Genomic DNA, 106,878 nt, shown 5'->3' on the forward strand with positions numbered 1-106,878 from the left:
CCCTACCCACAGCAGCCAGCACACTGCCTGGCACGGAGCAGACCCCTGAGAAGTGATGGTGGAATGAGTGAGCCTCACCCACTCCCCATTGCATTATGGTGTCTGTGATTCTTTGTGGCTGTATCTGGTCCCCTGTCACACTGTGTGACCAGTTTGGGAGCAAATATTAGCAGCCATGTATTGACCATGATGGTACCCATATTCCAGATGAGAAAACTGAGACTCAGAGAGAGCAAGTTGCCCATCCAAGGCCAGGTCTCCTGCCTCCTAGACCCACGCTCATAGTCGCTGGGCCCTCTTGACTCACAGGAAGGTTGTACGTGGTTGTGCCTATTATTCTGTGTGTGCACACGCATGTGTGTGTGGAAAGGCTGCAAGATTACAGGTGGTGTGTCGTTGAGAGCACAGGCCCCGGAGTTAGAACTGAGTTCGAGTCCAGCCCTTCCATTCCCTAGCCATGTGACCTTGATCAGGCGACTTCAGGCCCCGAGCCTCCGTTTCCGCATCTGTAAAATGCGAATAATGCCCACGTCTGAGGGCTGATGGGTCGATGAGGATTTGATGAGAGTGTGGGTGCCAGCCCCATCACCAGCCTGGAGTGTGTGTCAAGATCTCCTTGTATCTGTGGGTCCAGACTGTAGGTGATGTGCCTCTTTGTGTGTGAGAAACTATCCCCCGGTTCAGAAGCTGAACCCGGCCCTGACCTTGGTAACTTACTTCTCTAAAACAAAGGATCTGGCCTCTCCACACATGGAAACCCCCTCTCAGCTTCCTGACCTTGGGACTGGGCACGTGTCCTTCCACACCCGGCCCCCTTCCCCTGAAGAAAGACTCGAAGGAGAGGGGAGAAGGGCTATATAGAGGGTCTCCAGCCCCCCCCCAGCCCTCCCAGAATTAAACACCCCCCTTAACCACCACCACCAAGAACTGTTCTCATCTGTGAAAGTCCTTGCATTCTAGAGCCAGAAGTCATACTTTCAATGCATTGCTCCAGAGGCCCAGCCTCTGTTGCAAAGTTTCACTTGTTATCACCACCCTGAGTAAACCCAGATACTCAGTCAGAGAACATCTCTTTCAAGCGCTTGCATGAAATCTGCCAAATCTTAAATGTGGGTGCTGTCCCCCCAAAATGCTTTTAAAAGCATAAGAACTAAACAGAACACATCTGCTGGTTCGGTGTGTGAGCAGACCCTGAAGTCAGCCACACCTCCATTTTACAGAAAGGGAAACTGAGGCCCAGAAAGGGGAGACACTGACCTGGTGGGTCGGTGAGTCCGGGATTCCACAATTCACCTTCACCAAGCGAAGGAATTCATCACCAAGAATGGGATGACAAACATCGTGTACCTTCTGATACCATGCACTGAGAAGGACACAGCATCACTTTTATAATATTCCTGCCACCAGAATCTGATCACAAGGAAATGTCAGACAAACCCAAATCTAGACACCTTACCAAAGAGCTAAGAAGTGGCCTGTGATTTATCGAAAACGTCAACTTCATGAAACACAAAGATAGGCTGAGCGGTTATACCAGACTGAAGGACAGTATAAAGACATCAAAACTAAATGCAGGACTTCCCTGGTGGCTCGGTGGCTAAGAATCTGCCTGCCAGTACAGGGAACACGGGTTTGAGCCCTGATCCGGGAAGATCCCACATGCCACGGAGCAACTAAGCCCGTGCGCCACAACTACTGAGCCTGCGCTCTAGAGCCCGAGAGCCACAACTGCTGAAGCCCACGGGCGCCTAGAGCCCGTGCTCTGCAACAAGAGAAGCTACCACAAAGAGAAGCCCGCGCTCAGCAATGAAGACCCAACGTAGCCAAAAATAAATAAACTAAATTTAAAAAAACCTAAATGCAACACATGATCTCAGATTGGATCCTGGACTGGAAAAAATGGTTTGCTATGAGGATAATTTGGGGACAACTGGCGATTTGAATATAGGCTGCAGTGTTACATGCTAGTATTGTATCACTGTTAACTGTCCTGCTTTTGATAACCGTACTGTGACTGTGTAAGAGAATGTTCTTGTACGTGGAGATACACATCGGAGTGTTTAGGAGCAAAGAGGTAGAATGTCTGAAACTTAACTCAAATGGTTCGAGGGAGGGGGAGAGCAAATAATAAAGCAAATTGACAAATTGTTAACGATTGATGAGTCTGGGTAAAGGGTATACAAGAAACCTTTGTCCTATTCTTGCAACTTTTCTATAAGTTTAAAATGATTTCAAAAAAGAAAAGGACGCTTGCAAATTGCAAGTCATTGTTTTAAGGCTCTGTGTTTCTAAGAGGATTTAAGTCTGTGCATGCATCTGTGCTCAGAGCTTGCGGAGTTGGGAGTGTGAATTTGCTGCCTCAGACTCTGCTTTGGGGTATGACACGGGCTTTAGGGTGTGTTAAGGTCTCGGGGTGTGGGCAAAGTTTCAGAGGCGTGGCCTGGATGATGAAGGACAGGCCATATCCTGGGGTGTGGTCAGAACCTTGGGGCGTGGCCAGATTCTCAAAGGTGTGGCCAGGGTCTGCGGGCAGGGCCTGAGAAGCTCAGTTCCCAAGGGAGGAGGTAAATCTGTGCTTAGTGCGCCCTCTTGTGGCTACCCTGGGGTCCGGCCTCCACTTTGTATAAACAGTTTTATTAAATATAATGTATATAGCCTACAATTCAACTATTTAAAGTGTACAATTCAGTGGTTTTGGTGAATTCAGAGAGTTGTGAAATCATCACCACAATCAATTTTAAAACATTTCTTCATCCCCAAAAGAAACCCCCTGCCCGTTAGTAGTCACTCCCTATTTCCCCCTAACCCCCTTCCTTCAGCCCTAGGCAATCCCTAATATTCTTCCTGTCTCTATAGGTTTGCCTATTCTGGACATTTTATATAAATTGAGTCGTACAATATGTGGTCTTTTGTGACTGGCATCTTTTACTTTAGCATAAAGCTTTTGAGGTTCATCCACGTTGTAGCCTGTATCAATATTTCACTCCTTTTAATGGCCAAATAATATTCCATTATATGGGAACACTGCGTTTAATTTACCCATTTATCCATTGTCATTTGACAGGCATTTAAGTGGTTTCCACAAATCTTTGTGTGGATATATGTTTTTAGTTCTCTGTGATATATATACATAGGCATGGAATTCCAGGATCATACAATGACTCTATGTTTAACATTTTGAGGAACTGCCAAACCGTTTTCCAAAGCAGCCGCACCATTTTACATCCCCACCAGCACTGTCTGAGAGTTCCAGTTTCTCCACAGCCTCTCCAATACTTATTATTGTCTGTCCTTTTGATTATAGCCTTCCTGGCAGGTGTGAAGTGGGATGTCCTTGTGGTTTGGATTTTCATTTCCCTGATAATGTTTTTCAGTATCTTTTCTTATCATCCACTGATTTTTTAAAATAAATTTCTTTATTTTATTTACTTATTTTTGGCTGTGTTCGGTCTTCTTTGCTGCGGGCGGGCTTTCTCTAGTTGCAGCGAGAGCGGGCTACTCTTCTTTGCGGTGCACGGGCTTCTCATTGCGGTGGCTTCTCTTCTTGCAGAGCATGGGCTCTGGAGCGCAGGCTCAGTAGTTGTGGCGCACGGGCTTAGTTGCTCCGCGGCATGTGGGATCTTCCCGGACCAGGGCTCGAACCCATGTCCCCTGGATTGGCAGGCGGATTCTTAACCACTGCGCCTCCAGGGAAGCCCTCATCCACTGCTTTTGTATCCACTTTGCAACTATATGAACTCTTAACCAGTTTGCCATATTTGGCACAGTTTTTTTTAATTAAAGCGTTAACGATATCGTAGTCCCATTGTATCCTCAGAGTCCATCTTTTTCCTTCGACATGTCCTGCATTTAATGCTCAACATTACCACTCATGGTTTCATACTATTATCACATACGATGCATCCCCCCAATAATATAGAGCATTGGTTTTGCAGGTTTTCTTTTCTTTTCTTTATTTTTTGGCCACGCTGTACAGCTTGTGGGAGCTTAGTTCCCTGACCAGGGATTGAACCCGGGTCCTCGGCAGTGAGCGCACGGAGTCCTAACCACTGGACCGCTAGGGAATTCCCTTTGCAGGTTTCCTTACCTGGTATAAACAACATTGTGTTGTACTAATCCTTCTGCACTTGCTTTTTTTTTTTTTTTTTTAACTTATTGTATTAATTTCCTGTTGCTGCTGTAACAAAGGACCACAAACTCAGCGGCTTAAAACAACAAATTTGGGCTTCCCTGGTGGCGCAGTGGTTGGGAGTCCGCCTGCCGATGCAGGGGACACAGGTTTGTGCCCAGGACCAGGAAGATCCCACATGCCGCGGAGCGGCTGGTACCGTGAGCCATGGCCGCTGAGCCTGTGCGTCCGGAGCCTGTGCTCTGCAGCGGGAGAGACCACAGCAGTGAAAGGCCCGCGTACCGCCAAAAAAACAACAACAACAAATTTATTCTTTCAAAATTCTGGGGACTGGGAGCCCCAAACCAATGTGCTGGCAGGGCTCTGCTCTCTCTGAAGGCTCTAGGGGAGGGTACTTCCTTGCCGCTTCCCAGCTTCTGGTGTTTCCCAGCAATCCTTGGCTTATACATGCATCACTCCAATCTCTGCCTCTGTCGTCCCATGGCTTTCTCCCTGTGGGTGTACCTGTGTCTGTGTCCAAATGTCCAGTTGTATTGGATTTAGGGACCACCCTAATTCAGTATGACCTGATCTTAACTCGGTTACACCTACAAAAACGCTATTTCTGGGCTTCCCTGGTGGCGCAGTGGTTAAGAATCCTCCTGCCACTGTAGGGGACACGGGTTCGAGCCCTGGTAGGGGAAGATCCCACATGCTGCAGAGCAACAAATCCCATACGCCACAACCACTGAGCCTGCGCTCTAGAGCCCCCGAGCCACAACTGCTGAGCCCGCGTGCCACAACTACTGAAGCCCGCGCGCCTAGAGCCGGTGCCCCGCAACAAACAAGAGCCGCCACAATGAGAAGCCGGTGCTCCGCAACAAGAGAAGCCACAGCAGTGAAAAGCCTACGCACTTCAAGGAAGAGTAGCTCCGCTTGCCACACCTAGAGAAAGCCTGCTCACAGCAACGAACACCCAACACAGCCAAAAATAAATGAATAAAATAAATTAATTTTAAAAAAATTAAAAAAAAACTATTTCCAAGTAAGGTCACATTCATAGGTTCCAGTGGACACAAATGGGGGAGGGGTACTGTTCAACACAGTACACTCATCATTACGTTTTTACGAGTCAGGTTGTTGGAATGTGTGTCCAGTTCATTCACTTGAACTGCTCTGTGGGAGTCCTTTGTGAACGGATACCACAATGTATTCATTGCTTCTGATGATGGACACTTGCCCTGTTTCCAGTTTTCTCCATTTCCGACAAGGCTGCAATTAACATCCCTGAACACGTCTCTTGGAGTTTCTTAGGGCAGTATTTTACAACCTGCCCGACAAGATCCATTAGTGGGTTGTGAAATCAATTTCGTGGGTTGCAAACACAATTTTCCCTTTGATGAAATTCAATTAAATTGAATAGAAGATACGAGAGCGCATGCACACAGTCGGGGTAAGGATTGCCCTGTGAAACTTGTTTGTTTCAGGTGTATAACGTCCCAGTGTGAGCAAAAGCGTTTGCAAGCCACGGCTCTGAAGGAGGTAGCTGGCAATGGCCTTGCCCTGCCAAGGCTTTGACGGATCCTGTCAAGTTATTCTCCGACCTAATTTGTCCGTTTACACTTCCATCAGCTCCTGGTCAACACTTGGTATCATCAAAACTTTGAATTTTTGCCAGGCCAGTGGCTTTTCATCCTGTTTCGCGGAGGTGGAAACTGAGGCTCAGAGGATGCAGGAAGGCAAGGAGCTGGGAGGCAGACCCCTCCATCCCGACGGCAAAGCCCGGGTCTTCGCTTAGTCTGAGACGTAAATTCGAAGATTCCACAAGTTAAGGATTCTCGGGTTCTGAGAGATGGGGGATGGGGGCTGAGGAGGAGGGTGGGGTGCAATGGGCGCCTCATCTCTCATCCCTCTCCCCCTCCTACCTCAAAGAGTTTTTGAGAATTCAGTGAGAAAATGTAAAGCCTGACGCGCAAGGACCGACAGAGAGTGAATGTTTAATAAATGTTAGCTATTACTATTATTCTCTGATTGGAAATTCTCTAGGTACGTGCATATTTGTAATCAGAACTTGGCCAGTCTCCTGGCCGGGGCGTGGCCAGGACGCCCAGGGGCGTGGCCTGGATGCCTTGGGGGCGGAGGGACGGTCCGGCCCACAACGCCCCCGCGCCGTGGCCGCCCAACGCACAGCCCTGGCTGGGGAGATGCTACAGGTGGCGCAGGTTGGGGAGAGAACCACGTCTCTCCAGCCCTGCGCTGAGCAGCCGCGCCTGGGCCTCCGCATTCATGAACCCCATCTTCCCGCCTCATCCCCTGAGGACCCAGAAGCCCCCACCTCCTTTGGAAATCTGGGTGTCTCAACTCCAGCCCGATTTTTCGCAGGCCCCTGCTGTGGGGACCCAGGAATTATGTCACCAAATTCCTGCTCCCTCAGACACCCTTCTCCCAACTCCTGCTCTTAGGGGACCCACGGGTCTGGGCACGCTGTGTTCCTTCTCAGGGACAGAGGGATCACAATATTTCCCTAACATTTCCTCCTAGAAAGTTCAGCTCTCTGACCTTTAATCCCATGCCACGACCCATGACCCAAACTTTGAGCCACGACCCAGGAAAGCCACGTTCCAACCCCATCCCCTTCAGGGTCTGGGTAGCTCCAGCCCCAGCTGGGTAAACTCCCAGCCCCACTCTCGCCCCCAACAAAAGTCCTAGGTTTCCCCCAACCCCTCCTCCACTGCTATCTTGGGACCCAGTCCTCAGCCCTTCCCAGAAGGGGCCCAGGCATCTTACCTGCGATTCCCACCCATTCAGGAAGTCCTATCGCCACCCACCAAAGCCACCCTTGAACCCCATCTCTAAGGAACCCAGTTGCCAGAGTCCCCAGCCCCCGCCCCCTTTGGACACACGGGTACCTGCAGTCCCCTCCCGGGTTCTCCAGGGCCCGCCCTCACCTGGCCCGCCCCGTCCCGCCCCCACCTCGGGCTGGGCGGGGCCGCGCCTCTCCCAGCCACTCGCTCACCTCCTCCGGCATTGGAGGGACTCATGGCTGCGGCGGCCCCGCGGGGACGGCAGTGGAGCGAATCCAAAGCGTTCGGTCGGGCGGTGAGGCTGCTGCAGCGCCTGGAAGAGCAATGCGGTGACCCCCGGCTCGCCTCGAGTCCCCCCTCGCTGCGGGACCTGCTGCCCCGCACCGCGCAGCTGCTGCGCGAGGTGGCGCACGCCCGGCGGGCAGGCGGCGGAGACGGCCCCGAGGGTCCCGGTGGTGCGAAGGACTTTCTCGTGGTCTATCTCGCTAACCTGGAGGCCAAGAGCAGGCAGGTGGCGGCACTGCTGCCACCCCGGGGCCGGAAGACTACCAACGACGAGCTCTTCCGGGAGGGCTCCAGACTCAGGTGAGCCCTTGCGCCAGGACAAAGGTGAGCTCGCGAGTGGGTCCCAGGTCATGCTCCCAGCTCCCTCCTCCCTCGGGCCCAGGGGTCCCGGTCCCAAGCCCTTCTCCCTGAAGGAACATGGAAAACTGGGCCACCCAGGCTTTTCCTTCCTTGGGCACCTGGGCACCGAGCTCCGCATTTCCCCCTCTTTCTTGGCTAAGAAGCGGGCTGCTCTCCCAGAGGATTTAGACACACATCCTGGAATGTGGAGACCCCAGGGAGCTTCCTGCGTGAGGATCGCTAGACAAAGTACTCTTTAAGCCCCCATCACCGCCCCCGCCTGAGGGACTCCCAGAGCCTCTTTAGTTCCTGAGGAAGAGCTAGCTCAGGACCCGGTGCCTGTCTGCAGGTTGGCCGCTCCAGTTCTGAATTCTGGGGAAAGGGCTGCTGAGTGACAGGGGCAGAGGTTTGAGGCCTAGAGCCCAGAACAAGGTTTGGAACAGCGGTTCTCAATCCCAACAGGCCCCCACGCCCCTTTTTTAGAGCACATATTTTGTAGTGTTTCTTTAAATCCATCCTGAAATGAAATACATAGGGTAAATAACCTACCTATTCATAATTCTTTAAAAAAACCCACTATAATGCCCAAAATGTATTATAAGGAGGAGATAAAAGGAATGTTCTTCATAATAAAATTATCTATATTTCAAATGAAAGTGCCAAGGCATAGTTACAATTATTCTGGAAGGTAGAATTGACGAGTCAGACACTTGCACTTGGAGGGAAAAATCACTATTGCTGAATCAAACAGACTTCCCTGGATACGTAGGATAGTGAATTTCTGGAAAATTCAAAATCAATTTGCAAAGTGCAAAAAATGCTTATGTAGGGAATACCCTGGCGGTCCAGTGGTTAGGACTCCATGCTTTCACTGCCAAGAGGGCAGGTTCAATCCCTGGTCTGAGAACTAAGATCCCACAAGCTGCGGGGCGTGGCCATAAAAAATGCTTATGTGAAACTGAACTGGGTTCTCAGCTCAGATCATTAGAAACGGATTTTCCACCTTCACAGATGTCTGATGGGACATTGGAAAATCGAGTAGGGTGTGGGTACATCTAACTGCAGGGGATTGTCCCCACAATCCAGCCTCAAGTAAATTTCTAGAATTTCCTTAGAATGGTGGTCTAACTCCACTGAGAACCACTGTTCTAGATGCAGTAGGTTCTAGAAACTAGGAAGCTCAGGGGCTCAGTGAGTATCTCAGTGGATTTTCTAGAGTTGAGGGTCCTAGCAACTCTTTGACGGAGATTCTAGACCAGGACTTTCCACTAAAATCTAATACAAGCCACATATGTAGTTTTTCATTTTCTAGTAGACATATTACAAAGAGTTTTTTTAGACTCTAATAAATTTTAGTAACGTTTTCTTTAACTCACTATATCCAATATATCTCAACTTATGATCAATATAAGGTGATGATTAATGAGATCGTTCACATTCTTTTTTTTTTTTTCCTTTTGCGCTAAGTCTCTGAAATGTAGTGTGTGTTTCACATTTAGAGTACATTTCAACTTGGACCAGTCACATGTGAATAGTGACTATATTACAGACTCTGGGAAGGGAGGGTGCTTAGAAACGGTCAAGGGTGGCCCTATAAAAGGCATCAGGGGTACTTCCCTGGTGGTCCAGTGGTTAAGAATCCACCTTCCAATGCAGGGGACACGGGTTTGATCCCTGGTCGGGGGACTAGGAATCCCACGTGCCATGTTGCAACTAAGCCCACGTGCTCTGGAGCTCGCGCGCCACAGCTAGAGAGAAGCCTGCGTGCTGCAATGAAGATCCCGTGTGCCACAACCAAGACCCGATGCAGCCAAAAAAAAAAAGGCATCAGGAATCCTACAGACCTGGAGGTTATTAATATAAAATAATAAGAACAGTAATAGTAATTAACATGCTCTGAGTGCCGACTGTATACTGGGTTGTGCTTGGCATTTTAGGTGCTCGTAAGATGGGTAAGAATCCTCATCGCTCCCCCTGTGAAGCAGAGGCTGTACTTACCCAGTATTTATGCCCATTTCACAGTTGAGGAAACTGAGGCTTAGCAGGGGAGGGAAAAAGGAACTTGCCAAAAATCACACAACTAAGTGTCAGAGCTCCCCTCTACTGCTCGCCACGTCCTGAACGGCCCCTCAGGGAGGCAGCCAGCAGGAGGAAGCACAGGGGTCCACCACCCAGTGCTGCTAAAAACAACAGGGAGTCTCCGAACTCAGGCCGCCCTAAATGGCCCCAGCCCTAGTGGTCCCCACGTCCAGCTAGGCAAGGCTTCAGGCAGAGGCTGGGATTTATTTGCCGGAGGATGCCTTGGATATTAGGTGGTACCTCCCTTTCCTTCACAGACGGGGACACTGAGGTTCTGAGTGGGGAGGCATCAGCACTGCAACAGGCGGTCTTGGAATCTACTTTTATCCTGCACTGACACCCTAGACAGATTCTGGGGGCCTCACCCCTGTGGGTGTTCTGGCCAGAGGGTGGAGGTGTCAGTGGGGGCCCCAAGGTCAAGTCCAGGTCCTCAGAGCCCAACCTCGCAGGCGACAGCTGGCCAAGCTGACCCTCATCTTCAGCCACATGTGCGCGGAGCTGGGCGCACTCTTCCCTGGGGGCAAATACTGTGGACACACGTACCAGCTCACCAAGGTCCCGGCCCACACTTTCTGGAGAGACCATTGCGGAGCCCGGTGAGTGAGCACCCGCCCCTGGGACCCCATCCTGCCCCCGCCCACGGACCCAGGTGTCCAGGCCCCCGGCCCCTCCTCCTCAGACTCAGGAGTCCAGGCCCCCGGCCCCTCTCCCCTCAGACCCAGGATCCAGACCCCCCTCCCCCCTCAGACCCAGGATCCAGGCCCCCGGCCCCTCCCCCCTCAGACCCAGGACCCAGGCCCCTTGTTGCCTCCTTCCCAGAAGTGCTCCCATTCTAGCCTCCCAGAGGCTCCGCCTACAGTCCCCTCCCCCCACACCCTTGCACCTAGGTGTGTGCTGCCCTGGGCTGAGTTTGAGCTGCTTCTGTGTCTCTGCCACCCCGTGGAGCCTGGCTGCACCACCCTGGCCTTGCGCTCCACTATTGACCTCACCTGCAGCGGCCATGTGTCCATGTTCGAGTTTGACATCTTCACCAGGCTCTTCCAGGTCAGGCAAGGCCAGTGCCTGAAGCCCAGACGCTTGGGTCCTGGGGGAGGAGGGGCTGGGGGCCTGGGCTTGTGGGTCTGAGGGAGGAGGGGGATGGGGGCCGGATTCCTGGGTTCTGGAGAAGGAAGGGTCTGGAATCTTCTGTGTCCAGTATATTCCTGAGGGAGTATCTTTGGGAGTGAGGGAGGTGTCTGGGTTCTTGGACTCTGGTAGGCACTAGGGGTGTGGGCTGCTTCCTCAGCAGACACTCCCTGACCCAAGCACTGCCCCACCTTAGCCATGGCCAACACTCCTCAAGAACTGGCAGCTCCTGGCCGTCAACCACCCAGGCTACATGGCCTTCCTCACTTACGATGAGGTCCGAGCACGTCTGCAGACCTACAGAGACAAGCCAGGCAGGTAAAAGGGCCAGGACTCGAGGAGAAGGCTGCCGAGGGTGCAGGGGTCTGGGTCCTAGGCTGGGGTGTCTGGATGGCCTAGACATCCTGCAGAAAGTAAGAACCGAAGGGCCGCAGTACATGGGACCCCAGAGAGTCGAGAACTCAGAGGTAGGATGCTGAGTGCCCCCTACAACCTAGGTTCTCCCGGGACCACCTAGACCTGCCCACGATCCAGCAGCTAAAGGGACAATACCTGGTCTGGCAAGGGGGCCTGAAGACCCCGCCCCAGGATAAGATTTGTTTCTGATAGGTTAGAGCCCATGCAGTACCATCTGTTAAATATTTTAAATATGACCTCCCACCTTCTGGGAAACCAGACACCTGAGTCCTTAAAGTATTTCAGGCCAGGAGTTCTGAGCTGTGGGATCCCTCTAGAGGGCTAAAAATTGAGGGACTGAGCTCCCTGGAAGTTAAGGGAATCGGATGTCAGATTCTTACGTCTTTGCAGGGCTGAGGTGCAGGACCCCCAAGATGGTATATATTAGCACTCTTCCAGTTATACTTCAAACTGGTGTAAAGGGAAAGAAAAAGAAATGAATTAATGCCCATAATTGAAAAGACCAGGTTTGGGTTTCAGGCACAGCTGGATCCAGGTGCTCAAGTGCTATTGTCAGAAATCAGTTCCTGTTCTCCCCCTGCTTTCCTCTTTGTTAGCCTCCTTCTCAACCACAGTCTTTCCTCATGGTGGCAAATGGTTTCTAGAAGCCCCAGCTTTACACCCTACCAGCTTATCAACCCTATAGAAATGGAGTGCCTTACTCCTAATACTTCCAGCAAAAGTCCCAAGGCTGACTCCCATCACTCTGGCCGGGGTCCTGAAAAGGACTGGTTGGCCAAGCCAGAATCAGCTTTGTCTAAAGCCCAGTGAAGGTGGAGGAGGAGCCAAGCAGGTGAACACAGCAGACATTCGCTATAGTGGCAGCCAAGGATCTATCTAGCACCTCACTGCCTAGAAGTTTATAAGGGAGCAAGGACTTAGAGACCTGGATCCCCGACAGGGTGAAGGGCCTTCTAGAAAGGACAGCAGTGACCACTCCCTCACCCCATCCCTTCCTACCTCTTCCTCCAGCTACGTCTTCCGGCCCAGCTGCACTCGCCCGGGGCAGTGGGCCATCGGATTCGTGAGCTCAGATGGCAACATCCTGCAGACCATCCCCGTCAACAAACCTCTGTTCCAGGCACTCCTGGAAGGACAAAAGGAAGGCTTGTGAGTCACCATCCTAGCAGGCGGAGGGTGTCAACAGAATGCGCTTGGAAAGGTCATGCATGTAGAGCACTGCCCAAGATCACCACGCCTGAGGGCACAGGGTTCAGAGTAAACATAAACTTGCAGTACTACAGTGTGCCAGCAGGTGGCAGACAAGGGTCCAGAGGAAAGGGCACCTTTTCTAGTTCCCACAAAGCTGCCCTGTTGGGCCAGCAGCAGCTCTCCGAGGAGTGTGTGGGAGTTGAGCACAACCCCAGTGGTCCCCTTCCTTGGACTTGCACCCAAGGGCTCTTGTTTCTAGATATCCATATCCTATTCTAGAATTTAGACTGTTAGAGCAGAAGGAGAACTGGGCAAAAAGCTAGACTGGGGTTTTCGATCTGTAATCTTGGCTGCCCCAGGGCCCCTCTTTCGGAAACTGCCTTGGGTAGGATGGGAGGGGAAAGATTGGTAGGTGAGGTTCCCAAGTCTCACCCTGGACATTTAACCAGAGCCTCCTTAGCTAGCGGTCATATCTATATGATACGCTATGAGATAGATGATGGATAGATACACGGATGATGATAGACAGATAGATAAATAGATAGGTAGGTAGGTAGAGAGAGAGAGAGAGAAAGAAAGAATGGATGGATACATACATTAGATAGGTAGGTAGTTAGGTAGCTAGGTAGATGGATGGATGGACAGACGGACGGACAGACGGACAGACAGATAGATATGCAGTTGATTCTCATTATTTCTCATTATTTGTGGTAGTTCTGTTCTACAAAATCGCAGCCAACACTGAATTAGTGAATCCTGAGCCGTTGCTCCTGGGGGAAATGAAGCTGTAGGTTCCTGCAAGATTCTGGTCACATTTTTGTCAACCCGTCACTACATAATAACCTTATGTGTATTTCTGTTTAAAGACACCTAATTTAATACATTGATATATCATCGATACGTTCACATTGAACTCACGGCCCGCAGCGCAGTAACTCACCTGAACAGAGTTCATCTCCCACACGTATTTTCTCCATAATGTACATCACGGCCTTCCTGTGCTTAGGACGTGAGACAGCACTTCAGCACTCTGCTTGGGGGTCATTTAAGCCAGCCAAGTCACCAAGAAAAAGCATTAAAACGCGGAAGATGGGGCACCAAATAGACTGTAAAAAGGACACGTTTACAGTATGAGAACTGAAAGGAAAAGGCCAAATGCTGCTTTGTTCATCCTCAGCTGGGAGCGGGCCTGGTCATGAATGACTGTGAAAATGCCGCAGGGAGTATTGATTTTGAGGTTCCGTATACATTTTAGCAAGTAGGCAAGTCTGCAGATTACAGAGTCTGCGAGTAATGAACATCCATTGTGTGTGTGTGTGTGTGTGTGTGTGTGTGTGTGTACGTATATCTATGTATACCTATACCCACACATATACTTTCATCTCTATCTGATAACCGAGGACACTGTGGCACAGAGAGACAGAGACACTTGTCCAGGTCACACATTAGCTTCTGAGCTAATGAACTGGGATTTGAAGCCAGGCAGCCAGTCTCAGAACTCGTGCCTGACGAATAAAGTACTACGTTCCAGGTCAGATTTCGGTGGAGGGTTCCCAGAGTTAAAATAAGTGTGAATACCATCCATCTGGTTTAACCCCCCTACCCTATGTACACACACACACACACACACACACACACACACAATTTTAGAGACGGGAAAATCAAGAGAGAGGGGGCAGGCGACCCCGAGCTCTTTCTACCACAGAGCAAGACAGTTTTCTGGGTCTCACATTGATCCTAGCAGTTCCCCTCTCACTGGGTACTTATGTGTGGGGGCAAGTCCTGCTTGTTTTCTGAGCGCTGTCTTACTTAACCCTCACCACCCATCTTTGCCTTAGGCACAATTATGTCCATTTCACAGAAGAGAAAACTGAGGCCAGAGAGGTAGAGTTGCCCAGCTCAGGTCACACCGTGTGTTTGTGGGAAGCCGCACCAGGGCCCAGGCCGGGGTGCCTGCACTGCTCCACCTGGCTGGCCAGGCAGAGCCACCGGCCTTGGGGAACCTGCGGCCCCGAGTTGATCTGGGGCTGCAGTTATGACCTGGACGGGAGACCCAGGGTGTGCAGAGCCTTCTTGTGGGCTGACCTGGAGCCAGGCTCTCAGACCTGGCCCACAACCCTGGTTCTGCATCCCTCCAGGCCTCACCCTGTGGCCTCGGGCATTGCCTGTCCCACGCTGAGCCCCGGTCACTCTCTGTGTAGTGAGAATAGTGTAGACGGACTAGGGGGGTCCTTCCAGCCCTGTGGGCCGAAGACTCTAGGATCTGGTCACTCCCTCAATCTGTGACTAAGATGCTGTTACGTTGGGACCTGAAGACTGTAGGACGGGTAAAGTTCTGGGAGACCTGGGCCTGAGGTTTGATGTTTCCTGGTTCTCATGCATCTGGAGTTTCCAGAGCTAGAGTCACTTAGTCTGTCCTTCTATGGGGGTCTGAAGGGACACAGCCCTCCCTGAGGAGTCTGAGGGGACACAGCCCTACCCTGGGGGCCTGAGAGGACACAGCTTGCCCTAGAAAATCCCAATTTCAGGAGAAGCGAGGGAAAATATCCCCAGGCCAGCTATGTATTTGGGGCAGATGTTCCAGGGCGGGGTGAGGGGTGCTGGAGGACCCCTCAGTACCCCCTCTTCCCTTCCCCCAGCTACCTCTACCCAGATGGGAAGAACCACAACCCGGACCTGACCGAACTCTGCCAGATGAAACCCCATCAGCGTGTCCACGTGTCGGAGGTGAGGCGCAAGCCCGGCCTCCCTCCCCGGCTCACCGCCCACCGCCTCCATCCACTGCACCATGGCTCAGGGATCCCCTCCCATGAGTCAGGCCCTGGACTCGCAGAGGGCTTGGGGTTTTGTACTGGCTTGGAGGCCGCATGAGCTGGGGTACATCACTTGGCCTCTCTGAGCCTGTCTGTTCCTCCTCTGGAAAACACAGCTCCCCCTGCCTCTTCCCCGGGGCTTTTCATGGGAATAAAACCAGGAAATGATACCGCTGACATCATCAGAGCAGCTAATGCACTTTGCGCACTCACCAGAGGCAGCCCCTGTGTCAGCTTTTAGTCTTCCAGCCATCCCATGGGTGAGAGGAGACGTGACAAACAAAATTTTGAGTATGAGCATATCCCGTGCAATATTCGGGACACACTTAGACCTCAAAATGTATTCATTGTTTATCTGAAAATCAAGTTTAACGGGGCATCCTGTATGTTTATTGGCTGAATCTGGCAGCCCTGAGCGCAGACCACCCCCAGAGAACAAGTCCCATAACAAAAGCACATGTAGGAGGCATTGGGACACACTGCCTTGAACTTAGGGGAGGCTTCAGGGCTGGTGCAGAGGTTTGGGACTTATTTCCTGGGGCCCGACTTGCATCTCCATGGCTGATATCACCACGCGTCGTCGTCATCCCCATCTCGCCTGCCAGGAGCAGCTGCAGCTGTACTGGGCCATGGACTCCACGTTTGAGCTCTGCAAGATCTGTGCCGAGAGCAACAAGGACGTGAAGGTGGAGCCGTGCGGGCACCTGCTCTGTAGCCGCTGCCTGGCTACCTGGCAGGTGGGTCCGACCCTGCCCTGCCTTCCCGTCCGGTCCCCGCCTCCCTATAGTAAGAGCCCCTAGAGGATCGCCCACACGCCTCGTCGATCACATGGGGAAACTGAGGCCCAGGGAGAGGAGAAACTTGCTCCATTCATGCCTCTGTCTCACTCTGCATCTGTCACCTCTGCTTCTTCTCCAGTTACATTATTAGTGGAAGATGCTACATGGGCCCTGGTGTGGGAGGGGCGTGTCTGTGGGACTGACCACAGTAAATATGGCCAAGGCATTCCTAGCCCGTAGCATTCCCTCTCTGGGTGATCTGGGGCCAGTGGCTTAACCTCTCTGAGCCTTAGCTGCCTTCTCAGGGGAAGGGGGCTGGTGGTAGTGACCTCCCAAGGGAGGATCCAGGCCTCTGGGTAAAGGGAACCCCTATGGAGTATGGGTGCCCGATACTAAGTTTTCCATTGTGATGTAAGTGTTAGACCTTAAGCTTCTGATTGCGGAGCTTATCATAACAAAGACATCCATCTCCCTGACACAGCGACTAACAAAACAACTAGATAGGGCTTCCCTGGTGGCGCAGTGGTTGAGAGTCTGCCTGCCGATGCAGGGGACACGGGTTCGTGCCCCGGTCCGGGAAGATCCCACATGCCGCGGAGCGGCTGGGCCTGTGAGCCATGGCCGCTGAGCCTGCGCGTCCGGAGCCTGTGCGCCGCAACGGGAGAGGCCACAGCAGTGAGAGGCCTGCGTACAGCAAAAAAAAAAAAAAAAACAACTAGATAAGGAACTAGCCACCCCAACTCTTGAAGTTTCCCTTTAGAAAGCCCTAAGTAACGGAGCATTGGAGTGGTCCTGCTTCTCTCTCCCCATACCCTGATTCTTGCTCTTCTGCTTTAAATTTGCCAACAAATAATGAACCCCAGAAACCCTAGGCACCCCATTTGGCCCCTAATAAAAGCAGAGCTCCAGGTCCGCCTCCCTCCCTGCCTCTCTCCCTTCCCTCTGCCTGCGACCTCCCGTAACCTCCACTGCAAGCTCCCGTACCCTCCAGGACCTGTGAGTAATAAATCTTGTTCTTCAAAGTCCCCTGATGGTTGATACTGAGATGCACCCTGCAGTCATAGTAAAAACTGAAGGGCGGGCTTCCCTGGTGGCGCAGTGGTTGAGAGTCCGCCTGCCGATGCAGGGGACGCGGGTTCGTGCCCTGGTCCGGGAGGATCCCACACGCCGTGGAGCGGCTGGGCCCGTGAGCCACGGCCGCGGAGCCTGTGCTCCGCAATGGGAGAGGCCACGACAGTGAGAGGCCCACGTACCGCATAAAAAAAGAACCAAAGGGCTAGCCCAGCCATAACACTGGCCCCAGTGGTGGCGGCAGCGGGGGGGTCTGTGGGACTCCCCACAGTGAATACATATGGCCCAGCTGAGTGTCTCAGGCATTCCTAGCCCATAGCATCACTACTGTGCGGCTGAGACCTACACAGCACCGCGGCTCTCTCGGGCTCTGGTCCAGCCCCTCCTTTCTGCCCTGCATGTCTCTCCATTTTTCTCTCTTCATAATTCCTCCTCTCTGTCTCCATCTCCCTCCCTCTGTCTGTCCTCCCCACATCACTCTGTTGGGGATAAAGGCCCCTGTAGTCCCAGGGGACCTGGTGGGGAACAGGGAGACCCTGATCCTTTCCCTCCCCACTCCCCCAGCACTCAGACAGCCAGACCTGCCCCTTCTGCCGCTGCAAGATCAAGGGCCAAGCGGCTGTGATTATCCATGAGCTCAAAGCCAGCGCCACTGCTAAGGACTCAGAGGACAGCAGTGACAACGGAGGGGAGCTGCAGCAGGTAGGTAGGGCCAGGCGGGAGCTGGAGCTGGAATCCCTAGGGTCTGAGGGAGGAGGGGGCTGGTGGCAGGATTCGGGGGTCCCAGGGGCATGGACTTTTGCATCCCTTAGGGTCTGGGGCTATGGCTTTCTCTAGTATAACCCTCTTGAGGGTAGAACTTTGTCTCATTCTCCATTCCACCTCCAAAGCCTAGAAAGTGCCTGAACGGTGGGCCTCCAGGCAGGGGGACATGTAGGTGCGAAGAAAATGGTAGCTCATAACCCCCTCCCCACCCTCTGTCTCCCTTAGGTGACCCCCTCACCTCCTCCCCTGCCCCCTCGGCTGGATCTGCCCCCCGAGAGTCCGAGAAGCAAATACCAGCTGAAGGTGGTGAGTCAGGCACTGGTCTGAGGTGGGCAACTTGGGTCCCATTCATCCCTGGGGTCCCCAGTCTGACCAGGTGCTCAGGGGTATGGGCCAGGCACTTGCTCTCTGCACCCATTTACGAGGTGGCATCTGTCATCCACACCTCTGTGGCTTCTTCTCTTCTCTCCCTTATTCATCCCCCCCTCGTTGGCTTTCTGGCTCTCCTTCCAGCATCCCAGGTGTGCCCTACCCCAGGGCCTTTGCACGAGCTGTTCTCTCTGCCTGTATCTCTTTTCCGTAGGCTCACTTTCTCATCTCATCCTCTCAGGGAGGCCTTCACTGACCACCCTATTGAAAACAGCGCCCCTGTCCCTCCAAGCCCCTGCCCAGCTGCATTCTCTCAGTCCTTTGCACTGACTGGCAGAGTGTATGGTCTATTGTTTTCTGTCACCGTTAGCAGGTTGTCACCTTCCCGAAGGTTAGGACTTTGCCTTATTCTCTGTTATATGAATCGTGCCTGACACATAGTAGGTGCTCAATAAATAGGTGTTGAGTGAATCAATGGGATGAGTCTTCCCAACAACCCTGTGAAGTCAAAAATGTTCCTCTCCTCATTTTCCAGAAGAAAAAAGCTCAGAGAGGTGACTGCACCTGCCCAAACACACAGCCTGAAAGAGGAGAAACCTTAAAAACCCCCCAAATCATCTGCTTATTTTCTAAGTGAGCCCTGGCCTTGCTTTTTTTCTTCCCCCCACCCGCCCTGGCTTCCGAGCCCCTGGCTTCCTGCGGTACAGGGGGCGGGGAGGTAGGGAGAAGTCTCTGTTAACATCTCAGGCTGAGTACACACCAGATCCAATCAATACTGGGCAGTCTTCAAACAAACAGCTCAGGAAGTCTGGGAACATTATTCGACCACAGCAAACAAGAGAGCCAGCTGGGAGGGGGGGCAGGGGCGGTGACACCAGCCAGGGAAGCTAAAAACAGATCGCAACCTGCAGCCAAAAACAAATGGAAACATTCAGAGGCACTCAGCCTCTGAGGACAATGAAGGGGGACAGAGGATGACAGGCACCTCTGGCCAGAGGGTCACACCTATGCCGAGGCTGTGCCCTCCGCCTGGCAGACCTTTTCCTCTTTCCCGAACCCGGCCTGATTCAAATTCCAGTCAACTCCTCTTCCGTCATTTTTCAAAACGAGGCAGAAGAGAGCCTCGGGTGTGCTACTTCCCAGCAAGGTGACTGTCATAATGAGAATAGCTAACACGCGTGTGTAACTCCCGCTATATTTAGTTGCCATGACAACCTGGTAAGGTAGATGCTGTTATGATCCCTATTATACAGAGGGGTACACCGAGGCTCCAAGATCTGAAGGTCACCCAGCTCAAAGGCGAGAGAGGCAGGCAGGACTGGAACCCAGGCCCCTGGCTCCAGACTGCAGAATTCATCCTTAATTTCCTCGTCTGTGAAATGGGCGTGATGCCAGTCCCTGCCATGAGGGGATTCGTCCATTCATCACTGGAGGAATCCCCCAGCTAGACATGCTCCTTCACAGTGCTGTTCTCCAGCAGAGAAATCCCCCTCTAGGGGTTGACACCGTCATTCAAAGGGACCCAGGCACCTCGCTGTGGCCACAGGGGACCTCTCCCATCCTCAGTGTCTCCATGTGGAGAATAAGGACAAGCGTGGCATGGGCCCCGGGAGTTGTGATGAAATCGGCAAGATTGGGCATTTGTAACCTGAATCAGATCCCCTCCCTCACCTCTTAGAAGCCCCCAAGACCCCAGGACTCGAAGAATTAAAGCCAACATCCTCTCCATCAGCCCATAAGGCCTGGGGATCTGACCCCCTCCCCACCTCTCTGACTTCCTACCACCCCTTCAACTCCTTTCCAGCAACAATGGACCCCCTGCTGTTCTTCTAACAAGCCAGCAAGCCCACCACCCACTGCAGCGCTTCTGCCCACATCCTTCTTGCACTGAGGCTTCTGTTCAATTTTCCCTTCCTCCAGGAGGCCTTCCCCAGCCACCCTCATGTCTGATCAGCCCCCACTCTCCCCCTCCACTATTTCAGTTCTCTGAAGGACACCTAACACTCTGGGATATTTCCTTGTTCATGCACTGATGACTCATGCTAAGCCTCTTGCTTAGTAGACTGCTGGCTCCATGAGGACAGAGACTTTAGTCTATCTGGTTCCTGGTTGACTCTTCAGAGCCCAGAACAGTGCCGGACACACTGGGAAATTTGTGGGAGGAATGAATGAATGAATGAATGAGTGGGTGGATGGATGGATGGACAGACAGACAGATGGCTGGATGGGGGGATAGAAGGGGGAATGGATGGGTAGATGGATGGATGGATGGTCGAATGGTTGGTCAGATGGGTCGACAAATGGGTGGATGGATGGATGGATGGATGAATGGATGGATAGACAAACAAAAGTTTGATCTAAGCAAGCCAGAGGTGTTAGGGGGGAAAAAACAGCATGGACTAGGGCAAGACCCTGCCATACTGCCCGCCCCCCCCCCCCCCCCCCCGCATCCCCGCCATCACTGGGTTATCCCTGTCTGGGCCTGACAGCTGCAGCTCATCTGCGAAATTTCTTAATCTCCTCCCCTCCAGGCGCCTCTGGCGCTCCCCAGACTTCGAGCCCCTCTAACCTTGCCAAGATTTTGGACTGAGGCCTCAGCCTCATTGGAAATCACCTCCAGCCCCCAGGCCAGGGAGGGCACCAGAGGGTAAGTGGAGAGGGCGGCTGGGGTCCAGGACTCCTGGGTCTGAGGGAGGAGGAGGTGGGGGAGGAAGGGAAACACTGGTCCTAGGAAATTGACATCCCCCCTTAAATTCCCCCCATTGCAGAAACTCCTAAAGGGGAAGTCTCCCCTCCATCTGCCCCTGAGGGACCCACGAAGGCCTGGATGCCAGGTGAGGGCCCCGCATCGTCCAGGTTCCCTCCCTCAGCCTGGCCCTGCCCGCCCCACCCAACCCGGATGTGATACTACCTAACCCACCGCTCTTTCCACCTCACAGGGCACCCAGATGTGCTGCGAAAGGGAGTCCCAGGGGCTGGAAGGGGTTTGGGAAGCGGAAATAAACTGCCAAGCCGGGTCTGTCCTCTGGTTTGTGGAGAAGGAGCGTAGGGGCCACCAGGGGGCAGCTTGGTGTCGGGAACGGCAGTCCCTGGGGTCTGAGCCCCACCTGCTTAACCCTAGCGTCTGGGGTTCCAAGAGCTGAGAGTGGGAGACCCAGCTCCTCCGGATCCAGGAGTCTAGACTCCCAGACCCCTCCCCTCTCAGACCCAGGAGTCCTGCCCTCAGGACTTAGGAGTCCAGAGTCCCAAGTTCTCAGAGAATCAGGCATCCAACTCCCTTTCCCCAGCATGGAAAAAAAAAATTCCCGGACCCAAACCCAGTTATCCAAGGCAAAAAGACCCCACATTTCCTTGAGAGTTATTCGTACACCCAGTCTTCCCACAATCCATTCTCATCCCTCTCTCTTTCCTCCATGCCTCTTGGGAAACTTCTTCCAGAGGAGCAGTGCCTAAGTTTAAACAATCTGGCATCCCCTGAGCCCCTGCCCAGTGCCCAGTCCCAGGCCGGGCAATGCTGGGCATGTGGCAGTAATCGCTGCCCTCCTGGGGCTCACAGTCTGGTGGGGGAGACAGAACTGTCTCCAGGCCGTGGTGACACAGAGTGGGCAAAGCTGGGACGAGGGCAGCCCAGGGGGCTGCAGGAGCCTGGAGCAGACGGCTGACCCAGCCTGGGCGGTCAGGGAGGGCTTCCAGGAGGAGGGAACGTCTAAGCTGAGTCTGAAAAGATGAGAAAAAGGTATTTCAGTGTAAACAGAGCATGGACGCATGCGTCATGGATTTAGTTCCAAGCAACAGAAACCTCTGGGGCAGGGAGGGAATTGATTGAGAGGACTCGGGATCGCTCAGATTCCCAGGAGTGATTAGAGAGCCAGGATTGGAAAGTGATCAAGAACACGACGAACAGCTGGCCTCCACCCAGAGCTCAGCCACGATCACACCACAGAACCCGTCTGATGAGGATACACTGGTGCCCCAGTGACCACTGGACCCTGGTCATCTCTCTGCCTCTGCTGCCCCAGAAACAGGCTGTGTCTGCTAGCTGTTACGTGGAACAAATCACACTGAAACTTATCGGTGAACAACAGTAATCATGGTTGCAATGGGCCAGGACTGGGGGAAGGGCTCAGGATTTGGGGGGGGGGTCTGGCTCAGGGTGCGATCAAGTGGCGCTGGCAGCGGGGCAGCTGGGGGCTGGACAGGCATCCCTCGGCAGTCTCAGACCTCTCTCCACGCTTGCTAGTTTGCACTTCCCCACAGCATGGCTGCCTCAGGGTAGACCGACTGCTTATATGGTGGCTGAAGCCTTCACAGAAAGTATTCCAGTGAAGCAGGCAGACGCCACGTGGCTTTTTCTACCCAACCTTGGGAGTCACGGAGCGTCGCTTCGTGCCGCATTCTAATGGTTACATGCGAGTCACAAAACTGCACAGAGAGGAGGGGACGTAGACCCCCATCTCTCAGTGGAAAGAGTGTCAACATCAGGTTGTTCACAAGTGTGTGTGGGGCGTCCCTGGTGGCGCAGCGGTTGGGAATCCGCCTGGCAATGCAGGGGACACGGGTTCGAGCCCTGGTCCAGGAAGATCCCACATGCCGCGGAGCCACTAAGCCCGTGCACCACAACTACTGAGCCTGAGCTCTAGAGCCCGCGAGCCACAGCTACTGAGCCTGCGTGCCACAACTACTGAAGCCCGCGCGCCTAGAGCCCGTGCTCCGCGACAAAGAGAAGCCACAGCAGTGAGAAGCCCGCTCCCCGCAGCTAGAGAAAAGCCCGCGCGCAGCAACAAAGACCCAACACGGCCAAAGCTAAAAATAATTAATTAATTAAAAAAAAAAAAAAAGAGCGTGTGGGATGAGAGCTATTGTCACAGCCATCTTTGGAAAGTAGAGTCTGCCCCAGCTGCCACAGCAGTAATAGATTAGCCAGGCTTTGTTTATTTGGCATTGCTAGTACATGATTCCAAAGTAATAGTGGGATTCGCCAAACTTAGGTCACCTGAGCTACAACGGAGGCAAACGGAGGAAAGAAACATTTGTCCTTACTGGTTTCAACAGAGGGTAACAGCCTTTCGGATGGCAGGGATTCTTTTCAATGTGGGAAGGGGATGCACATGCTAGTCAACCCTCCCTCCAAAAAGCCCATGACCATCCACCCCTTTGAACACTCAACATCCGTATGTATCCTTTGCTCTACACTTACATTCTCTTCCCCCAAAAGTTCTCTTTTTTTTAAAGTTTTTTAAATTTTTGGCTGAGTTGGCTCCTCGTTCTGCATGCGGGCTTTCTCTAGTTGCGGTGAGCGGGGGCTACTCTTCGTTGCAGTGCGTGGGCTTCTCACTGTGGTGGCTTCTCTTTGTTGCGGAGCACGGGCTCTAGGCTCGCGGGCTTCAGTAGTTGTGGCTCCCGGGCTCTAGAGCACAGGCTCGGTAGTTGTGGCGCACGGGCTTAGTTGCTCTGCGGCATGTGGGATCTTCCTGGACCAGGGCTCGAACCCGCGAATCATCACTATCCTTTCTTTCTTTCTTTTTTTTGACAACGCTGCATGGCTTGTGGGATCTTAGTTCCCCAACCAAGGATTGAACCTGGGCCCTCAGCAGTGAAACCTCGGAGTCCTAACCACTGGACCACCAGAGAATTCCCTCATTTCATATTTTTGATGCTTTAACAAACCCGGAAACTTTCTGGGACCCAGAACCTTCCTGGGAACAAGATATGTATATTTTTATCAACACAAACTTTCAGTAGTTACATTTTTCAGTGCAAGTCTGGAATCATTGGGGAATAGACATTGCCCCTCCAAATTAAAATGTGTAAGTATCTACACATGGGACAGCATGGATGGAATTGGAAAATTCATTGATTCCACAAATACTTTCTCAGCTTCTTCTCATGCCGAGCACTGTTCTAGGCACTGGAGATATAGTGGTGAACCAAAAAAAGTTCCTGTTCTCTTGGAGCTTCTGTGCAAGACAACAGAAAATAAATATGTGGGGGTGATAAGTGCTACAAAGGAAAAATGTAGTGAGAGAAAGGGCTGGGATAGCAGGAGTTGCTAAATGAGATAGGATGGTCAAGGGAAGCTTTGTGATAAGGTGATAGAGTAGAGATTTGAAGCAAGTCAGGGAGGGAGCTATGGCAGGAAAGAATGTCCCAGGAGAGGAAAGAGCAAGTGCAAAGGCCCTGAGGCTGGAACACGCCTGGCGTTGGAAGAACAGCATGGAAGCAAAGAGACCGCTGTGGCAGGAACAGAGCTAGCGAGGGGGAAGAGAGGGGCAGATGGGGTCACAGAAGTAGAGGACCAGATCTAGGACCCTGTGCGCCACGGAGAGGACTTCAGCTTCTACTCAGAGTGACAGGAGCCGTGGAAGGGTGCTGAGCAGAAGAGCGACAGCAGCTCACTCGCATTTTAATGGGATCCCTCCGGCTGTTTTGTGGAAATAAATTGTAGGGGACAAAGGCAGATGATATTTCAGTACTAGTTTCTGCAAGTCTGCGAGGAACCGTGCTGGTATTTATGACTTCCCTCCTTCGTCCACACTCCGTAGAATCCTCACCTAGAATCTCAGCTGCTCGGACTCTTGAGGAAGGTGGAAGGCAGGGTGCTGATGAGAGGGCGCCTAGCGTCCTAAGCAGCAGGTACATGAGCCAGGGCCAGAGCAACAGGGGAGTGGGTGCCTGGGGTCACTGTACGTAAGCTTGTCCCAGGGAGCACTTTTGTCTACGCGCGAGTTGTTTCCACGTGCGTCCTGCGATGATCTAGTGCGGGTGGGGTTTGCACGTGAGCCTGTGTGCTTCTGCGTTTGAGCCTTGCAAGCCTTCCCTGAGTGCCTGCTCCGGAGTCTGGCCTTTGCAGGGCGGTGTTGGGGACACAACAGTGACCGAAACAGCCCTGGCCCTCCCCTAACCGGCTCCCGGTCCAGTGGGGGAGACAGACTTGTCCCCAGACAGAGATGACCCAGAATGTGCAGGGCTGGGGTGGGGGAGCCCAGAGGAGGCGCCTGACTCGGCCTAGGGGAGCAGAGAGGGCTTCCTGGAGGAGGGGATGGTGCGGCTAATACTGAAAGGTCACCTCTCCCAATATAACAATTGCTCTCCTGTATGGACAAGGTAGCCTTGACCAGCCTAACCAATAACTCAGAGGCTGACCTGTAATCTAAGACTTCCCTGGTGTCTGACCGGTGACCACCCCACCCCCAGCTGATCAGAGGCCCGGGGAACCTCTCCCAGCATGACCAGCTGCCCCCTATTCTGACCAGTGTTGAGGGCTAGCTTCTCCCAGGGAGCCAGTGAAATCTCACCCCCATCCCCCAGCCAGCATCTAGGGATTTTGTCCCAGTCAGGCCTGGTTTGTGAGGAGCTGTGCACAGTCTGATCTGTGATCCCAAGTCTGACCTGTGACCCTTCCTTCTGACCCATGGCAGGGGCTCATCCCTTCCCTCAGGTGCCCTGGCCTCCTCCCCTCCCCCACTCACCTGCTACTGCCAGCCGGATTCTCTTCCCCTCCCCCCAAAGTTGGGAGGGAGTGAAGGGAAGAGAGAGGGAGGGGGGGTGGCATTCCTGGGATTCCCTGGATGGGGGGAAGAGAGGGAGGGCCCTACGGAGGAGAGCGGAGGAAAGTGCACCCCACGGCCCCAGTATCTATCACAGAGGCCTGGGCAGACCTGGGACTTGAAGACCATTCGTTACAAGAGATTGAACTGGTGGGTTCCAGGCCACTGGTCAGACAGGAAAGCAGCCTGGCGCACTGGCCACTGGGGAGGCTTCACGGGGCATACTGGGAGAAGCCGTTCTAGGCCTCTGGTCAGGCTGGGGATTGCTGGTTGGACTGGGGAGGCCAGTGCAGGCCACTCGTTGGACCGGGACCAGCTGTTTTAAAACGATGAGGCGAGTCCAGGCCACCGGCCATGGTGAGAACGAGTCCCCCGGTCAGATTGAGGGGGAGAGAGAGGGTCCGCGGTTGTCCATTGAGGTCCCCGCTCGGGACACCGGCTGGACTGGTCGGTCAGGGCACCCGCCGCGGGCGCTGGGCAACCTGAGCCTGACACCCCGCGGGCTGGGGGCGGAGGGAGCCCCGCTCCCGGCTGAGCGCTGGGAGGTCGTCTCCGGGCAGTGGGAGGTCCTGGCCCCGCGCCCGGCTTTGGGAGGGACGAGGGGGGCCGGGCGGGGCGGGGCGGGGCTACCTGGGGCGGGGCCTCCTCTCTCCAGCCCTGCGGCCGCCGAGCCCCAGCCCGGGCTCAGTTGTTTCCTCCTCTGCCGCCGCGCCCGCCGCCGCCACCCGCCACCCGCCACCTTGAACATGGAGCCCCCGGACGCCCGGGCCGGGGCGCGCAGGGGCCCGCGGCTGCTGGTGCTCGCGCTTCTGCTGGGGGCGCACCGAGGTATGGCTCGGGCTGAGAGCAGGGCGCGACTCAGGGGCGGCCCCTGGGGGACCCCGGGAAGGGAAGAGGGGAGGGGCTTTTACCAACCCAGGAAGCCTAACCTGGGGACCCCAGGGAGGAGGGATATGGGAGCATGGGGTGCCCTTCCCAGTGAGAGACATGGGGACAGCCAGGCAGAGGGGCTGGGGATCCACTGCAGTGGATTAGAGGCGACCTGAGAAGTCGCGGGACCCAAGAGCGCGGGCTCTCCTCTCCCTCCCCTACTCAGACCCTGGGATCTGCCCCCAGAGGTCCAGGCTTTCAGTGGCTGAAGCTTACCCCGGCACAGAAGAGACCAAAACAGATCTACCCGCTCAAAAGTTGTCAAGTTTTGAGAGGGTCAGGGACGCTGTGTCTAGAAACCAACAAGTTACGTGCATTTGAGGGTTCTCCCCCATGTAGCTTCAGAGCCCAGACTCAAAAGGACCCGCTGCCCCGCCTCCACCTCCATGGGAAAGGGCTGGGGCACCAGCCCTGACAGCGGAACCAAGTGTTTCCAAGTGACAGTGCCCCCTTCCCGGAGGCCCCAGATAATAAAATCCACACACCTGCATGGTGGTGGGAGGAGGGGAGGAGGCCCTGAGGCACTGGCAGCAGAGGGACAGAGAGATGAGAGAACTGGGGTAGAAAGAGATCTCTTCGTCCGCCCTTGCTGTCTGCCGCTCAGACCCAGCCTAGGGTACCAGCGTGGTCCCACCTCCCTCCCAGAGGGCAGGCCTGAGCCACAGGTGGGTGCCTGGGAATCCAGGCCCCTGGCACAAGCATGGCAAGTAGTGGGTCCCCAGGGGCAGAGCTGGGCCAGGCTGGGCGGGGAAGGGACCGGAGGTTCTAAGAATTGAGAGCTCAGGCCAGGATGCCAGCCCAGAGAGTGAAAGAGCCTGCTTTCCCGATGCAAGCAGCTCTATCTGCCAGGATCCTGGGACAGGAGTGCCGGCCCTCAGCTCCCTTCTCCCTTGAGACCCAGGATCCGGGCCCTCAACCCTGTACTCTTCTGAGGTGACACACTGCTCTCTCAAAGAGTCAGAGGGGCCAAGGAGCGGGCAGGGGGCTCGGGCAGGTCTGAGCCAGCCTGTCCCTCCCACATTCCTGAAACCTGCCCAGCCCTGTCCCCCTCACCGCGCCCACACACCCACCCTGCCTCAGCTCCGGCCCAGCCCCAGCCCCAGCCTCCCACTCCTGAGGGAAAGGGCCAGGGACAGGGCCGGGCCACATGGAGACTGAGAGAGACGCAGAGACCGGGAAACTAAGAGATGGAGACCCAGGGGGAGTGACACACCTGCAGAGGCGGCGATTAAGATGAGAGAGAGATGGTTATCCCACAGCACTGTGCCAGGCCCTATGCAAAGTGCTGGAGGCAAAGGAATGAGCCCACCCAGCCCTGCGCTTGAGGGGCATTTGATCTAGTGAGAAAAGCAAGGACAGACATGATTTGAGCCCAAGAGGATTGAATGGAGGCCACCGGGGCCCTGGGTGGCCCAGGGGAGGAGCGCTTAGTTCTGCAGGTGAAGGGCGGGATGGAGAGAAATGCTGATGGAATCTGAAGCTCAGAGGTGCAGAGATGACAGATGAAGGGAGAGAGGAGCTGGGTCCTGGGGGAGGGGCCAGGGGCCTGGACTCCTGGGTCCTGGGGAAGGAGGGGCGGGGGACCTGGACTCCTGGGTCCTGGGGGAGGAGGGGCTGGGGGTCTGGATCCTGGGTCTGGGGGAGGAGGGGCTGGGGGCCTGCATCCTGGGTCTGAGGGGGGAGGGATTGGGGGGCCTGGATCCTGGGTCTGGGGGAGGAGGGGTTGGGGGCCTGGATCCTGGGTCTGGGGGAGGAGGGGTTGGGGGCCTGGATCCTGGGTCTAGGGGAGGAGGGGCTGGGGCTGAGGGAGGAAGGGTTGGGGGCCTGGATCCTGGGTCTGGGGGAGGAGGGGCCGGGGGCCTGGATCCTGGGTCTGAAGGGGGAGGGGTTGGGGGGCCTGGATCCTGGGTCTGAGGGAGGAAGGGTTGGGGGCCTGGATCCTGGGTCTGGGGGAGGAGGGGTCGGGGGCCTGGATCTTGGGTCTGAGGGGGGAGGGGTTGGGGGCCTGGATCTTGGGTCTGAGGGGGGAGGGGCCGGGGGTCTGGATCCTGGGTCTGGGGGAGGAGGGGCTGGGGCTGAGGGAGGAAGGGTTGGGGGCCTGGACTCCTGGGTCTGAGGGCGGAGGTGCTGGGGGCCTGGACTCCTGGGTCCTGGGGGAGGAGGGGCTGTGTCTGGAAGACTACCTACTGGTGGTGGTGGGAGAGAGCTCAGTCGCCCTCCCGCAGGTGCCAAGGCTGAGGTGCGCCTGTCTGTGCCCCCTCTGGTGGAGGTGATGAGGGGGGAGCCTGTCACTCTGGACTGCACCCCTTTGGGGGCCCATGACCATTTCGTGCTGGAATGGTTCCTGGTGAGTGCTGCTGGCTGGGGGCCAGGGGATGCCAGAGGGGAGCCTGAGAGTCGGGGCGCAGTGGGGCTGCAGACGTTCATTCCCTCATCAGAGCCCAAAGGCCCCTAGACGCTCCACCCAGCTGCCTTTCCATTTTGCAGGTGGGGACATGGAGGCGCAGCAAGGGGGAGGCCCTCTCCAGGGTCCCCTGGTGTCCAGGCACAGCCGAGGCTAGAATGAGGACGTACCCCTCAGAGCGCTGGCTCTTGAGAGAGGACATGTAGAGGCAGACACCCATAAAGCAAGAGCCTGGGGGGTGGGACCAAAGAGAAAAAGGAAAGAGAGGGGAGAGGGAGACAGGTGGGAACAGAGGGAGATGGAGAAAGAGGGAGCCAGAGAGAGGAAAATGTGACAACAGACAGGGAGCAGGGGTGGGAGGAGGGGTGGAGAGAGGGACAGAGGGACCAGAGAGAGAGAGAGAGAACGTGAGGCAAAGAGATCCACGGAGCAGCAGAAAGAGAGGAACATCGAGGAGGGAGGGCCGGGCTGACCGGGCAGCCCCCAGCTGAGGCGCTCCTCCACCCACAGGCCGACCGCGCTGGGGTCCGCCGCCGCCTGGCCTCAGCCGAGCTGCACGGCACTGAGCTCCAGGACAAGGTGCACGACTCCCAGAGCCGCAGCCCACCATACCAGCTGGACTCCCGGGGCCGTCTGGTGCTGGCCGAGGCCCAGGTGGGCGACGAGCGGGACTACGTGTGCTTGGTGAAGGCGGGGGCCGCGGGCACCGCCGAGGCCACCGCGAGGCTCAGTGTGTTTGGTGAGTGTCGGGGCCCCCCCCCACTTGCTGCCCTGGGAAGGGGCAGGCCGGTGAGAACCCCGGGAAGGGGCTCCTCACATGACATCTCTCCCGTAGCGAAACCAGAGGCCACCGAGGTCTCCCCCAACAGAGGGACACTGTCTGTGATGGAGGATTTCGCCCAGGAGGTACCTCGGGCCACACCTTGATTCTAGGGTTCTGGGGGCGGAGGGGGCTGGGGACCTGGTCTCCTGCATCCTAAGGGCAGGAGGGGCTGGAGGCTTGGGCTTCCTAGTCTGAGGAATGGGGTGCTGGGAGCTGGACTCCTGCATCTGGCTGGGCAGAAACCCTAAGGGAGGGGGACCCAGACTTCAGGGTCCTGGCTCCGAGCCCATTGCGGGCCTGTGTCTGCCCCAGATAGCCACCTGCAACAGTCGCAATGGGAACCCGGCCCCGCAGATCACGTGGTACCGGAACGGGCAGCGCCTGGAGGTGCCCATGGAGGTGAACTCCGGTGAGCGCGCGGGAGCCCAGCTAGACTCCCTGGGGGCTGCGGCGGAACGGGGCCGGGCTGGCTGACCCCCTCGTCCCTCCCTCTCTCCCAGAGGGCTATATGACCAGCCGCACAGTCCGGGAGGCCTCGGGCCTGCTGTCTCTCACCAGCACCCTCTACCTGCGGCTCCACAAGGCCGACCGGGACGCCAGCTTCCACTGCTCCGTGCACTACCGCCTGCCCACGGGCCGGCACGGCCGCCTGGACAGCCCTTCCTTCCACCTCACCCTGCACTGTGAGTCCGTGCCGGCCTCTGACCGCCCTGACCTTGGACTCTACACCTCACTGTGGCCTGACCCTCCAGGCAGACCCATGAACCGCCACTCCCCTCTGACCTTCCACTCCCTTAGCTCGTGGTGTAGTTCGTACTGGCTTCTGGCCTTTGACCTCTGAGCTCAAATGGTAGCACGAGCCCCACCCTGACTTCTGACGCCCCCCATAGCACCCTGAACCCCACGGAGTTTCATGACTAAACGTTTTGTCCCATCCTTTCACACCACATTGGGTCCCCTGAATCTCACATTGACCTGTCACTCACACCGACCTCTGACCCTTGACCTGTTCTCTCAGCCTATCTCAACCTCTGAACCTCTGACCTCGGGTCCCTGATCTCAGAATAAGTGCGAACCTGAGCCTTGAAAGATAGAACCTCAAAAAAAAAAAAAAAAAGAAAGAAAGATAGAACCTCTAACCTTTCACTGACCTCTCTCCCTTAATCCAGCCCTACCTTTTACACTTGACCCTTTTCATGAGTCTGCCCTTTCCCTTAGATCCCACAGAGCACGTGCAGTTCTGGTTGGGCAGCCCGTCCACTACTGCAGGCTGGGTTCGCGAGGGTGACTCTGTCCAGCTGTTCTGCCGGGGGGATGGCAGCCCCAACCCGGAGTACACGTTTTTCCGTCTTCAGGTAACTCACCCCATCATTCCCTTGGAACCGCCAACCTCTGACCTCTGCAACATACTCACCTGCACCAACTTCTGACCTTTCACGTGGGTGGTGCCTGGCTTAGCAGGGCACCTGTCCGGTGACCCAGGAGCTATCAGGACCTCTGACCTCTGGTTTGAGAGAGTCCTGACTCACCGTGATGCCTGACTTGGATGACCCCTGACCTAGCATGACCCTGCCAGCCTAAGGCATCTCCTGAACCAGGTTCCTCATTCCTGGTCCCCCAGGACAAGCAGGAGGATGTGCTAAAAACAAATCTCGAGGGGAACTTGACCCTGGAAGGGGTGCAGCGGAGCCAGAGCGGGACCTACGGCTGCAGGGTGGAAGACTACGACGCTGCCGAGGACGCAGAGCTCTCCAAAACCCTGGAGCTACACGTGGCCTGTGAGAGCCCCGGGAGGGCGGGAGGGGGTGCCTGGCACCAGCCGCCTCCTCACCCTCACCCCTCCGCGGCCCGCCTCCAACCCTTTCTGTGGTCCCTGCCCTGGTCCAGATGCCCCAGGCCCCTCCAGTCTCCCACACAAGGCAGCCAGAGAGCCCTTTCCAAAGCATAAACACCTGACCTTCCCCTGCTCGGAACCTGCCATGGCTCCCCAGTGCTCTCGGGAGAAAATCCACATGCCTCACCATGGCCTTCGAGGCCCACCTGGCTGGCCTCACCTTCGGCAGACCCTTCTTCCGGCCAAGGCATTCACCCCGTCACACCACAAGCTCCTCTCCTCTTTCCTACGATAACTCCCCATCCTCTCTACCATCCATTCCGGATCAATCTCATGGGTCCCAGTCTTCTAAGAAGCCTTCTCTGTCCACCTGCACCCAAGCCCTGTGTGAAGGCTCTGTCCCTCCTCCACGCTCCTCCCACCTCCCTTCCTGGGGCTAGACCCAGTGCCAGATGTTAGGGACAGCTCTGTGAACAAGACAGCCCAGTCCCTGCCACCACAGAGCTCCAGGTCCAGTAGGGGAGACAGATGGTAAACACTGAACAAGACACTTTGAGTAGCAATCCTGCGTCTACAGAGACTAACACAGAGGGATGGGATGAGGAATTGCCCGGCGAGCGGGGATTATTTTAGATCGGGGGTGTTGAAGGCTGCGTCCCTAGGAAGCAGATTCTGACTACAGGCAGGAAACTTACGGGGAGCGCCTTGGGATCCACACCTATTGGGGGGTGGGGAGGGGAAGGAAGCAGGATTGGGCAGGGGGGGAAGTTGGGCTTCAGTCTAAGGAAGACCTCGGTCGGTCCCGCAGGGCACTTGGAGGCTGGGATATCCCCAGCTGGGGCGTGGGGGCCAGGCCTTTATACCGCCCACGTCAACCCATTATTGGATGTGGGCTGCCTGGGGGAGGAGGGGACATGACCTTGAACGAGGGGCTCTCTGAGGCTCAGGCAGTTTCCAGAGCCGGCTGACAGCTGAGGGCTGACAGCTGACACCCTTCTCAACAGCTGGGGGAACAAATCCTTCAGTGCCGAAGGGGAAGCCTGAGTGTCCACAACAGAGGGTCAGAGAGGCCTCTCTGAGAAGGGGGAATTTGAGTAGGAAACCAAAGAATGGAATCAGAAATACAAAGAGCCAGAAAAAGAGCGTTCCAAGCCAAGGAAACAGCACATGCAAAGGCCCTGAGGCAGGACCCAACTTGGCATATACTGTAGAACAACAGGGAGAGAATAGGGTAGCTGGAGCTCCTGGGATAAGGGGGGAGGGTGGGAGATGAGGTTGAAGCAGTGGGCAGGGTCGACCAGGCAGAGTTTTTTGGCTTCATCAAGGAATGTGGCCTTGATGCCCACGGTACTGGGGAACCACCGCAGGATTTTAAGCAGAGGCAAGGGCTGACCAGTGTGTGTTTTGAAAAGATCCCCCTGGCTGCTCAGCAGAGGATGGACCAGAGAGGATAAGAGTCTTGCCCAGTAGGGAGACCAGTGAGGAGGTGACTGCAGCCATGAAGGCAGTTGGACCCTGGGGTCAGAGATGGAAAGAAGGGAGAAGATCCATTTGTGGGGCGCGGCGCAGAGCAGAGAAATATTTGCTAAAAGGATGGGTAGTACAGAGGAGAAGGCCAGGGTGTGGGTGGTAAGTCAAAGAAGGAGCGCCTCACACCTCCAAGGTTATCCATTAACCTTGGGCCCAGACATCAGCTCTGGAGGCAAGTGGCCGAGGTGGGCATGTATTTTGGAGTTAGATTCCTAGATCTGGGCTCCAGGGCCTGGCTGGGAGAGTGGAGAGTTCATGGCGCTGGGGAGAACTTGGCGTTCTCTGCTGACGATTGTCCGTTCACGTCTGCACCCCCAACAGCCCTGGAGAGTCCCTAGCCGAGTGGGTGAGGGTCCGGGGAAGGTGACAGTCTGTACCCCCCCCTCCAGACCTGGACCCCCTGGAGCTCAGCACTGGGGAGGAGCTTTCCTTACCCCTGGGCAACAGCACAGACGTGAACTGCTCCGTGCGAGGCCTGCCCACCCCAGCCCTACGCTGGACCAAGGTGAGAGGGAAAGACATCCCCCCAGCACAAGACCCCCCCGCTCCCATCGACCCCTCCCTTCTCTCACGGCCGGCCTGACCTTCTCTTTCTCTCCCCACCCAGGACTCGGTACCCCTGGGGGACAGCCCCACGCTCTCCCTCCGCTCCGTCACCTTCGATTCCGCCGGCACCTACACGTGTGAGGCCTCTATGCCCACGGTCCCCGTCCTTAGTCGCACCCGAAGCTTCGAGTTGCTGGTCCAAGGTTTGGGGGCGGGAGAACAGGGGTCGTGTGGGAGAGTGGGGGGCCAGGACCAAGCAAGACAGGGTCCACAGCTGGTCCTTCTCTCTCTCCTCGTTCTCTCTCCCTCTGTCCCCTTCCCCGGGGTGCCTCCCGCTCACCTCCTTCCCACCCCACCACCCGCAGGCCCACCGGAGTTAAGGGCAGAGGAGACTCAGCCCAAGGCAGAGGGTGGCTGGAGGGAAGGAAGTGAAGTCAGGCTGACCTGCTACGCACGCGGCTACCCAGAGCCCAAACTCAGCTGGAGCCAGTTGGGCGGCAGCGTAAGGGACCCTCCTCTGCATCCCGAACCCTCTGGCACCCTCCCCAAGTCCCTGCCCCCCAACGGTCCAAGCACTGTGTGTCACCCACCCCACGCCCCTTCGCCGACCACTTCCTCTTCACCTGTGCCCTCACCCGAGCCCTTGGCCCCGTGGGCCCAGGCCTGACACGAGCCTCCACAGCTAGCAGAGCCAGCCCCCGGAGGCCAGGGCTGGGTGAGCAGCTCCCTGACCCTGAAGGTGACCAGTGCCTTGAGCCGAGATGGCGTCTCCTGTGAGGCCTCCAACCCCTACGGGAGCGACCGGCACGTCTTCCACTTCGGCACTGGTGAGTGACCGCAGTGGTGGGACAGGAGCCGGGTGCGGGGCAGACAGCGCTGCTGGCTGACCGCCTCCCCCTCCGTCCTGCCCCGCAGTGGCCCCCCAGACCTCCCAGGCTGGAGTTGCGGTCATGGCCGTAGCCGTCAGCGTGGGCCTACTGCTCTTCATCGTGGCCGCCTTCTACTGCATGAGACGCAAGGGGCAACCCGGCTGCTGCCAGCGGGGGGAGAAGGGATCTCCGTGAGTGGCGTGCCACCTTGAAATTGACCTCTCGAACCCAGCTCTGACCTCACCCCCAACCTCTACCCCAAACCAACCACATCCCCAACTCCAGCTCCGTCGCCAGTAAGGTGCCGTCCCATCTCCGACCTCAGAGCTGATGCATGACCATGCCCTCCCCCATCCTCATCCCCAGCTACAGCCCCACCCAACCCATAAGCACCTCCCGACCCCTCCAAGCCCACCTTAACCCCAGTCCCATCCCCCGTCTCATCCCCACCTCTGATCCCAACCCCAACCCATAACTATGCCCAAACCCACCCCAACCCCAGTTTAACCCCATCTGTACCCCAGCCTCCTCTGCCGCGACTCCAACCCCAAACCCAGCCTATAACCGTCACCAAACCCGTCCCCGTCTAACCTCCATGTCTCCATCCTCAGCCCTGACACATAAACATCCCCATCTCCAACCCCAATCCTGACCATGCCCCTAACCTCACCCCACACTCCAGCTTCCTGTCCATCCCCAGCCCCTCCCCCAGCCGCATCCTCAACTCCAGCCCGTACCCAGCACCAAAGGCAGCTTCAGCCACATGCCCATCCCCAAGGCCCCCCTGCAAACCCCATCCCGTTCCCATTCCTAGCTCCGAACCCATCCCTATCTGACCTCATCTCCAAGCACAGCCACACGGCCGCCCTCGGCTCCAGTCCACAGCCATCCCCACACCCATCCTCCAAACCGACCCCAGCGACATCACCAGCTCCAACTCCAACAGCATCTTCGACCGTGGCCTCAGCCTATACCCAACCCCAGTGCCACTACCACCTCCTACCCCATCCAGACCGTTCCCACCCATCCCCAAGTCCATCCCCATCCAACACACGCCGTGCACAGCTCTTTCCCTGGCCGTGACCACCTCCAACATGCTGCCTCCTCCCACTAGGCCACCTGGGGAACCTGAGCTGAGCCACTCAGGGTCGGAGCGGCCGGAGCAGACGGGCCTTCTCGTGGGGGGTGCCTCTGGAGGAGCCAGGCATGGGAGCAGGGGCTTTGGAGATGAGGTGGGTGAGGGCCTGGGCCGGGGGTGAGAGGGGAGTGCCGGGGGTGGCACAGCCTCTATGAGCCCAGGCTGACCCCTCCATCTTCTCCCCAGTGCTGAGCCCGAGGACCTCCCAGAGGCAGTCACTGAACCCGACCTGGAGTTGCGGGCACCAGAAAACCAGCCCTGCCCACGCCTCCGCCTGCCCCCGCCTTCCCGGCCTACCCTCATCCCTCTCGGGCCCTCCCTTCCTTCCTCTGTAGGCTGGGCAGGGACCACAGCAGCCCTACCGCTGCTGGGAGGGAGGAGACCTTCCTACAGGGAGTATGACTCTCCCAGGCCCCAGAATAGCTCCTGGACCCAAGCCCAAGGCCTGGCCTGGGACGAGACTCGAGGGTCGGCTGGCCGGGGCTATTTTTACCTCCTGTCTCCACTGCTGGTCCCCCCACCTGACGTCCTGCTGCAGAGTCTGACACTGGATCCCCACCTCACCCCCACCCCTGCCCTCGCCCCCTCATCTGTGGACACTGGAGTCTGGAATAAATGCTGTCTGTCACGTGGACACCATCCTGTGGCCAGAGCCTCCTCCGGGGGGATGAAAGGGGAAAGAGGCGCAGGTGATGTTCCCCTCCCCCCTGGCCCTCCCGCCCCCTTGCTGCACCTCGGGAGAATCTGATGTCACGGAGAAAGAAATGAGAGAGAGAGAGAGAGAGAGAGAAAGAGGCGACTCAGCTGGTTGAGAGTGGAGGAGAGAGGTGCTGGGGGTCCAGAGGGAGGTGAGCCTGGCCCCTGAGGACCAGTGCCTATTTGCGGGGTGGGGTGCCGCCCCCTTAAGTAAAAGTTCCCAGTCTCTCTTGCCAGAGACCCAGGGGAATTGAAGTTTCCAGAGGAAAAGCTCTCTCTGAGCCGTAGAGTGGGTGGAATTAGGGATTTAGCTGTCTACTCTGAGGGTGGCCTGGTGCCAGCAGTTGAGGACTCCCTGGGGGAGGAGGGGTGACTTGGAGGAACCCCAGTGAAGGGGCCTGGGGCAGAGAGAAGAGAGGGTAGAAACGGCAAGGCCAGCTAGAGAGACTTACTGAGGCAGAGGAAGAGGGATTTGAAAGGAGGATAGAGAGGCTTAAGGGGAGGTAGAGGGATGGACTGGGGCGGCTCAGAGAAGAGAGAGAGCCATTGAGTCAGACAGAGATTTGGGGAGAGAGGCAAAGACAGACTAATACAGGCATACCTTGGACCTATTTCCAGTGCAGTTCCAGACCACGGCAATAAAGCAAATATCACAATAAAGCGTGTCACATGAATTGTTTGGTTTTCCAGTGCATGTAAGTTATGTTTGCATTATACTGTAGTCTAGTAAGTGTGCAATAGCGTTATGCCAACAAAAACAATGTGGGACTTCCCTGGTGGCGCAGTGGTTAAGAATCCGCCTGCCAATGCAGGGGACACGGGTTCAAGCCCTGGTCAGGGACGATCCCACATGCCGCGGAGCAACTAAACCCGTGAGCCACAACTACTGAGCCTGAGCTCTAGAGCCCGCGAGCCACAACTACTGAAGCCCACGCACCTAGAGCCCGTGCTCCACAACAAGAGAAGCGACCACAATGAGAAGCCCAGGCACCACAACGAAGAGTAGCCCCCGCTCGCCACAACTAGAGAAAGCCCGTGCACAGCAATGAAGACCCAATGCACCCAAAATAAATAAATAAATTGATTTTAAAAACCAAAAAAACAATGTACATACCTTAACTAAAAAACACATTCTTGTTAAAAACACTAATCATCATCTGAGCCTTCAGTGAGTCCCAGCAGTCACATCAAAGATCACTGATCACAGATCACCAGAACAAACAGAATAACAATGAGGAAGTTTGAAATATTGCAAGAATTATCAGCAGAGACAGGAAGCGAGCCAAGGCTGTTGGGAAAATGGCGCCAACGGACTCCCTCGACACAGGGTGGCCACGAACCTGCAGTTTGTGAAAAATGCAGTATCTGGGAGGCGCAATAAAGCAAAATGCCGTAAAGAGAGGTAGGCCTGTAGAGACAAAGACAGAAACACAGAACTGGGATTCAGAGAGATCCTCCCAGTTAGAAAGGAAGAGAAAAAATGTTTGAAAGGAGCAGCTCCGAAGCAGGAGGAGGGGGCTGGGTGGGGATGGCGGACGGACACGTGTGACTTTGGGCAAGTGACTTCACCTCCCTGAGTCCATCAGATGGAGATAAATCACACTTGGGCTGTGAGACGTGAGAGCAGCCATCCCTGTGCCATGCATGCTGGGAGGTCTCTGCAGGTGACCCCACCCCCTGTCATCAGTTTACTCAGCCACGAAGTGGACCAAATGGGATCTGTGGCCGTGCGAAGTTGGACGCCCAGAGGCGCCAGAGCAGAAGGGCTCACAGTGGCCGAATAAAGGTGCTCAAAGCCCATGGTTTATTGAATCAGATTAGAACAAACGTGAGAAGCAAGAGAGTTGGGGCGCAAGCAATCAAAGGGCCCCCTGCCTGACCTCTGGTGTCCATATGGCTCTCTTGTCCTTTCACTGTGGTGTGGTCTCCATGCCCAGAGTCGAGGGGGAGCCAGGAGGCTCTGCACCGAGAAGACGCCAGGGCCACATGGGGGCAAATGTGCTCGGCCACACCTGCAGCTGGAGGAGCATGTGCTTGGTGGCCATGGCTTTTACCTGCATGGCATACGTGGGCGCAGGACTCACCAAGCAGAGCGAGAGTCACCAGCGAGAAATACCTTAAGGACTCTCAGATACTTGGGGCTTACTCGATCTTTCCATCCTTCCCCTCTACGTTCAGCTCACTTTTTTAATCCAAGTATAGTTGATTTACAATGTTGTGTTAGTTTCTGCTGTACAGCAAAGTGATTCAGTTATACATATATATACATTCTGTTTCATATTCTTTTCCACTATGGTTTATCACAGGATATTGAATAGAGTTCCCTTGGACCTTGTTGTTTATCCATTCTGTATGTAATAGTTTGCGTCTGCTAATCCCAAACTCCCAATCCATCCCTCCCTCCCCAGCTGAATATTCTTTTAAAAAAAAAATACAGCAGGGCTTCCCTTGTGGCGCAGTGGTTAAGAATCCGCCTGCCAATGCGGGCGACACAGGTTCGAACGATGGTCCGGGAAGATCCCACATGCCGTGGAGCAACTAAGCCCGTGCGCCACAACTACTGAGCCCGTGTGCTGCAACTACTGAAGCCCGTGTGCCCAGAGCCCGTGATCCGCAACAAGAGGAGCCACCACAATGAGAAGCCCGTGCACCGCAACGAAGAGTAGCCCCCGCCCCCCCGCTCACTGCAACTAGAGAAAGCCCTCGTGTAGCAATGAAGACCCAATGCAGCCAAAAATAAATAAATAAAATAAAATAAAATACAGCAGACACACATAAAAATCATAGGGTGGTTGGGAGAATTTGATAACTGTGGAAAGTGTTTGGTACAAAGCCTTGCACAGAGCATGTGTTCATTATTATTATTGTTATTATTATTATCATATCATCATTAATGGAAAATGGAGGGACAGAAAGAAAAGCAAGGAAGGGACCAGGTGGAGAGAGGTACCACTCTAAGGACAGATATTGGTGAAGGGGGATTTGGGGAGCTGGAGAGGGAGTGAACAGATGGCTGGGGGAGGGGAGAAAGGGGACTCCAGGGAGGAAGGGGTGCTCTGCCCAGCACCTGGTCCCCGAGTTAATGAAGGGAGGGTCCTGGCCTGTCTCCCAGTAGGGCATATATTTGCATAAGGTCCCTTATCTGCATGACATCCCAGGCAATTTGCATACAGATGGTAGCCTTCGCCCTCCTCAGTCTGACCCCTCCTCCCACCTTGGCCACGGGTCTGGTGGAAGGGGAGAGGAGGAGGAATGAACCACCAGGATCTGGGGCTCCAGGAAGTGAAGGCAAGTTTGCAGTGGACTCCCCTTGCTCCTCAACTTTCTGTGGCTCCCTATTGCTTTCAGGACCTGCTAAGGTGTTGCCCCTCACACACCCACTGCTCTCTCTCTCACACCTTGTGCCTTTGTGACTTTACTATTCCTTCCACCTGGAACGTCCTTCCTCATTTTCTCCAGCTGTAACAAGGCTTGCCTGTCCTTCAAAGCCAGGACATCTTGAAGAATTCTGACAAGTTTTCACTCCCTGTTCCTTGCCCTTGGAACTTTACTGGAATTTGTGCCACCTCTGGACTCGTGCAGATTTTATTAGTAAAGATATGCTTCATTGAAAGTGACAAAAAACTGAAGCCAGAAAGTTGTGTAAGTGAAAAGGGAAAATTATTCACTCATATAACCAGGAAGATCAAAGGCAAAGGCTGACTACCTTCAGGCATAGCTGGATCCAGGGGCTCAAATAGTCTCATCAGAAAACTGTCTTTTTCTTTTTTTTTATAAGGGAGGTTTATCCTTTTTTTTTTTTTAAATTTATTTTTGGCTGCATTGGGTCTTCATTGCTGCAAACAGAGGCTACTCTTCGTGGCGGTGCACGGGCTTCTCATTGCCATGGCTTCTCTTGTTGCGGGGCACGGGATCTAGGCACGTGGGCTTCAGTAGCTGTGGCACACGGGCTTGGTTGCTCCACGGCATGTGGGATCTTCCCGGAACAGAGCTCAAACCTGTGTCCCCTGCATCGGTAGGTGGATTCTTAACCACTGCGCCCCCAGGGAAACCCAGAAAGCTGTCGTTTTCCATTTCTCAGCTCTGTTGTCCTCCATGCACGGACAGGGTCTTTTGCCTCTGGAGGCACCTATAGTACCAGATTTCTACCCTACAAGTTTAGCAACCCCCATCAAAAGAGGGTGTCCCTTTCCTATTAGTTCAAGAAGAAGTCTCAGGGCTAATTCTTATTGGTCAGGAATGGGCCCCACCCCCATCACTGAACCAATCCCTGTGGCCAGGGGATCGAATGCTCTGATTGGCCAGGACTGGCCAGGCTCACTCTGAACCAGAAGGGCTTAGTATGGAAGAGGTTACTGGGCGGGTAAAATACTTGGCATCAACTCCCCAGCTCCATCAGGAAGCCTTTGGCCCTGTGCCCCTACCTCCTGGTAGTTATGGCTCTTCAGTGAACTGTCACCTCTGAGACTCCTTGACACTGGAAATTAACTCCCCAGGTATGAGACCCACCCAGTCATTTGTCAACAAACACACAGGCAGTGCTCAACCTTGTCCATGTGACCGGGGGCATGAAACTCTAGCCTACCACCCTCCTGGGCCTTCCCTCCTGGGCTCACCCCAGCTCACAAAGAATAGCCAGGAGACAGCTGAGCACGCTCCTTGACAGACCAGGAGAAGAATGGGTGCTAAGGGGGGCTTCCTGGAAGAAGTATCCCTGGGGACTGGTTATTTTATTCAAGGGAGAAATGGGGGAAGGGAGAGAATTTTACAAAGCAAGTTAGTAGCAAAGATGGCACTAACCCAAGAGATCCTGGCCTTAGTCTGGCCCCAGATGAGGAGAAGACAGAGAGTTCTAGAGAGAATTTATTATGTACCTACAGTAGTTCTCCCTTATTTGTGGAGGGTATGTTCCAAGACCCCCAGTGGAAACATAGATTGTACTGAACCCTACATATACAATGTTTTTTCCTATACATACATCCCTGTGACAAACTTTAATTTATAAATGAGGCACAGTAAGAGAATATCTGAATTGCCAGCATCTTTTTTTTTTTTTGGCCACGCCCTGTGGCATGAGAAATCTTATTTCCCCCACCAGGGGGCGAACCCGTGCCCCCTGCAGTGGAAGCATGGAGTCTTAACCACTGGACCGCCAGGGAAGTCCCCAGCATTGCTATTCTTGTGCTTTGGGGCCATTATTAAGTAAAATAGGGTTACTTGGACATAAGCACCGTGATACCGCCGCAGTCGATCTGATAGATCTGATAACAGAGACGGCTACTAAGTGACTCACAGGCAGGTAGTGTATAAGTGAGGGTATGCTGGACAAAGGGATGATTTACGTCTAGGGCTCGAGACTTCACCACGCTACTCAGAATGATTTAAAACCAATGAAGTGGGCTTCCCTGGTAGCGCAGTGGTTAAGAATCCGCCTGCCAGTGCAGGGGACACAGGTTCGAGCCCTGGTCCGGGAAGGTCCCACATGCCACGGAGCATCTAAGCCTGTGCGCCACAACTACTGGAAGCACCACAATGAAGAGTAGCCCCCGCTCGCCGCAACTAGAGAAGGCCCGCCTGCAGCAACAAAGACCCAACGCAGCCAAAAATAAATTAAAATAAAATTAAAAAAAAAAAGATGAAGTTTTATTTCTGGAATTTTCCATTTGATATTTTCAGACTGTTGTTGACTGTGGGGTAACTGAAAACGCAGATAAGAGGGGACTACTGTATTTGTCCAGCTGGCCTCACACCAGACTAGTGTCGAGTCTGAGAAACACATTGTGGGGAGCTCCCAGTCTGCTACTTCCTTGCTGGGTAGCGTGGGGCAAATGATCACTCTGTGTTCTGTGTACTTTTCAGTGAAATGGGGATCATAAGTGTCCCCTTCACGGGATTCTTGTGCGGAATTAACTGACAAGTAGCAAACCCTTTGACTTTGGGTCCAGTCACTTCAGCTCTCTTTGTGCCTCAGTTTCCTCATCACACAGGGTGCTGTGGGGGTTATTTGAGATAATACTTGTAGCGCACTTGGATCAGTGCCTGGCACATAGTAAGTGCTAAATACATTTATTAATAGCATTTTTACCAAGACGTGAATGCCGGTCAGTAAGAGTCTCCACCATGTAAGATCTTGCCCTTCTGAAGAGAAAAACTCAGGTGCGTGGCAGGTGGGAAGGGAGGACAAGTCTATGGGGGTCCTCTTGGTAGGGCAAGAAGCTCCCAAGCATCTGCCCCCAGCTGATCCGCTCCTTTTCAGAGGAACTGGAACGGAGGGATTTCAGGCGCTCGGTGGCATCCCCTCCCTCGGCCTCCTGTTTCCCGCCCTCGTCCCTACACGCTGGGCGGCCTCACCAGCTCCCCCGGGCAGTCCAAGGAATGTGAAGAGGTAGGTGGGGGTGGGGAGGAGCGGGAGCCGCCGGGGAGAGACAAAGGGGCCGAGTCAGAGCCAGAGACACAAAGACGCGAGGAGGCTGGGAAGATAGAAGTGGGACAAGGACACGGGGAGGGACCAGCGGAGTCTGGAGGCCCGATCCTAGCCCAGCCCCGCAGGGCCAGCGGAGCGCCAGGGGTGGTCTGTGCTGCCCCCTGGCGGAAGGCTGCGGTAAGGAGACGGTGCGGACCAGATGCAGGAGAGGACTGGGGAATGCAGGGAGCGAGAGAGAGGTCAAGAGAGACGCAGAGAGAAACAAGAGATACCGAAAGAGACACAGAAACCCACAGAGAGACAGAGGGACAGAGAAAGACAGAGATAGAAACATACAGAGAGACACAGACGCAGAGAGAGACACAGATGCAGGGAGCGAGAGAGACAGAAACACAGACAGAGAACAAAGTCAAAGGGATGGAAAGAGACAAGGAACCAAGTGACACAGAAACAGTGATAGAAAAAGACACCAGGAAGAAAGAGACCAGAAACACTAAGAGACACGGAAACGTGAAGACTGAAAGACCCAGAGATAAACACAGGGACGGAAAAAGAGGCAAAGATAGACACAAAAACAGAGACACTAAAAGAGACAGAGAGAAATCTAAAAAGAAACGACTCCCAGAGTCGCAGGCAGAGATTGAAAAAGATGAAGATAGGCTGAGAGGCGTACAGACCGGAGAGACAGTGGCCCCGGGGAGAGAACTGGGGAAGTCTCGAGGCGGGGAAGGGGGTGGGGGTGGGCTCTCAGCGTGGGGGCGGGGCTCCAGAGGGGCGAACCTATGAGAACCCACGTGCCTCACGCGGGTGTGACGAGACGGCCAGGACTAATACTGAAGGGGGCGGGGTTAGGATTTGGGGCGGGACCGAGGCCAGGGTATACTTAGCTCCTGGGAAGGGGAGGGGCAGACTACCTGGAGAACGAATGGGAGAGGCCGTGTTGGGGGGCGGGGCTTCACGGAGGCGGGACGTTCGGAAGCCCCTAAGCGTACCCCGTTAGACAGGGGGCGGGGCGCGAGGACAACCTCTGGTGTAAGGGGGCGTGGGTAGAACACTAAGGGGCGGGGTTTGAACGCTAAGAGAAGGCATAGATAGAATTCTGGGACAGGGGGGCGGTGACCAAAGAAACCTGGGAGGGGCGGACAGAGAATCCTGAGGAGCAGCGGGTGTAGGTAGAATCCTACGACAGGGAGGGAGAGGAATGCTGGGGGGCGGGGCGGGAGTGGAATCCCAGGAGGGGGCGGGGTCAGACCAGCATGAGGGGGCGTGGCCCGAGCCTAAGAGCGGCTCGGTGTCCGGGGGAAGAAGGGGGTGGGTCCTGTGACGTCAGCGAGTCCGAAGCCAGAAAGAAGCCCGGGGCCGGGGGCGCTGAGCCGGGAGAACCGGACCGCGAGAGCAGAGACGGGAGAGCAGAGCGCGGCGGGAGCCAGCCGGGAGCCGAAGCCACTCAGGCACCTGCGCGTCTGCCCAACCGATCGGCGCACGCAGAGTGGCCTGCAGGTCCCCGCCCGGGCCCAGTCCCTCCCCGGGCCCCCCATGGCCCGGGACGCAGCCCTCCCGCCGTCGAAATTGTCGCCGCTGAAGCTGCCTCTACTGCCATTGCTGCTGCTACTGCTCCGGGAAACCGGTGAGAGACCGCAGGCGCCTCCCCGCCGCGCGCGAACCCATCCCCTTCCCTACCCCCAGCAGGAGGGTGGCGATGATGAGGCGAGACCACCCCCCTTTCCTTCACCCAGAGTTGGGAGTCTGAGGCCCGGGGAGAATTGAGGGCAGGGAGCCAGATGCCGAGGTCCTCGAGAGGGGCGGGGAGCTCGGACTTTGGGTCCCTTAGAGGGCCAAGAGTGATAATTCGGGCGACCTGGGGAAGGGCCTGCGAGCTCCAACCCCGAGCCCGAGAGTGCTAGAGGCTCTGACTCCCGGGCCCCAGAAAAATTAGGGGCTGAGGGCTCTATCTCTTGGGTCCCAGGAAGAATGAAGGCTAGGGGCTCTGTCTACTGGGGTCCTGGTAGAATTGGGGTCAGGAAGGGCTCAAACTTGTGGGTTCCAGACTGTGAGCACGGGGCTCTGTCTCCTGGGTCCCAGACAGAATTGGGGGGAGGGGAGGGCAAAAGGCCCTGTCTCCTGGGCTCCAGATTTAATTGTGGGCATTGGAATGTCTCCTGAGATTCAGACATAAATGTGGGCAGAAACCCTGACTCTTGGGTTATAGATATAATTAAGGGCCGGAGGCCCTGTCTGGAAGCTGGAGGCTCGGTCGGCTGTGTCCCAGGTAGATTAAGGAGGCCGAGTCCCGCCGGCTGGGACACTTCCCTTTCCTTGAGAGCCGTCGGCGGGGCATCCCTGGGGAAGTTTTCCGGGTTTCACTTTCGCCGAGCCAGGGCAAGGCAGGGGCGGGCGCTCTCCTGGCTCCCGGTCCCGGACTCCCGGTTTCGGGACCTTATCTTTCCTCTAGTCGCGCCTTTGTCCTAGGAGCCGCAGCGGGAGGTGGACGCGAAGAGATGCCGCCCTAATCCGCTGTCTCTCCCTCTGCTCGGCCCACCCCCCGCCTCCCGTTTCCCCCACCTCCCCTAGGGGAGGGGTGCAGCCCCGGGAGAGGGAGGGGATGGGAGGAAGCAGGTGAAGGAGGCTCTGGCCCCGCCCCCTTGCAGGTGACCCGGCTGTTTATTCCCAGCTAGAAATTCAGGATACTGGAGTTTCCCAAAGGTTTGCCAGAAACTACGGAGGGAGCTTGCGGGACCCCTGGTCTTTTTTTCCCAGCATGTGTCTGAATTGTCTCCCAGCTTTGACCCAGAACTTTGTACTGACTCTTCCATCGCCTGCCTCTCCCTCTGTGTCAGAAATAGGGAGATAAAGTCAGAACCTGCCACCTCTGTGAGAATGCTCAGAATCCACCCGTCCTTGGGCCAGACATTGACTCGGTGCGTGATCTCATGGAAGGCTCTTGATCACCCTGGAAGACAGGTCCAGTTCCTGTTCCCATTTTGCAGATGAGGAAACAGAGGCTTAGAAAGGGCAAGCCACTTTCCCAGGGTCCACAGCCAGTCTGCAGACTTCAGAGCCTTTCTTGCCTCTGCCCCACCTGGTGGGCTTCAGAAAGTGTTTCTGAGCCTCCATTTCCTCCTTTGGAAAACTGAGATAATTCCTTCCCTGCGGGGCCATTGGAGGAATCTAGAGGTCCCACTGGTCCCCGGGGGGGGGGGGGGGGGCGGGGAAGCTCTTAGCACCTGAGGAGGAGGTCTTCCCCTTTCCTGACCCTCCATCCTTGTGCCTTTTCTCTCTGCTCTCCCTCCCCTCCTTCCCTCACTTTCTCTCCCCGCTTCCTCTCTCCATTTCTCACCCTCTCCCTCTGCTCCTCTGGCTCTCTAATCTCTCTCCAAGCTCTTTCTCTCCTCCTTTCTTGCCCTCTGTCTCCCCTTTCCATCCATCTCTGTTTCCCTGTCCCTGGCTCCTCTGCCTTCCCCCTCCTTGGCCTCCACGGAATGAGGGTGCACCACCTGGGCTTCCTGCTGTGGCTGCCCTCCCCAGTCCTCCCAGCTTTCACTGCTCATCCATGTCAGCCAGGCAGCCCCACGGTAGCGGAGGGGGATGGGAGGACAGGGGACTGCCCGCCTGCTGTCTCTTCTTGTTAAGGAAGGGGGACTGGACAGGGGAGAAGTAAGGGTGGGTCTGCTCACATCCTAGGGGGAGGAGAGGGGAGAGAGGGATACAGGGAGAGGCTGGAGATAAAGGGATGGGGACAGAAGCCAATAGAGGGAGGGCATCAGAAACAAATTTAGGGATGGGGTCAGAGACACATACAGGAATGGAACCGAGAGGTGGGGGAATGAAATGCAGTCACAGGGATGGGGCAGTGTGGGAGTGGGAGCCGGGGGGTAAGGGAGCTGGAAGGACATCTGGATAAAGGCAGGAACAGCATAAAGAGAGAGACAGACGTTTGGTGACAGGCAGGGGGCCCAAAAGACCCCAGCCAGTCAGTGACGGCGATGCCATGACCCAAGGAGGTCGGGGCACAGGCGACCCTCAAGGCCAGCAGTGTGTGGGGGCCACGGGGAGTGGTGGACACGGAAGGGACAGGGAGTTGGGCACTCTGGCCAGCTCCCCCGCCTCCGCCAGGGATGCTGTTACATTTTTAATGTCCCGGTGATGCTGAGAAATGGAGCAGGAGGGGGAGGAGAAGAGGGGACCCAGTAAGATGGCCCAGCAAAGAGAAAGTGTGTCACAGGTGTGGAGAGACATGCAGAGATGGGGAGACCCAGGAGGCAGAGAGAGCTGAGGGTCAGGGACACCGAGAAACGGCGGCCCTGAGACGTGGAGACCAGAAACCTGAAGAGATTAGGGACCCCAGGAATCGGTGCAGGGAGCCAGATTCCACAGACTAGGAGACCCAGACCCAGAAAGACCCAGACCTCAGATGTTGGAGATACAGAAGAAAAAGAAGATGACAACAGCTAGGATTTTTTTGGCCTGGTGAAAATGATCTGAAATTGATTGTGGTGATGGAGGCACAAATCTATGAATTTACTAAAAGCCATTGAGCTGGACACTTTATTTTTATTTACTTATTTATTCATTTTTGGCTGCATTGGGTCTTCGTTGATGCATGCGGGCTTTCTCTAGTTGTGGTGAGCGGGGGCTACTCTTTGTTGAGGTGCACGGGCTTCTCATTGCGGTGGCTTCTCTTGTTGCGGAGCACAGGCTCTAGGCATACGGGCTTCAGTAGCTGTGGCACTCGGGCTCAGTAGTTGTGGCTTGCGGGCTCTAGAGCGCAGACTCAGTAGTTGTGGTGCCTGGGCTTAGTTGCTCCGTGGCATGTGAGATCTTCCCGGACCAGGGCTCGAACCCGTGTCCTCAGCATCGGCAGGCAGATTCTTAACCACTGTGCCACCAGGGAAGTCCCAAGCTGGTCACTTTAAAAGGGGTAATCGTATGGTATGGGAATTGTATCCCAATAAAGCAGTTAGAGAGAAAGACAGACGGACAGACACACACAGAGAGCAGAGACCAGGGACTCCTGGGAGACACAGCGGGGGGCAGACTCGGAACCCTAAGAATCAGAGACAGAGACACAAGAGATCAAAGAGACAGGACCTGCAGGAGGAGGAGGCCAGAGTCTCAGAGACAGAAATGTTTTGGTGTAAACTCTATGCTGGGCAGATCGGTGGGAGTGGGGTTCTGTCTGAGGGTCTTGACCAGGAAGAGATTCACCCCCAGAAGTATCAGACCCCACAGGGGAAACCTTCAGGGGGGTCAAGCCCCTGCAGAAAGGCAGGGAAATCTCAGACCAGGGAGGGAAGGGGTCCCCCGAGGTGAGTGATGACCATGATCAGAGAGGTGGGCTGGGGGAGGGAGGTGCTGAAATGCAGGCCCAGACAGACAGCCCCATATCCTGGCTACCGCTGCGCACGCCCTCCTCAGACCGGCTCCTGGATGTCTGCTGTGAGGGTGGGCACTGTGATTAATGCAGTCAATTAATTGGCAAGGTAGCTGAGGCAGCAGCTGAGGCCAGCGCTCCAAGCACGCCGGCCTTCAAGGACCTGCTGGAGTCTGCTGCACCCCATGGTGAGAGGGCAGGTCATGATGTGTTATTGGTCTGGAGGGCGTGAGACAAGCCTGGAGGAGCCAGCCAGGAAGGGACCCAGGAGTCCGGGCCCCCAGCCCCTTCCTCTCTGCCTTGATTTCCCTTCCCCAGATCTCAGGGTCTCAGGCTATAAGTCTCTGCACGCCCCCAGATGTTTCCCCTGGGCTCACACAACGCCCTGGGCAGCCCCGACTCTGCCACCATAGGAAGCCTGCATCCCACGGCCCAGGCAGAGGAAGCGTGTCTGGGGACCCAGCTGACACCTCATGAAGCTGTCACCAGCCTGGCTGGCCAAGGGAAGCTGAGGGAGGGCGATGTTCCCATGGCCACACTCTCCCCTGCTGTGGTGCTGGTCACGTCCTGGCCAAGGTCAGGGCACAATCACCTGCCCAGCAGCGTGCTGGACACTAGGGTCCGAACTCCAGGCCAGCCTTCCTCCTGGCATCATTTCTCCTGCTTCTGCCTGAAACGCAAAACATCTGGGCATCAGCCCACACTAACCCCGTCCCCCTCACCCCCACAGCCAGTCAGCTTCTGTGTCCCAACCATTCCAACTTCTGAATGTGTTTCCAATCTGGTTCATCCTCCATCCCCACAACCCTGACCCCTGAAGCCCGACCCACTCCATTCTGAGGGATTTTTCTAAAGCACAAACCAAACCCTGTCCCTCCACCTGCCTATAACTCTCTGTGGCTCCCCAGTGCCCCCAAGAAAAAGCCCAAACTCTAACTCAGCCTCAGCCTGTATGACCTAGTGCACTGCTGATTCCCCGTCTTCACCTTTATCGAGCTCTTACAGTGTGCCAGGCACTGTTCTAGGCTCTGGGGATACAGCAGTGACCAAGACAGACGAAGATCCCTGCCCCTGGCACTGATGTTCTAGTGGGGAAGAGACATCAGCTGCTATGAGGAAATCGAAGCAGGGTCAATGGAGTTCCTGTTCTCATCATTAAGGTGGTCAGGGAACGCCCCAGAGCAAAGATCCGAAGGGAGGGAGGGAAAGGGAAGTGTTCCAGGATGAGAGAACAGCAAGTGCAAAGGCCCGGAGGTGGGACTTGCCTGGCATGTCTGAGGAACAGCGAGGAGGATGGTGTGGCTGGAGCAGGGTGAACCAAGGGGAGAGGGTGAGAGATGAGGTCAGAAAGAGGATGAGCACAGGTCACGCAGGGCCTTTTGGGCCACTGTAAAGACTTGAGCTTTTCTCTGAGTGAGGAGAGAGCCATAGCAGGGACCTGATCTGCTGTAGCTTCTCTAGCTGTGTGTGCGAACAGACTTCAGGGGCAACGGCAACCCTCCCTGGGGGGATGACCCAGGGGAGAGATGCCACTGGCTTAGACCAGGATACAGGCAATGCAGGGATCAGACCTGGTCCGCTTTGCAGATATATTTTGAAGATGGAGCCGACAGGATTTCCTGATGGATTGCCTGGGTGGCGCGGAGTGGGGGGCGATGGTGAGAGAAAGAGAGGAGTCAGGGATGACTCCAAAGCTTCCATCCTGAACCTTTTACTGAAGTGGAAATACCTAATAAATGGGCCATTAACCCCACAGGGGCTGAACCATCCTATTCATTCATTCAGAATGAGACACTTAGAATAGGGATTGTAGAGCCATGGGATTTTTTTTTTTTTTTTTGGCTGCACCGGGTCTTTTTTGCAGCATGTGGGATCTTAGTTTTGGGGCATGCATTGCAGGATCTAGTTCCCCAACCAGGGATCGAACCCCAGCCCCCTGCATTGGCGCTGAGTCTTACCCACTGGACCACCAGGGAAGTCCAAGCCATGGGATTTTAGAACCTCATTCATTCTGCAAATATTAAGCATCTACTAGAAGCCAGTCTCTGTTGCAGATACTGAGGGTGAGCAAAGCCAGGCAAAGAATTCCTGCTCTCAGAGAGCCAAGAAGGTCATGAAACTCTGCTGTGTGAGATGGAGAGAAAGTGAGGTGCAGGGTGAGGGAACGAGGGCCAGCTAGTTGGAGAGAGGAGGGCTGTGTGGCCATCGGGGACAGAGTACTGGTGATGAAAGCACTTGCTGAGAACCTTGCCCCACAAGAAGCTAAACGTGGGTTTTTTAAATTTAATTTTTATTTATTTATTTATTTTCGGCTGCGCCACTTGGCTTGCCAACCAGGGACTGAACCTGCGCCCTCCGCAGTGAAAGCACAGAGTCCTAGCCACTGGACCGCCAGGGAATTCCTAAAAGTGGGTGTTTTTTTTTTAACCCTCTGAAGCAGCCAGGGCCACTCTAGATGCAGGAGGGCAGCCTCCCTCAGAAGAGCGGATTGAACCCAGGTCACAGCAGTGAAAGTGCCGAGTCCTAACCACTGGACCGCCAGAGAACTCCCCAGAAGAAGACAGGTATCTTGCAGCCACAGTGACTTCCTTAGGACAGGAAATCTGAGTCCCAGAAGGGACCCAGCGACACAAAGAGGGGTGTGGGGCTCTGTGGGCTATAGCTTGGCTTCCCTTGGCAAGGGTCTCCTCCTCCAGGAAGCTCTCCTGCCTCTCCCCTCGGCTGGGTCAGGCCCCTGCTCTAGGTTCTCCCCCTCCTCCCCAGCCCCACCCCTTCAGTTTTTCCAGCGAAGTGCTTGGTGATCACTGTCTGTACAATGTCTGTCTCCCCTCCTGAATGTAAGCTCCTAGAGGACAAGCAAGTGATTTGTCCTGACACATCTGTGGTACCTGCCCCCAGAACAGAGTTTGATATTTATTCAACAGGTTTTTTTTCTTAACAGTATTGATTGAGCACCTACTATAACCAGGCCCTGGTGTAGGCTCTGGGGATACAGTAGGAAACAAGACAGGCAAATCCCTGTCCTCAGGGGCTGACCCTCTAGCACCCAGGGCCTGCGGGTTGAGTCACTGTTTTTTGCCCACTGGTTGGCATAGTCTGGGAAAGAATAACTGGTGGGAAGGTTCCTACCATTCATGCCCTTGAAGTTCTAAATCTTCGCTTTAGGGACTTCCCTGGTGGTGCAGTGGTTAAGAATCCGCCTGCCAATGCAGGGGACACAGGTTCAAGCCCTGGTCCGGGAAGATCCCACATGCCGCGGAGCAACTAAGCCCGTGCGCCACAACTACTGAGCCCATGTGCTGCAACTACTGAAGCCCGCGCGCCTAGAGCCAGTGCTCCGCAACAAGAGAAGCCACCGCAATGAGAAGCCCGCGCACCGCAACGAAGAGTAGCCTCCTCTCGCCACAACTAGAGAAAGCCCGTGCACAGCAACAAAGACCCAATGCAGCCAAAAATAAATATAAAATAAGCTTAATAAATAAATAAATAAATAAAATCTTCACTTTAGCCAAGTCCTTCTCCAAGTGAAGAACCCTTAATGGCTCCCACTTACCTCAAGAAGAAAACTTAAGCTCTTGGCCCTGCCCTACTTTGCTTCTGCAGCTCACACTGGCCTGGGTTTTTCCCTGACGGAGTGCCCTTCCCTCCTCACCCAGCTAGAAAGGGGCATAGCCTTTGGGAACCCTTGTCCCATACTCAGTGCCTTTGGGGGCCATGTGGGTTCCTGGCACCTTGAGGGAAGGGGGTGGCCCTTCCTCAGCTCCGCCTAACTGTTGCCACCAGAGCCTCATATCCTGATTTTTGTCTGGATTCGACCTTTAATCTCCAGACCCTTCTGTGGTGCTAATTCACTTCTGGAACAATGTTATGTGGGCCAAAAGTAACTATGTGGGAGAGCCGGATTTGGCCTGCAGCGGATGGCTGGCCGCCTCTGCTTGACTCCCCCGCCCTGCCAGCCCTTTGAGGATCTTACAGGAGAAAATCATTGTAACGGAATTGTCACAAGGGACCCTGCAGGGCTGCTTAAACATCCCCATTTCACAGATGGAGGAAATTAGGCTCGAAACAAGGTCCCCACCTGGAAAGGGACAGAGCCAGCTGGAAGCCCCCAGCCGGGTGCTCCGGGGGCCCACACATGACACTCTGCAGTTTGGTCCCGCCGCAGAGGAGGAGCCCATCTTCCAAGGTGGCACCCTTGGGTTTGAGTTGCAAGATATACGTGGGGCTTCCACGAGATGACGTCTGTGTCACACAATGGCCTTCACTGATGACTTGTTTTGAGAAGTGCTTGGGACGGGTCCTGCCCAAGGGGCTGCCTTCTGCTGGGGACCCTCTCACTAGGGGCCCCTGTTAATTTTCCCTGGGTTCCTGTGTGAGGCCAGCGGTGGCACACGCTCCTCCCCTCACATCTGGAGACAGCTGGGCATGGGCCTTGCCTTGAGGCTGGGTGTCGAGGGCTACTTGTAATTACACTTACCTGGCTATGTTTATTTACCAAGCACTGATCTTGTGTTTCCGGCGACCCTGTGTGCCAAGTACTCTACAAACATCCTTTAATCCTTAAACGGCAATCCCTAGGAGATGGGCACCATTATTACCCTCCTTTTACAGCCGAGGAAACTGAGGCACAGAGAGGTTAAATGACTTGCCCAATGTCACACAGTCAGTAAGTTGCCGAGCCAGGATTCAAACCCAGGCACTCTGCCCTCAGTCACCATGCTGTACTGCCTTACACAGCAGAGAAACATTCATCTTTATTCTGGTTTTTATTTTTTTTATTATTTATTTTTGGCTGCGCTGGGTCTTCGTTGCTGTGTGCGGGCTTTTTCTAGTTGCTGTGCGTGGGCTTCTCATTGCGTTGGCTTCTCTTGTTGTGGAGCACGGGCTCCAGGCGCGCGGGCTTCAGTAGTTGTGGCTCACGGGCTTCAGTAGTTGTGGCTCACGGGCTTCAGTAGTTGTGGCTCGCGGGCTCCAGAGCGCAGGTTGAGCAGTTGTGGCGCACGGCTTAGTTGCTCCGTGGCATGTGGGATCTTCCCGGACCAGGGCTCGAACCCGTGTCCCCTGCGTCGGCAGACGGATTCCCAACCACTGCACCACCAAGGAAGCCCCAGATTTTTTTTTTTGGTCACGCCGCGTGGCATGCGGGATCTTAGTTCCCTGACCAGGAATCGAACCCGTACCCCCTGCAGTGGAGGCGCAGAGTCTTAACCACTGGACCACCAGGGAAGTCCCCTTTATTCCAGTTTTTCTTAACAATCAGAAAACAAAAGATAAGCTGGGAAATAAAAGCCATACGTTCAGACAAAAACTGGTACGCAAATGCTCACAGCAGCTTTATTCATAATTGCCAAAAGGTGAAAACAACTCAAATGTCCATGAACTGATGAACGGATAAACACAATGTGGTCAATGCATACAATGGAATATTACTGAGCCATAAAAAGGAACAAGGCACTGACCCATGTTACAGCGTGGGTGCACCTTGAAGACATTATGCCAAGTGAAAGAAACCAGACACAAAAGGCCACATGTTGTATGATTTGATTTATGCAAAATGTCCACAAGAAGAGAATCTACAGAGACAGAAAATAGACTAGTGATTGCTAGGGGGTGGGAGGAGGGGGAAGGGGAGGGACTGTTTAATGGGTACAGGGATTTCTTTGGGGGATTTTAAAAATGTCCTAAACTTGATTTTGGCGATGGTTGCACAACTCTTGTGAATATATGAAAAGCCATTGAATCGTACTTTATTTATTTATTAGTCTAACTTTAAAAAAAATATACATAAGATATAGACATTTATTTATTTACATACTTATTTTGGTTGTGCCAGGTCTTAGCTGCGGCACGCGGACTTAGTTGCAGCATGTGAACTCTTAGTTGCGGCATGCGTGCGGGATCTAGTTCCCTGACCAGGGATCAAACCCAGGCCCCCTGCATTAGGAGCACGGAGTCTTACCCACTGGACCACTAGGGAAGTCCCTGAATTGTACATTTTTTCTTTTCTTTCCTTTTTTTTTTTTTTTTTTAGCGGTACGCGGGCCTCTCACTGTTGTGGCCTCTCCCGTTGCGGAGCACAGGCTCCGGACGCGCAGGCTCAGCGGCCATGGCTCACGGACCCAGCCGCTCCGCGGCATGTGGGATCTTCCCGGACCGGGGCATGAACCCGTGTCCCCTGCATCGGCAGGCGGACTCTCAACCACTGCGCCACCAGGGAAGCCCTGAATTGTACATTTTTAATGGGAGAGTGGGAATTATATCTCAGCAAGGCTGTTTTCAAAAAAATAGGCACAGCAACTACTGAGCCCGCGTGCTGCAACTCCTGAAGCCCCGCGCGCCTAGAGCCCGTGCTCTGCAACAAGAGAAGCCACAGCAATGAGAAGCCCGCATGCATCAGTGAAGACCCAACGCAGCCAAAAAATAAATAAAAATTAAAAAAAAAAAAAAGGCACAGAGGGCTGTAGGTTTTATAGAAAGGTGAGAGAAAGTATTATTCCTAGGTAGGAAAAAAAATGAAAACTGTCCTCACACTTTGAATTTTTTTTTAATTTCTTTTGGGATAGATTCAGGTTTTTGTTAGTTTTGGAGGATTCTTTTTTCCCTCCAAACATTTGGTAATGAAAAGTTTCGAACACACATGTGTAAGTTGGAAGAATGACCCAGCAGCCTCCCTCATCCTCTGCCCCTAGACTTGACAAAGGGTCACATTTTGCCACGTTTGACTTCGTGACTTTATCGTTTTTGTTGTTGTTGTTTTTGATGAACCATTTGAGAGTACCTTACAGATATGACATTTCCACCCCTTATCATCTCCTTCTCCTTCTCCTTCTCCTTCTCCTTCTCCTTCTCCTTCTTCTCCGCGCAGCTTGTGGGATCTTAGTTCCCAGACTAGGTACTGAACCCAGGCCCTCGGCAGTGAGATCGCAGAGTCCTAACCACTGGACCGCCAGGGAAGTCCCATCCGCCATTTATCTTCTAAGAAAAAGGAATACTACATAAAATAGATAACCAGCAAGGACCTATTGTATAGCACAGGGAACTATACTCAATATTTTGTAAAACCTATAAAGGAAAAGAATCTGAAAAAGAATATACAATACACATATATGTATTGAGAGATATATATAAACTGAATCACTGTGCTGTACACCTGAAACTAACACATTGTAAATCAACTATACTTCAATAAAATAAAAATAAAATAGGGAATTCCCTGGCGGTCCAGTGGTTAGGACTCCAGGCTTTCACTGCCATGGCCTGGGTTCAATCCCTGGTGGGGGAAATAAGATACCGCAAGCTATGCGGCACGGCATAAAATTAAATTAAATTAAATTTAAAAAAAATTTTTTAACTTTAAAGGAATACTACATAACCACAATTTAATCATCACACCTAAGATCATGAATGGTAATTCCATAATCATATGTCATCTAGCCTGGACACAAATATCCCTAGTTTTCCTCAAACTCTTTCTGGCTGGCCTTTTGGGAATTGGGATTTCATAAAGATTCCTGCATTGCATTGCGGGTCTGCATTTCAGGGGGCGGCCCCTCAGTGATGGCCCGGCCTGGCCCGGAGGTGTCTGGGTCCTTCACTGACCCGACCTCTCTCTCTCCTCTCTCCGCAGGAGCCCAGGATGTGCGAGTTCGGGCTGCAGCCGAGGTGCGGGGCCAGCTGGGGGGCACCGTAGAGTTGCCGTGCCACCTGCTGCCCCCAGCGCCTGAAATCCGAGTGTCACAGGTGACGTGGCTGCGCCTGGACGCGCCTGAGGGTAACCAGAACGTGGCTATCTTCCACCCCCAGTATGGTCCCAGCTTCCCCAGCCCGAAGCCTGGCAAGGAGCGGCTGTCCTTCGTCAATGCCGGGCAGAGCACCGGGGCCGGGCAAGGCACAGAGCTGGAGGTGCGGGACGCCACACTGGCCCTCCGGGGGCTGACGGTGGAGGACGAGGGCAACTACACCTGCGAGTTTGCCACCTTCCCCCGGGGCACCAGTCGGGGAGTGACCTGGCTCAGAGTCATAGGTGAGCAGGGTGGGGGGCAGGGCTGCAACGAAGTGGGAGGGTCGGGGATGCAATGCACGAGAGCCCCTCAGCGGTCTGTTTCTCCTCTTTAGCTGTGATATCGACCTTGTCCGTGATCTTCAGCCAATGGGCAGCTGAAGCACCTACTGTTTGCCACACGCTGTTCTGCAAGTTGGAGAGACAGCCGGCAACATGTGTTCAGCAAATTGAGTACCTACTCTGTGCCAGGCACTATGCTAGGCTCTAGGGATAAAGCAGTGAGGAAGACAGCACTCCCTGCCCTCCTGGAGCTTATACTCCAAACAAAGGAGTAGATAACATCCATAAGAAAAATAAGAGTGAGTCAGGTGGTTATAGGTGCTTCAGAAGTTGGAAGGGAGCAGGTTACAATTGTAAGCGAGGGTGGTCTGGTGCTAACCCATAACCCAAACTAGGAGGTAAAGGAGCCCTGCAGGTCTAGGAAGAGGGTTTCAGGCAGTGGGAATAGCAAGTGCAAAGGCCCTGAGGCAGGGCACACCTGGGGAAGAGCAGGGAAGTCAGTGTGGCTGGAGATGCATGAATGGAGGAAAGTAGAAGGAGACAAGGTCAAGGAGGTGATGGGGGAGCACAGATCACAGCCTCACGGACCACGTGAAGATTTTGGCTTTTGCCTTGAGAGAACAAGAGCTACAGGAAATTCTGAACAGAAGAGGGATGCGATCTGGCTTGGGTTTTCACAGGCTCCTTCTGGCTATGTGGTTGGTGAGGGTGGAGGCTGGGAGACCACTAAGGAGGTGACGGCATATGTCCAGGTGGGAGGTGATGGCATCTAGACCAAGATGGAGGCAGTGGGGGTGATGAGAAGAGATTGGATTATGGAAATATTTTAGAGGTAAAGCCAGAGAACAATCAATTTGGCAAACAAAGGAAACACCAGGATGTTGCAATACTCAGAGTGAGGGCCCCAGTGGACTCATTTACATAGAATGGTCAGCAAAAGCCTCTTCGTCGAGTCCCAAAGTGTGAGCAGGAGCCACCCCCAGGGACACGTCCACGGGCAGAGGAATGAAGGCACAGCAGAGGGAACAGCCTACGCACATGCTGGGACATGAGAGCCAGCTTGGCATGTCCTAGAGAGGAGGCTGGTGGGGTTGGTGGCAAGGGCTTGAGTGACCCTCAACAAGGCAAGAAAACAGACAGGGTCATGACGATTGCATGGGCCTCGTAGACAGAGGCCAGGTGGCTCGACTTCATCTGAATTTTTTTTTTTTTTTTTTCTGCTACGCCGCTCAGCTTCCAGGATCTTAGTTCCCCGACCAGGGATTGAACCCCCACCTTCGGCAGTGAAAGCTTGGAGTCCTAACCACTGGACCACCAGGGAATCCCCTTTATCTGAAATATTATTTGGAGCCATCAGAGGGTTTCAAATCATAAGAACATCCTGACAAGGCTTTTGAAATTGCTTAAAAAAAAAATGACTGGCTGCTGTGTGTGGGCCATCAGAAGGGTAGACGAAGGTAGAGGGAAGCAAGGAGACCAGGTGAGAGGAGGCATTGGCTTGGAAGGGGGAAGAAGCAGGAGGGGAGGGGAGGGGAATAAAAAGAGAAGTGGAAATAATCACATTTTTAAGAGACAGAAGGTGCTTGTTCGTGAATTAAGGGAGGAGGAGAATCAAGAACTCCCAGCCCTCTGGTCCAGCAGGAAGGTGACCCGCACAACCACTTAGCGAAATGGGGAAGACTTAGGGAAGGCGTCTTTTTGAAGATGCTATTTCTTGCTAAATCTAGGCAATCCCCTGGGATCCCATCGTCCCCCGGCAACTCCACAGAAGCCACGTCACTCTGGACACTTAAGTCCCCCCCTCTCAGCCCCAGAGAGTTGGGGAAGTGTACCGTGTACTGTCCCTCAGTACACACTTCCCTTCCCAAGGTGCCCCAAAACCACAGTTGTTTCACAAAAAGCACAGCTGTTCTCCCCGCTCATCCGTCACAAAGGTCTCTCTTCTGCAATCATTTGTTCTATTCAAGAGATGCATAGAGAGCGCCTACCATGCTCCAGGTGCCTACAAAGGTGCAGAACAGTGAAGCCTCCGCTTTCTTGGGGAGTCAGATGTCAGGGAAGTTTCCTTGAGGAAGTGAGGCTGGGATCTGGAGGAGGAGGAAGAACAAGACAAGGAGAAGGGAGGCCAGAGCACTCCAGGCAGTGCAAGTCGCTAAGACCCTGCAGTGGGTGGGAGCAGGGATGGGGTGGGTGTGCCTGGAGCTGTCATAGGACTGATGGGAGGGTGATCAGGGAGGATGTGAGCAGGCCCATCAGACTTTGGCGGTCAGGAGAGAATGCAGGAAGGATAGGAAAGGAGAGGAAGGCAGTACCACGTTGAGAAGCTCAGGACATATCCAGGTGGAGAGATCCAGGAGGCAGCTAGAGATGCTTCCTGGATCTCTCCACCTGGTGGAGAACTCAGGTGTCTGGTTATGGGCACACATTAGTAACTGTGGGTTGTCATTATTATTCCTCATGGAGGTTTACCCTGCCTCATATTTTTCCATGTTTTCCAGGAGGATGAGTGAAAAGGGCAAAAAGTTTCCAGCTTTGGGAAGCTCCATTGCCTTTATCCCACTTCTGGCACCACAATCTAATGGTGATTAAAGGAAAAGAAGTTGGAGGGCTTTTCAGCTGGACCTTTGAACCTCATTATTCTGCTTTGGCTTTCCTTTTAAAATCTCGGCCTCTTCCAGACTTGTGGACATTGTCTGTTTTTCTAGCAGAGCAGAACAGAAAATATAATGGCTAATACTTAGGTAGCACAGTGAGTGTCCAGTACCGTCCAAAGTGCTTTACATATCAATTTATTTAATCTGTACAACAATCCTACGTGGTGGGTACTATGATTATCCCCACTTTACAAAACAGGAAGCTGAGGTACAGAGTTGGGAAATGACTTGCCCAAAGCCATGCAGCAGCAAAGCAGCAAAGCTGGGGATTGAACCCAGGCAGTTGGGGCTTAACTGCTCAGCTCCACTGCTGCTGAGGTGTTTGTTGAATGACTCTAGGTGTGGAGTGACCCACGCTGCCCTCTGTTCCTCTCCCCAGCCCAGCCCCAGAACCATGCCGAAACACAAGAAGTCACACTCAGTCTGGATCCTGTACCCGTGGCCCGCTGTGTCTCCACGGGCGGCCGGCCACCTGCCCGAGTCTCCTGGCTCTCACCCTTGGATGGGGAGGCCAGAGAGAGCCAGGTGTCAGGACCCCTGCCTGGTACAGTCACCGTCACCAGCCGCTTCACCTTGGTACCCTTGGGCCAAGCAGATGGTGTCAAGATCACCTGCAAAGTGGAGCACGAGAGCTTTGAGGAGCCAGTTCTGCTGCCTGTGACCCTCTCTGTGCGCTGTGAGTGCATCAGGATATGACCACACCCCCAATACAGTCTACACCGGCTTCTCTAAGGCACCGTATACATTATCCCTGAGTGTTGTCTACATTGGCATTCTGGGTCAGATTCTGCACTGCCTTCCTGCCCATTGTCTACACTGGCTCCCCGGGACAACATCTGCACACTGTCCCCTCATTGTCTATACTGGCTTCACGAGGCTCTCACCTTGCTGCCACAGTCAATGGTAAATCAGAACGGGTTTGCAAGGGTCGGTATTATACATTTCTTCCCGATTCCACATCCAGTGAAGTCTTACCGGTAGCTTCAATCAGCCGTGTGGAGTATTTACACCAAGGAAATTGGCAAACACCTCAAATCAGGGCTATTCTATTTTTTTTTCCCCTCCCTTTTCAGAGAGCCAGTTTACCAGCACACAACTGCACCCAGCAATCTTCTGGCTCTCATGGACCCCAGTTGACACTGCTCCCTCACTGTCTATATCCACTACTCTGTCTACACTACCCGACCCAATATTGTCTACATACACACCCCCATTCATACTGTCTAAATTGGTTCCCTGGACACTGTCTATACTGACTCTCCTACTTCTGCCCCCCAGTGTAATCACATTGGCCCCTCTGGACCCTATCAACAAAATATGTGTTTTGTTGTTGTTGTTTTTTGGCCACTCTGTGGATTAAACCCGGGACCACGGCAGTGAAAGAGCCGTGTCCTAACCACTGGACCGCCAAGGAATTCCCCGCTGTACGCTGTCAATATCAACCCCTTCTGACATGTTCTGCGCTAGCTCTTCTCCAAACTGCTTACACCGACACTGCCTGATATTACCCAGAGAGGCTCCCCCTGGCACTCTTCCCACAGACCCTACCAAACAGTTACTTTAGCAGCTTTTCCAGCCGCTGTCCAGTCACACCCCATACCCCAGCTCAGCATTTTCTATACTAGTTCCCCAGACAATGCCTTCAGTTCAACTAACTCCCTTACCCACTCTGGGCATGTCAGAAATGACACACGTTATCTAGAGTGGCTGCCTCGGGCGCTGCCTGGACGAACAGTAACTTCCTCAAAATGACCCTCAGCCGTGTCCCTGGACAGTGTCTATACAGCCCGGATTGATTTGCCCCAGGCATTTTCCATGGGTCCACCTCCTGCCAGCCCATTTCTTTAGGATTCTTATCTATCTGCTCACCTATCACCCCCTTTGGGATTCTCCCTGTCACTGAGCCAGTCCCCCCATTTCCTCCAGACCCCCCTGAGGTCTCCATATCTGGCTATGATGACAACTGGTATGTCGGCCGTAGTGAGGCCTCCCTGAACTGTGACGTCCGCAGCAAGCCAGAGCCCACAGGCTACGACTGGAGCACGTGAGTCCTGTTTGGACCCAGACTCCTGGGTCTGAGGGGGGAGGGGCCGGGGGTCTGGATCCTGGGTCTGAGGGAGGAGGGGCTGGGGGCCTGGATCATGGGTCTGAGGGAGGAGGGGCTGGGGGCCCGGACTACTGTGCCGTGAGAGAGGAGCTCCAGCGGCCTGAAACCGTGATTCCTCCAGAAAGAGGGACTCGCAGTTTGGGGTGTTAAGGAGTAAGTTTCAGGTCCGTAGAGCTTGGCTCCTGAGGGCTGTGTGACCTGTACTCCCCGTGGACCATGCTGTCCTTCTCATGTGACCCCCAAACCCCCCAGGACTTCAGGCGTCTTCCCAGCCTCAGCAGTAGCCCAGGGCCCCAAGCTGATCGTCCACTCGGTGGACCGGCTCTTCAACACCACCTTCATCTGCACCGTCACCAACGCCGTGGGCACGGGCCACGCCGAGCAGGTGGTCCTAGTTCGAGGTAAGCGGGGCTTGGGGATGGTGTGTACGACTGGGTCTGCTCCCCAAGTGTTCCTCCCTTCTGGGTCCTGGGGCTGCACTGGAGGAGGCTGCGCCGCCGACTTGGGGAGAATTCAGACCCGCCTCAATGATGGGAGGGGGACGGTGTGGCTTGCCCCCAGGTGGGATCTGGATTGGGGTGACAGGGTAGGTGCTGACAGAGGAGTTAGGACGTTGAGACCTGCGCTGGGGTCTTCCTAGAAAGTAGAGGCCTGGGAAGGGCCTTCAGGGAGAGTTCCAGGGACATTGGCCTGGCCTCCAGCCAGTGAGACACGCCCACAGAATTGCACAACTAACAGTCACTTGAGGGCAGCTAGACAAACACTTGGAAACAATGGACTTCTTACAGTGAGGGCTGGTCAGTATGACCCAGAAACCTGTTTGAGTGTGTGTTGGGATGTTTGTGTTTCTAGAGGTGGTATTTTGGGTTTCTTTTGCTTTGCTTTGGTTTTTGGATTTTTTTGGCCTACCACTTGGCTTGCGGGATCTTAGTTCCCCGACCAGGGATCGAACCCACGGCAATGAAAGTGTGGAGTCCTAACCACTGGACTGCCAGGGAATTCCCTGGAGGTGGTATTTTGGAAATGGTGGCTGATGTGTCTATGGGTCAATAGTTCTCTGAGTCTCCACAATGGGAACTCAAAAACACAGATAGGACCCAAGACTTAGCTGGAGAGGAAATAAATAAAGCCAAAAATAAAGCCCAGGTTCGGGCTGATGGAAGTGGGGTCGCCATCACAACTGTAGCCCAGGAGGCTTAGAGGGAGGCAGGGGGCCTCAGTGAGTGGGAGGAGGGCCCCCTCAGAAACACAACCAAAGACAAACTCACAGGCATGGGTGTGAAGACAGACACACCCACACCTGGAGACAGACGGAAGCAGGCCCCCTTACTGAGATGATCAACACACACACACGCACACGCACACCCGGAAAGACACCCAAGTGAAAACGGATCCCTCTTGAGGAATTCAGACACTCGCCGGGGAGATATGACGTAGCTACTGAGAAATAGTGTCACAGACCACACACCCAGAAAGACTGTTGGCCCACCTTCAGCGCATCTGACACGGTCAGGTGCACAAACACACACACCTGGAGGCAGACACCATCACGCAAACATGCCAGAAGCGAAAAGAACCGCGGACAGCAACAATTCCACGCGCGGAAGCATCGTCGCTCACACACAGATGCTGAGAAGGTAACTCGAAGACTTTCTCAAGTGCACACCCTCGGAAACTCCAAAAACCCCATTGTGGAGATTCTCTTTCAACAAACCGTCATCTGACAAGTATTTGCTGAGTCTTCCTCTTGGCCAGGCATAGAGGAGACTCTATGTGGGGAATACAATGGTGACCCAGTCTCAGTCCCTGCCCTCAAAGGAACAGCTGGAGGAGGGTCAGCTCCACCCACCCAGCGAGGTGCCCAACTGGAAATACACCCCCTGAACCTCTATCCCAGATACTCACCAGAGAAACTGGTCTCCCCACCCGCACTGGGTCAGTAGGCACCTCTGTGGGGTGGAGCCTGCAGAACACAGGTGGGATCACACTTGAGGGCCATCGGAGGAAGACAGAGCCACGAAAGCATGGACATGCCCCCGAAACACCCAGAAACCCCAGGGATATCCACCACTGGAAACCCCAAAGCGGACACGCTGGGTTCAGAGTTCAGCCTCGAGTGATATTCACCAAGTGAAACACACATACTCAGAGCCCCATCGGGAACCTGGGCAGTTGCGGGCTGCGGGTAATGCACAGAGAATCACACCGCCAGAGACTCTCCCAGTGGTGCCCACAGACCCGCAGACAGTCAAAAGCTTCATGGCAAAGACATGCACCTACGGATGGACGCCAACAAACGTGGGGACACCCTCTGAGCACCCTAGAAATCATCACGGGCAGTGAGTGTGCCAACAGGTGGCCTTGCCCGGAGAGGAGATTCGCTCACAGCTCTTGACAGGGTCACGTCAGAGGGTCTCAGAGACGCCTCACGTCCCCACGCGCACTCAGAACCGCATACGCTCGCACGCTCAGTTTGGGGTTCGCGCCAGCGAAAACATGAGAACACAGGCAAGGCCACAGGCTAGACATTGCTTCAGAGAATTTCTGACCCACACACAGGGACACGCTCACCCACCATCTCCAAATCATCATCCCCAGTAACACAGACACACGTTCCGACACGTGCGAAAACTGGGCTCCAGACTTCACTGAAAGCAATCTTTCCCATCTCCAGGGTACAGGTACAGAAATACATTCCCCCTAAAAAGCTTCACAAAATACTACTTACCCTTCACACTTGAGGTAAACTTTTTCTGTTCTATTTTGTTTTACTGTTGCTTGTGAGGCACCAGACTGATCTGCAGCCCGCTAGGTCGTGACCCCCCCCCCCTTTTTGGAAAGCATCCAGAAACAGATGCCTGGGTCCCAGCCCCTCTAGTGTGCAGAGGCGCAGGGAGGGGAGGGTCAGGTGTAAGTGGACCCTCCCCATCCCGCCCCGGTCTCTCCCAGTCACACCCTGCATGCAGGGGTGGGGGAAGCGGGGGATCTGATAAGATGCCAGTTGCATCCATGTCTATCCCTGTTGTGGGACCTGGACGCCCCCTCCCTCATCCTCACTCCTCCCCGCTTAGGGCTCCCTGACTTCCTTCTCCGCCCAACCCCACCCCCCATCCTCCCCCAGACCCCTCCCCTCCCACAAGCTCAGGCCCTGCTGGGAGAGGAAACCGGGAATGGGGGCTTCAGGAGCCCCATTCGCCACACTGGGGACATGTGCTCCCAGCCACTCCCGCTCCCGGTGTGTGTGTGGGGGAGGAATTACCAGGAGGCCCCTGGCCCTTCTCAATCCCCTTTCTCTCAAGTGCAAAGAGCTTTGGAATCAGACAGCCTCACACTCAAATCTAGGCTGCCTCTTCCTGGTTGGATCAGCCCCAAGATTCCGTGACGCTGACCTCAGAGTTTCTGGGAGGGGGTCTCAAACTCGGATGCCTACAGGGTCCTGGCGAGTGACCGGGGTGGCGAGGTGTGGAACTCTGTCCCCTTCGGAGTCACCAGCCTGACTCATCCACAGCCCATCTCACCAGGTGGAGGAGATGAAAGTTTAGTGTTGCCAGAAATGATTTTTTTATTTTTTGGCCACGTCTTATGGCATGCAGGATCTTAGTTCCCCCACCGGGGATTGAAGCCATGCCCCCTACAGTGGAAGCGCAGTCTCTTAACCACTGGACCGCCAGGGTCGTCCCTGGGATCTGATTTTCTTTTTCCCCCTAAAAGAAATCTGGAATTTGCAGTGAAATGGCCTAGTGCTTTAAATGTTAGCTGGCAAGTTTAATTTTGGTTGTTGGTTGGTTGGTTGGTTGGTTTTCTATTTTGTTAGCAAGTTTAATTTGGGGAAAACGCTGTGCAGGTGTAAAGAGATCCATCTGGAGGCCACCCACTGGCAACCCCTCCGCATACAAAGTGCCCAGCCTGTAGCGAAGAGGGAACGGGCTCTCCCTTCCCCCCACCTTCTTCTGCCCAAGTTGAGTCACCTCCCTAGTTCCCGTCACTGCCCTGCTGTGTCCTGGGTCCCCCCTCCCCACTCCCAGATGTATCCTCTTGACCTCGTGTCTCCCTTTCTCTCTCACCCCTTCTTCTCTCTCCTCAGACACCTCCCGGGCCTCGCCCCGAGACGTGGGTCCAGTGGTGTGGGGGGCTGGTGGGGGCGTACTGCTGCTCTTGCTGCTTCTGGCTGGGGGGCCCTTGGCTTTCATCGTGCTGAGGGTGAAGAGAAGGCGGAAGAGCCCAGGAGGAGGACCCGGCGGCAGAGGAGGGTCCTACGATCCGAAAACTCAGGTGTTTGGGAATGGGGGTCCCGTCTTCTGGACGCCAAGTGCCCCTGGTCCCCTGAGGCCAGAGGGTAAGGACGAGGAGGACGAAGAGGACGAAGAGGCAGAGAAAGGCCTCATGTTGCCTCCGCCCCCGGCACTCGAGGACGACATGGAGTCCCAGCTGGACGGCTCCCTCATCTCTCGGCGGGCAGTTTATGTGTGACCCCAAGACAGGCAGACAGCCAAGGGTCCCATACTGGTTGAACTTGTTTGTCCGGAAGACACTGGAGTTCAAAGCTACCTCCCGCTTCCTTTCCTGGGATGTGGAGGGAGGTGGAATGTCACACACTGGACTTCTGTCTCCAGGGCTGCATGGGGCAGGGGAGCCCCCCACCCCGGGGAGCTCGGGAATGGGGAACCACAGAGCACCCTCCCCCCCAGAGACTCGATTTGGGCTCCAGCCTGCTCTGGCCCCATGACACTCAGGAGTTAATAAACACCTTGGAGGAAAACATTGGGGGTGTCTTGTAATACATCAGACCCCCTCCTTGGGGGGTGGGACAGGGACTGCTAGGTCCCAGGGGGTGGGCCCTGGAGACTGGGAGCCTGGTGGAGGCTAGACTTGGTGAGGCTGGGGTTGGGGGCCGGCGGGGGTGGGCTCTGGTCACTTGGGTCCTTGAAGGACACATTGGATGCCCGAGACACCTAAAGCCAGTGGGACTGGGAACTGGGCTTGGACTCGGGAGTTCCAGGACAGAGGCTGCCTCCCTGGGTGGAGGGGCCAAACTGGCGGGAGAACTGAGCTCCCCGGGAGAGCGGGGCTGGGATCCTGGACTTGTGGGCCCTTGAAGGTGGGGAGGTGCTGTGATCTGATCCTCTGAGGGCAGCTCAGACCCGACCTCCCAGAGCTTGCTGAGGATACTGGGAGGGAGGACCGCCCCTTCATTCTCGGGGGCCCTGAGGGGATGGGGCAGGGGGGGTTGCTGAGGAACCAGGAAAGTCCCGCCTCTGGAAGAACAAGGCAGTGGCCTTTCCTACCTCCTTTGTGTTCCCTTGTCCCCAGGCTGTGCCCAAGGGGATTTTCGGTGATTCAGAGGGAGGGGCTGCAGCTCTGCATCCTTCTCACTCCCCGCCACCATTAGAAAATCTCCCAAACCCGGGCAGGGAACTGCGGTGGAGGCATGACGGGGGGCAGGGTTACCTCTGCTCTCCTGAGCCCCGTGACCACCTTGGTAAAACACCAGTGGCCTTCATCTCTGCTCCTGAGGCTGTCATGGGATTCAGTAAGGCTGCGCCCGAATGCCCAGCGTGGGGCTGAGCACGCAGGAGGGGCTTGGTGAGCCCGTTTCTTCCACCTGCATTGCCTTCCACTCACGGTGCGGGGACACTGCGGTGACTCGGGCAGAGCTTGCCTTGCCCTCCCGGATATGCAGTCGACAACAGGAATAGCAGCAATTTTAGGGTGAGCGTGTGTAGACTGAGCAGCAGTTACTCTGATATTCCCCCGCGCTCTGAAGCCCTCCAGAGGATGCCAGGCTGTGTAACAGGAAGTTGTGGAAATCGGAGAGTCCAGGGATCCAGGCAGCGTTCCTACCGGCAGCTTTCTCTCTGCATCTGTGAAGTGGGGTGGATGGAAGGGGGAAGCCTGTGGATGGGGCTTTGGCATACATGTTATTTCCCCTAGTTGTTTATTGTCTGTACCACCCTGTCCGGGCCCCCCCCCCCCACCTCCTCCCACAATGGGAGGGTAGTGCCAGGAGGGCAGGGGCGGGAATTTGGCTGTTCTGGCAGACAGTAGGTCCCTAAGTGTCCCTGCCGGGCCCCGCCTTACATGTCTAGAAAAACACCAACTGTGTGCCAGACCCCACCCCTTGGAGCGCGCAGTGTGGAAATTGGCAAGTAAACAGGTAATTGCTCCGAAAACGATTCAGGAAGTGGGAAGTGTTACAAAGGAGAGGCCCAGGGGGTCACGGGCTTCTCTCCACCCCTTTTCCTGTTAGGTTAGAGGAGCTATGATTCTCTGCCTAGGATGACTCCATTCTATGTAATGAAGGAGGGGGTCTGATCCCAAATCCAGAATCACGCTCTGACCCCCAACTTTTTTGCCTTTTCTCTCCATTCCCCATCACCTCTCTTCCCTTAGCTCCACACTCTCGCGTCATCATTCTGCTCTGGCCACATGGCCTCCTTGCTGTCTTTAAAAACAACTTGAAAAACTGCGCCTGGTGGCGCAGTGGTTGAGAGTCCGCCTGCCGATGCAGGGGGCACGGGTTCGTGCCCCGGTCCGGGAAGATCCCACATGCCGCGGAGCAGCTGGGCCCGTGAGCCGTGGCCGCTGAGCCTGCGCGTCCGGAGCCTGTGCTCCGCAACGGGAGAGGCCACAACAGTGAGGCCCCCGTACCACAAAAAAACACAACAAAACAAACAAAAAAAACCCTTGAGGCTTCCTCCCCAGGACCTTTGCGCTGGCTGTTCGCTCTGCCTGGAATGCTCTCATATTCTCATGGTTCACCCCCTACAGCTCCTTCAGATCTTTGCTCAAATGTCACCTCACAGTAAGGCTCTCTCTGACTGCCCTTGAGGGCCCCTGCTCTGTCACTTATCATCTACCCTGCTATACACTATTATCCTCTATCACTTACTATCACCTGGCATATTAGCTATTGTGTATATTTCTCTACTGGTGTCCTCCCTGCCCAACAAAACATGAGTCCAATGTGACTAGGACTTTTGTATGTTTTGTTCACTCGATCACACAACAAATGATCATTAAGGATTAAGTGAATAAAAAGAATGTCCTCTGCCCTTGGGAAAAGAGGGAGACAGGTGGGTGGTGACTTGGGAGGTGGGGCTGGGAATAAGGCACTGTGGCTTCCGCCTGGAGACTCCCTCACACTGTCCGTCTTCTTGTAGAGACACCCAACACAGCAGGCGCAGGGGCCACAGGTGGCATCATCGGGGGCATCATTGCTGCCATCATCGCGACTGCTGTGGCCGCCACAGGCATCCTCATCTGCAGACAGCAGCGGAAGGAGCAGAGGCTGCAGGGGGCAGAGGAGGTGGAGGAGTGAGTGATGGGCCCTAAGAAGTGGATGAGGGAGGGGTCCCAGAACTGGGCGCACAGAGTTGGGGAGGAGGCCGGGAGAAAGTCATCAGCAATGGCTGAGTGACCCAAAATAACCATGACTTAAATGGGGTGGAGAGGAGAGTTTATTTCTGTCTCCTAGAAATCATGTCTATGACAGTTCTGCTCTGTGACATCATCAGAGCCCAGGCTCCTGCTATCTTTTTGCTCCACCTTCCCTAGTGCGTGACCTTCATTCACATTCCAAGATAGCTCCCCTCTCTTTTATCGTTGTCTGTGTACATGACAACCAGACATGGCCATCCTGGCCTCAATGACCCCATTCCTTTCAGTGGGAAAGGGAAATGGAAATGGAAATAGAAGGCAGTCAGCAGCCCTGTAAGGGAACCCATCACTTCCTCTAATTTCCCATTTCCCAGGGGCCTAGTCACATGGCTGCCTCAGCTGCAAAGGAAGCTGGGAAATGTAGTCTTTATTCTGGTGGCCGCGTACCCAGCCAAAATCTCTATTACTATGAGAAAAGAGGAGCCTAGATATTGGGGGAAACTAGCCCCACTTCTCTGTGTAGAACACTTATGTGACAGGCTTGATGAGATGTATGTTATGTATGTGATCTCAGTGAAGCCTCCTATCCATCCATTCATTCATTCGTTCAATAGGTATTCAGAAAGTACCCGCTTGGGGCAAGACCCTGAAAGCTAGGAACACAATGATGAGACAAACACTTAAAAGATGTCCAAAAAAATAAAATAAATTTAAAAAAGAAATAAAAGACGTCCGCACACAAAAACATATCATATCATGGAAACCTAATTTTCAGATGGAGCTAAGGGTACCCATTTTCTCAAAGAGGAAACAGGTTCAAAGAGCTGAAATCACTTGCTGAAATTCATCCAGCAAGACAGCATTTTGGGGGCCAAATGGTTCTGAAATAATATGACCCAGTGTGTGTGAGGGGGAACACTTGTTTAAAATGCACCTTGCTGGGCTTACACCAAACCTATTGAATCAGAACTTTTACAAGAAGGGCTTGGCATCTGTATTTATAACAAACTCCCTACGATGCACAAGAAAGTTTGTGAACCACTGTCTTAATCATGTAGTCAATGCAAACCAACAACTTGCTGTTGATCTCTTTTTCTAAGCCCATGAGACCCAGTGGTGTCTGAGATGGCCCTGGCCCTGGCCTCCCAGGGTTCACAGTCTCAAGGAGACAGACCTGTTCCCAGACAGTGGCAGTCCATCATGGCCAGGGATGGGCTAGGGAAGCTGAGGGAGCTGGGAGAGGCTAGAAGGGGCACCTGACTCAGCCTGAAAGATGAGGGAGGGCTTCCTGGAGGCAGGGACATCTGAGATGGGGATTGAAGGCATAGTAAGCCTCCATCATTATTATATATATAGGATGCTCTGGTCTGAGGGTGTGTAGAATGAGGGAATTTAACAGAGTTTGGGGGGCAGGAAAGCATTTCATTCATTTTTTTCATTCCCTCTTCTAGATATTTCCTGATATTCCTCATAGTGTGTTCTGGGAACGCCATGTTGACAACACAGATCTCATTTTTTTCCCCTCACTTTGCTCACAGTGGGGTACAGTCGTTGAATGAGATCAGAAATAATATTTCAAATACAAACTCAGTAAGTGCCCTGTGAGGGACGTATAGGTAGATATGATCATATAACAGGAGTTCCAGATCCTCCTGGAGAGTCAGGAAGGCTTCCCGGAAGAAGAGAAATTCATGGGATGAGTAGGAGTAAGCTGGGTAAGGGGAGGTGGGTGATGGAAAGAGAGATCAGACAGAGGAAAGAACTGTGCAGTGGCCCTGGGGTAGAGGGCTTCTCAGGGCTTAGCCTTCACCTGACCTACCTCCTACCCCACAGCCTAGAGGGGCCTCCCTCATACAAGCCGCCGACTCCAGAGGCAAAGCTGGAGGAGCCGGACATGGTGAGCACTTCCCCTGGAGCCCAGGCTGCCCCCACATCCCCATACCACTTTTGCCACTGAGGCCAGGGCTGGGAGCGGGGACTGGTGGGGAGAGGCTGTCTGGGAGGGGGGGTGGTCCTGACCTGTCCCTCTATCTCACATCACAGCCCTCCCAGCTCTTCACCCTGGGGGCCTCGGAGCACAACCCGCTCAAGACCCCCTACTTTGATGCTAGTGTCTCGTGCGCTGAGCAGGTAGGAGCTCGGGAGAGGACAAGGGTGAGTTTGGGATCTGAGTTTAAGGGCCTCCTTACATAAAAGGTCAAGGACTAACGGTTACAACTCAAGTTCAGAGCTGTATCTCTGGTTAGACCTTAGAGCTCTGAGATACATTTAGGATTCAGTGGGGGAGGTCTTGGTTGTAGAAGTCCAAGGACATGGGGTGAGAGTTTAAAGTCATCCCATCAAAGAAGACTGGTTGAGTATCTCCATTTGCCGGACACTGTACCTGGAGCTGGGACAAGACAGACAGTCACTCCCCTCAGTGGCCTCCTGGAGATCAGAGGTTGGATGTTGAGTTTGAGACAAGTCAGTTTTCAAGGGGCTATTTAGAGCTTAAGTTTAGGTCAAGATTGAAGTCAAAGACTCATGGGGAAAGACTTGGGGTCAGTGATCAAAAGAAAAGGAGAGGCTCAAGATTAACAGGGTAGAGTCCATGCTCTGGGCTTTGAGTTAGGGACCAGCTGTATGATTGTCCCAGTTCAATATCAACCCAGGTGACAAGGGGTGACATAGGGTGAGGTCAGGTCTGGTTGGCATGGGGAGATGGTGGTCAGGATTTGAGGGTCAAGGAGCAGAGTGGGATTCTGTGTCATGTTCAAGAGGTGACCTTGGGTTCATTCCCTCCCGATCCCCAGGAAATGCCTCGATACCATGAGCTTCCCACCTTGGAAGAACGGTCAGGGCCCCTGCTCCTGGGGGCCACGAACCTGGGGTCCCCCATGCTGGTGCCTCCAGGGATGCCTGCTCTGGAGACGGTTTCCCTGGATCTAGAGGACGAGGAGGAGGAGGAAGACTATCTGGACAAGATCAACCCCATCTACGATTCCCTGTCCTACTCCAGCCCCTCTGAGTCCTACCAGGGCAAAGGCTTTGTCATGTCCCGGGCCATGTATGTGTAAGCCGCCATGGTCCTGGCCTCTCATCTCTCATTTTTTGATCCCTCAACTTTCTGCCAGGGATCTAGGGCCCCCTGATCTCTCGCTTGGCCACTGTCAGTTAACACACATGCATCTCATCTGTGACTTCTATCTTGGTGGCTCCACTGTGACCTCTAATCCATGATCTCTGACTCAGAGAAATGGGCCATGACAATGGAAAACTGATAACCTTATCTTAGGAGGGGCTGGAGAAGGTAGGTTTCTTCACAACCTCTTACCCAAGGGGTCCTCAGACTGTGACCTTAGATTATACCTCTCATGTCCCACCATCTCCAGACTCCCCCCAAATCCCAAAGAAGACCCCAGACCTCTGATTGGACCTCAGGCCGTCACTCCTAACAGCTCTGCTTGGGTGGGTGTTGGGGGCATCCTGTTGCTCAGACCTGAGCCCTCCAGGTGGCAGAGCCCCACTCGCCCGGTCCCCACCCTGTCCCCAGTGGTGGGAGGGAGGGGATTTCCCCAGCCCAAAGCAGAACTTCCCCATCTCCTCCCTCCTGCAGGCAGGAGTCTCAGGGTACAAACCCTTCCCTGAGCTCCCACTACCCCAATTCCTGTGTACAGAGAATTATGCCCCAGCTCAGGGCTACATGGGGTGAGCTTCATGCAGAGTGGGCCTTGCTGACCCCAGCCTTCGGAGAATTTGCTGTTAACTTTGAAGACTACTGAGTTCTCTTACTCCTGCCCAGTGGGGTTGGACCCACCCGCCTGGGTGGGGGGTGGGGAATGGATCACCTGGATCAGGGGTAGGGGATGTGATATTGTTTTGTAATACAGCATTTCCTACAAAATGAGTTTGTACTTTGACCAGGTCTCAACTCGTGTTTACTGTGGGCTGTGAACGGGATGGGGGTGGAACATAATGGGTAATGAATAGGGGGGTCCAGGGCTTGAGGGAATCAGTAGACTAGAAGTCAAGATGGGTTACAGACATTAAGAAAAGAGCCAAAGATGTGAAAAAGATAATTGAGGGGATAATGAGCAAAAATGCATAGCCAAAAACAGTGATGGGTAATGGAAGGAGTGGGGAGGAGTCCAGGGCATTTTTATTAACGAAAAGGAATCTGTAACAGCAGTCTAATGGGTAATGGACCGAAATAAACGAAACAAAGTAGAAAGAGCAGTAATTAAGTACGAGGGGCTCGGGCGTAATGAATAAATGGCAATAAGAATAGGCCAAAGGCAAATTATGAATAATGTTGTAATAGGAGCTCAGGGCGTGATGGGTAATAGGTCTGAAAGAATGAGCCAGGGGCAGAGGGATGAATAATGGAGAAACAGGGGCCGCAGGCATGATGGGCAATGGACCCAAAACCTTATGGTCAATTAAGAATTAGCTAAAAGAATTAGGGAAATGAACGGGCATAAATGGGCTAAAGGTAGTACAGGCAACCAAGCTGAAATGAATGGAGCAGAAGGCATGCTGGGTAATGGGACAGGAATGAATGGGCCAAAGATGGAAGACGCAGTGACCGGGGCAAGGGTTGGGGGGAGAGAGAGCCAGAAGGCATGATGGGTAACGAAAGGGGTGGGTCTACGGCAACTGTCCCGTTAAATAGGTAAGGGGCATTGTGGGTAACAAGAAGCAGGACAGCGTTCACATAACGGGTTAGAAATCTCCCGTGGCACTGTGGGAAGGGCTAGCACTTCCGGCGTTCGGTGTGCGACTCCGGACTAGGGGGCCGCCCCTCTGCCGCGGTGCCTGGTGGGACGCGAGGCCTGACCTTGCTGCCTAGCAGCCTCTGCCGCGCAACCCACCTTTATCCGTGTCCCTTGACCCTGGCACATTAGCCAATGAACACAAAACGTTGATTACGTCACCAGGGTCCGACCCCTGTACATGCTGGAGCCAATCAGGATGCTTCAAGGGCAAAGGCCGACCAATTATCATGGCAACTTCGCTGAGGGGCGGAGTCGAAAGAGGGGCGCCTTCTGGAATGGGGCTGAGGCGATTCGCCAATGGGCGTTGCAAAGTGTGCAGCACAGACCAATGGCGGGCGAGCACCGGAACCCGCGGCATCTAGAGCCAATCGGTGTGGGCTCCCCAAGCCAATGGGAAGGGGGGGAGGTGTGCTTTGACCTGTCTGCGAGTGGGAACCAACAGAAAAGGACGTTCCAAAGAGGTGGGTGGGACTTTCATCCATGACTCCAATAGTAAGGCCAGACACTGAAGCTGGTGGGCGGACACCAGGGCCCGGTAAACCAATGGGCTAGGCGGGGCGGGGCGACGGTGGTGGCGGCGGCGGCGGCGGCGGCAGCGGGTTCGGTTGCGCGTGGCGCACGGGGTGGGAGCGGAGCACACCGGGGGGAGGCGCTGCCGCGCGTGAAAACGGGGCTCCGAGCAGAGGGGTGTTCGCTGGCGCTGGGCCTGGAGCCTGCGGGCCTTGACCTCTGCCCTCTGACCTTTCCCTTTGCAGGCGACCATGGGGAACGTGTTGGCTGCTAGCTCGCCGCCCGCAGGGCCGCCGCCGCCGCCTGCGCCTCCCCTCGTGGGACTGCCACCGCCTCCGCCCTCTCCTCCGGGCTTCACGCTGCCGCCGATCGGGGGCGGCCTGGGTGCTGGAGCTGGCGCAGGTCGAGGTTCCGAACGGACGCCGGGGACTGCGGCCGCCAGCGCTGGAGGGACCGGGGATGATAGGGCCTGCGGCTGCCTGCCCAACCCGGGCACGTTCGAGGAGTGCCACCGGAAGTGCAAGGGTGAGGGGCTAGGGGCCCGGCGGGCTTGTGATGGCCCGGATATCGGGGGAAGGAGGAGCACACTGAGGACCTTGGGAATTGGCACGGACCGTTGGAATCATTTAACAGAGCGTTAGGAGTTGACATTGGGATCGAATGGTGGCACATTGAGCTTGGGGCTTAGAACGATGGGATCAAATGGTGGAACCTCAGGATAGAATGCCAGAGCAGTAGAGAAAGCCTTAGGGACCTCAGGAGCCCCAGGAATCAGCCAAGCCAGACTCTTGTGATTGGGAGGGAAACTGTGGCCCAAGGTCACAGTGTCAGCAAAGGGCCAGTGGAGGTGGGACCCAAAGCTTCTGAATCCTGGCTTGGAGTAATTGTGATAACAAAAGTGGTGGCAGCAGCTTACTGAGCACCGTCCTGGCATTCAGTATGTGTTAACTCATTAAATCCTTGCAATATTTCTACGTGGTGAGCATCTTCAACTTACAGATGATAAGTTTGACATAGATAAGGTAACTTGCCTAAGGTCACACAGGTAGTAGGTGGTGGCCCTGGAATTTGGATGCAGGCAAAGGCCTTGGTTCTGGGCCCAGCCACTAGGCTATTTACTGGTTGGGATCCCTGGAGAAGGGAAAGCGGGGACGGTACGGAAGGAAGGGATGAGAAGTGTGTGTGTGTGTGTGTGTGTGTGTGTGTGTGTGTGTGTTGGAGTGTGACAGCACTTCTCTCTCCTTTAGAGCTGTTTCCTATTCAGATGGAAGGTGTCAAGCTCACAGTCAACAAAGGGTTGAGTAATCATTTCCAGGTGAGCCTTCCTGGTCCCATTATCCTCCAGAGGTCATCCCGGCCATCCCCCTAATTCTGCACGTACAACCCTTTTACTCCTCCCTAAAGGTCTGGGCTCCTTGGTACTTGGAAAGACTCAGAGACTCAGTGCCGGGCTGATCACACAATAGCGGCCAGTGGTAGGGTTTAGGGACCCAGAATCCAGAGATACACCATCCCCCCTCAGCCAGCATCCAGGCAGGAATGAAGTACCAGGTGTGTAGCCCCAGCCCCAGCCCCAGCACATCCCTTCTCTGAGTCTCTAATCCAGTCAGGCCACACCTCCCAGTCTTCATCCCCTGTCCAGCCTAGAGATGCCCTGATGGGGAAGCCAGATTGGCAAGTATCTCCCATCCCAGGCAGGAGAGGAGCTGTCCTGGGAGTGGGCTCGACTGGGTTCCTTAAGGGGTGGCCCACAGACTCGTCACCACAGCCCTCCCTCTTCTCCCAGGTGAACCACACAGTAGCCCTCAGCACAATCGGGGAGTCCAACTACCACTTCGGGGTCACGTACGTGGGGACAAAGCAGCTGAGTCCAACAGAGGTGAGGTTCCTTTTGCCATTCATTTACTGTATCTTCTAACAATGCAGCCAGTCAGGTGAAGAAGGCCTTGTCAGTAGGAGGCCAGGACTGCTGAGAGTGTTGGGAGGTGGAGACTGTCTCTCCAAGGTGCATCGGAACCTGGGTCATCCCTTCATCCTGACGCCCACGTCTCTGCCCAGCCCTGTGCTGGTTGAGTCTGGGGACACCAAGGTCACCAGACAGTTATGACCCAGAGTGGGCAGGGCTGAGCTGTAGGTCTTGCAGGGCTTTGAAGGCCAAGCTAGGCATTTGAACTTTCGCTAGGGGGCGCAGGAGAGCCACAGAAAGATTTAAGTGAGGGAAAGACGTGATCAGATGAATGCTTTGGAGGTAGATAGCATTTCTCAGGCTGTCTGCCAAGGCTAGGTTAGGGGAGTGAAGGCAAAACCGGAGACCCGGAAGGAGGCTTGGGCAGGACACAGAGTTGCGGGACTAAATTAGGTCTTTGATTATATTAATGATTTCCATAATGATTTCCAATAAATTCATTTATTCAACAAACTTTCATTGTAACTCCCATTCTGTGCCCAGCCCTGTGCTGGGTGGTGCTGGGGACATAGCAGTGACTGAAACAGCCATGGGGCTCACAGCCTACTGGAGAAAGGGAGCAGCCTGTCCTCAGAGAGTAACAGTCCAGGGAGAGTGGGACTGAAATGGGGGAACCCAAAGGTTGTGTGAGCCCAGAGGGGAGCCTAACTCAGCCAAGGTGGTCTTGGAGGGCTTCCTGGAGGAGAGAACCTCATTCTGAGGCTTTCTAATCCTAGGCTTCTCACCGAGGCCCATCACGCATATACTTCTATGATGCTAGACCTCTAACCCTGCCCTCTGCCCCACAGGCCTTCCCCGTGCTGGTGGGTGACATGGACAATAGTGGCAGCCTCAATGCTCAGATCATTCACCAGCTGGGCCCCGGCCTCAGGTCCAAGATGGCCATCCAGGTGAGTGGGGGTCGAGTCGGCTGCTCCCCCAGCCACCCTGAGCACCAGGCTGCCCTTGGCATTGAATCCAAGAACCCAACGCACAGTGAGGCCAAAGGGACCAAAGCATCAGAGTTTGGTGCAGAGAAAGGTTTATCGTAAGGACCAAGCGAGGGATACAGGTGGCTTGTGCTCTGAAGACCCAAACTCCCCCATAGTTTACATGGAAGAGTTTTTAAAGACAAATTCGGGGCGGGGGGGGGGGGTGGGGAGGGCTGCAGGACGTTTGATTTTGTTCTGGTTGGTTGATGGTGAGGTAACAGGGTGGAATGCCAGGAATCTTTTGCTCCGCCTGAAGTTACCATCCTCCACCTGGGTGGGGGGCCTTTTATATCCCTGAGAAAGAGCTAGGATTCCGCCTTATCGAGGCACTATTGTTTGACTATTATTTGATTGCTTTTCCTTTGTTTCTGCTTTCCCTTCCTTCCCTGATTAGAAAAGGTTTGGATTTGCCCTAGGGGAAGGTCTAGGAGACTGAAGCCTTTTCTCTACAAACAAGAAATGGGGGTTGAGCATGGGGACTAAAAGGCTTTTTGTACCTGGGAGGGCCCCATGGGGTCCTCCTCGCTTTCACCCTCACACGTGCCCCTCCCCTCCACAGACCCAGCAGTCAAAGTTTGTGAACTGGCAGGTGGACGGGGAGTACCGGGGTTCCGACTTCACGGCGGCTGTCACCCTGGGGAACCCAGACGTCCTGGTGGGTTCAGGTAAGAGGCACGGGGCTTGGCGGGGGTGGGGTGGGGGGATCAAACCCCAGTCCCAGCTTTGCCAGCAAATCCATTTCTTTCGCTGGCCCTCTTCTACCATCCAAGAAACAGTCACGGGCAGGTGTGACTTCAGAACACAGAACATCAAGCCCGTAGCATTGTTGGGGAGAAAGCAGGTTCAAGTCCCAGCTCTGCCACTGGCTTAACTGCGATTGTGGGAGCTTCCATCACCCTCGTGGGCTTCAGTTTCCTCATTTGTAAAATTGGGTTGCCTCACAGGGTTGTTGAGTGGGTCATGTGTGGAGAGCTTCGAATGGGGTCAGGCATGTGATGGGTCCCAAGGAAATGAGCTGTTCTTGTTACTACTCGTGGGGCTCTGGGGTTGCTCGGGGGCAGGCAGAGTCTACGTGCAGCTGAGGGGAGGCAAGTAAGTCTGAGATGGAGTTGGAGGAGGAACATTGCTGCTTAGGTTGGCTGGGGGCAGGCACCAGCTGACTAATGTCTGGACTTCTGATCTCTTCAGTTTGCTTCCCCCTTTTTTATTTTTGTCTCTGGGTGTCTGCTTTTGATTTCTCTATATTTGTTGAGTGAGTTTATCAATCACGTACTCTATGTCTTCCGCGTCCAGAGGATATGGTGGTGAACAAAGGACAATTAGGTCTGTCCTCTGGGAGCTTCCATTCTAGTGACATAAGTAAAGCAGATGGGTGATGGAGCTGTGTGGTAAAATTACGGCCTCGGGAGGGGTGGGCAGCATCTTGAGAGAAGGCCTCGTTACATAGGTGATAACTGAAAATGAAGACTGAAGGATGTGAGGGAAGGTGCCAAGCAAATATATGGGAAAAGAGCTTTTCAGCCGGAAGGAACAGCAAGTGCAAAGGCCCTGAGGTAGGACCCTTCACTGGAACATCAAGGAGGACTGGGGCTATAATGAATGAGGAAGGAGGGCAAGTGGTAGAAGAAGTCAGAGGCTAACAGGGCCAAGTCACTTAAGGCTTTGTAGAGCTTTGGCCTTTACTCAGATTGAGTCTGGGGCCACTGGAGAGGGATAGGATCTGACTTAGCTTCTAACAGGACCACTTGTGTTGACGTGTGGAGAACAGACTACAAGGGCTTCCAGCCTGGTGGCAGCAGAGGGGGTGAGAAGTAGTCCGGGATCTGGATGTACTTTGAAGGTGGAGCGATGGGATTTGCTGCTGGGTTCGGTGTGGGAGATAGAGGGAGGTCCGAGATGAGCGGTCAGCCTTTTTTGTCTTGAGCAACTAGAAGGGTGGAGGTGGTGATTCCGGATTCTTGTGTCTGCTGTTGGCCCTGTCAGGAAGAGCAGGCTCTTGGGCAGTGCGTGCTGAGCAAAGGTGTGTGAAGGTGGGAAGCCAGGATACCTGTATGCCCAGCACCTGGAGCGCTGCTGGGAACAGAGTAGGCGCTCAGAAAATACTGAACAAAGGAGTGAGCGGTGGTCACAGCAGGTCCTGTTTTTCACCTCCTGCCTTTCATCAGGTCCTAAGCATACTGTGCGTACCCGGTCCTTCATTCAGTCCCTCGAGGCACTAGGGATGGAGCAGTGAGCAAATGGTTCGTGGAATCCTCTCAACAGCCTTGTGGGGTAGCGCTGCCGTCATCCCCGTCTGATTGAGGCCCAGAGAGGGCAAGTAACTTCCCAAGGAGACACAGCAAGGCTGCCTCCAGAGTCCATGCTCCTCTCTAGGGCACAGGGCCCCCGTCCCCTCAAACACTCACCGGCATCAGCCTTTCGTGTTCCTCAACACTGGCCTCTAGGTCCCTCCTCCCTGGAGCCCAAGCCAGTGACACTCTCGTCTCTTAGTTCCTACAGGTGTCCCTTCCTCCCTTCAGGGACTGATCAAAACTTCAGTGCTGAGCACATGAGTAACTGACCACTGACAGCTGGGCGCTCCATCCGCTCTGAGCCTCAGTTTCCTCATCCATCTCATGGGCACAATTGCAGGGAGGTCACCTTGCTGAAGGAGTCAGTGGGAGAAGCTGTCAGCCCCAAGTGCGGGGCCTGACATGCCTAGTTAGGGTTCGCTCTGGGTTGGATCTCCATGCCACCCCACATGGGCAGGCGGATCAGGGTTCTCACAGATGAGGAGAGCAAGGCCCAGGGTGAAATCAGTCCCCCAGGATCACAGCTAGGAAGCAGAGGAGCTGGAGTTTGAATCACGGCCTAGGCCTAACTGAGGAGCCACTGGTCGTACGTGGTCCCCAGCCGTGGCCTCGGCCCCTCGTCTGGAGCCTCTGCTTCATTCTGAGCACCTAGCATGTGCCCACCTTGGGCGGGGCGTTGCTGGGACACACACATGTGCGCGCGCACGTACACACACAGCCCTTCCCTGTCCTCACCGGGCTCTTAGGCCGGTGGGGGAGACATTTGCCTCTAAACAAACAAGCACACGGTGACTGCATTACTGTTGGGAGAAATCCTACGCTGGGAAGGTCCAGGTTGCCGTGAGAGCTTATAACGGAGGTCCCATCTCTCCTGGAGTGACAGGGGCAGTGTCTAGACCGAGGCAGGGGAAGAGGAGGGCACCGCTCCCAGAAGAGGGCTCTGCATGGACAGAGCCCCAAGGAGCGCGGTGAGGGGAGGGTGGGAAGCCGTTCTTTTGGGCCGAGGTGAAGAACCACCTTCCCTTCGGTGCTTGCCTCCCCGCCACAGCATCTGCCCTGGGTGCCTGCCCTTCCTGCCCGAGGTGACTTTCCGCAGGGATCCAGATGTGGCCCCAGCCCTGCAGGTTTCGGGAAACCATGCTCCTTTCCCAGGTCTGCGCTCTGCCCCTTGCCCAAGGCCTCTTCTTTGCTCACAGACCTCTGACTCACTTTCTTTCCTTCTCATGGGGTTTTGAACTCAACAGGTTCTTCATGGCCACTCCAGACATTGCAGAATGGCCCCTGGTTGAGAGCCACTGGCTTTCACAAAGCCCCTGCCTTGGGGAGCTCCCGGGGGAGCTGGGTGTGGACACAAGTGGGAGGAAAAAACAGAGCAACTTAAGGAGAGAGATGCAGGAAGGGCTGGGATGTTCAAGAAAAAGGCCTGTGTGGAGATAAGCGCTGCACAGTGAGTTGTGAAGCTCTCGGAGGAAGCCTGTTTCAAAGCTGGGGATGAGCCACGTGGGGCCTTGCACCTGTGCCCTGAGGAGCTGGGGTCTCCTTGGCACTGGGGAGCCATAGCGGGTTCTGGAGCGGGGAAGGGGGAGCAGAGCCAGGTGTGTGCTTTAACAAGATCCCTGTCTGCTGCATGCGAAGCTGCTTGGAGTGTGTGAGACTGGGGCAAGAGACCAGGGAGAGGGGTGGGGCTTGGGGAGCAGAGGGCGAGGCAGGCCCGGGAGATGGGGCGTGGGAGAGAAGTTCAGGGCCCGCGAGGCACTCAGTTCCAATCGTGGCCAGAGACTCTTGAGTTAAGTCCCCTTGTGATCTCTGGATGGTCACTTTTCCCTCTGTGGGCCTGAGGTCCCTCTTCTGCTGAAGGAGTGGCCGCTCCTGGCCAGAGGTGCGCTGGTAATGGCTTAATGGCCGCCTCAAGGGGTCGGGGCCAGGGGGTGGATCTGTGTCGTCTACTCATGGGGAGAAGCCAGCTCCAGCCCGCCCTGACCGCAGCCTCCCCCAGGGCACCTCCAGAGCCCTGGCCAGCAGCCCTCAGCCTTGCTCAGCCCCCGTGGTGGCAACCCTCACCCAGGTGTGCCCGAAGATATGAGCAGCCTGATCCTGTCGTCCCGTCCTGCCCTGCTCCCAGAGCCGGTCCCTAGTCTGTGCCTCTGATCTCTGTCTGGGAAGCGTCTTCCCGTCTCCGGTTCACACCTCGTGCTCCTGTCCCCGAGGCTTCGTCCCACTCCCACCCCCGGCTCTGGGCTTTCCCTGTCCCTACCTTCCCTTCTGCTCTGGTCTCCCTCATTCTGGCTGGGGGTCCAACTCTAAGCTTATGTCGCCTGTCCTCACCTGCTCTGTCTTGTCAGGTTGGGAATCTTCAGTTCCTCCACCCCTCTCCATTTCTTTTCTTTTTTTCTTTCTTTTTTTTTTAATATTTATTTGGCTGCTTTGGGTCTTCGTGGTGGTGCACGGGACCTTTCGTTGCGGCACGCAGGCTTCTCTCTAGTTGCGGCTTGTGGCGCGCGGGCTCCAGAGTGCACGGGCTTAGTTGCCCCGCAGCATGTGGGATGTTAGTTCCCTGACCAAGGATCGAACTGGCATCCTCTGTATTGGAAGGCAGATTCTTAAGCACTGGACCACCAGGGAAGTCCCCATCTGTCTGTTTCTGATTGTTTCCCTGTCTCTACAGAGATGTCTCTTGTTTTCTTTTTCTCTGTCACCACTCCTTCTGCAACCCCCAATCACTCTCTCTTCCTCCCTGGTTTTTCCTCTCCACAGAGATTACATCTGTGGCGTCTCCTCTCCTGGGCTTTCAAAGACAGACGCGAATGAGTCCTTAGGCTCAAGGAATTCAGCCCAGTGGTGGAGTCATGGGTTAACAGACACTCAGGCGGCCTCAGTCAGAGCCATCCCTCCTGCCGAGGGACAGAGGTAGCAGGGCCCGTCCTCCTGACTGCCGGGTGCTGGCTGTGTGCCAGGTACTCCCTGTGCACCGCACCTGCATCCAGCCCTCTACTTCTTCTCACAACCTCATGGGGTGTCCCGTTCACAGCAAAGCGAGGCCAGTGGCCCGCGGTTACTCTACCAGCAAGTGGTAAGGCTGGGATTTGAACCCAGGCTGTCTGGCCCCCCGAGGTGTGCTCTTACCAGCCCTATCCTTCCTATTGCTCATGGCGGCATAGTGTCTCAGAGCCTGGGCTCAGGGCTTGGGGAGGCCTGGATTCTGCCCCTGATGCATCGTGTGACCATGTGGAAGTGACTTACCCCCTCAGCCTCTGTGGCTTCCTCTGTAAATGGAGACAAATCAATGCAGAGCAGATGAGGTCCCAGGGGGCCTGGGAGGCTGACCTCAGAGCCCTGCGAACTGCTTGAGCAAGGAGCCCGAGTGGGGGCTTCCCCGCTGGCGCAGTGGTTAAGAATCCGCCTGCCAATGCAGGGGACATGGGTTCGATCCCTGGTTCGGGAAGATCCCACATGCCGCGGAGCAACTAAGGCCGTGCACCACAACTACTGAGCCTGCGCTCTAGAGCCCGCAGGGCTTCCTGCGCTCTAGAGCCCGTGCATGGAAGCCCATGCACTGCAACGAAGAGTAGCCCCCGCTTGCTACAACTAGAGAAAGCCTGCGTGCAGCAACAAAGACCCAATGCAGCCAAAAATAAATAAATCAGTTAATTAATTAATTAATTTTAAAAAAGAGCCCGAGTGGGAGGCCTGAGGGAGCGGGAGTCCAGCTGGGCAGAAACTAACCACCGAGCCCAGAAGTAATACGTTCCCATCTCACCTGCAGGAATCCTCGTGGCCCACTACCTCCAGAGCATCACGCCGTGTCTGGCCCTGGGCGGAGAGCTGGTCTACCACCGGCGGCCTGGGGAGGAGGGCACTGTTATGTCACTAGCTGGGAAATACACATGTGAGCCTGGGGCCCTGGACTCCTGGGTCTGAGGGAGGAGGAGCCTGGGGCCCTGGACTCCTGGCTCTGAGGGAGGAGGAGCCTGGGGCCCTGGACTCCTGGGTCTGAGGGAGGAGGAGCCTGGGGCCCTGGACTCCTGGGTCTGAGGGAGGAGGAGCCTGGGGCCCTGGACTCCTGGCTCTGAGGGAGGAGGAGCCTGGGGCCCTGGACTCCTGGGTCTGAGGGAGGAGGAGCCTGGGGCCCTGGACTCCTGGGTCTGAGGGAGGAGGAGCCTGGGGCCCTGGACTCCTGGCTCTGAGGGAGGAGGAGCCTGGGGCCCTGGACTCCTGGCTCTGAGGGAGGAGGAGCCTGGGGCCCTGGACTCCTGGCTCTGAGGGAGGAGGAGCCTGGGGCCCTGGACTCCTGGCTCTGAGGGAGATGGGGGAAAACCTGGGTTCCCAGATGCCGAGCCCCCTTGGTAACCTGCCCCACCCCCCACCCTGCTCTCTTACAGTGAACAACTGGTTGGCGACAGTCACGTTGGGTCAGGCGGGCATGCATGCAACATACTACCACAAAGCCAGTGACCAGGTGAGCTGGTCCAGGGACTGGCCGCGTGGCACACGTGCTGGGTGTGGGGTGCCCGGGGCTGGCATGCCTGAGAGTTCAGCCTGGGAGGCTGACCCGTGTGTGTCGCCCTGGCCCCCCCAGCTGCAGGTGGGCGTGGAGTTCGAGGCCAGCACCAGGATGCAGGACACAAGTGTCTCCTTCGGGTACCAGCTGGATCTGCCCAAGGCCAACCTCCTCTTCAAAGGTACAGGCCTCCATTTCCCTGTGTGGGAAACAGGCAAGAGGTGGCTCTGAGTGGGTATACCGGCGGGGGAGATGGTAGAGGGCAGTGTGCCGGGCCCCCAGGTTGCCCAGGAACGCTAGTTGAGAGGGTGGATGGGTGCCTGGGCCCTGAGCTTTGCACCTCCACCCCCCGAGTGGCCCTCTCCCAGTCTGCGCACACGCCCTCGCTTTTCTTTTTCTCATGAGTGGAAGGCAACTTGGAGCACAGCCAGCCGACCCCACAGTCTCACGTTAGGGAGGCTGCCCAGTCACAGCCAGATCCGGAACCTTCCCCGAGGCCGACCGACTCTAGTCTTAAGTTTCCTCTTGGGCCTCAGTGGCTCTCAGGTTTGGGGTGTGTGGAGAGAGCCCTGGAAGGGCCGCTTCAGTGGGCCTGGGTCAGGGTTTCCGAAGGCAGCCAGGAGGGCCAGGGATTGGGTTTGGGGGTTTTTATTGTTGTCGGGTTTTGTTTTTTTTTTTGCTTCTGAAGCCCGCCTTCCCTGCCCACCTCTCGAGCCCTTGCTCTGCAGGCAGCCGGGGTCAGAGGCTGGGTTTGGGTTCAGTGAGTTCTCAGGCTCCACCCTGTGGGGACCGCACCGGGTACTTGCACACCTGTCAGGTCCTGGGGCACAGGCCCTGGAGGAGATTTCAGTCTTTCTCACTTCTTTTAAAAAAACTTTTATTGGAGTATAGTTGATTTACAATGTTGTGTTTCTGCTGTACAGCAAAGTCAATCAGCCATATATATATATATCTCCACTTTTAGACTTTTTTCCCATATAGGCCATTACAGAGTATTGAGTAGAGTTAGAGATTTCAGTCTTTCCTTCAGCAGATGCTCAGCACCTGCTCTGTGCCCGGCCTTGTGCCGAGGATGCTGGGGACACAGCAGTGACCAGGCCCCTTCTCCCACCTCCACCCCCCAAGCCCCGGGGCTCACAGTGGGAGGGACAGACCCATCCCCAGAGAGCAGCGACCTGGTGTGGACAGGACTGGGATGACGGGGCCCATGGGGTGGCGGAGGGCTTCCCGGAGGGAAGGGGTCACTGAGCTGAGAGCTGAAGTACTTGGAGGGCGTGAAGAGGTTTCAGGTGGCGGGGACAGCACGGTCCGTGGTCTGGCCGGTGGTATCTGAGGTGGGCCGGAGGGCAGCTCGCGGGGATGGGGCGAGAAGCCAGCGCAAGGCTCTAAGCTCGGTTGTTCACCCATAGGTTCCGTGGACAGCAACTGGATCGTGGGTGCCACGCTGGAGAAGAAGCTCCCACCCCTGCCCCTGACGCTGGCCCTCGGGGCCTTCCTGAATCACCGGAAGAACAAGTTCCAGTGCGGCTTTGGCCTCACCATCGGCTGAGCCCCTCCTGGCCCCGGCCTTCCACGCCCTTCCTCCTTCAGATCCCACCTCCCCCTCCCCCTGCCACGGAGGGGAGACCTGAGCCCCCCTCCCCCTCCCTTCCCTCCTCCTCGGGGGTCAGGGGGGCAGCGGAAAGGAGAGGACCCATCACCCCCGCAGCTGGCGGGGGGCTCCTGGAACCACAGGCACGTCAGGATTCGGAGTACCAGGGGCGGCGTGCCCGGTGGGCCTGGGGTCCAGGAAGGGATTCTGGAATCTAGGGGCGCCCGGGATTCTGAGCACCAGGGGCAGAGGCGGCCAGACAACCTCAGGGAGGTGTTGGGGTGTCCCCGTGCCCCAGAGGGCCCTAGGCCTAGCCCCCAGGGGGCAGCAAGAAGAGGCGCTTCCCCATCCCCAGTCACTCCACCCTGCCCGCTTTCCCATCCACCCTTCGGTATAAATCATGTTTATAAGTTATGGAAGAACTGGGACATTTTACAAAAAAAAAAAAAAAACCTACAAAAAATATACATGGAAAAAAAAAGAAATGGCAGGCGTCTGTTTTCCTCCACGTGTCTGTGGTCCATTTGGCCTGTTCATTTGGTCTGACCTCCCACAGTGACTAGCAGGGGCCAAGGGAATCGAGCGGAGTCCCTGGCCAGAGCCCAGACCAGAGAGGGGAGGGGCCTGGCCGAGGATCACACAGCCTCCCTGTGACCTTCCCTACAGGGGCATCACAGGCCTTCCCTCACATGGTCTTGTGGTCTTGGCCTGGCCAGCATGGCTGCAGAGGACTTTGTCCCTGTGAACTGAAGCAACAGGGGTGAGGCTGTCTCTGGGTGCAGGGGTGGGGGCGGCGAGCTGGGACTCCGGGGTCTTTCCAGGTTCCCCGGGGTCTTTCCAGGTTCCCAAAGGGGCAGGGCACGAAGGGGTGTGAGGACTTTCTGATAGGAAGGTCAGAGCTTCCGAGAAGCTTCAGGAAGCATTCAAGCACCGGATGGAGAGAGTTCAGAGTCGGTCACTCCTGCTCCAGGCAGACCCACATCCTGAGCCCTCGCCAGACAGAGGAGCCGAAACCCCGCCTCTCACACTGGGGAGGGAGGCTGCCGACCTGACCCGTGATGAGCTGTCAGGGCCCAGAGACCACCCCACCGGCTCCCTGCCAGCGCCAGCTGAGCCCCAAACAACAGGCCTGGGCCTGGCTGGCACTGGGGCTCCCTTCCTGGGATCAGGCATCCAGCCTCCCCTGACCCCATGGCATCCAATGTTCCCACCCCTCAAAGGACCAGGAGTGAATCCCAGCTCCTCCAGTTCATCCAGTGTGGCTTTACCATCCACCTCAATCCTGAATCTTGTCTCAGTTGTCTCCCATCTGTGTAACAGCTGGCGTTCATGTCACAGAGGTGCTAAGGAGGGAGGGGACAGTAAGGGCCCACTGTGGCGCATCACAGAAGTTAACTCCAACTCAGGGCCTGCTGTTTGCGAGGAACTGCTCAGTACTTCCTACATATAGTAGCCTGTTGCTTCGCCGAATGACGGTGTTAGGTGCAACTGTTTTCCCGGTTTTGTGGACCAAGAAACTGGATGTTCAGAGAGGCTAGGTCATTTGCTCAAGGTCACACAGATGGCAACCGGCAGAGCCTGGATTCAGGCCCGGACAGTTCGGTTCCGGAGTCCACAGTCCTAACCAGGCAACACAACACGAATGCTTCAAGCCCTGCGGAAGTTACAACACGCGCCGATTCCTGGAATCCACGATGCTTGTGTTGGGGAGAAATGCTGGATTTCCAAGTCACAAATGGGGAAGGGGACTCAGAGAGGCATTCACCCGTGCCCCAGGTCACAGCCCAAGAGGGAGCTAGGCTTAAAACCCAGGTTTCACTCTCAAAGCCTGGGCTGTTACCAGATGCCTTACACTGTCCCCAGAACTCCCATGCCATTTCTGTCTGGGCCTCCAGCTCCTTTCTCCCCCAACCCAGAAATCCCAGACCGCAGCCCCGCTTCTTCCTCGGACCCAGGATTTTGGGCCCCCAGCCCTTTCCTCAAATTCTATTCATCCATCCGCCGGAAAAGAGAGGAACAGGGAATGGGTGTTCCGGGCAGCCGCCTGCTTCCCCTTCCATGCCCAGCACCCTGCCCCCAACTCACCCACCCACCAGAATGGAGGAAGGCGCCTGAGTTACTGGGTGAGATGTCATCTCTTTTCACGGAGGCTGGGAGTGGGAGCTGCTAGCCTCCAAGCCCCACCCCCCTCCACCTCCCTGCTGTGTGTGGAGGGGGAGGAGAGCCCACCTCGTGACCTGACAGGGGCTGGCCCAGCTTGCCCTAGATCTGGAGGAGTGGGCGGGGCAGGGGGAGCCCTATAACTGGACGAACCTGGGATCCCTGACTCCTACTCAGCCCCGGAGGAAGCGAAGGACACCATTCCCCGGGAACGGGTGAGAAGCAGAGCTGGGGGCGCAAAGTCCAGCTCAGGGCTTCTGTGGGGGATGGGCTGGGGGTGCACGGGGTGGGGGGAGGAGGAGGTGGCGGTCCTACGCCCGGGCCAGGACAGAAGCAGGAGCAGGGGATGAGGCCAGAGGCAGGGGACTGGACCTAGAAGAAGGGGGGGCAGCAGGGGCATCCCGTCTGGGCTGGAAGGTGGGGTCAGGGGAGCAGCTGGACCTGTAGGAAAACCAGACGAGCCATAGCAAGAGCCCACCAATTGTCACTGTCGTTTATTGAGCACCTACTGAGTGCCCCCATCATCCTAAGATCTCCGTTCGTGGGAGGCGCAGGGGTGGCGGCGACCAGGGGTGTCGGCAGGGTAGCTAGAGCGTCGGTTGAAGGACTTTTGAATGAGGATTAAATTAGCGAATATGTGGAAGATACCGTTTAGCTGTGAAGTTGGAGCTTAGAATGTGAAGGTACGATGAGGAATGCGAGGTTGGAACTTAGAAAGTCCAGTTGGGGCTCACAGGGAACTCCGGGGTGGAGGGGAGGGTGGGGTGAGTGGAATTTGAACCCTGGGAGAGAGGGATAGAATTTTTGGCAGCGACCGCCTGAGGATGGGGAGATAGGAGAAGACAATGGGAATTAAATAGACAATGAAGGGGCCAGGCCGCTTCGTAACTATTTATGATTGGATTAGCTATGGGGTGCAAGGCTTTGAGGGCCGAGACCTGATGGGGCGGGGCTCTGAGTGGGAGGAGTCCCCACTGCTGTTGAGTGACAATGTCTCCCTCCCCCAGGTTGGCCAATCGCAAGCCAGAAAATGAAGGTTCTGTGGGTCGCCTTGGTGATCACGCTCCTGGCAGGTATGGGGATGGGGTTTGCTTAGGTTCCTTGCCCCTCCGCCTCCCATCCTCAGCCGTACCCCTTGCCCTCTTCCCGTCCCTGGGTCCCCTCTTTTGCTGGTCTATCTCCCCAGGTCTGAGGTCTCTCCGACATTCATTCGTTCTGAGCAGCTGTTTTATTCGCTCTGAGCCTCAGCTTCCCCATCCTTAAAATGAGAGTTGTAACCGTTTCTAATCCTTTGCTGTCGGGCAAGTAGTGAGCAGTAGTTAAGCGTCAGCTGTGATTAGTTTTATTCTCCATCACTCCAGCATGGCGGTGCATGGAACACACAATCAATGCTTGCCAAGTGATTAAAACAAGCTGGGTGTCCCTCCACCTCCTCCCTGCCCACCAGTGCTCTGATGAAGCCCACCAGCCTTTGTGGAGCACCCACTCTGTACCAGGTACTGTGTGCCTGGAGGGGACAGAGGAGGACATTGACTGCTGTGAACTTGCTCCGTGCAGGATGCCAGGCGGAAGTGGAGCCAGAGCCGGAGCCCGAGGTGCAGCTGGGGCGGGAGTGGCCCCGGTGGCAGGGCAGCCAGCCCTGGGAGCAGGCGCTGGGCCGCTTCTGGGATTACCTGCGCTGGGTGCAGACATTGTCTGACCAGGTGCAGGAGGAACTGCTCAGCACCCAGGTCATTCAGGAACTGACGTGAGTGCCCCTGCCTTGGCCCCTGACCCTCCTGGTAGGCAGTGCGTTCCAGACCCTCAGCTTCCAGTGGTCTGGGTTTCTTTCTGTCCCCATCACCAACTCTTGGTGGTCTGGATCTCTCTTCACTTCTTGCTTTCTTTCCCTTTTTAGCTCCTGGCTTTACCTCTCTGATTCTGTTTTTCGACCCTTCCTGTCTCTGGCGTGTTCCTCTCCGTCTCTAGCTCAGGATCCCTCTTCCGCTCTCTTCACGCCCATGCTCCCTCCTTCTCGCCCCTTAGGGTGCTGATGGACGAGACCATGAAGGAGGTAAAGGCCTATAGGGAGGAGCTGGAGGGGCAGCTGGGCCCCATAGCCCAGGAGACGCAAGCCCGTGTGTCCAAGGAGCTGCAGGCAGCGCAGGCCCGGCTGGCCTCTGACATGGAGGACGTGCGCAGTCGCGTGGCGCAGTACCGCAGCGAGGTGCAGGCCCTGATGGGCCAGACCACCGACGAGCTGCGTGGCCGCCTGGCCTCCCACCTGCGCAAGCTGCGCAAACGGCTGCTCCGCGACGCCGAGGACCTGCAGAAGCGCCTGGTCGTGTACCGCGCGGGGGCGCTCGAGGGCTCAGAGCGCAGCGTGAGCGCCATCCGCGAGCGCCTTGGGCCCCTGGTGGAGCAGGGCCGAGTGCGGGCCGCCACCGTGGGAACCCTGGCCAGCCAGACGCTGAGGGAGCGCGCCGAGGCCTGGCACCAGAAACTGCGCGGGCGGATGGAGGAGATGGGCACCCAGGCCCGGGACCACCTGGAGGAGATGCGCGAGCAGCTGGAGGAGGTGCGCGCCAAGGTGGAGGAGCAGGGCAGCCAGATGCGCCTGCAAGCGGAGGCCTTCCAGGCCCGCCTCAAGAGCTGGTTCGAGCCTCTGGTGGAAGACATGCAGCGCCAGTGGGCTGGGCTGGTGGAGAAAGTGCAGTTGGCTATGGCCACCGGCCCCACCTCTGCGCCCATCGAGAATAACTGAGTGCCCGCGCATCCCCCTGGGAGGCCCGCTCCTGCGCTGGCCCCACGTCCCCCCAGCCTACAGGAGGCCCTGTCCCTGCCCCAGCTGTCCTCCCGGTGGGCCCTAGCTTAATAAAGTTTCATCAAGCTTCACGGCAGCTGCTGGGCGTCCGTGTGTGATTTCTCACAGCTCAAGCCTCAGTTTCTCGTTCCTTCCCCACACCGGCCGTGCAGCGCTCCGTCCTGCCCCCTCTGCCTGTGTGTGTCTGTTTCTTTGTCTCTTCGAAGTCTGTCTTTGCTTCCTTCTGCCCCTTTCTGAGTCTCCTTTTTTCTTCCATCTCTGCTCACTCTCTTCCCTGCCTCTCTTACCCTTCTGTCTCTGAGATGTGGTTCTGGAACCAATCCACCGGTGGGTTAAACCCTACAGTTGCCCCTGACTACTGTGGGCAAAAAAGCAACGCCCCTGAGGGATTTCCCTGGCGGTCCAGTGGTTAAGGGGATGCGGGTTCGATCCCTGGTCGGAGAACTAAGATCCCACATGCCCGTGGGGCAACTGAGCCCCATGGTCCACAGTGGGATCTCCCACGTGCAGCAACGAAGACCAGCCCAAAATAAAATGAATTCATTAATATTTTAAAAATTAAAGAGCAACCTTTCTGAGCCTCCAGGGGCCCAGCTTCACAATACCTGCTTCATAGCCTGTGACTCAAAAGACCTAAGATCGCTGTCATTAATTGTGAGCCATTTTCACTTTTTTTTTTCCCCCTCTCTCATTCTCCCTCCTGTCTAATCTAATTCGGCTTTCTTCCCTCTCCTGGGCTTTGTCTCCATCCCGCTGTCCCAGAGAGGCTTCGTTTTTCCAGCTTCCTCTTTTCCTCCACCTCTGTCTTTTCTCTCTCCCTCCTCCAGTTTCTCTTGCCCCTGGTCCTGCTTATTTCTTTTTTCCCTTCTTCATCCGGGTTTGTCCTCGCCACCATTTTGTTGCATTTGTCTTTCTCCCCTCATTCTTGTTCCTTGTCTCCTCCGGCTGGTTGGTTAGCCTCTGGTCTACCCTGACGAGCCTACCGGGTGCTGGGTTCAGGCTGCCGGGTTCGGGCTGCCGAGAGAGGCACACTCTGCGAGGGTCTGCAGCAGGCCCCTTGGCGTTTAGGGCTGGACAATCCACTTGGAAATTGACACACAGAGAAGCGTGGCTGGAGCCTGGAGATGCCGGGCGCTCTCCCCTCTCACGTCCTCAGTTCTCCGAGGAGCAGAACAAGGTTCCCATCACAGGGACGGGCCAGGACTTGTATCTCCCAGGCCGACTTCTGCCTGCTTTGGCTCCAACACACTCTGCACCCCGAGCCTCGCCCAAGCTGCCTCGCTTGCCCTTGTGGAATCAGCCCCCCCCCCCGCCCCCACCAGATGATTCACCCTTGGGGCCGAGGAAGGAGGGGAGGTTATCTGTGGGCTCAGAGGCAGGGGGCCTAGTCCCACCCAAGTTTCTGCTGACTCACTGTGCCCAGGACCTGGGGCCAAGTCCCCTGAACCTGTTTCCCAGATGTCAGTGAGGGCGGGGGCGTCAGCCATATCGCCCACTTGAAGATCTGAATCTTGAATTCGGTATGAAGCCGGCTAAGCGGAGAGGGTGTCCCGCCTCACTGCAGCAGCCCCCCACCCCGGTTAGTTTTGTGAAAGGAGGCTGGAACGGGGTGCTGTGGGGTGGAGGCTGACCCCAGCAGGGATCCAGAGAGACAGCCTGAAGTCCAGGAAGGGGAGGGAGAAGATGACGGACAAAGAAGGGGAGGACACTTAGAGCCTCTCACTGAGCCGTTGAATGTTCTTGGCTACCCCCCAGTTGCCCCATCTGTAAACAGAAACTCCTACAGCTGACATGAGGTTGAGACTGGCAAACTGAAGTTGGCGTTCTGGTCTCGTGGGGTGGGGTGAGGAGGAGAGGAGACATTTGGGGGATGTGTGGGGAACGCTGGGGGCTCACAGAGGAAGCAGATGTCTGGGAAGGCTGCTGAGGGGCCAACAGGGATTGGCAGCATGGAGCTGGCCGGAGGGCTGTTGCAATCCCGCCAGGGTGGTGTCTGTGCTTCCCTTTCACAACCATCCCCCTCACCCCAAGGCTGATACGTGCGTGTGGGGACACGAGGCCAGCCAACCTGGAGTCTGGGGCCAGGGCCACCCTCCCCCAGCGGCTAGGGTTCATTAGCAGTCAAAGGCAGCTGGGATGGGACTTCTCTGGTGGTGCAGTGGTTAACTAATCCGCCTGCCAATGCAGGGGACACGGGTTCGAGCCCTGGTCCGGGAAGATCCCACATGCTGCAGAGCAACTAAACCCGTGCACCACAACTACTGAGCCTGCGTGCCACAACTACTGAGCTTGCACTCTAGAGCCCGCGAGCCACAACTACTGAAGCCCGCGCGCCTAGAGCCAGTGCTCCACAACAAGAGAAGCCACCGCAATGAGAAGCCCGCGCACCACAACGAAGAGTAGCCCCTGCTCACCACAGCTAGAGAAAGCCTGTGTGCAGCAACGAAGACCCGATGCAGCCAAAAAAAAAAGGCAGCTGGTAGGAAGGGGGACGGCAGCCCTGAGGGATTGATGTGGTGGAAGGAAAGGGCGGTGGTGGTGCTTGGTGTGCGGAGCGGCCAGAGAGGGTGCACAAGAGCAGATGGGGCGTTTACAGGGGCCCTGGAGGCTTGGACAGTGGGGAAGCAGAGAGAAGCAGAGAGAAGGGAGTTTCTGGTGGAGTGGTTGGAGGGGCACACATCGGGAGCCTGGCAACTGAGATTTTGCACTTTTGACAGGTTGAAAAGACCTCTCAGGCTTCCCTTGTGGCTCAGTGGTAAAGAATACGCCTGCCAGTGCAGGGGCCATGGGTTCGAGCCCTGGTCCGGGAAGATCCCACATGCTGCGGAGCAACTAAGCCCGTGAGCCACAGCTACTGAGCCTGCGCTCTATAGCCCATGAGCCACAACTACTGAGCCACAACTACTGAGCCCACACGCCACAACTACTGAAGTCCATGTGCCTAGAGCCCGTGCCCCACAAGAGAAGTCACCGCAGTGAGAAGCCCACACACTGCAACGAAGAGTAGACCCCACTCGCTGCAACTAGAGAAAGCCCACGCACAGCAACGAAGACCCAAGGCAGCCAAAAATAAAAATTAAATTAAATTAAAAAAAAAGACCTCTGTCCAAAAGGGAGATAGATTGGGGGAATAGAGACCCCAGAGAGCATCCAGGGAGGTTTGGGAGTCTCCCAGAGGCAGAAAGGTGGGGGAATAGAAGAGCTAGTATGAGAGTGACGTTGGAGGTGGCATGGGGTGGGCAGGAGTGTGGAGGCAGACTGTGTGACCCCAGATTCCCCTGAGCTGAAGAGGCCTGCTGAGAAGGGGGAGGGGACGGTAGAGGTGGCCTGGGGACACAGTGTGAATTGAGTTAGGGAGTTATTGAGGGTTACCGAGAGACACCCACTGAGGCTGGGAGAAAGGTATGAAGACCCATAAGGGAAGAGGGCACAGGGAGAGGGGAAGGCTGTCCCCTGAGTGGGGAAGGGACTCTGGCAGCTGGGGGTCCCCAACAGTCAGGGAAAGTTGGAGGTGCAGGTGCTGAAGAGCAAGACGCTTTGGGCCTAAGGCTTCAGCCCTGTGCCCCACCTGGTCCCCACCACCACGATGGAGGGGTGACGGAAGAGAGGTGGGTGGGCACAGGGAGGCACGTGGCCAGGTGAGGCTTAGGGTGAGGGAGATTAACTTGACCACCCCCCTACCCCCCACCCCCCGCCTCAAAAAGGTCCCGGGCCAGGCCACCCAAGCCGGCCTCAGTGCCCAGGAAGGAACATTCGGAGTGCCTCTCTGGCCCCACCCCACCACAAGGCTCCTTCTGTCCCTCCTGGTCGTGACGGTGGCTCTCTTTGTGGTTTTGGGAGGTTAAAGTGGGATGGGACACTGAGAGTTTGAGATTTGGAAGAGTGACGCTGTCATGGGCCTGGGGCACAGGCTTAGATGACCCTTGGGAACTCTGGGGCCCCTTCTGTGCCCTGGTTCCCATGTCATCCCCCAATTGCCCCCATCTCTACCCGCCCAGCTGAGTTTCAGCGTTCCCTAAAGGCTAGTCCAGTGGGTGGCAATCTGCCCAGGGGAGCCCTAGCAACCGATGACGTCTTCAGTCTTGCTCCTCCGGGATTGGCTGGCTTGCTTTTACGGCCTTGAAAGGGCGGGGGACCAGTCCGGTGCTGAGAGCAAGGCAATTCTCAGCATCTTGAGCCTGATCTGGGGGTTCTGGTACCCCTCGCCGCATTCTAACACCATGACCCCCAGAAACACATTCAAGGATCTCCTTTCCCATCCCTGGAATCTCATCCTAAAGGGCTTCCATTTTGAAAATTTTTGCACACTTGACCCTCTTTTGGGCACTCCCAGCCCCAGCCCAGGCGGCCCCAGGCCGCATCAGATTCCTTTCCATCATCAGAGAAGTAACGTGGTTGAGTCAAGTCGTGAAGACAACGCAGCGAGTTGCGTTGAGATATTTAACGCAACGAAATTGAGATATTCAAAAAACAAAACAAACAACAACAAATTGAGACTCACATACCATAATTGTCACCCTTTGAAGGTGTACAATTCGATGATTGTTGGTATATTTGCAAAGTTTGCAACCATCACCACTATCTAATTCCAGAACATTTCATCACCCAGAAAGGAAACCCCACACCCTTTAACCCTCACTCCCATCCCCTTCTCCCCAAGGCAGGGCAACCACTAATCAGCTTTCTGTCTCTATAGATTTCCCAATTCTGGACATTACATATGAATGGAATCATATAACATGTGGTCTTGGGGCTTCCCTGGTGGCGCAGTGGTTAAGAATCCGCCTGCCAGTGCAGGGGACACGGGTTCGATCCCTGGTCCGGGAAGATCCCACATGCCGTGGAGCAACTAAGCACGTGTGCCACAACTACTGAGGCTGCACGCCACAACTACTGAAGCCCACGCACTTAAAACCCACGCTCCACAACAACAGAAGCCACAGCAATGAGAAGCCCATGCACTGCAACGAAGAGTAGCCCCCGCTCACCGCAACTAGAGAAAGCCTGCGTGCAGCAAAGAAGACCCAACCGAGCCAAAAATAAATAAATAAATTTTTTTAAAAATTAGGTGAAACAAGTATGCTAAATCAGAAACAAAACAAAACCTAAACTAAATGTGGCAGTTTCACAAAACCCGTCTGAGGCAGATACTGTCACTGCTCCTACTTTACAAAGGAAGAAACTGAGGCACAGAAGGCTAAAGTCACTTGTCAGACATCCCAAAGCCCAAAGTGATTAGAGACGGGATTTGAACCCAGGTGGGGATCCTGGGGCCACATCCTGACTGATTTCCTCCCCTGCCGAATCACCCTGCCTATCATATGGGCTACAGCTATGCACACACACCTGGCCCCAGGCCCCACTGGCATTACATCCAGCATATTAAAATGCACCCACGTCCCTTATTATATATAATTCCTATGAGGAGTCACACTGCTGTTGGCTAGTTAGTATGTGGGTATATTCTGTAGCAATTTCATTTTAAAAAATACTAACTTTTGGACTTCCCTGAAGGTTCAGTGGTTAAGGCTGGACCTTCCAACGCAGGGGGAGCGGGTTCGATCCCTGGTCGGGGAACTATAAGATCCCGCATGCCAAGCGGTGCAGCCAAAAAAAAAAAGTTCAAAATTGCTAACTTTTAACTTGGTCAATTTTTTTTTTTTTCCACCTTGGAACCAATCAAATGATTTCCCAAGCATTTTCCTAAATTCCAAAACATCGCTCAGGTTAAAGACTCAAAAGACACACAGGGGGGCTTCCCTGGTGGCACAGTGGTTAAGAATCCGCCTGCTAATGCAGGGGACACGGGTTCGAGCCCTGGTCTGGGAAGATCCCACATGCCGTGGAGGAACTAAGCCCGTGAGCCACAACTACGGAGCCCGTGCGCCCCAACTACTGAAGCTTGCGTGCCTAGAGCCTGTGCTCCGCAATGAGAGGCCCGCGCACCACAACGAAGAGTAGACCCTCTTGCCGCAACTAGAGAAAGCCTGGGCACAGCAACAAAGACCCAACACAGCCCAGAATAAATAAAATAAACAAATTTATTTAAAAAACAAGGGGCTTCCCTGGTGGCACAGTGGTTGAGAGTCCGCCTGCCGATGCATGGGACACGGGTTCGTGCCCTGGTCCGGGAAGATCCCACATGCCGCAGAGCAACTAAGCCCATGCGGCACAACTACTGAGCCTGTGCTCTAGAGCCCATGCTCTGCAACAAGAGAAGCCACTGCAGTGAGAAGCCCACACACCACAATGAAGAGTAGCCCCCCATCACTGCAACTAGAGAAAGCCTGCGTGCAGCAACCGAGACCCAACGCAGCCATAAATTAATTAATTAATTAATTAATATTTTAAAAAAGGAATCACCTTGGGAGTTTTTAAAATTTTAAAAAAACTGCTGTGTGTTATATGAAAGTTATTATGAGAGTAAATCCTAAGAGTTCTCATCACAAAAATTTTTTTTGTATTTCTTTAATTTTGTATCTATACGAAATGATGGATGTTTAATAAACTTGTGATAATCATTTCATGATGTATGTAAGTCAGATCCTTATGGTGTCCCCTGCATTGGCAGGTGGATTCTTAACCACTGCGCCACCAGGGAAGCCCCAAGACCACATGTTATATGACTCTATTCATATGTAATGTCCAGAACTGGGTAATCTATAGAGACAGAAAGCTGATTAGTGGTTGCCCTGCCTTGGGGAGAAGCGGATGGGAGTGAGGGTTAAAGGGTGTGGGGTTCCCTCTTGGGGTGATGAAATGTTCTGCAATTAGGTAGTGGTGATGGTTGCAGACTTTGCAAATATACCAACAATCATTGAATTGTACACCTTCAAAGGGTGACAATTATGGTATGTGAACATCTCAATTTTTCGTTGTTGTTGTTTGGGTTTTTTTGAATATCTCAATTTTTAAAAAATGAATGGAGATCTTCCAGACAAAGGCAGAAAGAAGAGATAAATGAGGGGACAGAGCAACCTGTCTTCCACCCCCCCGACTTCTCTGCCACAGCCCAGAGCAGCCAGGGAGGTGAGTGGTGAGGGATGCTGGAAGGGAGGTGGCTGCAGGGATTCAGGGGAGAGGGGATGGGGTCCAGACTGAAGCAGGGACCCTGGCGTGGAGAGAGTGATTTGGGAGTCTGGTGGTGGGACTGACGATCTTGTGGACACAGAGGTGCAGGCTCCGAGATGCTACCTGTCCCCAGACACACATGCTGGGGTCTCAAGGCCCACCGCTCCCAGCCCCCAGTCCCTCCTTGTGACCTCTCTGCCCCCACCTCCCAACTGCTGTTGTTTTTGAGCTGCCTCTGAGGTCCACCCCGAACGACCTTCAGCCCATTCCTGCCCTGGATAACAGATGGGCAAACACTGCAAGCAGCAAACAGCTCATGCTGACCTTGGAGCCAGGGCAGGGTCAGAGGCCTTTTCCCCCCTCCCCCGGGCCCACCCAACCCTGGCCCTGCTTCAGCTTCTTTCTTGCCCTCTAGAATCGGGGTGGGGAGGTGAGGGCAGAGGTCGTTTCTGGCTTAGCTAGCCAGAAACGGCTAGCGAAGTATGAAAGGGCTGGGTTCAGATTCACCACTTGGTGGCTGGGGAGCCCCACCCCCACAGCCTCAGTTTCCTTATACGTAAAATGGGAATGAAAAAGATGCCCACTTCATAAGGTCTGACGTTTTCAGTGAATTCATGCGCTGAAGCCTTGCGGCGGCATCTGCTGTGTAGTGAGCGCGCGGGAAACACAAGCTTAATGAATAGCGGCTGGCGCTGGCAGCACGGCTCTGCTGCACGTCTCCTGTTGCTCGAGGCACTTTAGGTAAACGACCTGCTTTACTCTCCTGTGTAGGAACGTGACTCTGGTTCCTGGACGGAGAAACAGGCCCAGAGACATCAAGCAACATACACCAGGTCACACAGCAGGAAGGAGGTGGAGCCGGACTGTGAACCCAACACCATGCTGCTTCTCCTAACACCATGCAAAGTGGGTGTCTCCTTTTTCTTTTGTTATTATGGTAAAATACATAACATCAAGTTTACCATTTTAACCACTTTTAGGTGTACGGTTCAGTGGCATTGACTACATTCATAATCTTGTGCAACCATTACCACTATCCATTTGCAGAATGTTTTCAGCATCCCAAACAGAAACTCCAGGAGATTTTATTTTGCTGATTAGTGTCAGTGAGGAACTCCAGGGAGCATTCGTTGAGCAACTACTGTGTGCTAGAGCCCACGCTGGGGCCATTGGAATGGACAGCATTCTTCTGGAAGCCTCTGGATTTGTCCTGTACAATCATCCAGGTTGTGGCCAAAGTGGGGTTGTCAGATTCACCACATAAAAATATGGGACGTGGGACTTCCCTGGTAGTCTAGTGGTTAAGAATCCGCCTTCCAATGCAGAGGATGAGGGTTCGATCCCTGGTCGGGGAACTAAGATCCCACGTGCTGCAGGGCAACTAAAAGCCCGCGTGCCGCCATGACAGATGCCGCGCGCCGCAACTAAAACCCAAGGCAGGCAAAAATAAATAAAAAAATAAATATTGAAAAAGTATATAGAATGCCTAGTTAGATTTGAATTTCAGATTCACAACACATAAATAAGAGTATAATTCCCAAATATTGCATGGGACATACTTAGACTAAAAAAAGATTCATGGGACTTCCCTGGCGGTCCAATGGTTAGGACTCTGTGCTTCCACTGCGGGGGCACAGGTTCAATCCCTGGTTGGGGAAATAAGATGCTGCATGCTGTGCATGCCCCCCCCCCCAATTTTTTAAAATAAATCAATTAATTAAAAAAGATTCATTATTTATCTGACATTCAAATATCACAGGGCGTCCTGTATTTTATCTGGCAACCTTAGAGCAAGGAAGCCAGCCCATGGTTCCCTGGCTAAACTGTGCACCCCGGCTCATGGCTGGGTCCTCTGGGAGAAAAAGGCTCATTTTCTTTCTGGCTGGTGTTTGGCCCAAGCCTGATGTTGACAACCTCTCACTAATCTCTCCCTCACAGGGCCTCACCCAGCCTTCATGTGGACTCTGGGAGGTAGGCACTTACTACCATCCCCATTTTACAGATGAAAACACTGAGCCCAGAGAAGTGAATGTATTTGCCCTGGTCACGCAGTGAAGGTGTGTCTGGCCCTGTAGTCCAGTGGCCAACGGATCTCAGAGACAAAAGAAATAATGATAAACAGGTCTGATCTGTGAGCACTTGTGTTGCCAGACTCCACATTAAGAATTTCCCTTGAGGACTTCCCTGGTGGCGCAGTGGTTAAGAATCCACCTGCCAATGCAGGGGACACGGGTTCGATCCCTGGTCTGGGAAGATCCCACATGCTGCGGAGCAACGAAACCCGTGTGCCACAACTACCGAGCCCATGTGCTACAACTACTGAAGCCTGCGCACCTAGAGCCCGTGCTCCACAACAAAAGAAGCGACCGCAATGAGAAGCCCGCGAACCACAACGAAGAGTAGCCCCTGCTCGCCGCAACTAGAGAAAGACTGCGTCAGCAACGAAAACCCAATGCAGCCAAAAAAAAAAAAAAAAGAATTTCCCTTGTTCTCACATCATTTAATTAACGTCCTAAAGTATGGACTGTGAGCCCATTTTACGGAGGAGGGAACTGAGGCCCAAAAGAGGGGCTGTCACACGAGGTGGAGCCAGAATGTGAACCCAGTTCAGCACAGGAGGCTAATCTTCCCCTGTCAGTTTAGGGTGGTGGGAGGATAGGAAGGAGAAAGGAAGAAGGCCAGCAGGGGCGGGCATGGCCTCGGATCATCACCGTCACCTGGGCCCCTCTCTATCTGAAGTCCCTGCCAAGGGGCGTGGGGAGGCGGCCAGGGGAGGGCTCTGCTCAGCGCAGCCTCCCCCTCCCCCAGCTCAGAGAGCTGAGCACAGAAGGACAGAGGGACAGAGGCCCCCAGAAATGTTGTTCCCTGGATGCAGGTCCCGGGCCCTGTCCTCCCTCTGCTTCTGCGTCCTGGTCCTGGCCTGTGTCGTGGGTGAGGAGGAGTAGGTGGGCGGGTGTGGGGACCCCGATGCAGCATGGGGTGTGAGTGTGACCGGCTGTGAGGCGTGCAGATGCGCGTGTGTGTCTGGGGGTGTGTGTCACGGGCGGCCATGAGTGAACAGTGTACACGGGGTTGGTACAGATGACAGTGATCGTGGATATGCATTTGTGCGTGTGTCAGCAGACGAGTATGCAGTCATGGTAAACATGTTAAGTCTGTGAACATGCATTTGTATGCTTGTGCGCACATGTGTGTCTTTAGGGGGTATTTATGCAAAAGATTTGACAGTCTGGGCATGTGGAAGGGTATCTGTGTGTACTGGTGTGTGAGTATGTCTGGGTTCTGCACATGTATTTAAATTGTGTGTATATATATATATGCAGTGCATCCGATGTGCAGGAAACCGGTGCAAGTGCCTTCTACATGTTAACCCCTAACTCTCACAATAACCCTATAAGCTAGGACCTGCCATTATCCCATTCTACAGAAGAGGAAACTGAGTCTTGAAGAGGTTAAGTCATTGGCCAAGGGCACTCCACAGGTCACATGGGTGCCTCTGTACACATGTGTACCCGTGTACCCGTGTGATGGCTGGTCTCTGTAGGTGAGGCTTTGCCCAGGTGCATGGGTGCTGGACAGACAGGTGTGTGTGATTCCTGGCAGAACCCCTGGCCCGCCAGCCTGACATATGGCCTTGCCAACCTCCATCCCCGGGGACATCCTTCACTGCCTGCGGAGGTTGTTCAAAACGTGCGGGAGTCACAGGAGGACGGAGGGGGCGGCAAGATCAGGAAGTGAGGGAGGCATCAGGAGCGGGGCAGGGGGCAGAGAGGCGGCGTTACAGACTGAGGGAGGAAACCCCAGGCAGACGCAGGGGTGACGGGGCTCCCGGGCACAGATGGTGAAAGGAGATGACCGCTGGCTGAAGGGGGGCGAGGGGCAAGAGGGACATAGAAGGCGATGAGAGGACCGGCAAGGGGCCACCAGGAGCCACGGTGACGGTGAGCATGGAGGGAAAAGGAGATGGAAGGGTTCTGGGGTCCCAGCCGTCCCAAGTTGCCCTCTGATCCCATCTAGCATGTCAGCAAGAAGGGCCTGGGGGAACCTCGAGCCCCTCGCCAGAGCCGGCCAGTAGTTCCTGGAGCCTGGTTCCGGGCAAGATGAAGGAGTGGATGGAGTCGCTCGTGACCAGGACAAGAGAGAGCTGGCAGTGGTTCTGGTGCGTGTGCACAGAACAGGGCTGGGGGCCTGAGTCTGAGGGAGGAGGGGCAGGGCCGGAACTCATGGGTTCCCAGGGAGCAGGACAGGGCGGGGGCAGGGCTGTGACCCCTGGGTCCCAGAGGGGTAGAGGGTAAGAGGTGAGAGCAGGGACTCCTGGGTCAGAGGGAGGAAGGGGTCAATGGGGCAGAAGTCTCGGGGGGTAGCTGGACTCTCCACTGTGATGTCCACAGGGGCCCCAGGGCCTTCCAGGGCTTTGTGCAGACCTTCTATGATGACCACCTGGGGGACCTGGGTTCCCACACCCAGGCCTGGCTCCACAGCTCCAAGGACAGCCTCCTGAACAAGGCCTACGACCTGTGTCCCCAGCTGCTCTGCAGGGACAGCTACTGGGATTAAAGTGTTCACAGCCTCTGCAATAAAGAAGTTCTCCTCTGTCCCTGTCCCAGTCCCTCCCGGATGCTGCCAGAGATAACCCCACCCCATCTGCCCCCCGGAGGTTAAGGAGTAGAGGAAGTGACAACACGAAGTGACACACGTGGCAGGGGAGCGACAGTGGGGGCGGGGGAAGGAGTGGGGGCCGGTGGGGGGGGAATGACCCTGCTCCCCCAGTGTTGAGACCCACCACTGCAGGCTTGTGGGCGGCGCAGAAGACCTCAGGCTTCTCAGTTTGGGGTGGAGGGTGAAGGCTGGAGACCAGGCAGGGTTAACAAGCCCCCCCAGCGGCCCCTCCTTCAGCGCTCTGCGTTCACCTCGCACGGGATGGAGACCCCAGGCCTCATGCCTGGCGGGCACCCAGAGCCCCCATCGCCTCCACGCTCCCCACCCGGCCTGTCTCTCTCAGCGGTGAATGTTCAGAGTGGAGGCTTCCTGTGGCTTGACCTCAGGGATGTCACTGCCCTCTCTGCCCGCAGCCTCCCCCCCACCCCCCACAAGCAGTTCTGTTGGCCAGGACTTTGGCCTAGGCGTTGAGGTCGGGGTGGTGGCTGTGAAGGGGTGGACCTCAAGCGCTATAAAGCCTTTCTCTGCCTGATTGGAGCTGGTGAGGACAGCCTGCCAGAGTCCGGTAAGAGAGGGACATGGCGGGTGGGGGACTGCAGGAGGTGGCCAAGATTGTTAGAGCAGAAACTGCAAGAGTCAAGATATTAGATTCCAGTGATAGAATCGTGGAATTTAGAGTATTCCCTGCCAGTCCAGCGGTGAGGACTCGGGGCTTTCACTTCTGCGGCCGGGTTTCAATTCCTGGTCGGGGAACTAAGATCCTGCAAGAGCACAGGGCTGCCAAAAAAAAAAAAAAAAATTAAGATGTTACAATCAGCCATCGGGAGTAGCATCAGAGAATGTTAGGAAGTGAGGCCCAAGCCAACCAAGTCAAGCCATTAGGGGTTTGACTCAGGTGGGGGGGAAGGGGAGAGGGGGTCCCAGGCTGGTATCCCTGAGCGCAGGGGACCCTAGGATTAGACACCTCCTGTGGCCCTGTCCCACACCCTCCTCAGCATTCCAGGTCTCCTGACACCATGGGCACCCGATACTTCCTGGCTCTGTTTCTCATCCTCCTGGTGTTGGGATTCGGTGAGTGTGGTCAGTAGGAGAGGAGGGGTTATGAGGGGAGGGATAAGCCCCAAGCATCTTCCCAGCCCAATTCTTGTCTGGCCCTGCCCCTGCCCATTCCTCTCCTTCCCCGCCTCATTCTCCCGCTGCTGCAGGCCCCTCAGCTCCCCTAACTCACTCTCCTCCTGCAGAGGTCCAGGGCGACCCTGTGACCCAGCAGGAAGAGACTGCCAGCCCTGCCGTGCTCACCAAGGTGCAGGAATCACTCTTAGGTTACTGGGATCTAGCCAAGGCAGCTGCCCACAACCTGTACAAGAAGACATACTTGCCCGCCATGGATGAGAAAATCAGGTATCACCCGCCTCCCACCCCCACCCCAGGAACAGGGACTCCCAGCCCCCAGCCCCTTCTCCCTCAGACTCAGGAGTCCAGGTTCAAACCTGGACCTGGTATCTCAAGGCCCAGAGATCTCAGCTCCCAGCCCCTAGTCCCAGTAGAACCTGGGATTCTGAGATGCCAGCCCTGTCCTACTTAGGGATCCAGGAGTTTGGGTTCTAGCCACGTTTTCCCACAGGACACATGATTCTGGGCCCCAGCCCCTCCTCCCTCAGACCCAGGAGTCCCAGCCCCCAGCCCCTCCTCCTCAGCCCTTCTGTCCTTTCTCCCCAGGGACATATACAGCAAAAGCACGGCAGCTGTGACCACCTATGCAGGGATTTTTACTGACCAGGTCATTTCTCTGCTGAAGGGAGAACATTAACAGCTGGGCCCCCAATCTCGGGGGGAGACCCAGCAACCCCTTGGGTCCCCTGATCTATACCCCATCCCACTTCCTAGCAACTCTCAGCGTCCTGCTCCCAACTCTAGCCTGACTTCTTATCAATAATAAAAAAAAAAAAAGCCAAGTTTATTCTTCCGGATATGGTTGCTTTTCTGAGACCTCAAGGTCAAGATGGAGGATCTGATGCTGTCCAGCCAACATTTATTGAGTGTCTATTCTATGTATATCGCCCTAACCTGGTCAATGGGAATAAAGAGGTGAATAATAATAATGAATAATCATAACAACAATAATTGGAGACTGCCTTTCACCAAGGTCTGGCTTTCTCTTCTTTTTTTTTTTTTGGCCACACTATGTGGCATGCGTGGTCATTCCCTGACCAGGGATCGAACCCATGCCCCCTGAAGTGGAAGCACAGAGTCTTAACCACTGGACCACCAGGGAACTCCCGGCTTTCTCATTTATAAAATGATAAATGGATATAGCTAATCTGCAGTGGACTCTGGCCATGTCCGGGTCCTGGGCTGACACTTTGAATGTGCCATCGCAGTGAGGTGTCCAGTGGCCCTGTGGCAGAGGGGAGAGCGGTGCCCATGAGTCATTGCTGAGCGTGGCAAGGCAGCGCCCAGGTTGGCTGAGACCCGAGAGGACAGAACTGTAAACGCTGTGCTCTGTGCCAGTTCCTATACATTTGTCCCACGTGTATTTATTGAGACACAACCAGGTGCTGGAGACACAGCAGGGAAAAGACCTGCCCTCACAAGACCCCCGCAAAAACGTACTGATTGGGTCCTGACCCAGTTTCACACGTTTTTTGTTTGTTTTAATTTATTTTTGCCCGCGTTGAGTCTTCGTTGTGCGTGGGCTTTCTCTAGTTGTGGTGAGCAGGGGCTACTCTTCACTGCGGAGCACAGGCTCTAGGTGTGCGGGCTTCAGTAGTTGTGGCTCGTGGGCTCTAGAGCGCAGGCTCAGCAGGTGTGGCGCACGGGCTTAGCTGCTCCGCAGCATGTGGGATCTTCCTGGACCAGGGCTTGAACCCGTGTCCCCTGCATTGGCGGGCGGATTCCCAACCACTGCGTCACCAGGGAAGTCCATCACATGGTTTTATTGATTACCGTTTTGTGGTATGCTTTTTAGCTGTTCTCTTCTTATTAGCAATAGTAATAACACTTCCTGAGCTCCTACTCAGGGCCAGGAGCTCTGATCCATCCTGAGCCACACATAGAGAGGCTGAGGGGGTGGAAGGCAGAGGATGAACAAGAGGACCCATGGATAAGATAACTTGAGACAGCAATGCGGGCCATGAAGAAAAGGAGAGGAAGTGAGTTCAAGGTCTGGGGGCGGCCACCTTGGGTTGGGGCACGGGGAGAGCCCTCTAGAGGACCCAGCTGGGCTGGTCACAGGGCATGCGTCACAATGCAGTGTGGTAAGGACTACTGTTGATGGCAAGGAGCGGGAGGGGAGTACTCACTTGGCTCCCAGGTCTGAGCAGATGGAAGAGGGTATCTGGGCAGTGGGGGATTACAGGCCAAAAGCACAGGGTGCAAATAAGAGCAGAGGCCCTGCAGTCTGAGAGAGGACAGTGCTGGGGCACATGGTTAGATGGGCTAAGAGCCTGGACTCCTGCATCTGGAGGGAGTAGAGAGTGGTCCTGGGCCGCCAAGTCCTATGCGCGGGGCTATTGGCCTCTGAGGATGCGGGGCCTCTATTCTCCCAACAGACTTGGCATAAACTTCCAGCCAGCCTTTTCAGTACTCTTGGGGCAGTTTTCCCAGGTTCTGGGGCTGGGCAGCTGTGAATCTAGCAGAAAACAGGGGCCTTGGGGAAGGGTTGTGAGAAACGCCCCCAAGTCCCCAGGGCCTGGGAAGAGCTGAGGCTGCCAAGCCCAATGGGTGATGGGGAGGGGGGAACCCTGGAGGAACAATCCCTGCTCTGTCCACTTGTTTCCCACAGACTCAAGCCAAACCAAACCACTGCCCAGGCCAGTTCTGCTTCCAACCAATCCTGCTGTACCTCCCAGACTCCGCCTTCCTTTCTCAGGCTCCCAACCCCAGTCCCACTCCCTTCAGGACCCCAGGAGTCCAGGCCCCAAGACTCCTCCTCCCCCAGAACTCAGGACCTCCAATCCATTCTCCTCAGGACCGAGAAGTTCAGGTCCCCAGCCCCCTTAGAACCTGAAATCCCAGCCTCTGGTTGGTGTTGGGCGTCCCCTAGTGGAGCGCAGTGTGGGTCTGGCCTGTGATTCACTTAACAGTTAGTAGGAATGGAAGAATTTACTTGGTCACTCAGCAGACATGGGGGAGGGCTTTACAAGGGCCCCATCTGAGGTCACAGTCTAGCTAAGAGCCTCTAGTGTTCCAACAGATCAGGACTCTGCGGTATATGAGACAGGACGTTAGGGGACCTAGAGCTGAGAGCAGAGATGGGGTAACAATGAAACCGGAGAAGATGAGCTTCAAAGCCCCTCACCTGCCTGGGCTTTCTGTGGTTCTCTACTTATATGTGTACGTGTAATTTTGTACTTTTAAAAAAGAAGCCCACAAAAATCTCAATTTGCCCATCTTCTGGGGGACTTCATCAGTATGTTCATTTCATCCCTAGACTTGAAGACTGGGTCTACAATTTCACAGAATCGTTATTACTGTCATTGTTGTCTGTAAGAGAAGGGGACCGGGCAAGTTTTCTTTTAAAAAAAAATTAATTAATTAACTAATTAATTAATTTGGCTGCGTTGGGTCTTCGTTGCTGTGCGAGGGCTTTCTTCGTTGGGGTGGGTGGGCTTCTCACTGCGGTGGCTTCTCTTGCTGCAGAGCACCAGCTCTAGGTGCGCGGGCTTCAGGAGTATGGAGTTCGCGGGTTCTAGAGCACAGGCTCAGTAGTTGCGGCACGCGGGCTTAGTTGCTCCGCAGCACTTGGGATCTTCCTAGACCAGGGCTTGAACCTGTGTCCCCTGCATTCGTAGGTGGATTCTTAACCACTGCGCCACCAGGGTAGTCCCAAGAAGTTCTCCAAGGTTTCTTCTTGTCCTTATGTTGGTTCACAGAGGTACTTCATTCATCTTCCCCACTCAAAGTTTCATCCTTTCACTCGGCAATCATGCCCTGGGACAGTGCTGGAGACACACCCATCTCTGTCAGTGATGACACAAAGTGGGCAGGGTGTGGGGGGGGGAGTCCAGGGATCTAGGAAGACTGGGAGGCGGTGCCCCGCCCAGTCTGGGGGCCAGGGAGGAGGGATAATACTATTGAGCTGAGACCGCGAGGAAAGTGGAGGATTATCAATAGACAGTAAAATGATAAATAAATAATTAAAATAT

At 55.1% G+C, this 106,878-nt stretch overlaps 7 protein-coding genes and 2 long non-coding RNA genes across 18 annotated transcripts; all 9 read left to right on the top strand.

The window, feature by feature from the left end:
* Nucleotides 1-7,117: 7,117 nt before the first annotated feature.
* Nucleotides 7,118-26,237, top strand: CBLC (Cbl proto-oncogene C). Of its 5 annotated transcripts, XR_012328014.1 has the most exons (13): nucleotides 7,118-7,497; nucleotides 10,065-10,211; nucleotides 10,503-10,659; nucleotides 10,937-11,058; nucleotides 12,169-12,306; nucleotides 14,988-15,075; nucleotides 15,767-15,898; nucleotides 17,576-17,713; nucleotides 18,002-18,082; nucleotides 20,677-20,792; nucleotides 20,914-20,979; nucleotides 24,688-24,778; nucleotides 25,564-26,237. XR_012328014.1 is itself a non-coding variant. In XM_033846022.2 (11 exons), exons 1-11 carry the CDS (start codon nucleotides 7,148-7,150, stop codon nucleotides 20,921-20,923), a joined length of 1,479 nt encoding a protein of 492 aa, XP_033701913.1. In that variant the 5' UTR covers nucleotides 7,118-7,147; the 3' UTR covers nucleotides 20,924-21,162. The 5 variants fall into 5 exon arrangements, 2 of the variants coding, with proteins under 2 accessions (XP_033701913.1, XP_073652084.1); XR_012328013.1 differs by lacking the exon at nucleotides 24,688-24,778; XR_004523503.2 differs by lacking the exons at nucleotides 24,688-24,778; nucleotides 25,564-26,237 and adding an exon at nucleotides 21,085-21,162.
* Nucleotides 26,238-26,381: 144 nt separating this feature from the next.
* BCAM (basal cell adhesion molecule (Lutheran blood group)) lies at nucleotides 26,382-37,136 on the top strand. Its single transcript, XM_033846021.2, has 15 exons — nucleotides 26,382-26,520; nucleotides 28,848-28,969; nucleotides 29,537-29,765; nucleotides 29,862-29,932; nucleotides 30,162-30,258; nucleotides 30,350-30,532; nucleotides 31,068-31,204; nucleotides 31,471-31,627; nucleotides 33,603-33,718; nucleotides 33,821-33,962; nucleotides 34,125-34,261; nucleotides 34,442-34,586; nucleotides 34,675-34,819; nucleotides 35,743-35,860; nucleotides 35,953-37,136. The coding sequence occupies exons 1-15, from the start codon at nucleotides 26,439-26,441 to the stop codon at nucleotides 35,956-35,958; spliced, it is 1,887 nt and encodes a 628-aa protein (XP_033701912.2). The 5' UTR covers nucleotides 26,382-26,438; the 3' UTR covers nucleotides 35,959-37,136.
* Nucleotides 37,137-44,171: 7,035 nt separating this feature from the next.
* NECTIN2 (nectin cell adhesion molecule 2) lies at nucleotides 44,172-72,356 on the top strand. Of its 5 annotated transcripts, none has more exons than XM_033844559.2 (10): nucleotides 44,197-44,513; nucleotides 55,885-56,280; nucleotides 59,353-59,649; nucleotides 60,900-61,017; nucleotides 61,333-61,481; nucleotides 68,241-68,394; nucleotides 69,909-70,047; nucleotides 70,291-70,354; nucleotides 70,501-70,611; nucleotides 71,250-71,396. In XM_033844559.2, the coding sequence occupies exons 1-9, from the start codon at nucleotides 44,423-44,425 to the stop codon at nucleotides 70,560-70,562; spliced, it is 1,470 nt and encodes a 489-aa protein (XP_033700450.1). In that variant the 5' UTR covers nucleotides 44,197-44,422; the 3' UTR covers nucleotides 70,563-70,611; nucleotides 71,250-71,396. The 5 variants fall into 5 exon arrangements, with proteins under 5 accessions (XP_033700447.1, XP_033700450.1, XP_033700449.1 ...); XM_033844558.2 differs by having other exon boundaries at nucleotides 70,501-70,587; XM_033844556.2 differs by lacking the exon at nucleotides 69,909-70,047 and having other exon boundaries at nucleotides 44,172-44,513; nucleotides 71,250-72,356.
* A 1,444-nt stretch (nucleotides 72,357-73,800) lies between these two features.
* Nucleotides 73,801-85,523, top strand: TOMM40 (translocase of outer mitochondrial membrane 40). The gene is made up of 9 exons (XM_033844360.2): nucleotides 73,801-74,246; nucleotides 74,969-75,036; nucleotides 75,508-75,600; nucleotides 76,476-76,577; nucleotides 77,218-77,323; nucleotides 82,713-82,835; nucleotides 83,329-83,405; nucleotides 83,526-83,628; nucleotides 84,857-85,523. Exons 1-9 carry the CDS (start codon nucleotides 73,973-73,975, stop codon nucleotides 84,994-84,996), a joined length of 1,086 nt encoding a protein of 361 aa, XP_033700251.1. The 5' UTR covers nucleotides 73,801-73,972; the 3' UTR covers nucleotides 84,997-85,523.
* Nucleotides 85,524-87,321: 1,798 nt separating this feature from the next.
* On the top strand, nucleotides 87,322-90,077 carry APOE (apolipoprotein E). The gene is made up of 4 exons (XM_033844362.2): nucleotides 87,322-87,413; nucleotides 88,206-88,271; nucleotides 88,756-88,945; nucleotides 89,224-90,077. Exons 2-4 carry the CDS (start codon nucleotides 88,229-88,231, stop codon nucleotides 89,939-89,941), a joined length of 951 nt encoding a protein of 316 aa, XP_033700253.1. The 5' UTR covers nucleotides 87,322-87,413; nucleotides 88,206-88,228; the 3' UTR covers nucleotides 89,942-90,077.
* Nucleotides 90,078-91,334: 1,257 nt separating this feature from the next.
* LOC141277157 (uncharacterized) lies at nucleotides 91,335-93,060 on the top strand. The gene is made up of 3 exons (XR_012328015.1): nucleotides 91,335-91,580; nucleotides 92,189-92,480; nucleotides 92,719-93,060. It is a non-coding gene; the product is annotated as an uncharacterized lncRNA (long non-coding RNA).
* Nucleotides 93,061-99,927: 6,867 nt separating this feature from the next.
* APOC4 (apolipoprotein C4) lies at nucleotides 99,928-101,629 on the top strand. Its single transcript, XM_033846101.2, has 3 exons — nucleotides 99,928-100,003; nucleotides 101,090-101,231; nucleotides 101,464-101,629. Exons 1-3 carry the CDS (start codon nucleotides 99,928-99,930, stop codon nucleotides 101,627-101,629), a joined length of 384 nt encoding a protein of 127 aa, XP_033701992.1.
* A 568-nt stretch (nucleotides 101,630-102,197) lies between these two features.
* On the top strand, nucleotides 102,198-103,807 carry APOC2 (apolipoprotein C2). Of its 2 annotated transcripts, none has more exons than XM_033845246.2 (4): nucleotides 102,198-102,296; nucleotides 102,727-102,802; nucleotides 102,973-103,132; nucleotides 103,451-103,807. In XM_033845246.2, the coding sequence occupies exons 2-4, from the start codon at nucleotides 102,748-102,750 to the stop codon at nucleotides 103,539-103,541; spliced, it is 306 nt and encodes a 101-aa protein (XP_033701137.1). In that variant the 5' UTR covers nucleotides 102,198-102,296; nucleotides 102,727-102,747; the 3' UTR covers nucleotides 103,542-103,807. The 2 variants fall into 2 exon arrangements, with proteins under 2 accessions (XP_033701137.1, XP_073652953.1); XM_073796852.1 differs by lacking the exon at nucleotides 102,198-102,296 and adding an exon at nucleotides 102,334-102,429.
* Nucleotides 103,808-105,043: 1,236 nt separating this feature from the next.
* Nucleotides 105,044-106,238, top strand: LOC141277158 (uncharacterized). The gene is made up of 3 exons (XR_012328016.1): nucleotides 105,044-105,064; nucleotides 105,927-106,066; nucleotides 106,164-106,238. It is a non-coding gene; the product is annotated as an uncharacterized lncRNA (long non-coding RNA).
* The last annotated feature ends 640 nt before the right edge of the window (nucleotides 106,239-106,878 follow it).

This window comes from Tursiops truncatus, chromosome 19, assembly GCF_011762595.2.
Source record: "Tursiops truncatus isolate mTurTru1 chromosome 19, mTurTru1.mat.Y, whole genome shotgun sequence".
In the NCBI taxonomy this organism is placed as follows: Eukaryota; Metazoa; Chordata; class Mammalia; order Artiodactyla; family Delphinidae; genus Tursiops; species Tursiops truncatus.

Coding starts and splice junctions, on each gene's coding strand:
- CBLC (XM_033846022.2), top strand. CDS start 7,148: ATGGCTGCGGCGGCCCCGCGGGGACGGCAGTGGAGCGAATCCAAAGCG. Junction 15,899..17,575: donor GCTGCCTGGCTACCTGGCAG/GTGGGTCCGACC, acceptor CCACTCCCCCAG/CACTCAGACAGCCAGACCTG. Junction 18,083..20,676: donor GCAAATACCAGCTGAAGGTG/GTGAGTCAGGCA, acceptor CCTCCCCTCCAG/GCGCCTCTGGCGCTCCCCAG.
- BCAM (XM_033846021.2), top strand. CDS start 26,439: ATGGAGCCCCCGGACGCCCGGGCCGGGGCGCGCAGGGGCCCGCGGCTG. Junction 33,963..34,124: donor CTTCGAGTTGCTGGTCCAAG/GTTTGGGGGCGG, acceptor CACCACCCGCAG/GCCCACCGGAGTTAAGGGCA. Junction 34,587..34,674: donor CGTCTTCCACTTCGGCACTG/GTGAGTGACCGC, acceptor CCTGCCCCGCAG/TGGCCCCCCAGACCTCCCAG.
- NECTIN2 (XM_033844556.2), top strand. CDS start 44,423: ATGGCCCGGGACGCAGCCCTCCCGCCGTCGAAATTGTCGCCGCTGAAG. Junction 56,281..59,352: donor GACCTGGCTCAGAGTCATAG/GTGAGCAGGGTG, acceptor TCCTCTCCCCAG/CCCAGCCCCAGAACCATGCC. Junction 70,355..70,500: donor AGCTGGAGGAGCCGGACATG/GTGAGCACTTCC, acceptor CTCACATCACAG/CCCTCCCAGCTCTTCACCCT.
- TOMM40 (XM_033844360.2), top strand. CDS start 73,973: ATGGGGAACGTGTTGGCTGCTAGCTCGCCGCCCGCAGGGCCGCCGCCG. Junction 75,037..75,507: donor GGTTGAGTAATCATTTCCAG/GTGAGCCTTCCT, acceptor CTCTTCTCCCAG/GTGAACCACACAGTAGCCCT. Junction 82,836..83,328: donor ACTAGCTGGGAAATACACAT/GTGAGCCTGGGG, acceptor GCTCTCTTACAG/TGAACAACTGGTTGGCGACA.
- APOE (XM_033844362.2), top strand. CDS start 88,229: ATGAAGGTTCTGTGGGTCGCCTTGGTGATCACGCTCCTGGCAG. Junction 88,272..88,755: donor GGTGATCACGCTCCTGGCAG/GTATGGGGATGG, acceptor TGCTCCGTGCAG/GATGCCAGGCGGAAGTGGAG. Junction 88,946..89,223: donor CAGGTCATTCAGGAACTGAC/GTGAGTGCCCCT, acceptor CTCGCCCCTTAG/GGTGCTGATGGACGAGACCA.
- APOC4 (XM_033846101.2), top strand. CDS start 99,928: ATGTTGTTCCCTGGATGCAGGTCCCGGGCCCTGTCCTCCCTCTGCTTC. Junction 100,004..101,089: donor GGTCCTGGCCTGTGTCGTGG/GTGAGGAGGAGT, acceptor GATCCCATCTAG/CATGTCAGCAAGAAGGGCCT. Junction 101,232..101,463: donor GAGAGCTGGCAGTGGTTCTG/GTGCGTGTGCAC, acceptor TGATGTCCACAG/GGGCCCCAGGGCCTTCCAGG.
- APOC2 (XM_033845246.2), top strand. CDS start 102,748: ATGGGCACCCGATACTTCCTGGCTCTGTTTCTCATCCTCCTGGTGTTG. Junction 102,803..102,972: donor CCTCCTGGTGTTGGGATTCG/GTGAGTGTGGTC, acceptor CTCCTCCTGCAG/AGGTCCAGGGCGACCCTGTG. Junction 103,133..103,450: donor GCCATGGATGAGAAAATCAG/GTATCACCCGCC, acceptor CTTTCTCCCCAG/GGACATATACAGCAAAAGCA.